General features: G+C 41.2%; 2 protein-coding genes across 2 annotated transcripts in view; one reads left to right on the top strand and one right to left on the bottom strand.

Moving 5' to 3' along the window:
- The window catches only part of dnd1 (DND microRNA-mediated repression inhibitor 1), a 10352-nt gene extending 7346 nt beyond the window's left edge, over window positions 1–3006 (bottom strand). The window contains exons 1-2 of the mRNA XM_085133966.1: window positions 2878–3006; window positions 395–500 (exon numbers count right to left, since the gene is read on the bottom strand). Of these exons, the coding sequence (XP_084990092.1) occupies window positions 395–500; window positions 2878–2898 (127 nt within the window). The 5' untranslated portion in view covers window positions 2899–3006. The remainder of the gene's footprint in view (window positions 1–394; window positions 501–2877) is intronic.
- Window positions 3007–44923: 41917 nt separating this feature from the next.
- LOC146524094 (GDNF family receptor alpha-4-like) lies at window positions 44924–126868 on the top strand. Its single transcript, XM_085175388.1, has 8 exons — window positions 44924–45589; window positions 81480–81776; window positions 90059–90130; window positions 101653–102007; window positions 107371–107480; window positions 110886–111020; window positions 112084–112220; window positions 125684–126868. The coding sequence occupies exons 1-8, from the start codon at window positions 45550–45552 to the stop codon at window positions 125903–125905; spliced, it is 1368 nt and encodes a 455-aa protein (XP_085031514.1). The 5' UTR covers window positions 44924–45549; the 3' UTR covers window positions 125906–126868.
- Window positions 126869–144179: the final 17311 nt, after the last annotated feature.

Genomic DNA, 144179 nt, shown 5'->3' with positions numbered 1-144179 from the left:
TGCAAAATGTACAACAAATCCTTAGTGCACTTTACAAAGCAAGTCCGTGACATGTGAGCAAGCCGGGCTTTTCTTGTTTCAGCTGGAAATAAGATCAAACTGACCTTTAAGGCCATCAAGGACTTCCACATTTAGCTTTTAGAGATTTTTTTATATATCAACTGAGTCTTTTCACATTTTACAAACAAAAGCAGCTGATTCATTTTTACCTTTGAGAAATCTACATCATTATTGGCACTTGGTGACAGTGGTGAAAGCCAAAAACTCAATATTTCTTAATGCTCAAGAGAGCAGGCATTGTTGGTACTACTGCTGTGAAGATTCGAGAACAAATTATATTAAATTAGGCAAAGAAACATGGCGCCCTGAAGCCGTCTGCTGCAGATTCTCTCACCCTCAGGTGGTCCTCCATATTTCCTCTGGCCATTAACTTGAGTCAGCGTTGTGTTGGTTGCTTTCAACCAGATTTCCAGGGCCTGCACCCGTTCAAGGTTCAGCACCTGGTGTGGAAACAAAATAGAACCAGCACAAGTCCATCATCTTCATGTACTACCAAGTGAGTCCCAAACACTTTGTTTTTTTCCATTTACCGACCCAAAAATCAGGAGTTAGGATATGCAGTCACACAAAGCTGCTCATCCATTTGCCAAGTTTCCCTGATATAGGTTTGAGTGTGTTCACATGAATGAGGTATTGTTGGCAGCATCTGACCAATCACACTGATTATTATACCAGCAGCAAGGCCTCACTTTTAAATGCTAGAAAACCAGCAGACCCAGACAGTTTGGAGCCCCTCCTTTAAAAGCTGGCAGCTTACTTTTCTAATCTTTTGAATACCAATTTAATTCTAACCACATGAAAATCTGCCCGACTCTTGTTAAAGTTGTGGAAACTAGTGAACAGCTGAAAGACTTCCTGACTGTAAATAAGACTTTAGGTCAGTGATGCTTCAGGGAAAATTAATGTACAACTAAAGCAGCCTTAAAAGCAATAAATGATTTCATAAATTCAGTTGAAAACAACACTGTGCAGCCTTGACATCTGATACAGTTGATCATAAAAAGTCTTAAAGACGGCTGAATGGGTCTAAACTTCTCTCAGGCAGGTCTCGGGTGTCTGGGTGGAAGGACTTTGTTCTAGCTTGGTTTATGTAACAACAGGAGTTATCCAGGGTTCTGTTCTTGGATCACTGTTATTCATTTTATATATAAAACAATCTTAGTAATAATATCACTACAGCACATTCTCCTTTTATGCTGGTGACATGCTGATGTACTACTCTGTACCTACTCGTAGCCAGGCTCTATTTCAGCTTTCACTACACTGCAGCACAACCTGTGCAGAAACGTGTTTTGAATATTGACCAAACTGACGATCTTCTCAAATTAAACCTTTTATGTACAGTTCAGGCAACTTTAGAATAAAGTCCTGTTTGTCCTGTGAGGCAAGAATAACACTCGTTCTTTTTTCATGTCTGTACTTAATTACAATGATGTGATTTATATGCATGCTCAGGCTGGATTCTGTCCATCGTGCAGCACTAAGATTTATTATTTATAAGAGTTTTAAAGCTCTTACTCACCACTCTACATCACATGTGTGGGTAACTGTCTTCTTTGTCATGTTGTAGATTCTTATTTATGAGGTTATTCTTGGTTTGTTCCATCTAATTTATAGACTTGCATTCTTTGAAAAACAAATAAAATATAAATAAATAAAGGGACGTTATTCTCTTAGATCCCAGGAGTTATTATCGCAGCTCTCGAGTTCATTCTGTGTCTGAAATAAGCTGTTTGGCTCACTTTTTCCCATTGGCAGCATCTTGCAAACAAACAATTTTAACAATAGGCTGATGAAGCTCATCTGCTTCTCTGGTGTGTTTGAGACCACATGAGGATCATCTGGTGAGCTCCAGCCATGCTTAGTCGAGTCAGTGTTGTTAATAAATGATCATCTGAGGCTGACACAGGCTCTGGCTGTCAGACATGTCTGGTCTTGTTTTAGTATTGTGTGTTTGATACGCTTTTCTCTTTAACTCTCTTTTTACGCCAGCTATCTGCCTAAAGCTCATCTGCAGTCCCCTGTGCCTGCCCAGCAAGTGTGCACGTTGACCTTTATACATTAAATTGAAATGGTCTGAAACGCTGTTAAGTGGGAAAGGAAATCTATCATATTTGCATAGCTGACTTGTCATTTCTTTATGACAAATACAGTAATAATAACTAGTGTAGAGCCATTTACGCAAAACCCAATGAATGAATCAAGTGATGTGAATAGTGGGCTCTACAGGTGGACAGAAAATGTCAAACCGTCTTTTTCTTTGATAAATGTGTTGTTGATTTACTTGTGCCAAACTCAATTGTTTATTTAAACCACGTGTTGGCATTTAATATGTTTAAAGAGAATGAAATTGAACTATATAGATACTGTGTCCACTTTGATACATTTTTGTTCATTTCTATTGGAACGGAAAACCAAAATCAGGCACAAGCTTGGCATTCCCAGCCAGTACTTGAAGAAAAAAGGGAAATAATGCTGCTAGTTTTCACTACAACTGAACAAAACACTGGCTCAGGCTTTATTTATATAATTAGCTGCAGGTGGGCCCTCATCGGGGAAAACAGCAGCGCGTCACGGCTGGAAACACAAGCTAAACGAATCGCGTGAAGCTCAGGAAAACCCTTCAAGCGCTGCAGCGACTTTTTATTTTAACCAAAACAGACTTGCGCCTTCATTTCTGCTTAGATGACAAAACTTGGTTTTCCTTTTCACGCTTCCACTTATTTCCTCGCTAAACGACATATTTACAAAAGTCTAAAATCAAGCAAACAGGAAAAAAAAAGAAAAACTTGAGATAAAAGGATATCCCAGAATTACCTGGCTTTGCTTGTTTGCCATCGTCTCTGCGTGGTTGTGCGTACAGCGACGCTACTTTGTAGCCCGTTTCCACCTGCAGTAGTCCTTCTATTGGCCAGCAGCTTCCACTCGACCCTATGGCTTTAGTGCCCACTGACCCGTGGGCGGGGCCTAGCGTAGCCCGTCGCTAATGTATGGAATGAAATTTTGTCACAAATAGCAAGAAACGGCTGTGCATGGAGGACTTTCTTCTTTTTTGTAACCTATTGTGCATTGTCTGTCTTTATCATTTATCTGTGCCACTCTTATTATCATTACATCATTTCCACAATATTGTTTTTGTAATCTCCAAGTCAAGTGACTGTATAAAAAGGAAAAGGAAAAAGGAAAGTGCTTCTGTCAGTAAGACTGGAAAAGAGCTGCTACATTAATAAAGTTGGTCTATTTAAAGCTTGGAAAGAAAGCTGCGAAAATGCGGCGTAAAGTGGTTTTTATGGGATGGCCCGTTTGCCTGCACTGAGCTCTGTTGCCACATGGAGGCGGTGTACATGGTATGTCAGGTCTGTGGCCACCAGTGATGGGAATAACGGCGTTACAAGTAACGGCGTTACTAACGCTTTGGCACAACACCTCGAGCTCTGGGGGCAAAACAATCGCATGAGTGCTGCTGCTTGACTGAGGAAGAATAAAGTAGTGGTGGTAAGACGATCACATGACCTCAAGATGACAAAGCAACAAGGTTTTAAATTGTGTTGATCGGCCAAGTAAAACCAGAGTCATGATAAATAATATGTACGTGGTTTTTTTCCTGAATAGTTTCATCACGTTTAACGTCTAAGGAAGCGCAGTGAGACCTCTCTGCTTATGAGCAAAACAACAACAACAAAAAACAACAACAAAAAATCCTGCCCTTTTGTCTTGGTGGAGAAATGCACCATGCTGACCAATCAAAAATGATATGGCAACATGACGTTTGGTTGTTTAGGAAGAGAGAGAGAGAGAGAGTTTTGAGATGTGAGAGATTTGTGACGTTTTAGCGTGTTTGGAGTGTGTAGTTAGTGTGTAGTGTTGTGTAGTTAGTGTGTAGTGTTGTGGACAGTTTTGTGTTGTGTGTCAGAACAATGAGGCGACTGCTGTCTCCAGGTAGAAACAGCAGTGACACACCTGCTGCTGTCAGACCTGCAGGTATCAGGCTGTGATGTTTCCTTTACAGTGGACACAAATATTTGCAGTGACACAAATAATTTGTGGCATCTTGTTGAAGAACAGCTGATTGTTCTGTAAATAGTTTCTTTTTTTAAAAAAAGGGGTAAAAGGTAAATGGCTGCAAATAACTTTGTTGTTTGCAAAACTTGTGCACATGATTTTAAAATTGACAATTTATATTTGCATTTAAAGTTATGAAATATGATTCATTAAACATCTTTGTTGTTGTTACAGTAAAAATATAACTTTTTCTACTCTGATTTTATGTTTTTTTGTCTGATTTTAGATCAGTTGTGTTAATACAGTTTGTCAAAATGAAAACATGACTGTAAATTCAGACACGTGAGGCTGTGCTGATGACACCAAACAAGACAAAATAAAGAGCTTTTAAAGGTGAAATGTGGAGGAAACATCAGAAGTAGTTAAAAATGGGCAATTATACCCCAGAGGGTTTTTTTTTTAAAAGTAATGCAATAGTTACTTTTGTGTGGCTGGGTCTGAAGTACACCGGGATGTCATCTTTGGAGAAGACTTTCCTGAGTTTCTCTGATATCCCTGCTACATAAAGGATGACGATATTATTCCATTTGTCCTTCTGATTCTCCGTAGTTGATGTCTGACCTTTTCTGTGCGTCTTTGCTGATTTGATGAAAGCCCAATTGTGATAACCACATGTTTAAAGACATTTCTTTACATGTGTGTTCCTTTTCTTTCCCTTCTTCCTTGGGGGGAACATTTTCTGCCTGGTGTTACAGGGTCCTGAACGTTTATGCTCCAGAGGATGGTGGGAGTCAAAGAGGAGGTACCGGTATCTGTATGTGGTATATATTCAGGTTTCCATTCTCCTCCATGTGCACAGCACAGTCCAGAAATTACACACTATTATCTTTTGTATCTTCGCTGGTGAAACTTATGTTTCTTTTGATGTGATGCAGGGTGTTACCCACAGGGGGAGCAAGGATGATGGCGAGGTGATTGGAAATGTTGTAGGAGGCAGAGTTTATACTGCTGACAATGGGTCTGAGCGGGATTCCTTCTTTGTGAATGTTTGGAAGTCCGTAAATAGAGGGTACAGCATCCCCTGGGTCAGGCGGTCAGTGAGTTTATCCTTTTCCAGTTGTTTTAGGCAACTTGTGGGGTCTCATTTTAGGGCTTCATTGGCATCACTGAGGAGTGTGTGATGATCCATTGTCTTTAGGACAACACTGCACCTCCCCTTGCCAGACGGTAATATAGGGATGTTTTGGCTGTCACATCCCTAACGGCCTTCATTGTTGTATTGTAAGTTTAGGGGGTTTCTTCACCCATTTTTCTTGACTATCCTCAGTTGTGGTCTGCCCACATTCAGGTCCAGACCAAAAAGGCTAGGCAGCGCCTGTATCACCTACGACAACTGAGGAAGTTCAGGGTCTCTCCAAAGATCCTCAGGATTTGTGCGCTGTGGAGAGCATCCTCACACTCAAGAGGAGCTTCTATCCTCAAGCCATCCAGGCCCTAAACACACACACCCGCCCTCTCACATCATCTATAATTGACTGAGACAGGACTCTCTTCCAGACACTCTAAACCCAGACACAAATTCCTTTAATTTTAAATATGTTTATATTGTCTGTTCTGTAAAATAGCCAGATGTCTATTCTTATTAATGTACAGAATTCACCTGCTTGCTGCTACTACTGCACATTCACCCAATGTATATACTATACAGAACCTTGAACCTTGAACCTTCTGGTGTCTTTCTCTTCTTGTCTGTATTTGGCATGAACTAGGAAATATAAGTTTTTCTTTGCAATTTATGGGATTTCTGGAGTTGACTTTAACGTGTTGGGCCGCTGAGCCTGGTTCACAAACATAAAAACTTAAAGAGGGGAGGGGGGGAGGAGGGCTCCCGTGGCGCCCGTTCATTTACAATTGACCTGTTTAATGTCGTATACAGACATATTTACACACATTCCATGAATAAAAGTAATCATAACAAATCATAATAACTTGAAATCATCACACACATATATGTTTGAAGTTTTCCACAAGAGGTCAGTGTTGGATAAAGTCTGCAGCAGGAGAGCACTCTGTCGTTTCTATGGCTGAATAACAGCTGTTATCCATTTAGGTTTGACATTGATAAACATTATGAAATCGTACAGTTCTGACGACGACAGAGACACAGCCGGTCAGTGTTTCTGCAGCCACACTGATCAGTTTAAAGTCTACTGTAAGCCATAGAAATCCTTCACTATGAAAAGCTGTCTGGTCACTGAGCTGAGATCTGGAAGTTGAGGATGTCGGCTTCACCCACAAAGATGAGTTTTTCTTTACTGCCTATTGCAGGAGAAAATATAGCAGAACTGCTGCACCGTCAGCAACACCAACATTATTCTCAGAAAGAGAATTTCTGCATTAAACAGAAACAAAATGCTGCCATATGCTGACTTTGATTTTCAGCTGAGCTGTTTGTTTTAGTTAAACGAGCAGTCTCTGTGTGTGTGTGTGTGTGTGTGTGTCTGTGTGTGTGTGTGTGTCGCCTGGCTTCCTCATATTACTGCTACACACACCAAACATATGGTGAATGGACCGGTACGTATGTAGAGCCTCTCTCCTCAATTTGAGCTCTCTCTCCATCCAGTCACTCACACTTTCATAAAGTGATTTCATCTATATCCGAGCATTCATAACATTCAGACGCACGCTCTACAGTAAAGAGAGCTCAGCGTAAAAGCTCACCTATGTTTCGATCACAGCTCTTTTGAATGAGATCGCAGACACAAGTCCTGGAAATGAGCTTTAGGGTGGCCGTCTTCTCCCTTAGCGACAGGGTGAGGAGCTCAGCCATCAGAGGCACCGCTGCTCCTCCACATTGAAAGAAGGCAGTTGAGGTGCTTTGGGCATCTGACAATGATGCCTCCTGGGGACCATCTGGGTGAGATGTTCTGGGTGCAGACCCAGGACACGCCAGAGATAAATCTCTTAGCTACCTGGGGAATGCCTCCCTGTAACCTCTGACACCACTCGTAGCAGGGCGGCCTTTTGTGGCTGGATTTACAGTGAGGAAGACCAAGACACAGTATGGTGGAAGCAAGATGCATTTATTTGCCTATAAAGCTCTGAGGCCATGACAATCAGCCCTCTCACAGCACAAACAATCCCTCTGCTAATGAAACACTCTCAGCTGTTAAGGACTAAACCGTTTATTTTACTGTCAGCTGAGTTTTCCAAATTCCAACGTTCCACCAACAATAAACCATTTTAATAAATAAATATAGATATACATTTGACCATTTTCATATGATTAAACATTTTTACACTTTACCCTTACACCTTAAAAATCATTATAAAAACCCCTGAATAGAGACTCCCCACACTCCCTTAACCCACAGCCTCTGCTGGAGCCTTAAACGGTGTCCAGACCTCCGGGGAAACATTAGCCCAGACACCCTGGAGAGGACACAGGAAAGACAGGCGAGTAATCACATTTCTTTGCATCACCTTTACCTCTAGACTTTGCACACACATTTGCCTATTAGGTTTTCCTTAATAGTAGACCTCAACTCCTCCTCACAGACAACCGCCACACTTCCTGATGAGGAGCAGCTGTTCCTACCTTCTAATTATTAAAATACTCAATAAATAATTAAACCTCTTGTGTGCAAATAGTTATTGATGTGCAAATCTATGTAAAGTGCAGTGCTAAATAAAGTGCTAGTAAAAAAAATGCTTTTAATAAAGTGCAAAGGTGCACCCAAAGTGCTGCACAATTTATAATAATACCAGTAATACCAGTAAAAGAGTCGTCTTCCTTGCACTCCCCTGGATAGAGGAGGTGGAGGAGGTGGAGGTCTGGGGCTCTCTTCTCAGGATGCTGCAAACACATCCAGGCTCTGGATAAGCAGAAGAAGATGGATGTGTTTACCTTCCCTTGTGTTTCCTGTTTCTGTGGTTTCTCCATTTGTGCTTAAACAGTTGACTGAAGCTTGTACATGACAGCACTGTAAACATGGATCTTGTTGCTTTGACTGAATTAAGTTATAGATGGTGTAGCTTCAAATTACCTGCACTTAAATGACTTAATTACTTATATAATATAAAAAAGATAAAGTTAAAAACTTAAAACATGGCAGCTGAACTGAGTTTATCAAGTTTTTTCAAATGTGAAACGAACATAAAATATTACTTCACCTGCACTACCAAGCAAGTTTAGATCATGTGACCTTTTCCAGAACTTACTAAAACAAGAACCTGTAAAGCTGCTAGAATGTAACAGTGAATGAATCCTAAACATAATACACATGAAAATACCTGCAGATCTCTTTCAGATCAAGAGTTTAATTGCATTAATTTCAACAAGTAACTTGTTCAACACAGTTCATAAAACCACATTTCTCAGAGACAAAGTAGCTCCAAATAGAAACATGATGATGTTACTAAAAGTGTCCGCGCTGAGGTGACAGGAAGTCAGAAACTGACTCTCAGTGTAACCTTGTCCTGTCAGATCACCAATGTTTGTCTCGGAAATCCTCCTCTTCATTCGGAAGATCAAACGTCCGGTGTAAGCGCAGTCTGTTTTTCAACTATAGTTTGATCATCATCAGCTGAATCCAGAGCTGAGTCCAAGCTGAGCTTTCTAATGTCCCGTGGTGAAATTATCACCTGCAGCATCTTCCTTTGAATATTCTCAGGTGAGTTAAATGTTTTTCACACACACAGTCTGCACCAACACAGGGAAACCGACATTTTCTTGCCTGATTACAGCGCTTCAGTTTGTAACGGACAATTTGAGTGCGCTGACTTGGTGAGGAGTAACTAGTAACACTTGCAGGACCACCTCGCTCACTGCACCGCACAATTAGTAAAACAAACACATTTTTAAGTTTATCAGCACACAATAGAGTGAAAGTACTTTATACTGAGAATAAAAAGATATTTCCTTTCCAGATTTTAATGTATTAAACATGGAGACACTTGAGTTTGTTAGGAATGGACGCTGAATGACGTTTCAATTACACAAGACCTTTTGCTTGTGTGTGTTGGAGGCAGCTTGGCGTCTAAAATAGGAAAACATTAAAACTGTAACTTTTTTCCTGAACTTACAGGAAAGAAAGAGATAATTAAAAAACTATGGTAACGCTTCATAATGATGATTGTTTACATAAACCTTACGACCGACCATTTATTCATCTATCCATCCTCTCTAGTCCCGATCTAGTTAAGACCACATGCAAAATGTCAGAAGATCCTATTTTGCTGGTTGGATCTTAACGAGGTTCCAAGTAGAGCTTCAACATAGAACAAGAAGAAATGAGTGAGACAAAACATTTTGAGCAGGTAATTTATTGATAATGAGCAGCTCCACCGTTATTGTTGATCACTTCAATCACTTCACTTGATGCAAACGCTTCCATGAGGTCAGTGGGAACATTTCTCCAAGTGGTGAAGATGGCCTCGTGAAGAGCATCTACTGTCTGGAAGTGTTGAGTGTTCGCATTCTTGAGTCCTGATTGTCTCACCTGAGTTCAGCAATCAGCAGGACTGTTCTTAAGACCAGCGTCGTCCTCTCCCCATCTGTTACCTCTCGGTGTTAGCTAGGCCTCCCGAGAGTCTTGCTTCCATGCTTTACTCGCTGTGTATAATCTTGTTTCCTTGTACCTCAGTTCCCAGTCTTGTCCTCCAAGATCTGTCCACTGCTGCACTCACACAAATACTGTTTCAGATACCTGACTTAACTGGTATGCTAACTGTGGTCTGTCTGTCTCTACTATCACGTCTTCGCCAAGTGTGAGGAGAAGGCAGCGCTGTCTGAGTGTCTGTACTGAGAGAGGTAAGTCTTTCACTGTTCCTTCAACTCCCCGTCACATCTGCACATCAAGGCTCATGCTGCTCCCACAGCTGGGTTTCAGCTGGTAAAAAAGTCAGTTCAGTCATGTCTCAAATGTTTAATTTAGTAACGGCCGTCTGTGCTCGACAGTTTGTGTGTTCCAGTTTATCTATCCTGAGAACAAGTTGAAAAAGACTCGGGACCTCATTTCTGAAAGGGATTCGTTCAGTATTAGATGTAGTTGGATAGTTGAATGAATTTAGGGTTAGGTAAGAATGGGTTTGATTTATTATTATCAAAGTAGATGAAACAATAAAAAAGGCATTAAAACTTGTTTTTAACAGCACATTTAACTGTATGCAGGTAAAAAAGCACATCATGTCTAGAGTGAGGATGCAAAACAAGAAACTGTATTTAAAGCATCGTGCTTTTTAACAGAACACAAGCTTTATGTATAAAGAGCCCATTAACACTTATAAAATGATCCACATATCTCACTTATCTTAACTGCACTGCTGTATAGCTCTGTGTAAATAATCATTCTGTACATACGATCATTTTTAATCCTACAACTGTTCATAACTTGCATACTTCACATTTCTGTATAACTGTATATCTCAGATTTCTGTATAGTTTTTCATATTTATATCCTGTTCATAGCCTGTACATACTTATAGTTATAGAATATTCATAACATACTTCACACCGTGTACATTATAACATACCATAATAGACCCATTTCTGTAATATACTTACATATCTATATTATTGCTAATATATATTGTAATATATCTATATCACTAAAGCACTTCTGGATGGATGCAAACTGCATTTCGTTGCCCTGTACCTGTGCATGTGCAATGACAATAAAGTTGAATTCTATTCTATTCTATTCTAAAAAAACCCAACTTTTTTTTATTTGTTCCAGATTAATTTTTTTGCTGCTGTAATTTTTTTCTTAAACATAAATTGGCCTATTGTAGTAATAACACTACATTTTTTACTTCACTACATAATAAAAACCATCTTTATATTTAAGACAGACTATCACACACACTTCTCATCGGACGGACTCTGTTGCATTACATCTGTTTTGTCATGGGCCACAGCATTTGGACTTAAAAAGACGAATTCTTTTCTCGCGCACAATTTTATTTTATTCTATTTTTTTGCTACTTTGTGGGAAACTTCATATACTCGAAATCTTTGTTAAAAAATGTCATAATTCTCTGTTGTTTACAAAAATCTTTTAAAAAGCTTAAAGTACTTATAAGCCACACAACTGTGTTTTTTCTGGTTTCTCTGTCATTCGTGTACCGGAGCTCCAGGAGTCATTGTTCTCTGATACGAGCCCAACTTACTCATCACCCTGGTTATTACCTATTTATACTGTATATAAACCCACGTAGGTGCTACAAAATGTTGAACATTTCCTTATCAGACACATTGTTACATCCGTTTTACCTGTGATGACATTCACAGGTAAAATCATCTGTGGTGTCTTTGAGGGGAAAATGATGGGACAGAGTTTTTCTACCCCTGATGATGCAGCAGTGTGTGAGGAAGAAGAGGAAGAAGAGCAGCAATCAGCTATGAGATGGAGAGAATAGACATTTTAAACATTTTCTATAAATGTTTAAAATACATAAAAAAATCATGTTCATTCGTTCACTTCCTGTTGTAATTACAAGGCACAGTGAAGCCAATTTTATTAAAAAGCTGTCACTGAATCGCTGAATCGGAGGCTCTGCACCCTTGAAAAACTGTACCTAGCCTGGCCCCTGCAGTTGGTGCTGGCCAGTGTAACATAGAGCCCATTAGCTCTCCCCCAGCAGATTGTCTTGAGCAGCTGGGGAAACAGGTTGGCTGCACTGGTGAGGAGGAAGCGTAATTCTAAGAAGAAGCCCCCGATACATCACCAACCCACACGTGGATATTCTTCCAGAGCGAGCGGCACTGAAGGAACCCTGAAACTGCTGGTAAATGTAGATTTGGTAAATCTATAATTCATGTCAGCAGTAATGACACTTGATTACAATCTGCCTCACAGAAAGCTGTTTACAGCAGGATGGTTATATTAGTTTACATGAATCAACACACCCAGTTAGACTATACTGGGAATCCTCAAAGCACAGGCTGAGGAGGAGGAGCAATCTTCCAGCTCAACTCATTTGAAAGCTGGACTCTTTGTCTTGTCCACCCTAATTGGAAAACACAAAAACCAGTTTTATTTTTTGGTGTCTTTTGTCAAACTGGCACTTATTCAGAGTTTCTATATGAGTTCTCAGGTTTTTTATTCGATTTAGTGCTTAGTTTAGATAAAATAATTAATCTTTAATCATATTCTGGCACTAAGCAGTGAGAAATACTCTTCATCAGAGCAGATGTCTTTCAGAAAGTGCTGTAACTAAGTTTAATTCCTCCACTGTTATCTTTTAATGCCGTGTTCTCAGTGCAGAGCTAAATTCTTCTCCCACACAGGTTGGTTTTCTTGTTAATAGTGTTACTTCCTGTGTACAACTCTGGATACTGTAGCTCCTCTGAAAAGAAAGCCCTGTGTAACACTTTAGTTCAATGCAACACCACACACAGCTCTCTCATCAGGTCCCAGCATCCTGCTTACAGGAGGCATGATTAGATGAGCCTCCCCTGACTCCACACCCTGAACCCACTGCTCCACCCCTTCCTTGGTGCTCCCCAGCTGAGACACAAACCACACTCTGCCACTTTCTCCTTGGACTCTGCAACTTTCTCCTTGGACTCTGCAGACAAGAGAATCTGCCAGTCGTCCTCTGTTAAATCCAACCGGTCCCTGTGGACCCGGTGCATGGGATACGCATCAAACTGTGGCTCATCTTTCTTCATCACAAGAACTGTGGGGCTACACCATGTGCTGTAGGACTATTCTATTACACCCATCTCGAGCATTTCTAATCATTCCCTCTGAACAATTTGTCTTTTGTATTCAGGTAGGGAGGTGACAGCACTGTCACGATTGGACGTGTTTCAAAATGGTGCTCAATCAGCGAGGTACAGCTGGGCAGGGGAGAGAACATCTGCAAAATGCTGTTTTAATGCATGTTAATGCATTAAAACAGCATTTGTTTTAATGCATTAACATGCATTAAAAATTAGCCCGTGTAAGATGGTCATCACAGTGGAGGGAGGGGGGATTTCACCGGGCTCACCAGAGGAGCGGTTTCAGCTTCTCTCCATGCTTATAGGAGTTTGAGGTGATATCCCTGCGTGGCTGCTCCCCTCTCTGTCCGCACTAGCTCAGTCGACGTCCCCCACTCGCTGTGTGACCATGAAGTGAAATTTGGCGTGTACCTTTAAACACGAAGAAGGGAATAATACAAGTACTTTATTTGCCGGTGAAAATTACCAGAGCTTGGCCCCTCTGTTGTACAGGTGCTGCCGACCTTCCTGCACAGAGGTGGGAAGTAACAAAGTATGTGAATGTTTGGGTTTAGTGCGAACAGCTGCATCCAATTTTTACAGTTGGTCTAATGTCCATCACTTGTCACCAATTCTCTCAATTCTCATTGTTCTTCTCCAAGATCTTATCCATATTGCGTTCAAAACACAGTCTGAGTACTCACAGCCAATCGTCTATCATGTCGGCCAGCCTTTTGAACAGCTGTAGCCGCTTCTTGTACTTCGATAAGCTCCAATCAGCCAGAACTCTGTTATCATGGTTCCAAATTGGTAGATGTCGTTCATTATCCTCCATCGAGAGTGTCGCCAGACACACGACGCAACCGACCATCGAGTATCCGGCAGCAAACGTCTCCGCAGGACAGTCGGGCTCTCCCGAGCCCAGGAAGGTGTCGATTCCGTTACGGGACCAGTTGATCCTGCAGGCTCAACGGGTGCAGCGACGAGTCTGCAGGCTCCGCTGACAGCTGGCTGCACCATAGCAGACCGAGCTGCTGGCCCACCTGAGACCCAAGAACTGTAGCCTAGCCTTTACTGTGTGTGTTTTGCATACTTCCTGTTTTACTTTGATAGTCACTTGTCTTGTGTGCAGCATGTTTTGTTTCCCCTGTTTCGTCTGTTAGATTGTGTTCAGCTGTGCACGTCTCTCTTAGCTGTGATTCCCTCCTGTGGTTTGTTCCCTCATTTGCCCTTGTGTGTGTTCATGTCTGCATCTCCCTCTGTCCTGCGTCGCGACCTCCCACATCCTCAGGCTGTGTGTTCAGTCTCTTAGTGTAGTTTCCTGTACCTCCCAGTTTAGTTTTGGCCCAGGATGTGAGTGGGCGTTATGGCGTCTGAGGAGGGAACTCAAAACTGGATTATAGATGGCAGACAGTGTTATGCTGAGTGAACGGACTCTATGGCAGAACACACTGAAACATGACCTGAAACAGTCTTTGCAGAAATGGCACTGCTTTGGGATGCCGCTTAGAGGCCACGCACCATCAGCACACATCCACCTGGATGCCCAGCCAATAAAATCAGACCATTATTCATTCCGGACTTTTGTCATTTCCAAAATGCCATTTCATGGGGTTATAATGAGCCACCTGGAAAAGAATTTCCTGGTGGCTATTTGGCACCAGCTGTCTCCCTGCAAGTGTCCCACCTCCTTTGATACAGCCTATCTTTAGTCTACATAAAATGCGGGTAGGTCAGCACTGAGTCAGTGTGTACCATTTGACCATCAAATTTTATCACCTGGTCAAATGCTGAGCAGAGAGTATCATCACGAGGTCGTTTGTTGTTCGTTTGGGTCTCCTGAGGAAAGAGACATGCCATTTTTAACTCGAACCTTTAACTGCTTAATAAATTTAAGAAAATGCACTTTGGGCATAAAGAGAACTTTCATACAATGAATCTGAAAAAAAGGGCTCCTCAACATGGGGCTTGATTGGATAGAAGAGAAGGAGACCATAGGAATCTGGACCAGTGGTGCAAGTTGAGCCTCAGCCTGGTCAAGGAAACAAACTGGTTGATCACTCACAATAGAAAAAAAAAGGGGGGGACCCCGAAAATTAAGTGTGGAGTATACATTGACCATAATTACTAGGGGTGCAACCATACTCGTATCGATATTGAACCGTTCGATACAGTGCTTTCGGTTCGGTACGCATATGTATCGAACAATACAAAATTTTTAATTTCTTTTATCAACTTTCCTTCTGACGATGCTGTCTGTGTTGAGCGCTCAGTGGATCTGCGCTCGACAGTGCAGCCTAGGCGGAGTAGTCGAACGCAGATTCACTGAGCGCAGGGCAAGCTAGCAGACAGAAGCTAAGCTCATTGCAACACGGCAAATTGAACCTCCCCCACCCTCATTCAGATCTGGCGTTTGGAACTATTTTGGTCTTCATGTGACGTATGACCCTGAAGGTAAGCGCGTCATGGACTAAAGTAAAACAGTATGTCGGCTGTGCCAGCAATGCTCAATTACATGGGTGGGAACTAGTGCGTTAGCGCAGTTAGCTCGTTAACGTGTTGACGCCGTCCAGCCCCACGCACGGGGCGATCCGCGGTAGCTCGTTAACAGAGATTTGCCGTGTTGTGGCGTTAACGTCATTTCAGATTAACGCTTAAACTGCTATTAACAAGGTTGTTTTTGGAAATGAATGACAATAAAAATACCTAAGCCACTGACTGATCCAAGAGCCGACTGCCATTAGTGTGCTCGTGTGTTAGTGAGGTTGTAGCGCAACAAAAACATAAAAAATACTTATGAATTTTTAATTTTTTTTTTATAATAATGCCTCTGCTGCAGTTTGAGATCATTGTACCAAAAACAAGTTGCAGATGAGAAGAAAGATTATTTTAGAAAATTCACGAGGATGACCTTAGAGTAGAATAGAGCAGCCCTTCATTGTGATTGGACATGTACAACGACAAAGATGGAAAGATAGACGAGAAGAAAATGGAAAAGAGGGGGGCCACTGAGCTGGGATACGGTGTTCCCTCCTATTGGCCCTGTCTTGTTGTTGTTGTGTTTCCAGCAGAGGAGTTTATCTGAAGTATCTGGGATCTAAGTGAATTACTGTAGGCTATCTCCATGCAGTAGATAAGCAGACCCGGCCTGCTTTCAGGACAATCAGATCCCCATCAAGGTCTTGGGACATTTTTATTGACCATTTGAGGGTACCTGGAGTTTATGTTGCTCTGTGTGTGTGCTAGTTGATTCCTGCTCTTTTTAGGTCTTTGCTAAGTTATTTAATAACTAATAATGTAATAACCAATAATAAGTTATTGTGACTGACTCTTAGGTTTGTAGTGTGCTCAGAGATCATGAGGTCTAAGGAGTTTGGAAAGAAAGCAACGGGACTTCTTTAAGTCTCCTAAAGATGTTTCCCCTCTGACCCCAGAAGCTTCTTCAGTTCTAAAACCAAATGTTGGTGAGTGTCCCCGAAGAGGGTTGTTGACCTATTATTGATCATGTGTCTCACTACATGAGCCAAGGCGTGAAAAAGCCATGGGTCACCATCAGAAGAGGTTGAGGGGGCTGTAGGTGGCAGACAGTGGGTGTCGTAAGCTCCCCTCTGTTCAAAGATGGTCATTCACAGTGGACGTGGACTCTTTCTCTTTTCTTTCAAATCACCTGTCTTCTCTGTCCGAAATGTGAACATTGAAACAGCGAAAGAGTGACCTTTAACCTTTAGATGCAGATATACAGTCTTGTGCCATGTGTTTATGGAGTGCACTGCATATCAGATACTAAGTAAACATAAGCCATAAACAACCAGAGGAGTCTGTTCAGTGACAGGTTGCTTCTCCCAAAGACAAGAACCAACAGACTTAAAAACTCCTTTGTCCCACACGCCATCGAACTCCTCTGTGGAGGGGAGAGGGAGGGGAGACAGGGGGACAAAGGAGGGGGGAACAACTAAGCTGTAGTGCCTTTTCACTGTGCAATGCTTTTGTTAATATCCAACGGTGCAATAGACTCACAATACTTGAAATGTGTAATTCCCTTGTATTCTTATTCTTAATTATTCTATTGATCCCTTTTATATGTCTCTGTATGTATATATGTGTATATTTGGTATATTTCTGCTCACATTCTGTAACTTCTGTCGGTGCTGTGCTACTGGAAACTGAATTTCCCAGAGGAACCCACCTGAGGGATTAATAAAGTTTAATCTAATCTACTCTAATCTAAATAGTTTAGCTTGTGTTTAGGAGTTTTGTCCTCGGTCTTTGTCTGATTCTGTGGCTGGGTCCTAAATGCACCATCATGCTTGGAGAAACCTGCTGCACCTCTTAGGAGAATTTTGTGTCAGTGCTTTTCTTATTTTTCTCTTCCAGATGTTGTTTATTTTGTAGTTTTGTCGTAGTTGGTGAACAGTTTTCTACTTGTGCTCTATTCTTTTACTATAATTTCTCTTATTTTCTCCCCCTTTGTTTTTTCTTTGCTCTCCCTGTCTGACAGCTTTGGCATCATTGTATTAGATATGTACTGGATAATAATAATAGAAATGAATAACTAGATCAAATGAAAGAAAAAGAAAAAGATGACTAAGAGGACCCTACAGAGAGTTTATAGAGTTTGTGTTTAAAAAGTAAATATGTTTGGCTCAACAGTGCATTCAGATCATAACTCTGCAAACGCTGAAAGGAAAGAGGCTAAAAATTTTAGGTTTTTACCGGTTTGTTTTTGCTGCTGCTCAAAAGTTAGGGATGCATTCATTGAGGTAAGTGTTGTAGTTTATGCACCTTGCTGAAAAGACTATCTGACTTTAGCAGATAATTTAGTTTTCCACTCCATGCCAGCAGCCAAAATCCTGCTGTAGACATGTCAAAATGTGGCGTGAGGAGGTGCTTATGCTTTTGGTCTGAGGCTGTCCAGAAATGTAACATTTACTTGTGTAATTTTAGAGGTTTAAAATGAACATTAGATGTATACACGTGTGTTGTTGAATCAGTTTTTTTAATGTGGTGAAACTTGTAAAACAAATGTAAATATAATAATTCTGTGATATTCAAAGGCTGTGTGGAAACCATTGGCAGTTTGCTGCAACATTGTGACAAAGGTTACAATAGTGCACTATCATGAAGTTGTGCCGGGTGTGTTGAGTCATTGCTGAGCTTATGTTCACTCACTGAATTCTAACCTGCTGCTCCCAACTTTGCTCTGTAAACACAGCCTCGTGTTTAAGATGTTAAATTTATGGTTTTTATGTAGACGACTTCAGCAGGTACTTCCTGTTTTGCTTCAGTCTACTTCTTATTCGTAGTACTTCTGTTTACTACTATAGATGTTGTCCACCTGTATGCACCTTCCTTTCCTCTTAATACGTCACTCTATGTTCCTCCCTCTTCCTGGAGTGTGCCAGGAAGTCACACCAGAAGGGAAAGCGAGTGAATCAGAAGCCAGGGAACAGAGCCCGGGCAGGTATAAACAAATTGATTCCCAGAGGAAGAAAACAGGAATAAATAAACACAATTTAAAAACAAAACAAACAATAACAAAAATGTTCTTTTATAACTAAAATCCCAAACAAATCCCCATTAAGTTATCCAAAAAACCCACCAGGAAGAATATTTCTTATGTTTTAAGAGGAAGAGAAACGATTCTTCTGATGTTGAAGCCGTGCCAGCCTAATGACGATGAACCTCTTCTCTCTGCCCTGTCTCTCCATTGGGTTCATCGCACTACAACCCAGAACGCAAGTCCCTGACTCGCTGCAACCTTGGCCTAACTCGTGGCACCGTGCTGTGAACAGACACAGGCCAGAAACGCTGTTGTGAAGCTGGCCTAGCTAATCTCCACGGCGACCCTCCCCCTAACAGGGCTGCACCTGGCGAATGACAGTGGAAAACAGTACCTATGGATGCAGGCTGAGGTTGGCCGCTGCCCTGCTGGCAATCACACGTGTTCTGTTGCCAGAAATGGGACGCTGTCCATCTTCACACAAGCGGTTTCCCGTGGCGATCAGACAGCATGTCCTCTCTCTCTGGCTCCTACGCGCTCCTTCCTCCTCGTTTGGCTGCTCGGCCAGCTTTTCCTTTCCTTTCTGTAGCTGATAAGTCACCTGAGGGCACGCCCACACCTCAGCAGGTGGCTGCTATTAGCCACTTTGTCCATTGTCCAGCCAAAACAATGCAATACAAATATTTAAAATACAAATCATGCAAAAAACAAACAAACAAACAAACAACAAATATACACACTAAAATCAGGATACAACTGATTATGAAGACAAATACAAATTTCCACAGCAATTTCCTTTTTGCAAAATCCACTACCATCGTTCTAGACCGTATCTACTCAACACCTCCTCATCACCTTTGTTCCCTTTACCTACATGTCCACTAGATCAGCGGTCTCCAACCTTTTTTGCGCCACGGACCGGTTTATGCCCGACAATATTTTCACGGGCCGGCCTTTAAGGTGTCGCGGATAAATACAACAAAATAAAACTAGTACCGGTACCGAAAAAGATTTATTCATAACACACGTGAAAAGACCCAGGAAAACCGAGTTACGATAAAAACGATAACAAAATAACGCTGAAAACCGATAAAAACCCTGAAAACTAAACATTTCACACCTGAGCCTCAACTCTCGCAGCCCGGTACCAAACAACTCATGGACCGGTCCGAGGCCTGGGGGTTGGGGACCGCTGCACTAGAGTTTGCTCCAATCACCATGGTTAATGGACGGTTACTGGTCATGCCTGCTCAGTGTGAGTGCTCTGAACTCTTCCTGCCCATTCACCCAATCACAGATACAGTCACAGAACAGGAATGCATTTGACTCTCACCAAGCAAGAACCGAGATATGACTCTGGCTGCACAGAGACGGGAAACAACTAAATCTAAACACACACACTACAGCAGTTATTGCACAGTTTACTGTAACTGCTTGATGAAGGTGACATTTTTATCAAGTAGATTTTTTCCAGACAGTCATATTAATGAGTAGTTTTCCTTGCTCATAACTGCTTGGATCGGGCTTGGACAGCAGCTCTCCTTCTCATGTTCAGCTTTAGAGAGCATGACTCATTCTGCTCCAGTCACTACTCTCCACCTCCAGTGACACCGTCCACCACTTTATCCAACGTACTCCGTGTTTCCTTTTCTATCTCCAACATGGTAGAACAATCTTAATCCATCTCCAGGACTCCTGGCCTTGTTTTCCTTCTCCGTGGTCTCACTGTCGTACACTAGCTTGTTTTGTTTAAGGTTTGCTAACCCAGTGTGCGATTTTTGCTCCCAGTCCTCCTTTAGTCTGCATCAGCTCCAGCTGTGTTCCCACCAGGCAGGAGCAAAAGAGAAAGACCACAGAGGAAGTTCATATACGAAGGACCAGGCCAAGAGTCTGCTAGTGGCAGCGTGAGACGTGTTTCCTAAATGGACCAGCTGAAGGCAAAAGCAGAAACAAGACGTACACTATGAATGCACATTTATTCTTGATGCTACTTTATTATTATTTTTAAATAGTTCCTGTTCACGTCTGCTCTGTCCTTGAGGAACAAGTGTTTTCATGGAAAATCTACAACATCCTCAGAAATGATGTTTATCAATCATACTTGTTTTATTAGTCTTTCTATATTTACCTGGAAACAATAAAATAATCCAAACATTTACATGTTAACAAGTTTTTATTTCTAAGAATATTTTATTAAAACAACACTATCACCATGTTTGTGTTGTTTTATGTGAAGCACCATAAAGCATAATTATAAACATTTATTGTCACAAGTAACAACTAAACTTTGTAAAATGTAATGTGAGCATTTTGCTAAAGTATAAAAATAAATATTTACTTTAATTTTTTGTGTGTTCATATTTACTATCAGGGTACCTGCGTCTGGTTTTGATTATCTATATTCTTTGATTGTGTTTCCATTATTTACTTTTGTATTTCAGTTAATATACAGAAAACATGCAGAGAAGAGAGAATTGGGCTGAAAGGTCTGTTCAGGTTGTGCATCATGCTTTTGAAAAGTAACTAAGTAAGAAAGTAAAGTAATTAGTAAAGTAATGGGATAAGTTTATGGAGAAGTAATCAGTAAATAGTAACTAATTACTTTTGTAAAGTAACTTGAACAACACTGGTTGTGTTCAGCTTTGCATCGTCTGTCTCATTGTGTGTTGTCAGCCCAGCTGCTGTGGTGTGTTTCCTGTTTCATGTGTATTTCAGCCCTTTGTTTTCTTCTGTCCAGCATTGCGTTCCCCCCCGTCCCTCGCTGGTGTCTGTTTTTTTAGTTACCTTTGCCCCTGCGAGTCTGCATTTGGGGTCTGTAAATCACCACGGCAGACCCGATGGTTTTCATGCTTTCCAGCATTATTCATGGTTGCTGTTTTAACAATGCCCGGTTGCAGCTTTGCAGCTCTCAGCCACACACATCACCAACTACAACAACAACAACACATGCAGAGCACAGGTTAGAAGCTGGCGAGGCGTGATTGTAGATGCCCATGTGCATGTGTGTTTCCTGTTTTACTTTGAAAGTCTGTGTGTTATGTCAGGGTATTCAGGTTGTGTTCTCCCTGTCTCGTCATGCTTATTAGGTTCAGCTGTGTCTCCCTTCTGTGTGCAGTTTCCTCGTTTCCCTTTGTGCTCATACAGTGTGTGTTTCCCTTGCTCGTCACTGGTCTGTCTGTGTGACCTCCATGCTTTTCTCCCATCTTGTCAACCCCCGTGTTGCCTCTGCTCCCCTCACATTTCAGGTTTGTTGCTTCTGGTTCCTCGTTTCTTAGATTTCCCAGTTTAGATCTCCGTTTTCTGTCCATCTCCGTTCTGTTTGTATCCTCACCTTGCAAATAAAGCTCACTCGCATCACAGCCAGTCCCTGCATGTTGGGTCCTTCACTCATTACTCCACACGTTTGCTGCTGCAGCCGTGACAGCAATTTTAAGTGTCTGTATCTGTATCAGGACCAATTTAAAGCTCTGCTGGAGGACATTATGTTGCTTGATGGAAAAAACAAACTGTCTTCTGATTTAACTTTTTAGATTTCAGCACCAGCCCATGGAGTTAATGCAGTTTTCTCAATCAAAGAAATTAGCACGATTTCTTTTAACATAGTCAGTTTACATCAGGGATGAGGTGCCTGTATCATCCCTGATTTCTAGAACTGATTTGATTCCAGTTCAAAAAGTCCGATTTGATTCAATTCAATTTGGACTCAGAAGTCTTGTAATTATGATCATTTATCAGTACATATCCATATTTTATATAAAACAAAGCTGACACTTGTGAGACTTCATCAGAGCATCAAAGCAGATGCCTTTGTGTCAAAGTAACTGGATACATTTAAAAATGGAGTTTTCATCTGTGTCCACACTCTCGTTTTCAGTCGTTTCCAAAGAGTTGTTCATGCACACTGCAGATGAAAATGCATAATTACAACAAAATTAAAGGCTATAAGGCTTAAGTACAGACACGCGGTAGACTCCAGGAAGAGTAGTATGCCTGTATTTTGAACTCTGCGAATAGCACTTCTCCTTTGCCCTGTAGTTTTTGCTCCAATCTCCTGCCAGTCAGGACGAGTCTACAGAGACTCAACACAGACGTGACAGGCTGAATGCAACGTTGTCATCATACAGGCAAGAGAGGCTTAAAAGAAAGTTATCAAATGAAGGACAGGTTATTACACTTGCACAGGAAGATCTCAAGCTGAGGAGGCTTTTGAGAGAACAGAGGCTGCAAACAGAGTTTTCTGAAAACACTGCAGACTGACATCAAACATTTAAAAACTTACAAATTCAGTTAAAGAGTTTCAGCGAATGAGACAATCAATGACTCCATTTGTTGTTGCACCACATTACAGCTCAACCTCAGCAGGTTGGTTACTTCTATGCTCCAGTTGTCTCTGCCCCCTCTTCAGTAGCAACCAGGCTGACACCAGCACAGCACCATGAAGATGCTGAGTATCTTTACTCTGACAAACAGTAGTCGTGTCTTTAATAAGCTGCTTGTTAAAAAGAACATTTATTTGTTATTGTTGGTTTAATTCTTTCCTGTAGCCATGGCTACACCATTAGCCCTGTGTGAAGGTTGTTTTATGGACTTTCATGGTAACGCTCTTCTTTGATGTTGTTTTCTGACAGACATTTAAAGTTCATATAAAAGTGAAAAGACATTTTTAGTTTCAGCCAGTTCTGCTGACACTGATTTCATTTTCACGTTTGTTTGACAGAGTGGATTTTTCAGCAGTAACACTTCAACAATAAGCATTTTTCCCTCCGCTGCATGTGTTGATGTTCACAAAAATACATTACACAATAAATGAATGTTTATAAACAACATATAGTTTGTTTATTTATTCACTGTATTGCTTTATACAGTTTCCAGCAGCATAACACTCGAGATATTGTTTCATGTTCACAGAAAACTGCACCTCAAACAATCTGACAGTAAAGTTTAATCACACGAGCTCAGTGTCGTCCAAACTGGATCTTGCTGATTATTTGTCTTGAGTATGATGACTCACAATCTTTTTTGCATTAACACTTTTCAGCCTCAGCACTTAACAATACACAACATTAAGCTTGTTTGACTGAGCTTGTGTCACATTGCATTTACATTGTGAATGTTAAGTAAATTGAATTTTGTCTAATTACATGACAATGGCAACAACAACAGGTGGTGAAATCTTCAAAAGTCTTCAAACAACGTTAGAGAATCATTCAGGGCTCAAAAAACTTGGCAAACACATTTCTGCTTCCCTTAGTTTCATTGTTTGAAATGATGTTGCTGTTGCTGGAAGTCTGTCATACTGGAGAGCTGCAGCAGCAGTTTGGTCTGCAATGATTTCTCTGTTAGCTTCACAAAAGTTAATCAAAACAAAACAGGTGTTGATGATGAATGGAAGATCATCCAGACTGATGTCCACTGCCCTCCGTAATGCTCCAAATCGCTTTAAACGTCTCGATTACCACTCTGCATTTGCACAATGACAACCCAAAGTGTCCCTGAGGAGTAGCACCTCCACACTAGCATAAGTAACACAGGGCAGCAAAGGGTCCCTGAGGAGAGCTACAGGCACAGGATCTTCTCCCTCCACGATTCCTTTTGGACGAAGGAATCTTTCTGTTTCTCAAGTAGATACTGATGTTTGAATTAGCAAATATGCGGGTATCCTGAACGCTACCAGGCCACTTAATAACAACGTTCATGAATGTGTATTTGTAATCACAGGTAGTTTGTACATTTAGTGAGAATTTGCTTTTCATGTTGACGTAGTCAGTGGAGTTTGCTGACGGCTGTTTTACTTTGATATGCGTGCAGTCAATAGCTCATAGACACTGCGGCCATGTGTTGCATAGAAGTTTGTGTCTGTACCTTTGGTTCTATAAATGGAGACATATTTGGGTCCCAGGTGAAATGTGATAGCCCTGCACACTTCTCTGATTGTTTTTAGACACAGTTTGTCCGGCTAATCCAAATGCGTTCGCCGTTTTCCGCAGTCTCATCACTTAAATAGTACAGCGAGCAAGACAACTTCGTCCACCGGTGATCTTAATCGTGTTGTCTGGCCTTGAATGTAACGTTGTAACAGTTCACTCAGATGATTCAGTCTCTTGTCATTGTAAAGTTCTCGCGCCACTCCTCGAGCACAGCAGTCCCACACAAAGTTATCCCACCATGCACTTCGTGTCTTTGTCATCTAAATAATCAGCTTCTCCTAAGGCTGCACTGCTCGTAGATATGTGCACCAGGTGGTGAGAGAGCTGTCCTGTTTTCTCCTCTGTCACATGTGTATGTAAGCATCTCCCACATTCTGTCTTTGTGTTTATCAAGTCTTTCATTAATTCTTCATCATCATTTTCAAGCACATATATTTGTACAGGATATGAAAACATCTTTGAGCATCTTGGTTTTTTTCCCCCTCAGAGTCAAATTAGTTTGTAAAAAATCTGTCAGTCTGTCACTAAGAAGTGAAAGCTGCTCGCTGACAGCAGATCCTCGGCCGCAGGGCCTTGTTTGACACACTCACACACTCACAGGCCAAAACTGTAAGAAACACACAGGATGTGGCATTCACATCTGTGTGTACATGTTTGTGCAGTATGCTTATACTCTGCCACACCCCCTCCATACACAGCTGTGCTCTTTGCTTCCTTCACCTAAACATCAGTGGGGGTGATCCGTCTTCTCGAGTTTTACCTGAGGGTGAGCTGCAAGCGCCAGCAAGCTGTTGGCTGTCACTCCCGATCACTTTTCAATCCTCATTCCCCTCTGATACACACAAACCAAGCCAGGCTGCGCCAACTCTTTAAAGACTTTAAAGTCATCAGACTGCAGTTCAACACCTGCTCCATAACGAATGGATGTTGATGTAAGGATACCTCACATGTTTTTCATCTTTATTGCTCCTTACTTTATTTTGTAACTACTTCTCCCTTTTTGGTTTTAATAGGAAAATGTTTCTACTGCAAAACTCCTTAGTTTACCTCAGATGACCTGTTTCAGAATAATTTAATTTAGTTCAGTTTGATTTTGTTTATATTGTGCCAAATCCAGAGATGGCAGTAACGCGTTACTGTAATCTGATTACTTTTTTCAAGTAACGAGTAAAAGTAAGGGATTACTATTGCAAAAACGGTAATTAGATTACCGTTACTTCCCGTAGGAACGCTGCGTTACTGCGTTACTAAAACCGTGATTTCTTCGTGAGAATGTCTCATGACAGTGACGTAAGCGAGTGCGACGTTCGTGACAACAGCTGTGTGCAGATCAACAATGGATCATATATCGAGTGCAGAGAGAGTATGAGCGTGCAGCGTTTAAAGCGTGGAAGTACTGACCTTACTTTGAGTTTGATTCCATAAAAAGTGACAAAAACATTAGTATCCGTTGTGCGTGGGAAGAAAACTTCTTTTTACAGCGAAAAACCCCCGAAACTTCCGAGCAAGCACCGAGTAGCTACGACGTAATGGGAAACTCACAGAGAAACTCGTGGATTCTTCCACTGACCGCTGCACACCTGCACCAGGGTAAACCTCCGCCTACCCCACTCCTGCTTTACAGGTGAAAATAGAGCAACAGGACCGCTAGTCTTTGACTTTATTTATTTTCTGCTGTGTTTTACTTGCATCTATTTGAAAGACTGAGTGTAAACACAAAAAATATTTTATTTTATGTGCTGGAATGTGCAGAAAATAGGTTTAAATGTTAAACTAATTTCTTCCAGTCAGTGAATGTTGCAGATAATTAAATGTTTGCTTGATGCATAAAGTTAAAAGATTAAAACTAATAAAACAAGTTTTAAAAAGAGACTTTTCCATTTGATTACATTTTGTATGATGATTATGTAGAAAAAGTAGAATTGGGCTGAAAGATCTATCACTTTATCACCTATTCAGGTTGTAAATCGTGTTTTTAAAAAGTAACTAAGTAACTCAGTAATTAATTACTTTTGAAAATAAGTAATCAGTAAAGCAATGGGATAACATTTTTGGGGAAGTAATCAGTAATTAGTTACTGATTACTTTTTTCAAGTAACTTGACCAACACTGGCCAAATCACAACAAGAGTTGCCTCAAGCTGCTTTATAAATACCCTACAATAATACAAACAAAGACAAAAGACCCCAATAATCGAAAAAACTCCTTTTTAGCAGCAAGAAATCTCTATCAGAATCAGCAGCTCTGAACACCACATCCAGAACACTTTGGATTTTGTTGAAGGTGAGACGTCACGGAGGCAGATGAAACAATGGTCTTGTACGATGTTACATCTCTCTTTGCCTGTCTTCCAGAAGCAGTGAAGGTAGCTTGTAAGAGATTACAGGATGACCCCGACCTCAGCAACAGGCCCACTCTCAGCCCAACCCAAGTGTGTTTGCTCTGTGTCTTCATCCCAGATATTTCACATACGAGGGTCAGTACTACAGGCAGAAACATGAGTGTGCCACGGGCTCCCCAGTTTCACCCACTGTGCCCAGTTTGCACACGGAAAAGGTGGAAAACAGGGCTCTGATCTAATTAAGAACCCTTCATTTGGTTCTTTTGGTTCCTTTGTAATGTACTGTTATGTTAAATCTTTTAAAAAACAATTAAGCATCAGGAGCCACGTGCACACCTCGGTGTTCCTCCTTGTCAATGATTCATCAATTTCTTTTTGTCACGGCTGGCGGGGTGAGCCGTGTGGTGTGGAGGAAAGGAGGACCCAAAATGCAGACAGCGACTGGTGATTCGAGTGAGGTTTATTTACAAGTGGTGGAGTGGCAAAACAGGCAGTGAGGGGAGAGTATTTACAGTACACAAATAACAGAACTGAGGGCAGGACAGAACATAAACCTAAACTGGGTGAGCTAAATAACAAACCTGAGATCATACGAATGGGGTGGGAGGCAGAGAGCCGCAGACGAGGAACAGGACACCATGAAACACAGACGAGCCGACAATGAACACAGACCGACACCCACTATATATACACACACACGGTAATCGGGTAATGGCAGACAGGCGGGGACACAGCTGGAACCAATGGACATAACGAGACACAACCCTACAAAGTAAAACAGGAAACACACAGACTGTTTTACATAACAACGCGGGGACATGAACAAAGCACCGAGGACAGACACAGGTAGGGCTGAATATACACCAAACTCCAGAAAACACAAAACGCTGGGTCAAAATGACCCAGGACCATGACACTTTTGCTGCCATTTGAACAAAAACATACACCTGCTCCCCTTGTGTTTTACTTCAGCTTATTAATCAGTAAAGGTAAAACATATGGTAAGAATGTGTCTTTATGGTTTCACCATAACAAACTATATTTGTTTCATATTTCTTCATTCTCACCTTCACCTTTGCTTGCTTGATTTCAGAGATCTTCCTTCCTTCATTTAGTCCTCCGTGCACCGAGTTATTTGTCTCTTACTGAGACGCGTCTCGCTCTATTCCATTAATGAACTCAGTAAATCCACTGAAGGGACTCGTTGTGAATAACAAAACCTTTAACACACTCTGCATTTTGATGTGAATGAAGTTCTTCTTCAACCACATCAACATCAAACTGTGGGGACAATTACTTTTTACTACATCGTGCTGTGGGACAGTGCAAATTCTGTTTAGGGATGATTTGATATTACCAGTTTCCAGATCAGCTGTGGAGACCATATGTCACAATTTAGAAAAGTTCCTTAAATGAAAGAAACAGGCTGTGACAAAGATTATATATGCAAACAGAAGCTCAGAGAAGAATCAAATATTACATCAAGATTTCGAATCCTGGACTTTGCAGTTGAACAAAAAGCAGCAAAGGCCTGACTGATTGTAGGAGGTAGTTCAGGAGGAGCTTTGTTAATGGTCTCAGTCTTCTTGTTGTGTAAAACAAGGTAACTGCTAGAAAGCCAATCAGTAACTTGAGTTAAGCAGTGGACTAGTGAGGATAGCCTATCCAGCTGAACCCTGTGGAACCCCACAGGTTAGGGAGGCAATGCTAGAGGTACGCTTACCTGGTCTAAGTAAGAAGAAAGCAAACCAGTCTAACACCAGGCAAAGCCTTAAGCCTATAAAGTAGGACTTTGTGGTCAATGGTATCAAAGGCTGTTCTGATTACAGAATAATTTTCTGCATCTGAAGCCATTAAAAGATCATTATAGACTTTCGTGAGAGCAGTCTCAGTGGAGTGCTGCCTTTGAAAGAGCGAAAAGTGTCAGAAATCTGTAATTTGCATAGTAAATATCTGAGCTGATTATCTACAGTTTATTCTAGTAATTTGGCAATAATGTCAATTTTGAAATAGGCCAGTAATGTCCTGTAGAGCTGGCATCAAGGTTCTGTTTCTTCAGCATGTTTAAAATAAAATGGTACTCAGCCTAAGTGAACTTAATGATAGACACCAATGTTGGATCAGTGCTGGTGAAAGTCCCAGAAGGAGGTAAAACACCTAAGGAGCAGGACAAGGATTTCATTTAACCCAATGCCTTAGTTAAGCCAGTCGGTGTAAAAAGAAGTGAATGATTCAGGACAGGAACGTCGAACGAACAAGTTTCCATGTTCTGAGAATCCTCAGAAAAATGGACCCGAGGACGTAGCTGCTGATCATTTTCTACCACTGCTCCATTGAAAGTGTGCTGACATACTGCATCTCTGTGTGGTTCTCCAGCTGCACTATGGCACACAAAGGCCCTTCAGAGGGTCATTACTAAGGCCCAAAAAATCATTGGACATCCTCTTCCCTCCCCGAAGGACCTGTACAGCACTCGCTGTCTCAAGAGGGCCCGCAGCATCTTACAGGACTGCACACACCCAAGACACCGGCTGTTTACGCTGGAGGTTCACGCTGCTGCAGACTCAAGGACAGCTTTTACAACAGGACAACAGCCCTGATCAGAGCTAACAGCTGATCTGATTGGCTACCTGCCTGGACTTTGTTGGTGGGCAATAACAACAATAACAATAACAATAACAATGTGCAATACACATAGACCTATTCTTCTTTTTATTTATTAAGTCATTCCTTTGCACCTTTCTTGCACTTAAAAAAATAAACTTTAAATTAAGTTACTGTGTTGTGTTGTGTTGTATGTAGTGCCAACGCGGGACAGTTTCTAATTTCATTGTACTATGACTGTGCAATGACAGTAAAGAGATATCTTATCTTATCTTAAGTTTGATTATTTAACCAGGGTGTGCGGGAACAGACAGAGCAATGTTTCGTAAGGAGCAACCTGATTGAGAGAGTGGTCGTAAAAAGACAAGGAGCTCAACATAATCAGATCGGTCCTCTGCATGAATGTTGAATCCCCAACAGTGATGATCTTGCCCAACTTGTCTTCTCCAGAAATCTGAGGTGTTGAGAGAAATGAACAGTCTGCAAAATCCAGCTTCTCTGTACAGAACAAGTCATTTTAAATATATAAGACTTGTTTGCAATTGAGTGAACATTAATTATCACCATCAGCCCGAGTGGTAAACACAAGCGGACGTGGAGATCAGTCTCAGGCGAATCTACCCGCCAGCAGCCCAGGAATGAAGCTTCTGCAGATCTGTTTCTCTCTGAAGCCAATAAAGCCGTTCAAGAAAACCAGCTCTCCTCCTGATTCCTCCGATGAGTGTTTTTTGTTTTTGCGTTGAATTAAAATTAAAAGTTTGATTAAAAAATTAAATTAAAGCAAGAGCGCCTGCTTTTGTAACAGAACAAATACACAGGCAGTTATAAGGCTTCTCATAAAAAGGGTTTATCAACACACACAGCATTCATATTTGCCAAGTAAAGCTAAAATATGAGGCTATGGATGATAATAAATTAAGAGCAAGCTCTTCTTTGGGAGCCGTGCCACAAGAGGCGGTTCTCTGAAAAGAGCTAAACTTCCCATCACCAGTGCCGGGAGGCCCCTGTTTTCACTAGTGAGCCTCCACCTCCCGGTCTGCTATCGAGCTGGTGGAGCAACAGACGTCAGAGCACTTTTGCACATGTGATGCTTTCACCAAGGAGCAAATACAGAATTTGGTGCTACTGCTCATTAAGCATGGCCCACTTATTAACCATTTAAAATGGCAGAAAGTTGTCCCAGGTGCAGGGAGCTTCAAGGTAGAAATGGTTATTTATTTACTTATTTTTTTTATCTTGAATGGCTACATGATGATGATGTCATATGACATGAACGTCTTGCTATCTCTGACACCCCCCAAATGGAAATAAACCACGTTTGACACTCAACAGAAGCCACATATATGTCTCTCCTGCCAGCTGCAGCATCTATATTTAAAACTTGTCTCCACCTCCCTCTGGGCTGTTGTGTGGGTGATCAATCTGACAGACGGCGGCTAATTCACCCAGGTGATAAGACATGTCATTGGCTTTTTGTGCTCCATGGCCGTTGCTACCGTGCATAATCTGACCTCCTGCATGTTGCCATGAGTGCTGCTGGTCAATATTAGCTCTGCAGTCGCTGACTCACAAGGACATGTTTGTTCACCCTGCACCCCCCCTCCCCCACCCCCACCACCACAGAAAACAAATAGGTTCTGATAGCAGCGCTGAAACAGTCGCTCACCAACACCTGTGGAAGCAATAAAACACAGTAGCAGCAGATGTTTGACAAAAGCAAAGTATGTGGAGTGTTGGAGTCAACGGTCTCTCTCTCTGGCATACATGTGTGTTTGTTGTTATGTGTGCATTAAGAAAACAAATTTCATATGAGAATTTAAGAAGCAGGAGGGGCTGGGCTGGGTGGGTGTTTCAGCTCATATCCTATGTGTGCAGTTCTACAAGGGCAGCAAAGTAGCAGCTCGCTGGGTTTAGCTTGTTTGTCATTTGACATCTCAAGTGGAACTAACAAGCCCATAAAATGGCAACAAGAGGAAGATGGAAAGGGGGGGGCAACCTGGGAATCAGAGGGAGACACTGGTGGATGGCTGGGTAGAACCAAAAACATGAGAGAAAATTAGATGTGTAGGTGTGAGATATAAGACGTGGCTGAGTGGGAGGGAGGGAGGGAGGGAGGGGGAGAAATCTGTTAAATTGTTTTCTGAGATTTAGCAGTACTATCAGCATGAAACAACTACATATTATTCTGATCATTTTTCTCTTACCACAGCAGCAGTCGAATACAGATCGAGCAGGTGTGTTGAAATGAACACTTAGTGTTTGCTTCAGTGCATCAGCTGCATCCTCTCACTGCAGTTTTTATGTAGTTTTACAACTTCCATGAAGCCCTGAGACCCTGTGTGCATCACAAGGTTACCACATTCTACCAAAGTGGACATAATAGTGTGAAACACTGTTACTATTGCTCTATTAACACTATTTAAGCAGTAGTTTGATATTAAGAGCATTACATCAGATCCATGCATTTTAAATGGTGGATCCAGGTGTGCACGCATTTCTCTCTCCAACTCTGAAGGTATGAAGTCTCCAGTGAGCTTAGCTTAACAGCGGTCAAGACTAAACACATATCACTGATCTCTCTCTGTTTTGTAAACGTGTAAGCTTTCTTTTGCAATGTCAAGTTTATATTATTGAATGCTTAAATACTGGACTTCACAGTTTTGGATGTGTCTGCCCCAAATTACAGATCCTGATTAATTTTCACAAGAAAGAAAGTCTGGTGAAAACTCCAAGCAAATATTATCTTTAACAGTTTTTGAGTCATGTTCAAACAGTGTGTAAGGAAGAATGGCATGAAAGTGGATGAACTGTCTAGAAAAAACTGAATATCTAAAACCACGTTTGGTATATGAAACTTAAATTAACATTAATTATCATTCACTCTAAGTTCAAAATTTGGACCACAAAATATTAATGAGCAGAAAAATGTTTTCTTATGATTTTCTGATTTAAGGTGGATCGACTCAGTTGTTGGAAGTTTCCAAGTTATAATTGAAGATTGTTGGTTCCAGATGGTTGAAGAACCATCTGGAAACTCCAGAATTTTGTTTTATGTGGATGTGTACTGATATTTCTGTTTTTTATGGTTTATGCTTGTCATGTTTACTCAATCCAGCATGAAACTTGAATCAGTTTTCAGAGAGGGTCCACAAAAGACTGGAAAGGTCAATAGTAAAAAATAGTTAAGTAGTTAATTATGTTAATGATTAACACATCAGTTACGTCACATTGGCTATAAAAAGGATATCTTAGAGGTAAAGTTTCTCAGAAGTAAAGTAAAGTATCACCAATCTGCAAAACAGTGCTTTGACTAATTTGGGAACAATTTCAGAATAATGTACGTCACTGCGAAACATTTTCAATATCTCATCAGATTCTGCAAATCTGGAGAAATCCCTGCCTGCAAGAGAAGAAGCCAAAAAATCTCCACCTGTAATCAGCACAGAGCACTAAAGACGAGGGATAGTCCGGCCTGCTGCAGTACAAAGCTGAAGAACCTGCCTGTCTGATAGTATCGCTGCTGTGGTCAGTAATTAGTTACTTAGTTACTTTTCAAAAACATGATACACAACCTGAATAGGTAATAAAGCAACAGACCTTTCCGCCCAATTCTCCCCCCACCACTCCCCTACCGGTGGCTGACGCCCTTAGCCACGGTGCGTTGGTGGTTCTTGGGGCTGGGCACTTGGGGACTGGCTCACTCCCGGTGGCTGTTTGTCGGGGCCTGGTGCCTGTGGCTCCATCGGGCCCCTTCGGGGGGGGGGGGTGCCCTCGACCTCTGGGCCTGGGGCTCGGTCACTCTGGCACAGCTGGCTACTGGCGGAGCTCATGGGCACGTTACTGCAACCTCCTCTAGCTTCTGCTCCATGGCTGCTGGGTGACCCTCATCTGGGGCTCTCCTCAGCTCTTTCCGGGAGGGTGGCACAGCTGCCCCTCCGCTGGTCTTCCTTGGACTCTTGCGCTCTGGGGTCTCTGGATGTCTGGAGCCTGGATCTCCTTCATAGCTGCTTCATGGACGGGCTGTGGCTCCCCACACCCTCTAGCAGATCATTACATGAAGGAACCTTTTTTAAATATAAGCGTGCTCATGCTCACAGGTGCACACACGGGGGCTCACACACAAACCCTCTAGCAGATCTTCTACCGTGTTACTTGTAACAACCAGAGATGCACCTCTGGTTGTGGTGCAGAGGGTTGGGTTACGGGCTGATATTCTTTGTGTTTTTCTATTAGTCTCAGGTGTAATGGTTGGCTAGCTTCCCTTACTGGGCTCGCCTCAGGTGGTGTCCCCCATGATTTCATCCTTTCTAAACCTGCTTTTTACAGTTAAGTGCTGGGCTGCAGTGGTTCTTTGTCAGATCATTGTTGCCACTGAAATCATTAATTTATTGGAAAATCCCTCATCAGGAGCATCTGGCAACTCCCAACCATGGCTGCTTCTTTCTTCATCCAACTTGTCAAAGGAAGGATTTCCCCTCCTCACCAGCCTGCACGCTCTCTTCTTGGAGCTCTCATGGATTTTTAGTGCGCCACCAGCCAGCCACACACTCCCTCCACCCCTTCTGTTGCATGCAAATCAAGTACGATTGACTTCTTCCATCTCTCTTTGTCAGCACAGCATCTCTACTGGACATCTGTTAATTCTGTTTCTTCTTCGGCAGCGCTCCTATGTCTGCATAACCTCGCCTTTGCTTACCCACTGGTCACTTTCCATTCCCTCATCCTAAACAATGACAGGGGACTTGATCCTTGAGCTGTACCAGTTTTTGGCACAGCGTGTTTTGGGGTTTGAGAGTCACAGAGACACCGTGTTTAGTGTTTCCTCGTGTGTCAGGAGTATCGGAAGACCTGAGACTGATTTTCTCTCAAGGTTTTCACTTGGGCAGCAGTTGTCCTTCTCTCCTTCTCTCTCCAGAGCTTTTTTTAGGTGCCTTCACCACATTTACTCAGGGGTTTCTTGATACGAGCTTCTGTCAAGAAGCCAATATGATAACCTTATGTGGAGGTCCGGCTTTTCAGATCCAATCAAAATCAAATCACTCAAAGAGATCCTGGAAAAGAGTAGGATTCTTAAAACAGAGTTTATTGTACAGTGTCATATGAACAGCAAAAACAGTACAAACACAGTGCGACAACACAGCAAAGTGAACCCCGGGGTGTAGAGCCTTTAAGCACAAACAGCAGAGACACACAAAATGACAGACAGGAAAGTGCCGGTCGGGGCATATCTGACCCTCCTCCTGCTGCTGGGTAACTTTCCATTCCTTGTTTTTTACTTGGACCGTATTAAATTTAAACTAATAAGTATTTTCTCAACTCTACAAATGTCAATATTATCTCAATTATCCATGTAATATGTTTGTCAATACTTTCCCCAATCAGTTATCAATCCTGCTTGCGCTTTGATCCTTTCTTAATCTCCAACAACACTTTCTGGCACTACTCCATAACTTTCCAGGCGCTATTCCCAGCATCCATCATTTTTAATTGGGTCCCTTTCACAGTTTTATGGTCAGAGCAACTCCAAGAGTCCGCAAAACTACAGAACCATTTAATCCTCCTGCCAACTTTGTCGGGTTTGCTCTCAGGGGTCGGCTACTGTATCCGTCAAGGAAGGGTGGTTGTGGCTCAAGAGTTGGGCGTTCGCCTTGTAATCGGAAGGTTGCCAGTTCGAGCCCCGGCTTGGACAGTCTCGGTCGTTGTGTCCTTGGGCAAGACACTTCACCCGTTGCCTACTGGTGGTGGTCAGAGGGCCCGGTGGCGCTTCTGTCAGTGCGCCCCAGGGTGGCTGTGGCTACATGTAGCTGCCATCACCAGTGTGTGAATGGGTGGATGACTGGATATGTAAAGCGCTTTGGGGTCCTTAGGGACCAGTAAAAGCGCTATATAAATACAGGCCATTTACCATTTCACAACTTTGGGCCAGGTGGAACCTTCTGGCAGCAAAGACGGGTGGAGAGGCTCCCAGGTGCATCTAAGCAGGGCCACGTTTATTTAACCCTCTGTTTGGACTCGTCACCATTGGCCATAACACAATCAAAGGTTACTTATTGATCCTAATTACTGCATTTCAAACAGTATTGATCACATGTGCTCAAATTAATATAATTGTAGACAATATTTGACCTAAATATGTGATTTGAATGTGTAGGTTAGATGCTTAACACAGTGATTCCATTATATAAAACACTCCAGGTGTGCATGACATGTATACATAAAAGTGCTCCAGTGTAGGTAGTGTATACGAGTATATACGATTATATTATATATGTGAGCATATGTCCAGTGTATATATGTCATAAAAACACTTCCCTAGCCACTGTCCCTGTGGGGATGGTGTTTGGTCTGTGCTGTAGTGTCCTGATGACACCCAGTTTGCCCTCCAGTGGATGGAGGACAAACCTGAACCAATGACTTGGTGCTATTCAAGGTTAGGGTAAAAGATCCCTTTTTTCCTCTTCTTCCATGTAAAAGTTGGCCACAGTGGGTGAGACTGGTGTTTCTGCCTGTAGTACTGACCCCTGTATGTGAAATATGTGGACTGAAGAGCAAACACACTTGGTTGGTGCTGTAATCTCTTACGAACTACCTCCACTGCTTCAGTATCTAAATCAAGTAGAGGAAGTGAGCTTTTAGATTAGAGTTGTGCTGCATGTTTGATTGTTTTATGTTTATCTGTTTTATATTATTGTGAAGCACTTTGTGTGACGAGTGCTATATAAATCAATAAAGTAAAGTAAAGAAGTGAGTGAAGCCAGGGGCAATGATTAAATGGGGGAATTTTTAGAAAAAAAGAAAGTTGCACAGAATTCCAGGAAGAGATGAGACAGGCTCTAGGTGGAAGTAAAGAGCAGCCAGGTGACTGGGAAAGAACAAGAAGTTTGGCATATTCACGGGAGAGAGGAAAGAAGACAAGTAGACTTGGTGGTGAAATTAGGAAATGAAGGAAAGTATTCAAAGGAAGAGGCTGCAAAGAGAAAGTCTCAGAGTCAGGGGGCTGAAAGAAGTAGAGAGGAGTACTCAGAATCTACTTAGGGGTTCAGCAAACAGAGAGGTCTTGATGCTCAGTCATCCAGGTAAGTAAAGTTTGATTCTGTTCATCTGGACGTTTTCAGTGGGAGAAACGTTTCCTTACTTTATAAACAGGACATTTGTATAATGACTGAAACCAGCCCACCGAAAGAACAATGGACAGTTCTTCATCATGATTATGCAGATTCTCATGACCATTGATCAACAACCACTAATCAATGTCCATGAGTCCCATTCACAGAGAGTTGGGGAATGGCTGCAATCACAGCATTGTAAGATGGTGACAGATGTACCCTTAGGCCCCTCCTCCATTCAGAGATGGTCGTTCCCTTTTCACGCAAATGGCCTCCTTGACTCCGCCCTCAAACCAGCGTTCCTCCCTGTCCAGGATGGGGTGCTTTTTGGTAATCTTCATGGCTAGCCAGCACGTGATGGAGTGGGTGGGAGGTATTATCCAACACTGTCTTTATCCTGGACAACATTCGCCTCTCTGACACCACCCTAAGAGAGTCCAGCTCCGTGATCAAATGATCTTCTAATGTCCTCTGATCGTGGACTCATCTCTGCTTGTCCAGCGTTCGATACTGTTGACTGTTGAAATGGTAAATAAACTGGTTCTTATAGAGCTTTTCTACTCTATCGGAGAACTCAAAGCGCTTTACGCAACTTGCCTCATTCACCCTTTCACACCTATTTGGACAAGCACTTCTTTCTATGCTCTTTCTATGTAAGTGCTTTCTATCTAAGCGGTATTCATACTCCTATGGTTAGATACATCAACCTGTATTGAAGTATTGAAGGTACTGCACTGCAGTGGTTTGAAATGTATCTAAATAGACTCCAGTTAGTGTGTTAGGAGGTCTCTCCATTTACGTTAGCGTAATTTATGGAGCTCCACAGGTTTGTTTATATTATACATGCAGGGTATGTATAATATAAACAGGGTATGCATTGATTATGCAGTATGGGTAGACATAGCATACATTTTCACTGATATGCCCTGTCTACCCAACTTTATCTGTCCATGAAGCCAGGTAACACACACCAGTTAGCTAAACTGCAGACCCGTCTTTGCTGCCAGAAGGTTGCACCTGGCACTCTCTGACCAGCACTTAAAGACCTGGACGACCTCTAATTTTCTACTGTACTGTACTCATACCTAAAAATCGTAGAAATATGGTATTTATCCAAAAGCTAACTCTGGATGAAATCACCTTGTCCTTGTCCAACCCCTCTAAGCAAGCGCTTTGTCAACAGAGGGATGGAAAAACTTTTGAATGAACACTTTGCAGAAGCTTTTCCCTGAAATCAGGGTGCCTCATCAGTTTCTTTCATAAAATCAATTATGGGAATTGCATGTGAAGATATGTAAGCACACATGGTGGCAGACCATCTGCATGCATGTGTTGGGGTACATGAAAATGTCTGCTTTACTTTCCCACTACTGAATTAGGAACATAGAACTGTGGGTAAGGGCCAGAACAGTCACAGCACTCGTCTCTGCACCAGGTAGTCATTTACATTTAGTGCTGAAACTACAGCACTAAATGTAAAAAACAAACAATGTAATAGACAAGCAAACAATACATGTAATAGACAAGCACTGGTTGTGAGAAACAGTCCAGTGCTCCAGCTCAGAAATGAACACTTCTCCAAATCCATCGATGTGTTAAACAATTTTTAGCATTTATATCATTAACACTTTTCTTCTGTATATGGAAATTTCCACTTTTAAACATTTTTTTCCTGCTGTGAAAAAAATTACATGTTTCCTGATTTTTTTAGTTTTTGTGCATATTTGTCACACTTCCATATTACAGATGATTGAACAAATTTTAATATCAGACCGAGATATAGAGTCAAAATGTTTGGAGCCAGAACAACAACATCTGGTTTTGAAACAAAGAAAAATGGCAATGACAACCAACCATAGATATAAAAAATAAAATAAGCTGGCCTGTAACTCCGAGCGGGTAAAACCAGTGCAGAAAAGTCAGCTAGCTAACACAAGTTATCAAACACAAGTGCAACTAATAAGGTACGAATGAACTGCTTTAAACCTCAATGAATCCTAGTGATGACGAGCAAGACCAAAGAAAAATACATGATTTTAAGGACCTCCACCTGAACCTGACATGCACTCCACTAGGTCCTGTGCTCGGTAACGTCCAGACGAGAAAACAGTAGAAAGTCTTCCAGCTCCTTTGAGACTATAATCCAGTATATGACATGATGTGTTGCTTTCTGAGAACTTTATCCTCGTTCACACTCTCAGACAGGTTCTGACTGGTGACTTTGTGATTCAACAGATGTGACAGTAATCAGGAGTGGGTGTGAGCTAGCGAAATTGAAATCAGCTTTCCACAGGGGGAGTGGATAGTTATTCCCCCCTAATAATTAAATAATCATTTAACAGCTGAGTTTTATATTTACTCAGTTGTGTTTGTGTCTCATTAGAATTTATTTGAAGATCTGAACAGATATGCATATATACGACATGTATACAAACATAAAATCAGCAACGGAGCAAATATTAATTTACAGCAGCGTACGTCACAGAACCCTGGACTGAAAGTACATTGCTCGTCAATAAATAAGCCCATAGCTGGTAAGCTCATAATTGAAATTGGTTACTTTACAAATTGTAAAATGCATTTTTTAAAATAAAAAAAACATATCATCAGTATTCCCCTTAGATATAATAATTTTGACTAATATTCTGATATCAGAGTACTATTGTAATTTGTAGTTTGACCTGATGATAGCAGTGTTGTCTCATTTAAATTTCCTAAATTCAGATCGACACAATACAGAAATGTATCTATTTTATTACTGAAAGTGTAATGTGATAATGTGATAATGCTGTATATGTAACCCAATTTTCCTCTAATTTCCCCATTTGACTCCAATGAGGACCATAATGTAAAAATCCTCATCATGCTACATATAAGAGGACTTAAAATTAGCAACTGAGATCATAATCTTATCAGGAGCATTACTGAGGCACAAGGAAGCAACAATAGAAGTGTGTGTGTGTGTGTGTGTGTGTGTGTGTGTGTGTGTGTGTGTGTGTGTTTATAATAGGGCTGCAATTAGTCTTGTGCCACAGCAAATTAAAACAATGACCCAATAAATAATCAAATGTAATTTAATATTACTCAATAGGACTATCAGAATAAAAATGAAATAAATACAAACATTAAGTAATACAAATTAAAATGCTAGTATTTAAACAAAAAACAATAATGTGAAAATATCAAACTTAAAATGGCTTCTGTCCTTAAATTCAAAATAAATCAAAAAGATTTTATTTTATAATCCAAAATAACAAGTTTCAAAAGTTTACACATGATTCAGTCCATAAAGTCACAATTGCAATGGCCATCATTAGCAGCCTTTAGCAGATGATAGCGGTGATATTGTCCCTATAGCGTCCTGTAGTGCATTGCAGTTACAAAAACACATTTACGTGGTAAATAACGGGTCGACAATAATGTTCTGCACTGAATTTTTATAGTTGACATCATTGAATATAAAAACAAGCTACAAAGCTACACAGAATAAAAATAGCCTGATCCTACAGAAGGAAGTGCTTGCAACTGAAAACTGCAGTCAGTTATGATGGTTAAGAACGGAGCATGAAGCTGTGAAGGGAATTCAGCATACTCATGGTATTTTTTGGTTATCTGGATTCAGTTATCCAAACACTGGCGATCAGGATAAGCAGTCACATGAAGCTGGTTATCAACTCACCAAGTGAAGCAGGGTTTCTCCTGCACCTTCACACGATAAACTGGTGTTGGCAGCATCTGATTAGCCGCAAATAGACATTTCACAGATATTTTGATCAGCATTAAGCATAACTGACTATCAGGAAAATATGAATTATTGTTTTGTGTTCAACACTTGAATGCTTAATATCATTACTCTTATTCAAAATCATGTATAATGATGGGTTGGTGACACATCTTCCCCATCCCTGCACTTTATTTCTTATTTAACATAATAATCAGACTTATATTTTGATTACATCTTTGATTAAGAATAAACACAATTTACTATCAGCAAACAGAAAAAGAAAATTCTTCAGTAAATCTGGTCATTCAGCGCACACAATAAACATTTTAACTCCAGTTAAAAGTTTTTACCCTGAGCGGATTTTGCTGTTTATTTCTAAGGTAATGGCTGCACATTAGAGCTCTGAAACTTTAAACAGGATCTAGTTAAACATTAAAGCTTATTGTCCCATAGGCTAATAAAGGAGACATGGACATTCCTTCAATATTGTTATAAATAAGAGTGAAATTCATTGCATTGGTTGAACTGGTATTCCTGGGGTTTGTTCTGTGTTTCTAGCAGAGTAAAAGAGACTTTACAGCAGTTTGTTTTTTTGTTTTTTTGTATTTTATCTGAAAGTTAATTTCTGGCACCTCCTTCCTATAGATCCTCAAAGACTGGTAGCTTTAGTGGGTTAGTTGGTTAGTGCAAAATCTGTTATGGGTCTTGGCCTAGTTATGGCAGCAATACTTGACTCTACAATCATGTACATGCATAAATATATATTTGAATCATATATAATTTATAGGAGCAAATGGTTTGACTTTTATCTTAGGGTGCCTCATTTACCACTGGGTAAATTTATCTATAATAACACAATATTATATATGATGAACTCCATCCATCCATCATCCATCCATCCATCCATCCATCCATCCATCCATCCATCCGTCTATCCACCCACCCATCCATCCATCCATCCATCCATCCATCATCCATCTATCCATCCATCATCCATCCATCATCCATCTATCCATCCATCATCCATCCATCATCCATCCATCCATCCATCCATCCATCATCCATCCATCCATCCATCCATCATCCATCTATCCATCCATCTATCCATCCATCCATCCATCCATCCATCTATCCATCCATCATCCATCCATCATCCATCCATCCATCATCCATCTATCCATCCATCTATCCATCCATCATCCATCTATCCATCCATCATCCATCCATCATCCATCCATCTATCCATCCATCATCCATCCATCATCCATCCATCCATCATCCATCTATCCATCCATCTATCCATCCATCCATCCATCATCCATCCATCCATCATCCGTCTATCCACCCATCCATCATCCATCTATCCATCCATCCATCCATCCATCATCCGTCTATCCACCCATCCATCCACGCATCCATCATCCATCCATCCATCCATCCACCCATCCATCATCCATCTATCCATCATCCATCCACCCATCCATCATCCATCCATCCATCCATCCATCCATCCACCCATCCATCATCCATCCATCCATCCATCCATCATCCATCCACCCATCCACCCATCCATCATCCATCTATCCATCCATCCATCATCCATCCACCCATCCATCATCCATCTATCCATCCATCCATCATCCATCCACCCATCCACCCATCCATCATCCATCCATCCATCCATCCATCCATCCATCCATCCATCCATCCATCCATCCATCCATCATTCATCTATCCACCCATTCATACATACATCCCCTTCTGCTTATTCAATTCAGGGTTGGGTTTGAAGCAGCAACTTCTGGTCCAGGTTGTTCTTCCACAAGACACGTGGGAAGGGTCTTCTTTACCTGGGCATGGCATTATGGGTCTAGGTGAGATCGGTGGTGATATGGCTGCCTGGAAACCTGAAGGTGCTGATGGATTCCATCCATTCTCCATTTATAATGGGAGAAGAGTGAACCTGTCTGCACCTCCTTAAGTCCATGGTGAGTTCTTTTGTTTTGAGGGCATTCAGTTTCAGGTTATTTTCTGAGTGCGACAGTGTGACAGATTCTCTACCTCTGCCCTGTAAGCCGTCTTGTCTCCATCAGAGATGAGACCAGTCAAAGTGGTATCACTGGCATACTTACCGATGATGTTGGTTGAGTGGGATGGTGTACAGTATGAGAGTGGAGGTGAGAGATGGGTGCCGAGCTTAACGGATTGAGGCCAGTTTGTGAAGAAATCTTTGATCCTTTGAGGCGGTTGTGAGAGGATCTGAAGGTGATCTACAGGGTGGGCCATTTATATGGATACACCATAATAACATGGGAATGGTTGGTGATTTTAAAGTCCTGTTTGTGGCACATTAGTATATGTGAGGGGGCAAACTCCTCAAGATGGGCGGTGACCATGGTAGCCATTTAGAAGTCGGCCATCTTGGATACAACTTTTGTTTTTTCAATAGGAAGAGGGCCATGTGACACATCAAACTTATTGGTATTGTCACAAGAAAAACAATGGTGTGCTTGGTTTCAACGTAACTTTATTATTTCATGAGTTATTTACAAGTTTCTGACCACTTATAAAATGTGTTCAATGTGCTGCCCATTGTGTTGGATTGTCAATGCTACCCTCTTCTCCCACTCTTCACACACTGATAGCAACACCGCAGGAGAAATGCCAGCACAGGCATCCAGTATCCGTAGTTTCAGGTGCTGCACATCTCGTATCTTCACACCATAGACAATTGCCTTCAGATGACCGGTGCAGGTGAAGCTCTGCAGTTAACGGCCCGGAAAATGGCCAGTGATTGTGTGGTGTGGTAGAAGAGTGTGAAGAGGCAGGCTGTGCAGTTGCGCTGGCCTCTGCCACCTGTTGCTCAGGGGCTGCCCGATGACACTGCCTCACTTTGAACCACTCTCCATCGAGTCATCAGTAGGTTCAAAGCAGGATGCTAGGTTCTGTGTAAGCCTGGCTTGCCTGCATTTGGAAAGGGAGGATCGTAATAGGGAGTACCAGCTAAAGAAGGAGTTGGAGTTAAGGCGTTTAGAGGCAGAGCTTGCCAGAGCCAGGGAGGTTGAATTGAAAAAGGTGGAGGCGGAGACAGCTGTCAAGTTGCGACAGTTGGAACTCCAGCAGGCTTCCCTTCCTGCGAATGCCTCCATTCGGCAAACAGAGGCACTATTTGATGTGGGGAAAAACAGTCCTCTGGTTCTGGTGTTTCGCAATACTGAGGTTGACGGTTATTTTGAGTCCTTTGAACGAATAGCCACAGCCTTGCACTGGCCACGGGATATGTGGGCCATTCTGCTGAAATGCAAACTAGTAGGTAAGGCTCAGGGAGTTTGTTCCTCATTGTCAGCTGAGGACAGTCTGAATTATGACAAGCTGAAAAGTGCCATTCTGATGGCTTATGAGCTGGTCCCAGAGGTGTATAGGCAGCGTTTCTGGGGGTTGAAAAGGGGACGGGTCAGTCCTACCGAGATTTTGCAAGGAAGAAAAGTGTGCTTTGTGATCGGTTGTGTGTGGCCTGCTGCTGACCTGGCGTCGATTCCTGAATTAATGCTGATAGAGGAATTTAAGAACTGCATCTCCGAGCACATCGCAGTATACCTTAGTGAGCAGAAGGTTTCCTCATTACAGCAGGCTGCAACGCTGGCTGATGAGTTTGCCCTCATCCATAAAACCAGTGTGATTAAACAAGACTGACGCAACGCTCTAGAAGCAAGGCCAGTTTCAAACACACTGGTGGTCCTGTGCTGGCCCATGTGTGGGGCCACCTCTGGCAAACCTGATCTGGGCCACCAAAGGGCCATCATTCTTAGTATGTGGGCCATGTGTAAGTTGTGTGCAGCCATGGGCCAGTTGTAGACACACTGCTGACCCTGTGCTGGCCCAGAACAGTTTCAGCTCTGGCCCCAGATGTCAGCCTAATGTGTACCTTAGTCAAGCCGTGTAATAACAACATGTGCCGGAACATGCAAAACAGTGCAAAAGTAACATGACGAAACTCTGTTCAGGAAGTGAATGGACTGATTCTTATATAACGCTTTTCTACTCTCCTGGATTACTCAAAGTGCTCTATACAACATGCCACATTCTCACACTGTCTCTAAGCTGAGTGCTTCCTAACTACTTTCATACACATTCACACTCTTGACATGCATCACATAGACAGTGCCATTTATGCCAGGCCTGGCCCATATCTGGATAACATACGTCTTATCATGCCAGAAGTCAGCCTGCTTGATACCAGATCCGGGCCAGACCAGCTTGTTATGTGGGATTGAGTCCATTTCATGGTCGTGTCGTTCTGTCATGGTAACGCAGGCAAGATGAGGACCCAAATGCAGGACTCACAGACACAGAGGGATGAAGGAAGCAGCTTTATTGCTATGCAGACACTCAGTAAATAAACTCACGAAGAATAAACCAAACCCACATAGCAAGCAACAACCGCAAAACACTGGGTCACAGATCCAGTACCATGGCAGGTGTGGATCAAGAACAGCTGGTGGGTGAAGAAGGTTTTTTATTGCTTGTTTGTTTTGTTTACATTTAAATTCTTTTCTTTTAACATTTTCTTTAAAACTCTAAGACCCAGCACTGGCTTTGGTGATTAATTTTCTCTCTCTAGTCTATAGATTGTTGCTACCACGGCACTGAGGCTGTTAGTGTTGTGATGATGATGTCCTTGTAGTCATTACAGGATGCAAAACCGTTTCCGTGATCTAATTCTACAGAACTAATTCTGATGGTCGAAAGTTGCATCAAATGTCTTTTTTTTGTGTGTGTAGATATTCTAGTATCCAAATTATTAAACAGTCGAATATTTGACTACTTCAGTGATGTTAGTGTAAATGCGCATGTTTGTGATTTTATAACTGAGGATAAATGTCGCTGGGCCAAAGTGAGTTGAGGCTGTGCGCAGTGTTTGGTGGTTACAGAAACGGGAAAAGCAGTTTACGGTGTGACTACCCTCTTTACAATGACCTAAGTAAAGCACTGTTTTCATCCGCCAGTTCCTAAAGGTGGTGGTGGTGGTGATGATGATGATGATCTCAGGGGGTGTAGGAGGAAGAGGAGGAGGGATATCACCAGTTTATAACCCCAACATCCGCTGCTTGTCAGCATTGTGATCGCAGAATGCACCGGGACCAAACGAAGCCGCGTTATGATGACTGTCTGCGTGCACAGCTGTAGCCCAGTCACATTCTCTCCATCCAGTTGAATTCTCCGAGCAGAGCTGCGTGAAAGCGAAGCTTTGGCACAACAGCAGTCACAATCTCCCTCTCAGAGCGTTCTCGCTGGCGCGTACTTTGCACCGAGACGTTCCTCCGAGGCTTCTCCTTTCTTTTCTCTGGAGACTGAAACTTAAAGGACTTTCTCGTCGCAGGGCAGAGAACAGGGGGACGCACGGATAGTGTCAGTGCGGTAAATGTAGCAGCGGGCTGTGTGTCTTACTGAGCGGTGCTGTTGGACTAGCCGAGAACGCACCACGGACTAGCCGAGAACGCACCGCGTCCCGTCCCACATCCTCCTTTTTAATTCCCCCCTCCCCGTCCCTCCAAAGGGTGTCCCGAACAAGACCACCATGATTCTGAACGGATTTGCGCTCGTTCTTTACCTCTCAGGTAGGTCCAGTGGTTTAATTATTGTCACAAGAGAGAGAACTCTTCAGGGAAACACCTGAAGACAAACACAGCAGTCTTTGTCTAGATGCTCTTTGTCACCAAAGTGAAATGGAGAAGAGAATGGAGAGTGAAAAGTCATTTCATAGCCTCACATTTTGCCTCTGCCTCTGTTGTTTTGTTTTAATGATTATTATGCATTTGCATAACTTCGATGCGAAGATTTGAGTTCGCTTGGTCAGTTTCATTGTTTTGAACATCAGCGATGGAAAGACTGTCTGAATATGGATGTGGATGCTGCCCACTACTTAATCCTCAATACTAGTCCGCTTTTATTTTTCTTAAAAAACTCAGTTTTTGGCTTTGTTTCTGTTCTCTTAGCTCAAGCAAGAAATTGAAGTTTCATAGAGGCGTTTTGAAAGGCAAAAATACCTGATAGTCACAGTAATGACCCGTGAACCCACAGACTGATATACATCAGACTCCTATAAGGATCAAATTAGAAAGAAATTTATATATATTATAAGAGATATAGAGGTTCAAATTATAGTGTCATATTAAATGTTATATATGTAAGATTTTAAAGTTGGTCTTTAGTTTTTAGCTTTGGATATTGTGATTTACTTTTATTGCTTAATTTCAAAATGAAAAAAGCCACAGAAAGCACATAATGAATAATTTAACTACATTTTACACAAATGCAGCAGAAACTATGCGTGTAGGTAAAGTTAAAATCACATGTAGCTAAACAGTAGTTTAGTTTAGGGGAAGCGGAGAAGCCTGCATAGAACAAAGGTGTAAATACACTGCCTGTCTTCACTGGGTAATGGTGCAGAAGAGCTAAACACATTCTATATCATGCTGTTTGTATAGAACTTGGTTGTTGTGTCATCAGATTGTGAAAATGTGAACTTCTGTGAGCACCTCCGTGTGAATGAGCCCATATTTGGCTGTTAGCAACACGATTTGACCAGTTAATTGCTGTAGATTAACGCTAAAGGTGGGAAATTCCTGACATCATCTAGAAGGTAACAGGATGACGAATCAGTTTCAGTTAGACTTTAGAGTTCAGTTGAATTTCACCTCACAGTGTAAAATGCTTTAATTGGCTCTATAAATAAAAACTGCTTCAATGAATGAAGGTCAAATATGCACAGATAATTTGAAGCTTTAGTTTGTGTATCTTTCCAGTCACATTTTAAAATTTCTTAACATTTTTTGCAGGATAGTTGCATTTCTGGCTCTATGAGTGGTTTCTATTCATACTTTTGTGTTAGTAATCCATAGTTTTAATAGGTGTTGTTTACATAGTTGTTATATAGTCAATATATATGTCAGAAATGCGCATATGTGTGTGTGCACCCAGATACGTGTGCTTGTGTGCATTTTATTAATAGTAGGAGGGAGTATGTCAGGGCCCACATACTGCTGGTATCTTTTTTCTTGAAGGCATAAACTGATACGGATACTTTTTTAAAATGAAGCTCTCATCAGGAAATATTTGGAGAATTTTTAACCCCTCGATACTGCAGAACAACAGGGCTTTGTGCTGCTGTAGAATATCTTACATATGTAGGTGGTGCTAGATTACTGCTGTATCAAACGGAAATACTGAATGTTTATAACCTTTTGCACATGGCGTGGACATATGATGATTTTAGTCAACCTCTGTAATGTTATAATCTTTTGTTTTCACAAAATTCATCAGAATATCTTTGTGGAATATTAACCCTGTAAGACTCAACCCATCAAAAAATAGCCTGAAAATTCTGATTTGTTTTGGAACTGAGATGTTTATTAACCCTTAAAAACAAAATCCACATTTTATGTTGCTATATTATGTTGTGTATGATATATTTTTATTATATATTTATTATATATTTTTATTATATATTTTTATTATATATTTTTATTATATATTTTTATTATATATTTATTATATATTTCGTGTATCGCATTTGATACGTTTGGTATTTTTGGCAACTTTTATTTAACAACAATGTTAATTTTAGACAAAAAAAAGAGTTTAGTCCATAAAACTTTGAAATGATGGAAAGTATTGATCATGCTGATGAAACAGGTCTCAGAAACTCATGTATCAAATATGATACTAAGGGCATTATAGGGTTAAAACACATTTGAGGAGGGTGTCCTTTCAGATATGAGAAATGTCAAGTTATTTTATTTATATCTATTATAAATAAAATAACTTGTTATTATGTTATGAGTTATGTTTTTTTAATCAGTTTATTGCAGGAAAGATGAGCGAGCAATGGAGTTATATAGAGGAAATATATCTCAGTTGTTTTAGGATGAAGTGATTGGTAGTGTACACGTATATACACTAAATGTTTGAACACACCTTCTCATTTAATGGTTTTTCTTTACTTTCAGGGCATACATTACATTATAGATTCTCACTGAAGGCATCAAAACTGAATGAACAAATATGGGATTATGCAGTAAACATAAAAGTGTGAAATAACTTTTATATTTTAGATTCTTCGTAACAGCCCTTCTTTGCTTTGATTGCTGCTTTGCACACTCTTTCATTCTCTCCATGAGCTTCATGAGGTAGTCGCTTGAAATGGCTTTCCAGCAGTCTTGATGGAGTTCCCAGAGATGCTGAGCACTGGTTGGTACTTTTGCCTTCACTCTGTGATCCATCTCATCCCAAAACTATCTCAGTTGGATTTAAGTCCGGTGACTTTGGAGGTCTGGCCATCTGGCGCTGCACTCCATCACTCCCCTTCTTGGTCAAATAGCCCTTACACAGCCTGGAGGTGTGTTTGTGACTCTTGGACTTCCTTTCCTGGGGCGGTCCTCATGTAAGCCAGTTTCATTATAGCACTTGATGGTGTTTGCGGCTGCACATTCAAAGTTTTAGCAATTTTCCAGACTGACTGACCTTCAGTTCCTAAAGTAACGATGGAGTGTTGTTGTCTTCTTAATAGGGTTGATGCTCCCAATCTCGTTTTTCTTTGCTACATAATTCCATATATCTTGTAGTATTTTCAGTGTTGTAAGGAACAATACATTATTTTTATTATTATCATTATTTAATTTTTAAAAAATTAAGGATTTCATTAATTTGCATAGGTTATATTTAAAAATCACGAGCTGTAGCACTTTTTAGGAAGCTTTGCAAAAAAATATATAATACAGTCAACATATCACAGATGTTACAGGCCATGGAGAAGAGATGGGTTTTAAGAAGAGGTTTAAAAACCGACAAGACTTGTAAAACGCTCGATTTAATCAGGGCCATGATCTGACTCTCAAACTGAAGTTCAGCGTCCACTTTAAGCCCACGGTTTGTGACAGCTGGCTTTATGTACTGAGACCCCAGATCAACAAATGGGGTCTGTCTGTTATCACCACACACCATCACCTTCTCTCATTAAAATTTAAAACTTAAAAAAACATGGTTTAAATAATAATACTTTTACTGGGTAAACTATTTTCAGTCAGTTATGTGTGAGTTTGATCCACACAGTTTGTTAACTCCAGTAGGTGACAGTAGGCACTTTCCCAAGCAGAGAGCAGAGAGCAGCGGCAGCTGGCGCAAAACCTAAAGCGATGTACTTCTGTGGTTCCCCCGAAGTAACCTAAGAGTCATTATGACTCGAGCACTGTATATAAGACATTTTCACTTCTTGACCTGCTTCTTTTTAACAAGGAAGTGAAGCTGCTACAGTTCACCAGACTTAATTGACAAAAACACCAACTTTACGTTGTAAAACAGGGGAGTTGTTTCTTTACTGTTGCCTCGTTGGGTTGCTTAGTTTGTGTTATAGGACTGAACAAAAACAAAACAAACAAATTTTTTAAAATCATTGATTAGTTTCTTTCCCTCCTTTAGCTGTCACATCACATAGCACCACTATGGAGGGGCAGGCACACAGCCCCCCCTCTCACTAGCAGTTAAAGATTTGACCAGTAGTTGATGTTCAAAACACTTAGCAAGACTTTACTGAACTGTCAAAACACCTCATAAAGGCTCCTTCCATCTCAGATCACCATGAGCTCCCCGAGGTTTGTGACAGTCGACTCTACGTACTGAACAAAGGAACCCAGGTTGACAAACGGGGTCTGAGTGTTATCACCAAACACAGTCACTTCTGACTTTTTCTCATTAAAATTTAAAACGTTGAGAGCCATCCAGGCCTTTATGTCTTCAAGACACTTGAGCAGCGATCTAGCAGAATATGCTTCATTCTTTTTAAGAAGGACAAAAATCTGGGTTCATGAAAATAATCAAACTGAGCCCTGAAAAGGAGTGGAGGAGTATTTGTAGTCGCCAAGGCTACCACAGAGAGTTCAATCTGCTCAGTTGGATCTAAACAACTCCAGGGCTATGCCCTTGATGTTCATGCACTGGTTCAATTCAATTAAACTTTATTTATACAGCACCAAATCACAACAAAAGTTGCCTCAAGGCGCTTTATATTGTAAGGCAGACCCTGCAATAATAGATACAGAGAGAAACCCAACAATCATATCACACCTATGAGCAAGTGCTTTGGCGACAGTGGGAAGGAAAAACTCCCTTTTAACAGGAAGAAACCTCCAGCAGAACCAGGCTCAGGGAGGGGCGGGGCCATCTGCTGTGATTGGTTGGGGTGAGAGAAGGAAGACAGGATAAAGACATGCTGTGGAAGAGAGACAGAGATTAATAACAGATATGATTCAATACAGAGAGGTCTGTTAATACATAGTGAGTGAAGAAGAAAAACTCAATGCATCATGGGAATCCCCGGCAGCCTACGTCTATTGCAGCATAACTAAGGGAGGATTCAGGGTCACCTGGTCCAGCCCTAACTATATGCTTTAGCAAAAAGGAAAGTTTGAAGCCTAATCTTGAAAGTAGAGATAGTGTCTGTCTCCTGAATCCAAACTGGAAGCTGGTTCCACAGAAGAGGGGCCTGAAAACTGAAGGCTCTGCCTCCCATTCTACTTTTAAATACTCTAGGAACAACAAGTAGGCCTGCAGAGCGAGAGCGAAGTGCTCTAATAGGGTGATATGGTACTACAAGGTCATTAAGATAAGATGGGGCCTGATTATTTAAGACCTTGTATGTGAGGAGCAGGATTTTGAATTCTGGATTTAACAGGAAGCCAAAACAGGAGAAATCTGCTCTCTCTTTCTAGTCCCTGTCAGAACTCTTGCTGCAGCATTTTGGATTAGCTGAAGGCTTTTCAGGGAGTTTTTAGGACTTCCTGATAATAATGATCTGGTCCCAACAAGAGAGTAAAATTTCAAGATCCACTGTGTCAAATGCAACAGTTAAATTTAAAAGGTTAAGAACAACACAATCGTCAGAGTCAGTAGCAGTTGTTAAAACTCGTAAAAGAGCCGTTTCAGTGCTGTATTAAGTTCTGAAACCAGAGTAGAAAACCTCTAGAATGATATTCCAAAAAGGCAGTTGTAAAATCTTCTCCACAATTTTAAATTTTACAGTTTAGAGATAGGTCTGTAGTTGGCATCAACTGTGGTATCCAGTTTTTTTTTAAGCAGAACTTGAACTACTGCATGTTTAAAACATTTTGGGACTACACCTGAGGACAGACTGCTATGGACCACTGCTAGAACAGACGGCCCTACAGTGGGAAAAACCTCTTTAAATAGACAAGAAGGTTCAGCATCATTTAATGAACCGAATGGTTTCAAGTGATCATCAATCTCCTGTAAAGAGAACAAAGCTTAAACTTGTTGATAACAACAGGACAGGGGACAGACACTGAGGGGTCATCAGCAGATGATCTGAGTCTTTGTGGAAACGACTTCACCAATAAAAAAAGAGAAGGAAGCTTTCACAAACAGCAGCAGAGGATTCAATGCAAACTCTCTGTGAGGCATTCGCCTTAAATAAAACGTGAGGTTTGTCACAGTTTGACAGAATAATAGCAGATAAGTATTTTCTTTTGGCATCTTTCACTGGTTGCTGATAATGATTCCAGCAATCCCTTTGAAGTGACACCTGCAGATTGTCCTTTTTGTACTTGCGCTCAGCTCTGCGGCACTCGTGTCTGACAGCCAGGGTTCAGATTTAGTTTTAGGCCTCCTGGTTTTCAGCGGAGCCACAGTGTGGCAGTTGGAGTGAAAACATGAGCTAAGCTCCTCAGTGAGACTGCACATAGACAGAGGAATGACACAGTTCTGACTGAAAATGGCAGAAAGCTGAGTGGTTAATAGGGCACCCATTCATCACACCTTTCTGCATTTCTGATTGGTGGCTAACTCCCCCCCATGCTGCTTTGCTCTTGGCCTCCAGTCTTCTTCTCCATGGAGGGTCCTGCTCTTTGTGGCTGTTCATCCTGTAGCCAACCATGTCAACAACTACTCTTGCCGTGGTGTAGATCAGCTGGTTGGTTGGTTTGATTTTTGCAGTAGAGACTGTCTGTAATGCTGCATTCACCAGTAGATTTTCAGCAGTTACTTCACGTAGTCGTGTGTCCAGACTTTGAACAATAATTTTTTATGCCAAATGGAGGTTTAACAAAAAATCTTCTAAAAATTTGATTTGATGATTTGAGATATCCTATAGTGCTTGAAAGCGAAAAATCTGCACATATTTAATGACAATTATTTTCTATTTTCTAATTAGAGTGCCATGTAGAAACTCCAGAATTTTGTTTTATTTGGATTTGACAATCTATTAATTAGGGACGCAACCAATTTTTTCAAACCGATACGATACTGATACTTGGATCTGAGTACTTGCCGATACAGAGTACAAAAAACGATACTTCTACCACACACACACACACACAAATGCAATTAATTGGAAGACAGGTTTTATTTTATTCCCTGCCGATAAAAATAAAATCTTAATAAAAATGACCACAAAAAAATTTCAAGTGAAAAATAAGCACTTCTGTTAAATTATTGCAGAGTCTCCACATTGTAATTTTACAAAATATCACTGAACTATTGGCACTGTCTCGAGCTTTCAGAATAATAAATAAACACTTCTGTTTGGAATAAAATAAATACAAATTAGGTTTGCGAATAAAATGAACTTTTAAATTATTGCAGAGTGTCCATATTATAAACAAACACACAAAATAATTATTATTAAATAAATAATAAAATATAAAAAATTATAAAATAAATAATAAATAAAATAATAATTGGCCCCCTAGTGGCCAATCTAACAAACTACAACAGAAATGACAAGCCACCCTCTGATTAATGAAATAAGTTGGTATCGGTTCATGGTATCGGTTAACTTTTACGAGTATGAGTACACACACATATTACAGTATCGGCCCCGATACCCGATACCAGTATCGGTATCGGTGCATCCCTACTATTAATATTTTTCTTGTTATGCAATTTATCTTATATCCTTAATCCAGCATTGAAGTTGAATGAAAATAGCTTTTTCTTTATTTATGTTACTAAGAAATTAATGTTGAAAAGTATTCTACGTGCTTTATTTTGCATCATTGTGAAATATAACTTCATACAATTCAGAAATTGCCAGTAGCTGTCTTTTCCAATGTGAAATGTTTGTTGTTTTTTTGTAGGAGGGCTTGAAGGATTTTCCCTCATATTTTAACAAGCAAATATGAGGAAAAATAATTTGTATTTGTTTGTTGCACCTGTACCAAATCCAAAACTTCAAGGTTTTAACTAATATTTTGATATACAAAAGAATGATTTGAAAGTGAGTCAACGGACTATTTTTTCAAAAGGAAAAAAATATATATATATTCAGCACTGTGCAAAATGTTTAGGCAGGTGTGAAAAAATGCTGTAAACAAAGAAAGCTTTCAGAAATATAAATGATTGTTTATTGGCCCAAATGTACGACCACAAACACACAGCCAAAGCCATTAAGAACTATCTTCAGCATAAAGTACTGGAAGTGATGGTTTGGCTCCCACACAGCCCTGATTTCAACATCATCGAGTGTGTCTGGGATTAAATGAAGAGACCGAAGGATGTGAGGAAGCCTACATCCACATTCAGGAAAAGGACTAGATGTTGTAGTCCCTGACGATGCGTTGCTTTAAATGGTGAGAATCTTGAGGGATGGTTGTTATGAGGAAAGGCCGCCCAGAAACTTTACCAGCAGCTGTCATCACCAGTGTGTAAATGTGTGTGTGAATGGGTGTGTAAAGCGCTTTGGGGTCCTTAGGGACTAATAAAGCGCTATATAAATACAGGCCCTTTTTAACCATAGCCAGTGACTGGTCCTCTCAGCAGTGTTAGCTAATTTTCTTATAGCCTGCCGTTGCGCCTGTCCTCTGATCCCAATCTCTCTAAGCAGTTTTGCTGTTGTACTGGCAACAAAGCCCCTGCACCCCACTTCCCTGCCAATTTGAGGCAGAAATTGTTTCCTCCTATGGTACCATCAGCTCAATGACACAGAGGATCTGTGGATAGGACACTTCCACTTTTGAAAGCGTTCTTTGTTTACAGCAGTTTTTCCTCACCTGCCTAAAACTTTTGCACACATTTGTTATGTGAAGCTGAAATTTCACAGCGCTCATATGCACGCTTTTTATGTAGGTCCAAGCAGAAAATGTGCTAAAGATCTTACAAATTGTCTAATTTCAGATGGACCGAGCCCTATTTCAATAGCACTGAAGTTTTAAACAGCTATCATAAATGTTAACCTGCCTGTTGAACACGTTGGTGGCAGTAATTAGCTGTAGGTAAACAGATTGTTGCTGTAGAGTGAAAACAGGTGTACCTAATAAAGTGTTGACCAATTGATGTCTTTATGTTACTCATAATGTTAGTTCATATTGAGAAGAATGTCATGGTACACAAACTGGCGACATTCAGCAGACAACAGTAACAGATGGTCAGAGTAACTGTGTCACTGAGCCAGTAAATGACATGAAGTAAACCCCCTTAAAAAACAATAGAGCCAACACAAGTTCAGCGTGCAATTTCTTCACATGCAACTAAAAAGTGTACTTAATAAAATGGCAGAGATTGTGAATGTTACCCATACTGAGAAACAGAGAAAGACAGTAAAAATTATGTCAACATAAGAGTTGAACCATGTAAGAAACCTAAACCGGCAGGCTGCAGTCTGATTAGGTTCAGCAAAAAGTTTGTTACTGTAGAATGAATACAGCTGTACCTAATGAAGTGGCAGTGCACCGTCACTGCAAGTAACATTACTGTAGTATCATTGCACACAGCACATATCCCAAAAGGTTGATTCTGTTCATCTGGACGTTTTCAGTGGGAGAAACATTTCATCATCACCCAAGTGACTCCTTCAGTCTCACCTGACTGCAGGTTTCCAACTTTATAAACAGGACATTTGCACAATACCTGAACCTAGCCCACCAATGGGCTGGGAGGTCAGTTCCTTGATCATTAATATGCTGTGTCACTGTAGCAACAAAAAAGTGGAATATTTCAGAAACTGTACAAAATGTAAAAAATCAGAATAGAAGCACGCCGCGCACAATCAAGATGGTTGTTTTGCCTCGCAGCTGTTCAGAATACCACACTAATATAATAGAGTAGGTAGGCAGTAAGTATTATCATTCCTGCCTGTCTGTAATATTAATAGACAGGGTTAAGAGGATAATACAGTTTTTGTATATTTTTAAGAGCCCCAGATTGAAGCTGAGTAAGGTCTGCCAGGAAGTAGACAGAAACAGTGAAAGTCAATCTAACTCTTTTCAGCGTGGTCCAAACTCACCAGAAGCTCGGCTCTACCTGTTGTTTTAATTTTTGTTGTGGACTACCTTTTTTTTGTCCTATGTATACTTTGCAGTTTCTATATTTTTTGCACTGCATCAGACGAGTTAAAATAGTGTTTGGAAACCGGTGGTGTTGAAGAGAGCAACTCCTCTCTTAGTGTCGTTTGCACAAATTGTCAGACTTGGTCGTCTGTTGCTGTGCACGCAATTTTAACATAAAATGAATGTTAAACCTTTATTGTTTATTGTAGAAGCAGCACTGTGCTTCCCTCGTGAGGGAATGGCTTCAGCTACAGAGAGGATTTGGGGTCAGTGCTGCACAAGTGAGATATTGCAAATACTGGTATTGCTGTGCTGTAGACTTCTATAATTTGCACATGTGCACGCACACACACATAGTGTCAGGTGTTTTTCACCTATCGTTGATGATTTCACGGCACTGCAGGGGTGTGTTCTTTGAGCAACAGGAGTCCTTCCAGTAGGCACAGAGCAAGAGAGAGACACGGAGAGAATTTCTTATCAGTATTGATCTCTAGTGACAGATGATGACGACTATGAAGAGCAATGAGGCCGGTGAAATGTGCATCGTAAACCCGCTTTGATGATAAGTGTGAAAAAAAAAGCAGCTCAGAGCAGGAAGGAAAGGAGATCATCCCAGGTCAGAGGAGGGGGAGAGATGAAGAGGATTAGAAATGTGTGAGGTGAATGAACTTTGTGAAAGAAGTAAGAAAACCCATCTCACTTCTTCTGTCACATTTAATGAAAAATGAGCAACTTACCTGGACTCCATCCGCCTGGTTCCATCTGATCTGGATGCAGAGGTGTGTGTGCGCATATGTGCCTGTGTGTGAGAGTTCTTCTTCTGGTCTATGCAAGGGAATAGTCTGGAGGTCTTCTGTGTGTTTTGTTGATAACTGGGATTTGGAACTGAAACACAGGGGCGGCAGATGGTGTGTTGGCTTCTGCTTGGTTGTGTGTGTGTGTGTCTGTGCAGGAAGTGTGTAAACAGCAGTAGCTTCAGTGCTGTGAATTTGTGTCTGTGTGTGTGTGTGTGTGTGTGTGTGGGGGGGGGGGGGCTTACCCAAACTCAATGTCGAACGTGAGTTAGTGCTCCCTGAAGGGATTGCTGCTCTCTGTGGTTGGAGAGCTGGGCTGATCCCAGGTCAGCTACGGTCTGACCTCCAGCCCATCTGCTATCACAAGAACAGATGCGTTAGAGCCTGGCTTAAGACCTGTGGATGGACCCACAATCTCTAGTTAGTCTCACTTAAACACAGTTAGTTTGGTGGAAACACAACTTTTTATCATCTCCACCTTTTTCCTAGAAGCACAAAACCCTAAGACACCAATAGCCCTAAGGCAACTCACAGAATCAACACAGGAAGAATGGGAATAATTCTGCAGTTTACTGTTAATTGGATGAGGCCTTGCAAAGCCAGCCTCACATACAAGTTTTGCATATGTTAATTCTAAAAGGATATATGTGGAACTGACATTAAATTTAATATTCATTCAGCTAAAATCTGATTGTGCAAATGTCTGTTTATTATTTGCATCATTAAAACTCTCCTACCAGCCTGAGCTTAGCAGCATAACTAAGGGATGACTCAGGCTCACTGGATCCAGTCCTAAGTATATGCGTTATCAAAAAGGAATCGTTCGAGACACACTTGAAAATCAAGTTGCTAAGTTAGCTCAGCCACTGTAAGCTCTCCCTGAGCAAATTGTCCAAGTGCAGATGGTGACTGTGAGGAGGAAGGGGAGCCCTACACAAAAGCCTTTAGAAACATGGTATCTAACCAGATGCTTCCTCTTGAGTGGCATTAATCAGAATCAGAATCAGAATACTTTATTGATCCCTGGGGGAAATTTTTTTGTTACAGTGCTTCATTATAAACAAACATTAACAAGACAGACAATACGCTAACTAAGAATAGTACAATATATACATAAAGACATAAAGTCACTTATTAATAAATAGCTGAAAAGAAACATGTGTAGTTGTAGCAGTAACCAGTGTGTTAAGTGGATGAGTTGTACAGGGAGCCACAGGCAGGAAAGATTTCCTGTGTCGTTCAGTGGTGCTTTTTGGTAATCTCAGTCTCTCACTGAACGAGCTCCTGTGACTGACCAGCATGTCATGGAGTGGGTGGGAGGTGTTATCCAACATTGTCTTTATTTTGGACAACGGTACATTGTCATCCAGTAACACTTTGAGGAATCTTGGAATCATTTTTGACCGAGATATGTCCTTTGACATGCAAACTAAACAAATGTGTAGGACTGCTTTCTTTCATTTGTACAATACCTCTAAAATTAGAAACATCCTGTCTCAGAGTGATGCTGAAAAATTAGTTCCATGAATGTATTACTTTTATGAAGGACTATTGTATTTCTTTTTTTTTTTTGCCTGTCCCGTTTTGCTCTCAGAATTATCAGAATCAGAATTATTGTCTAAAGGTGAAGAAAGATGCCCAACGGATTTACTTTACCAAATAGACCATCCCAGCCTTGCCGTATTGGTCTATTTGATTTACCTTTTATTGTTTATTTTATTTTATTTTCACTTGCTAAATACGGGACAGACTTGACTGGGGAGAAAGAAAGAGGGAAAGAAAAACAGCGGGGAAGAGGGACGGGGATAAAGGGCAATAAACAAAAACCAACAAAATAAGCAGACAAAAAATACATATATCAATCACCTGTTGAGAAAGAAAAAGAGAAAACAAGCAGAAGAAAAAATGCAACATAATAAACAACATCACGATGATCTATGTGAATATCACAGTAAATACTAAATATTAAACATTATTGTGCAGCATGTAAGATCGACAGCACAGTGTGCTTTGAGGTAGGAGCCAAAAAGGGTGTAGTTTGTGTGTGTGAGCACCCGTGTGTACACCTGTGAGCATGGACGCGCTTGTTTTTAAAAGGTTCCTTCATGTAATGATCTGCTAGAGGGGGGAGGGGGAGGGGGGGCACAAAGCAGGTATGGAGGAGATCAAGACTCCAGACATCCAGAAGCCCCCAGAACACAAGAGACCAAGGAAGACCAACAGAGGGGCAGCTGCGCCACTGTCCCAGAAAGAGCTGAGGAGAGCCCCAGATGAGGGGTCACTCAGCAGCCGCAGAGCAGAAGCCGGGGGGGGACCCCACCCCCGAAGTGGCCCGAGCGAGCCCCAGGCCAGGGGTGAGGTTGTACACCCTGATGGTCTTTTGGATTCTGTGTAGCGTGCCCACCCCCAAGATCCTATATGTATGTGTTATGAGAGTGTGAGTAATGTGAATGTCTGAGTTGTGGGATAAAATTAAGGCACAGGCAGCCAGAAGGGGACAGACGGGGGATGCCTCCCCTGCACCCTGGTGACACACCTTTACCCCAAGGCCCTGCATGTGTGGGTGGTTGTGGTGGAGTGGGAAGAGGGAGGCAGCTGGAGATGGGGAGGGAAGGAAGGGAGGGGCAAGTGACCCCTCCCTGGGGCCAGCTCCCCCGCTGACCCCAGTAGGCACCCCCATACTCTGCAACCCGCCAGGGAAAGGGGGCCCAGGCCCATCCGGACCGGGGCCCAGTTCAGCAGCGCCGCCCCGCCCCACAGAGCCCAGGACAGCCCACCCGACCCCACCACAGAGAAAACTGCACCCACCCCGTCATCCACCCATCTTCCAGACTACACAAGACAATAGACGCCCAGGCTGAGATCTTCCTCCACCTCTCCTGTATCTCCCCCTCCTGCAGAGTCAGTTCCTGAAGAGAGAGTAACTGCAAGATGTGACAGCCTCCCCCACCAGTTGAAGAGCCCTCCAGGTGGCTCGATGCACTGGCGGCACCCTGCGCCAGGGCTGGGCCCCCATACACCCACCCGCCCACAACCCCGGCAACACACCAACTAGGACCCAAGGCCCAGCCAGGGCACCAGCCCAGAGACGGAGCAGTCCCAGAACCCCACGCCCGTCACGGACCCACCCAGGGGTCACTGAGCTATCCAAGCTGTACTCTCAGTGGCAGGGAAACAATATGAGAACAGCACCACCAAGGCTTGAAATGGAGCAATGCTGGAAGAGCATATGGGAGAAGGACCCAACCTATAACGACAATGCTCAGTGGTTAGTGGATCTAAGAGTAGACCACACCAACCTGCCTGAACAGGATCCAGTGAACATCACAGTGGCAAAGATCCGAGAAAGGGTCTCCAGCATTGACGAGTTGGACAGCACCAGGCTCTGACATGATTCACACCAACTGGCTGAAGAAGCTGACTGCACTCTGTGAGTGTCTGGCAGCACAAATGAACCAGCTGGTGATGGATGAGACACACCTGGAATGGATAACTGAAGGCTGGACAGTCCTGAGTCCCAAGGATCCCCAAAAGGTATAACCTGCCTCAGTACCACATGGAAGCTCTTGTCAGGCATCGTAGCAGCTAAGAAGAACAGGCACATGACTCAATACATGAGCGTGGTACAGAAAGGAATTGCCAGGAATACCAGAGGAGTTTAACACCAGCTGCTGGCAGAAAGAGCAGTCGCCAGAGACTGCAAGACCAGAGTGACCAATCTGTGGATTGACTACAGGAAAGCCTATGACTCAATGCCCCACACCTGGATCCTGGAAGTGTACAAGATCAACAGGACCCTAAGAGCCTCCATCAGGAATTAAATGGAGATGTGGTGAACAACACTAGAGGCCAACTTCAAGCCAGTAGCACAAGTCACCATCAAGTGTGGGATCTACCAAGGAGATGCTCTGTCCTCACTGATGTTCTGCATATCCCTGAACACCCTCAGTGACATTATTGACAAGATTAGCTATGTATACTGACTACGAATGGCACAATTGGCATCGGAATGTCATTCGGACTGGAGAAATGTAGTTGGATGCTAACAAAGGAAGGGAAGGTAGTCAGAACTGAAGTGCTCTCAATACCAGAAGGCAACATTGCAGATATTGAGGACAGCTACAGCTGTGGGAATCCCACAGGCAAAAGAAAACCACAAAGAGGCTGCTAGAAAGTCTGAGGAGTCAGCTGAACAGTTATCAAAACCTACGCCCTGCCGGTGATCAGGTACGCTGCTGGGATAATAAGCTGACCAAAGGAAGAGATAGAAGCCACTGACATCAAGACGAGGAAGCTTATGACCATGAATGGGGGGTTGAACCCTCTGTAGGTTAACTGTACGCTAAGCACAAGAAAGGAGGCCAAGGACTGGTGAGTGTCAGAGCCACTGTGCAGGATGACACAACGAACATCCATGTGTGTGTTTAGTGAATACCGCATGCAGCAGAAACCCAATATCATAACTCTTGTTATGTAAAAATAATAATCTGTCTCTCATTGACAGCTGTAATTATTTGACTGCCAATATTACTCCTTGCCTCATCCCTATAAATAACAATTTTAAGATAACTGGCACTGAGCATTTCATAGGATTGGTAATAAGCTAAATAATTATGCAAATATTTGCAGTACTGCGCTGATGGACAGTATGGAGTGGAGAGAGAGTGGACCCAAATGCAGATGCTAGAGACCGAACTTTGACTGAAAGCGAGCCTTTATTTATGGTTGTATGAAACACAAACAAAAAGCAAACGGGAGACAAAGACTAAACTATCAAAACCTAAACTGGGAAAAACAACTAAGTACATGGAACGTAAAGATCTAAAACCTGAGACATGAGATCTAAAACAGGTTTTTAATGTTCCAGGTTTCATGTTCTGAGACTTAGAAACAGAAGGGAAGATGAGCAGATAATCTGACAACAGGCAGCAGAAGACAGAGGACTAAATACATAGAGGATAACGAGGGGGAGGGAAACAGCTGGGAAACACAGCTGGACTAATCAGACATAACGAGACAGGGAGGAAGCTAAGCTGAATACACTGAACACTGGACTATCAAAATAAAACAGGATAGACATGACAGACCAAATACAGGGAACACAGGAAGGAGCGACATCTAAAGGACAAATGCAAACGGAACTAAATGATCTAATCAGAACTAACAAGCACAAGAAAAACTCAGAGGATTTAACTAAATTTAGAATATAAGTTCAACCAGATTCAAAATGTCCAAATGCAGAAACACTGGGTCACAGACACAGTACCACAACGCTCGCCGTGGTAAGTGACGCCACAAATCTCTTGGGCAGCTGTTTCAGGAAAGGCGTCTGGCATAAAAATCTGCCAAACATCACACAAACATCCTCAGCAGCACCTCATACATAAAACAAAGATACATAAAAGTCCAATTTCGAGGAAAAACGAATCAGTGTTAAGTAGCAAGTATACAATTGATCCTGGATCTGCCAATACAAGAAATCTCAAACACCCTTCAGACAGATGGGTTTGTTTTCTGGCAAGTGTAAATGCAACTGCCAAATACAGTACCTAAAACCACAATCCAATAAACTCGGTTTAACATGTAACTCAAAACTGAGTGCATGGATATGTAAATCTCGTAAGCCCATATTTTAGTCACAGTAGGACTTGGAAAACACATCACATGTTTAAAGTGAGAAAAATGTTTCAGAATTTTAAGAAAAGTTTAGAAAAAATATTAACTGGTTTTGCATTTAATGGCACCAAAATGTCTCAGAAAAGTTAGGAAAGGGCCCATCTTCCCACTGTAGCATCCCCATCTAACAATTCTCCTTAAACATCTACAAACTGAGGAGACCAGTTGCTGGACTTTTCTCCCACTCTAGTCTGATATAGGATTCAAACCCAAGTCTTCTTTGTCATACTTCCTTTATTGTCCTTCATCCAGGTGAAAAGTCTCATTGAGATTTAAATGTCATTAACAAGAGAGATGTCACAGAACACGGAGTGCTCAGGTAACAGGACCCCAAAGCAGACTCAGCACACCGCAGCTCAGAACTATGTACATGTTTTTATTGAACTGAAGAATCTTTTAACAACGTTAAGGAAACGAAAAACTAAGGCTCATGCCACGGGGGGAAACGAGGAGCGTGGAGCCCAGGAGCACCGTAATCAGGACCGTGGGGAAACTGCAACAGAAAGGAGAGACACAGTTAACAGCACGCAGATTGTCAAGAAATGAACAGCTAGACTTCATAAGTAGCCGAGGCTTACAGGTAGAGCAGGACCGTGGAGCTTGGAGGGGAGAGGTGCCCGTGAAGGGAATCCTAGGGAGGGAGGCAGTCAGGCAGGATGACAGGCAGGCCACAGGCTTCCACGCCGAATGCTGGTCACACTGGGAGGAGACTTACAGACTGAAGAGAAGCCGTCAGAGCTGGCAGAAGTAGTCCTCCGGTGATTGCCTCAGATGAGACGCAGGTGATTTGGAGGCGGCCCAGCCCGAGGGTGTGGCCACCGCAGCCTCCCACGGCTCCCTGGATGCCGAGCCACGGGCCGTGACAAGAGACCTGTCCAGGATTCATTTCCAGTTGATTTGTTTTAATGACAGAATAATAGCCCTTGTCCACTTCTACCTACCAGGCTTGACGCAATGCAACCTGGCTTAACTCAACACGACTCAACGTTTTCTATTTCAGTTTTCATTACAATATTATTTTATTGTTATTATATTATCATTATAGCATTGTGGTCTAAAGTCCCGCGACGTCATTTGTATGTGAGCCGAGCTGACCCAGTAAGTATGAGTGAAAAAGAGCTATAAATTCAATCAAAGGAGCTTGCAAAGAAAAGCGTCTGGACTTCTTTAAGTTTCTTGAAGACGTTTCACCTTCATCCGAGAAGCTTCTTCAGTTCTAAGGTCAAATGGTGGAGAGTCCCAGATATAAACCTAGTGGGAGTTTCCCCCCACAGAGGGACAAAAGGACCCCCTGATGATCCTCTAATCGCCTGAGCCAAGGTGTGGAACTGGGTGTGGGTCCCAATCAGCCAGAGTTTCAGGTGAGCTCATTGTGAAACCTGGCCCCACCTTATCATGCGATTTCCTGAGGTCAGATGGCCCAGGATGTGAGTGGGCGTTAAGGCGTCTGGGGAGGGATCTCAAAATTGAATCAACTGGTTAAAGATGAAACTATTCTACTGGATGCAGTTTAGTGTTTTTTTACTTTGACTGGTCAGTTTTGAAAAACACTTTCCTCAGTTTTATAAACCTCCATGTTAGTTGACTAAACTGATACTATTACTACTAAAAAGAATATTCCTATTAATTAGTAAACTCCCATTGGATAATAATCAGTCACTGCTGTTCTCATTGTGAATAAAGCTTTGGTTGATTTCAAATTTGATCTGTGACAGCGCATTCATATTTCAACAGTTTATTAAATTATGATTGTACAAAATCAACGGCAACAGAAACGAGCTTGTATTTCATTTTTAAGCACATTTACATAGTTGAGTGTTTTAAGGAACAACTGGTGTTTTTTTCACAGGAACTCAAGAGTTTTTCCCTTTTTTTCATCTGTTAGTTTACTCTCGATTTTCTTTTCGTCTCTTGCTGCCTCTTGATTCTCTAAGGGATGGTGATCGTTTTCAGCATGACTTTTTAGTTTCAATTCAGTGTGATTGACATCCTGTCGCTCATTCACAGTGTAGGTCTAATATAGGTTTAGCGGAGTATTTCTCACTTAAAGCCTGCTATCACAACCTCCCCAGCAGTCGTTTCATTGGCCGTGAGTGACTCACCCCTTTCCTGCTTTTATTCTTGTGAAAACCACAGTCCATCAACATTCATGCTTTTATGAAACACAAACTGGGATCAGTAGCGACACAGTGGGACTTCCTTTGCAGAATGGAAAGAAAAAGGCATTCATCACTGTCTGCGAACTTTGCAACCATTCAGACATTATCCATTATTTTGTGCTCAGATCATAATTACACTAATTACAGCTCCCCTGTTAAGTTATTCATAAACAAGGAGTGAAGGGAAATGAGAATGTATAGGGTTGGTTATTCAGTCTCTCCAAGTCTCTTTAAAATGTGATCTTTCAGGTGACATATTCTGTAAGACTAATTCTGGTTCATTTAAAATGAGGATGGTGAGAGGAACCAAAGGAGAACTAAAGCTCAGCTCATTTTGTTGATTTTCTGCAAACTACTCTTTCTCCCATAGACATGATAGATATGTTGACCCACTCTGTGCTGCAGAACTAATTTTACAAATATAAGTTTTTGCTTTCTTAAACGGTCAGACTAGTTATTGGTCTTCAGCTTAAGCTGTTACTAAGGAAGCTCAGAACAGGGAGCCAAAGTCCACGCAGCGATTCTGAGATGTTCTCTTATCACAAGCTGCAAACAGTCTTTCTTTGCTCCTTTCCATCTTTCTCTCGAGTGTGAGCCCCTGAAATTTCATCCATCAGCTGTGACTGGGCCTTTTCGTGATGCATGAGGGAGAACTGATTATTGTTTGAAAGGCTAATAGAGATTTTTGATTGGTATCATTTTGCCAAAGTCATGTGATGCATTGATATAAGGATATATTCTTTAGGTCTTTTGCAGTATAAACTGAGTCAATGACTCTCTCTAAAATTTCTGCTTGTTTGTGTTGAGTTAAGAATTATAAATGGCTTCAAGCGCATATTCAAGCCTGTGAAATGCATTTAGACACTGAGCCATGGCTCTGTGCTACATACAGACATTTCTCTGCCATTCAAAGATACTTTGTATGTACAGTGGTCCCTCATTTATCGCGGGAGTTACGTTCTAAAATTAATCGGCGAAGTAGCTAACTTTACTTTTTACAATCATTATAGATGTTTTAAGGCTGTAAAACCCGTCACTACACACTTTACACACTTTTGTCAGACAGACAGGAACATTTTCACACTTTTCTCTCTTGTTTAAACTCTCAAACTTCAAACCTTTGTAGAAGTCCAGTATTATAGAATGAAACTGACGGTCTATGGGAATAGAGCAGCTGTGAGAGAATTCAACATCAATGAATCAATGGTACAGAAGTAAAAGAAGCAAGAAGAATGAGTTGAGTAAAGTTTGACTTATCTGACTGTTTTGTTTCACTTAATGTGCCTTATAATCTGAAACGGTAACTTCTACCTTCCTTTAGCATGTCCAGAAGTCCAACTTTTTGTGTGGTGGTTATCATCTTCCTCTGCCTTTTGGGTGCTACCACAGGTGCAAAAGGTTTCGTCGACATTGTTGTGTTTGTTGGAGGAATCTTACAAACATACAGTGCAGCACTTCAGAGTCACACTGCCAGTTATCAAAGATTTATGTAAATTTGACAAGATGAACGCATTCTGTACTGTACAGGAAACACGGCACGAGATTGATTGACAATGGTCTACAGCCAATCAGGATGCAGAACACAATGGGCTATAAACAAACAAACAAACAAAAAGCATGCAAAAAAAAAAAAAAATTAGTGAAAAGTGAAGCGTGTTATAGCGAGGGACCCACAAAGACTTTAGAAGGACCACCGACTCCTCGCCTCTCTGCATACCTGACCTGCACCACTACATTTGCTGTCCCCTTCATTCTTTCACATAATGTAATAATTAAATGTAATAATGTAATGTAATAAATTAAAATACATTAAGTTAAAATGCTCACACGCCCATTCTGTATTTTAATGTGATCGACCACATAGTGGACCCATCAAAATATAGTCCCACCTCTGCCTGCATGAATTCTCAGCAGGGCTAAAGATTGATGTCCCACATACTGGAGGGGCCATTAATAACTGACACATGAAATTATCTCACAGGCTGGATATAATTGTATCTGGTCTACATGATACAGAAAAAGCTGCTGCTAAGAAAGAAATTTGTCAGCACGACTCTTTGGACTCTTTGGACTTGTAAGAAAAGTGTCCTGCTTGACCTCGTCTATACCATATTGCCAAAAGTAATTATTCACATCAAATTACATTATTGAATCTAGGCGTTCAAATCATATCCATGAACACAGGTGTATAAAATCAACAACCTCAGCATGCAGACTGCTCCTACAAACATTTGTGAAAGAACGGGTTTCACAGATGGTGTAAATGCAGCTACTTGCATTTTAACAAGAACTGGAAATTTGAGCACAATACCCATGTACTGAGATCTCTTCATTGGCTACCTTGTCAGGTTCAAGCAGATTTTAAGGTCCTGCTGCTCTTCTACAAGGCTTTAAATGGCACCTTCATACCTCTCCAACCTTTTACACCTTTATGTTCCATCCCGTGCTCTATGATCTCTGGACTCTGGCTTTGCTTTTTCTTTTCGTGCTGCGTGTCTGTGGAACAGCCTCCCTCAAGATGTTAGGCAGGCTGCTCTGTGGAGGTTTTTAAAACTAAGTTGAAGACACAGTTGTTCACCCGATCCTACATATCTTAATTCTATGGCTTTGAGTTTTTAAATTTTTACCGTTTTTACTTGTATTGCTATGTATTAATTTTATTTTATTTATCTTTTTTTATTTTTATTTAGTTTCAAATAGTTGTATAGCACTTTGTTTGAAAGCGCTTTATAAATAAAGTTATTATTATTATTAGTAGTAGTTTTATTATTATTAAGGAGCTCAGTGAATTTCAGCATTTTGCCGATAGGATACCATCTGTGCAACAATGCCTGTCATGAAATTTCCTCACTACTAAATATTCCCCAATCAATTGTTAGTGGTATTATAACTATGTGGATCAAGTGGGAATGACAACTAGTCAGCAACAAAGCGGTAGGTAACCTAATATTACAGAGAGGGATCAGCGGATGCTGAGGTACGTAGTGCACAGAGGCACCAACTTTCAGTCAATATTTACATGCCTAAAAACTGCATGTGGCCTTCAGATTAACTCAATAACACTGATAGAGAACTTCGTGGGATTTAGTTTCATGGCTGAGCATCTGCATCCAAGCCTTTATTTTCAGGGGTAGCTGTAGCCTTGGGCATCCTAGGCAAATATCCTAGGGCACTATGTTGCTCTCTGATGCAGGCATTGGTGTGTGAATGTTAAATTGGAAGCATTTAGAAATAGTGTATACGAAAGTGCTTGTGTGAATGTACAAGTTGTGTAAAGCGCTTTCCAGCCGTGCAATTTGAGTTCTAAGCATCTCAGAAACTCTTCAGAAAAGCATAAAGTCAAACATGAATTTGAAAAACACCAGTACAGGCTTACAGGCCCTGAAGTAAAAAAAAAACCCCTACATTTTCCACAAAAATGACGTCACTTCCTGTTTTGGCCAGGGAAATAACGGCTATGCGATAGTTCGCGCTGACGTCTATTCCAACGTAGGAAGTGTTATGAACAGCTGATCGGATCGGCAAAGCGTGTTTCTGGAATATTATGTTTTTGTTGCTGCAAGTGCTTTTTATGCAGTTTTTGCAAAGCTATATGTGGAAGGAAACTGTGACCGAGGACAAGCTGATGGCATAAGATGTAAGTACAACTCCTCCGGTTTCATATGCAAAAAACATTATTGTGCTAGCTTAAGTGGTTCCGGTTCTACAGGGATTTAAAAATAGTTACGCAAAACGGAGCGTGCCAGCTCCAACTGGCTTTAAAGAGTTAAATAATTCATTTAATGTTTCATTAATTAATTAAAATTGGAATTAATTAAATAAATATATCAATTATTAAATGCCCACTCATTTTTATTGAAAACATTTATAAAATTATTTATTTCCTGTTTTATTTCATTAATGACACATTTAATAAATTAATTATATATTTAATAAATTACTTATTGACACATTTAGCTCGTTATTTAATGACTTTTTACTTAATTCATTTTGGCACTCCTGGCCTCGGGGCTGTGTTCATGAATTAATTTTATCTGTCAGTCTCAGTCATCAAAGTGAGCGGGGTTAGCGATGATTGAGTCAAAACCATTGCTTTGGCCTGGTGGCCGTTCTTTCAGTTCTCAGCACCAACAATAGAAATGTTGAAACTAACTAAGCTGTAGTTTGAAATACCCTGTTTGTGTGTCACTAAATGCACTTAATGGAGTGGTTGAATCTTCAAATATGTGTTTGGTTTTTAACATAGAGCCTATTTGCAAAAGTGCTTTGATGATTTCGGAGATGTCTGCCCAGCCCAGTATCATAGCAAGCAAGCAGTCGGGCTCAGGTGCAGCCGATAAAGCGTGGGTGCCACCATAACTTGCGGGGTGGCTGTAGCTCAGGTGGTAGAGCAGGTCATCTACTGATCGGAAGGTTGGTGGTTCGATCCCTGGCTTCCCCTAGTCTGCATGCCAAATATCCTTGGGCAAGATACTAACCCCAAATTGCTCTCCGATGCATCCATCGGAGTATGAATGTGTGTGTGAATGTTACCTTAGAAAGCACTTAGAAAAATGTGCTTGTGCGAATGGGTGTGAATGGGTGAATGTAAAAGTTGTGTACAGCGCTTTGAGTGCTCAGAAAGAGTAGAAAAGCGCTATATAAGAACCAGTCCATTTACCATTTACCATAACCTCCGCTGACTTTCACCTCTCAGAGGGTGGACACCAACTTCATTTACCCTCCACCCAGGTGTCATTATGGATGATAACATCGTCCAAGTAGGGGGCAGCAATGCATTGTGTGGCTGCAGCACTCGGCTGGGCTCTGAACGAGCTGAAGTGTGACAGATTGGTACAAACCGTGGAGAAGGCTGTTTTTTCCCTGGATTCTGCAGATAAGGGACTCTGCCAGTAGCCATTGGTTAAATTCAGCGTTGTGAAAAACCGGGTCATGCCCAACCGGTCCAGGAGTTCTTCGACCCGGGGCGTGGGGTAAGCAACAAAATGTGACACTTTCTTTATTTTGCGATAGTCCACACAGAACCGTATAGACCCATCTTTCTTCACCACAAGAACTATGGGGCTACCCCAGGTAGCCCGTCTTCAGCATTTCAGCCAATTCCCTCTGAACAATTTGCCTTTTATGTTCAGGAAGCCTATCGGGTCATGAACGCACCGTCACTCCAAGCTGCGTTTCAAAATGGTGCTCGATGGGAGTCGTACAGCCAAGCAGGAGGGGGGAACGTCTGGAAAGCGCTGTTGCAATGCAGCAACACTCGCTCTCTGTTCCTGTGTGAGATGGTCATCACAATGGAGGGAGGCGGGAATGCCCCAACTAATCTCTCCAGCTAATGTCTCTCCTTCACCAGGCTCACCAGAGAAGTGGTTTCAGCCTCTCTCCACGCTCGAGGAGGTTGAGGTTATAAACCTGTGTGGCCCCGTCTGACCGTGCAACCTTACGCTGGCGTGAGAGACTCAGCCGATTAGAATCAACCTGTACAACATTTATATATTTAATAAATAACCAAATTAATGCACGCAAAGATTCCCCCATCATATAATCTCTTAACACATGCTTTAAATAAAAGAGTGAAAACGTGGAGTTTCCAGACGATTTTTAATCAAAATGATCAAACCTGCTCCGACAGGTTTTTATTCTCTCCGCTGCAGGTTAAAGGTTTGAGAGTAAAGATTAGTATACAAACAAACTTCAAACATAGACTCAGCAATTAAAGTGTCTGCGTCCTGTTATAAGAGCATATATGTAAAACAGTTTTCAGCCAACATGAAAAAGGAGTAAAGTTGTGTCTGTGATTAATTACTGATGCTCATTAGGAAACACAAAGACTTTAGGCAGACCTGCTATTTTCATCATCAACATGTTTCCATGTGTTGTGCAGTTTTTCAGCAGGACCCTGCTGTAAGACTAACTGCACAGCTGATGAACGAAGAAACAAAGCAAAATATAAGAATTCAAGAATTATAAGAATAAATATATGTACAAATATAATGGTAAATGGTAAATGGCCTGCATTTGTATAGTGCTTTTACTCAGTCCCTAAGGACCCCAAAGCGCTTTACACTACATTCAGTCATTCACCCATTCACACACCCATTTACACACACATTCACACACACATTCACACACTGGTGATGGCAGCTACATTGTAGCCACAGCCACCCTGGGGTGCACTGACAGAGTGTGCCCCAGGGCAGTACTCTGTAAATAAAATATAATATATAATATAGAAAGCACGGTACTCCATTTCTTAGAAAATAAAGCCCTACAAGGCCACCAAAATGCAACATATGACCAATTTTTATCTCATATTGAGATATGAATGGCTCCCCAAAATAAGCTAAAAACTACATTTGCTATAAAATGTACAGAACATTTAAAAGAGAAAATACGCCATTTTTAAAGACCCAATCTCGCTCACAATTATATTTTATATTATATTAAAGATAATATAATATAAATCTGGGCATGCTATCAACATTGCTATTAACATGTTCAGAAATAAAGGACAACTTTCTGCCTTTAGTCTTATTCATGAGAATTATTAGTTGTCTTCTAACATCCAGAAGTCTGCACGATGTCTTGTTAAGTAATTGGCCTCCAGCTCGCACTGCAACGGTTCGCAGCCAAGTGGGAAGCGGTAGTATGAGAATCAGCCCCTTCCAATCTGAGGCCATGGTCCTTAGCTGGAAAAGGGTGGAGTACCTACTCTGGGCCAGGGACGAGTTCCTGCCCCAAGTGGAATAATTTAAGTATCTCTTGTTCACGAGTGATGGGAGTAGGGAGCGAGGGGAGTGAGAAGTTTAGCCGTGGGCTCAGGGTAGAGCCGCTGCTCCTCCACATCGAAAGGAGCCAGTTGATGTGGTTCGGGCATCTGTTAAGGATGCCTCCTGGGCGCGTTCCGGGTGAGGTGTGTCCCACCGGGAGGAGGCCTCGGGGCAGATCCAGGCCACGTTGGAGAGATTATATTTCTCGGCGTGTCTGGGAACGCCTCGGTGTTCCTCTGGACAAGCTGGAGGAGATGGTTGGGGAGAGGGAGGTCTGGGCTTCTCTGCTTAGGCTGAAGATGGATGGTTGTTTTTTATTTTTATTTTTGTGAACTCTGAAAATTCTAACAGTTGAATAAATATTAAGAACCAGATGATGTAATCATTTCTGGACAGGCTGGAGTCTTCAATATCCATGAACAACCTGCTGGTTCAGACGCTGCTCCTCCCAGTGGAAACGCACCTTCTGTAGGGCTTTTTATGAGAGAGAAGACAAATATGCTCCAGTTAAGTTTTCACAATTTATTATCCAAACAGTTGGAATTTCAAATTAGTTTTTCATGGCACCATGGACCTTCTCTCTCTGGCTCAGAGACAAAAGGCTTCCGCACCCAGGAAGTAAACACTCTTTTATTGCATGACACAAAAACGTGGTATTAATATGATTGGTCAGAACAGTTTAGGGTGGCCTTAGGTGTGATGTCGGCTCAGGTTTCTTCTTCTGGTCTCCATTACCATGGCAACCATCTCTTGTCGTCCAGTGTAAAGACGGAGCGAGGGTGCATTCTGTGAGAGCAGCTTTATGATCGAGGCTCCGTTCCTGTGAGGGGTCTGGTGTCCGTTACTATTAGGGTAGCAGTCTACTTCCAAACTCTCTACAATTCACTGTGTGCAGTAAAACAATAAAACACAAATATGTTATTCTAATTATGAGACATCAGCTTTATACATAAACATAAATCCCAACACTTCTCTTTCCTCCTTGTATAAAAAAGATTGTTAATGCTAGTTTTGATTCAAAATTCAATTCCGTTAAAAAAATCCAACACATACGAACAAATAATAAAGAAAAGCAAATGGTTCAGTTTAAAAGTCTAACAGCAGTTATGAAACGTAACTTTAATCTGAACCAAACTGATTTTCTAAGTTGTAAATACAATAGTAAAGTAAACGTCCCCGTCAGACAGTGTTTAACCTCCACTGAGAGCTAAAAGTCAGCAGGTTTTAAAGGTTGTCAGTGTTGGGCAAGTAATTAGTTATAGTTACTAGCTACTTCTTCAAGTAATTGAGTTAGTAACTGAGTTACAATATTATACAAGTAACTAATTACTAGGAAAAGTAACTATTGCGTTACTTTAAAAAATGTTTATCCGTGTACACTGCTGTCTGCTTTTGGTGGCTTTTTGGCAGCGACTGCAGCAGTCACCTCATTGTTCTGACACACAAAACTAAACTATCAACTACACACTAACTACACGCTAACTACACGCTAACTACACGCTGACTACACACTAACTACACAAGACAACACACTAACTACACACTAACTACACGCTAACTTCACACTAACTACATACTAACTACACGCTAACTACACGCTAACTACACGCTGACTACACGCTAACTACACGCTAACTACACACTAACTACACGCTAACTACACGCTGACGACACGCTAACTACACGCTAACTACACGCTAACTACACCCTAACTACACGCTAACTACACACTCCAAACACGCTAAACGTCACAAATCTCTCAGATCTCAAAACTCCCTCCGTCTCTCGTCTCTTGCTGCGACCATTCCTAAAACTTCCCTCAAAAAAAGAAACAACCAATGCCATGTTGCCATATCGTTTTTTTTGATTGGTCAACACGGTACATTTTTCCACCAATAGGAAAGGGTGGGGTTTATTGGCTTATGTTTTTGCTTTCGAGGGCTTTCCTTAGACAACGCAGTTTCTTCCCGTAGTCATTTTTGCTATGTCACTTTAAATTGGTCATGTGATTGGTTTGCCATGATTACTTATTTCTTCCTTAGCCAATCAGCAGCACTGGTGCGATTGTTTTGCCCCCTGGCTCCCCGTAAGCTGAAGACAGCTTCAATCATATGTGTGTTGAAAAACAGTAACGCATCTGCATCGCATTTTCTTGTTAGTAACGGTAACGGCGCTGTAACGATAGAAAGTAATTAGAATTAGATAGTAATGTGTTAGATTACTAATTAGTGAAAACAGTACTGTGTATGTGATAAGTCTTTCATTAGGGCTGTTTATGCCCCATGTCCCAACCACAATACTCTTACTCAAAAGTGTGTGTGCATGAGTGTGTGTGTTTTAAACCCTCCCCTGTGGTTATGCAATATTGTGTTCTGCCATGCATGCGCGTGTGCCTGTGGTGCTGCTGATTGTGCTTCATGCTGTGCACGTGTCCAACCCATCAAGGTTCACACTGGTGTGCTTGCTCACAATCTTCTACATCCTTTGCTCTCTGCACTGCCATCTCTCCTTTTTTCTGTCTCTGCATTCCCCCGTCCACCTCCCCATATGACATTTCTGCCATCATTATAGGATGGCAGAGGGTCGCACTTCCTGTGTGTCAGTTATTGGATTTTAGCAGTGGATCATCAAGTTTTTTGTTTATTTTATTTTTTTTGCTATTGCAAATTGAAGCAATCTTACTTCAGAAAGCAACAATTTCTTTCTGGAAAAACTTTGGATTCAACAGAATTCAAGAGCAATTTGAAAATAATACATAAAGGAAAGACTGACTTTGGAGAGCATCCATGCCTACCTGCATTTATTGTACACTTCTTCAATTAGGTAAGAAAACAAAAGAGGAGGTGGAATGTTGGAATGACAGAAAAATTAATTCTTTAGTTATTAAAAGTCAGATGAGTGAAATTGTCACTGTGTGCTTAGTCCATGACAACTGGCATCATGGTTTGTCTGAGATGTTAAAGCACAGCAGACAGAATTTGTGCTAGTTCACTTTTAGACTGCACTCCAAAGCCAAAATTATTATGCAGAAATTTTTTTACCCACGTGGAGCACCCAGAAAAGCAGTCAACTCAGAAATAAAAGCCTCAAACTTTGCAACAACATTAATATGAAATGAATATCCAAATTAGGGCTGTTCGATATAACGATATATATCGGATGACGATATAAAAACGTCTATCGTTTCATTTTACGCTATCGTTTGTTTCGTGGTGTCGCAAAATAAACTGTTTACGGCAATATTTTTTCATGGTTCTGATGTCACTGTAGTTATTATTAATTTCTTAAAGTTCTCTCTTTCTCTTATATTTAATATAACCACACTACGGACGGACAAACGCCTGTTTTTATGCGTTGTCGTTAGCAACAATGACGGTAACACCATCGCGTGTCCGCTTGTTTATGTTCCACATAAACCTTTCACAATAAAGCTCAAGATCCTGTTGAGACTTTTCAAAATAAACTGAATCACGTGAAAGAGCAGATTATTTACGGATGAGAAGTAAAAAAGACGCCAGGTGCTAAAAAATAGACCTTAGACTCACACGTTAGAACAGGCTTTTCCCCGCAGCACGCCGTGTAATAAACACTCACAAAGAAAACGGCGGCCGTTACAACTTATGTCTAAAAATGTATCGTTTCATGCATCGGTTAAAACACTCGACGCGCAGCTGGAAACATGTCACACAAGTCGAGCTGCCCGAGATTCACAGAATTTACAGAAAATGTTACATTTTTGTGATTTATATCGTTATCAGACGATAGATGTTTTATATCGGGAGATGAGGTTTTGGTCATATCGCACAGCCCTAATCCAAATGTTTGTCTTTATTCAAACAAGTCAAACAGACAGTTCACATTACATTTTTCAGTGTGCAGTAATGTAATGCACTATTGTACTACATTCAGTAATCACATTACAGTAACAATTATGTTGTTACATTTGTACACATGCTCTTAAGTTTTCTGTTTTGAACCTTTTGTTTGTTTTTTACGGCCCACAGTTAAAATCGTAGCGTGGTACGACAGCACAGCTTTTGAGGAGTAAACATATGGACATTTAATTTTACTTTTATTCCACAAAAGGATAAGAGCACATTGGTGCAAACTGGATCATGGACACAAACAAACCAATTATACTGCTTCCAAACTTTAGCTGCTGAACTGGGGTTGGCATTCACCCAGCTTTATTGTCACTGTGGATTCTTGGCTAGCTTCGTGTTAGCATTCTTTCTATGCAGATGGCTGCAAAGAGCTAAACTTCAACAGACAACTAGATAATAGATGGTAGATAACTGATGAGCAGTTAGACTTCAAGCTTCCATTGCTATCCGTTCATGTTTCTACAGTAGGATCGCTGTGGTGATCTCTTTGAAGTCTCTTTGAGCTGGTTTCTAACTTTACTTTTTGTTGTTAGCTTTCTGTTCATATTAAAAAGTAATAGAAAGATTGTATATGTGTCCTCATTAAAGGTTAATTTGGTGTATGAGGACCAAGGACTTAGCCTTGGATGTTCTAATTCTCATTCATGCTGCCTTACAGTTGGCTGCGTCCCGCTCTAGTGTGAACTGGGGGTACTGGGTGATGAAGGGGGGAAATAAGGTTTCATAGGCTGCCAGGCCTGCTATTTAAATATGGACATTTACAGAAACTGAAAAAAAGAAGAAGATGAAAATACAAAGTGCAGATTCCCCTGTTCACCCAACAATGGATGAACGGGGGACAAACAATGTCCTTTCATAAATTGCTATTTTATTTTGATTATTTTATTTGAAAAAATTACCTCCAACTAAAAAGCCCAATTTCTGCTATTCAGTACCTACGAACTTTCACAGATGGTGCCAAATTGCAAAACGCTTAGCTATGTCTCTAATGCAACCTCTGTAACTTTGCTCTGTTTCACTTTGGTGAAACAGGTAATGTTGATTTATGTTTTTTTCTTCAGTTTTTGGTAGAGATGGACCGATCCGATATTACGTATCGGTATCGGTCCGATACTGACCCAAATTACTGGATCGGATATCGGCGAGAAATAAAAAATGTAATCCGATCCATTAAATATCAAAAAAGCACCTCACAAAACTTGCTACACGGCGTAACTCGGCTCATAACCGTAGCACGTCGCAGCAGTATGCCTCACATGATAGAGCCGCTGTGTGTATTTGTAGCCTGCTAGCAAACCAGCATTTCATCTCCGAGGAAGTTTTCCCAGAGAGAAGTAAAGCAAGTGTGTAAGTTCATCTCTGAATGTTTGTAAAGCATTCCCACCTTAAGCTTAACAACACATATATGGAGCGACTGCCTCTCTCTCTCTCTCTCCTGCTGCTACTTCAATCGTGAAACTGATCAATGATCAGCTGATCGGCTTTTCTGTCGCGAGTCTGTCTCTCTTCTTAGTTTTTGGCCCACTTTGCACCAGAAAGAGGAAACCAGCGGCTGAACAACAGCAGCACTATTAAGCTTGATAAGCTGTTGTTAGAATTTATTTAATATTACTTTCTACACCAGGATCTTTTTCTACGTAGCTGATGGCTGGTAACTGTGCAGGGGCGGATCTAGCAACGTTTAGCCAGGGGGGCCGATAGGGCATGAACAGGGAAAAGGGGGCACAAAGACATACTTTTCTTTCTTATTCTCATTTAAAATGTCTAGCTTTTAATAAATAATTATCTGACTCTTACACCCAAAGTTTTAATCTGATGTAAAATACATAGAAGTCCATTACTGTATATAGTAACTGTTAAGTCTAATATACCCTAGTAAGCTATACTACTTTTTCCTTTGGGAGGATACCATCTGTGCAGTCTGCAATTCTGTTGAAGAAAGATGTTGAATCTATTTAATTATTCTTGAAAAATAATTTCTTTCTGTGCATTTTTCCCCCTGCATCAAATTAAATTTGATTACATTGATTAAGCATCATGAGGTGGGGGGTGGTTCCCTATTTTTTTTTTTTGCTGGGAGTTTGCAACCCTATTAGTTAGGTTGCTTGATATTTCTGCTAAGTACTCTTTAAAATACCAGAATAGGGAGGATGGAGCAGGTTTACGTTTATTAGATTGATCTGTGTTGCTGAACTATGAAATATTTTGGGCGCAGTGTATTTTTTACATACAGGTTTAACAGAATAGTTTTAGTGTTGTTATTTATTTAAACTTGAGTATAAACTTATACAAAATGCAGCAAGATATTAAAAAAACGTTTTATTGATTAAAAAACACACTATCGGATTCATATCGGTATCGGCAGATATCCAAATTTATGATATCGGTATCGGTATCGGAAATAAAAAAGTGGTATCGTGCCATCTCTAGTTTTTGGTCTACTGCTGCATATTTTCAAAGGGGTTATATGCTACAAAAGAAATGTAAGCTTGGAAAAAAACCCTTCATATTTTTCTGTGTTCCATCCTCAGTTATTTTGACACAATGGCAATTTTGCTGTGATGCTTCTGTGCTGTGTGGCAGGCAAGATGAGGTACCTAAACGCAGGACTCAGACACAGAAAGTTAAACTTAAAGCGCAGCTTTATTGCTGGGAAAAACTCTTCATAAAAAATAGACTTTTACAAAAACAAACCAAAAACTAGAAACTAAACTGGGCACTGGAACCTGGAGACTAAGAAACTCGAGGAAGGAAACAAACCAGGACCAGGAGCTAGAATATTTTCAGGAACATGAGAGGAGAAAACACAGCACGACGCGACAAGCAGGGGAAGACTGAGGACTAAAATACACAGGTAGGATCACAGGAGCATGGGGAACAGGAGGAAACACAGCTGGGACAAATCAAACATAATGAGATGAGGGAAGGCAAAACTAGATACACTGACCAAGCGCACAAGACTGTCAAAGTGAAACAGGAAATACGACACGTACGCACAGACTCAGAGACATCAGAAACACTGACATAGCTGACATGGTGACAGAGGGAACATACACCAAGTTCCAAATTATTATGTAAGTGATATTTTTCTCTGATTTTCCTAAATAGTCGATTCAAATGACAGTCAGCATAATTTTTGAGTCATCAACCATTAGAGTATAATTGAAATGTTACTGAACAAACCTCCCAGTGAAAACAGTGTTTTTCACAAATAAAAACCGTAAAACGCACTGTTCCAAATTATTACGCACAACAGAGTTTCAAAACATTATATAGGTTGTAGAGAATTGAAAATGGTCATTTGTTGAATTTGCAGCATCAGAAGATCATATTTACTGAAATCAAAAGCTATTTCAATCAAAAACATCTTAACAGGTCAAGTTACATATTAATATAGAACCGCTTATTTGATAGCAGTTTCACAATTCTTGCATCCATTGCATCTTGAGGATGCTCCCAAAGTTAACAATAGGATTGAGGTTAGAGGAGGATGGGGTCTACACCATGAGTTTCTCTCCTTTTATGCCAATAGCAGCCAATGATGCAGATGCAGCACGAGATGGTACATTGTCTAGCATGAAGATGACTTTTTTGTGGAAAGCATGGCTCTTCTTTTTCTGCCATGGAAGAAAGTGGTCAGTCAGAAACTCCACATACTTCACAGAGGTCATTTTCACACCTTCAGGGACCCTAAAAGGGACAACCAGTTCTCTCCCCATTAATCCAGCCCTAAACATGATCCCACCACCTCCTTGCTGACATCGCAGCCTTGTTGGGACATGGTGACCGTACACCAACCATCCACCACTCCAACCATCTGGACCATCCAGGGTTGCACGGCACTCATGTGTTAGCAAGCCTGTTTGAAATTAGTCTTTCTGTAGTTCTGGGCCCACTGCAGCTGTTTACAAAGTCAGGGACACTGCGCCGACCAACGCCGACTCTGCATTCACCAACGAGCTGAACCAGTTCTACGCCTGTTTCAAGGTTAGTCAGGCGGCTAATGCTAACTACTGCCTGACAACTGAGGATGGTGACATCATAAGAGAGGGACCGCCGATCCGCATCGCAGAGCACAATGTCCGAGCGGCGCTCAGGAGAGTATTCACAAGGAAAGCAGCACGACCAGATGGCATCACTGGCCATCTGCTGCGGTGCTGTGATAACCAGCTAGCAGGTGTGTTCACTTCGATTTTCAACGAGGCTAAGTTTGTATTCCCCACATGCTTCAAGAGATCCACCATCATCCCTGAATCCAAGAAGCTGAACAGGTAAGATTTCAGGTAGGATTGCAGAATATGAGGCTCAGAATTGAGGTACTGTGATCAGGCGGAGACCCTTCACCACAGTGGCTCCCAAATACTCATCTTCTTGATGGAAAACAGCCTGCAGGTGTGAAAGGGTGAGGCCCAGGTAGTGACCCATCCAAGGGTCAGGAATGAAAGCTCCCTGAGCCACGTAAAGAGAAAAGGAAATTGCCAAACCAGGACAAGTTACCTTGTTTTGTGTTTTTTGTGCACATATAAAAAAAAATAATACAGCTTTTTTTTGTATGCGTGTCTTTAATCAAGAAGTCAAGATCAAAATCAAGAACTTATCATTCCAGGAATAGAAGAAGTGTTCAAAGAAGTAAGACTGAACAGCACAATAAGACAACAGTTCTAGATCATCATAGTTCTAATGAAAAACATGTGAAACTCATTAACTTTTTATGATAAGACAACAATATGCTACACTGGTTTAATACAATCTTTTATCTCGTTACAACTGAACAATTGTTGAATGCTATTGCAGTGGATTGATAGTACTTAGCTTTAAAGTTTATGATAATCATTGGTTTTGCATCTACTCCTGATGGTGTCCAGGGGTTGGATTGGATGTTGGTGGTACCACTTATCTTCAGTGTCATGCACTCATGCCACCAAAAATAATCTTAACACAAAATAATAAAAGCTTCTTTTATGTAAATCAAACAAACCAACAAAAACAACTGACAGTTGTACGGTGGTTAGCACTCATGGGAAGAAGGTCCTGGGTTTGTGTAGAGCCTGGAGCCTTTCTGTGTTGAGTTTTCTTCATGTCTGCGTGGTTTGTCTCTGGGTATTCTGTTGTGGTATGATTGAGACACGGCGGATACATAGATCGTTAGTCAAACCCATCTTTATTCATTTCTCATGCATCACACCACAACCTCCAACAACCCCTGCTTCCCCGTGTTTTTAACACTGCAGGCGTGATTGCAGATGCCATGCAGGTGCGTCCACACGGCACCGCCGACCACGCCTCACCATATCTGTCTTCCTCCAACAGTCCAAAGAAATGCATGGGGTCAGGTTAATTGGTCATTTTAAATTGCTGACAAGTGTGAGTCTTAGCCCAGACTGGCAACCGGTCCTAAATTTTGTAAATGTTTTATCACTACCAATACGAGTGCAGAATTAATGTACAACATATATGTTAAAGGGTTACCTAGGCAACTAGAACCTGGAATTTCCACAACTGACCAACTATCAGCTTTAAAATAATATGTGAAACCAAATTGCTTCCAGTTTTTGCAGTGTATAAGTTTTATACTTATTTTTGTATAGTAATTCATATTTTCTTTGTTTCCTGGGTTCTAAAACTTTGGAGGAGAGTGGCATAAAAATGGCATATTCTGATTGCTAGGGTCAGTGTTTTCAATATTGACATAATCAAAACGGAAATATTCCTACCTGGCAGCATGGTGCAAACAGCAAGAAGGTTCTGAGTTTGACCCTGCCATCTTGCTGTGGCTATCTGCATCTCTGGTATTCTGGCTTCCTGCCACAGTCCAAAGACATGCAATTACTAGGGTTACAATTGCATTTGTTCCTGACCATCGGGAACCCCCACGTTAACTTTTATCGAGTGGAAAAAAGCTAGCGTTCATCCTCCAGCTTCACTGTGTTGATGTTATGCTAACATAGCTGCGTTGCTAGCGATCACGTAGCACATCATTTTATACCAGCTAGCCCAACTTCAGTAATCCTACAAACGTCACTGCTGTTTAGTTTTCTGTCTTCATTTATGTTGGAAGTGATAGCAGAGCTGAGTTTTAATTTTTCAGAAATCTCTCAGTCAGAACATGTTATATCATGTTTAGGTGGAAGCTAGCGAGCTAACTTCTTGCTAACTCCTAACTCCGTTAAATTTAATCAATTCTGTCTTCATGGATGCCTGGATGTTAAACTTAATTGTTACAACTGCTAAAGCAGCAACGCTGATCATTTTATTAAAGATGAAAGAATTTAGACAGTTTTTAAGTCTTAGTGATGCTGCAGTGTTCGTTTCATGTTGACACCTGAAGAGAACGGAGTTTAGGACCCACATTACTCAGCAAGACTCATGACTACGGAATCTGTAATGCTCCAGCAATCCATGAAGGATGTGGCTTCGTAGCAACCAAAGTTGTACTAAAACCTTTTTGACAGATTTTTGCGCGCCTTGTAGCACATAAAATTGGTTCAAGGTCAGTAAGCACAACCAGAATTCATACATAAGGCGCAGTGATGCACTAATATGAAAGTGAAAGCATACGCATTATAGTGCGGAAAATACATTTCTATCTTGAGAGTATGGACCTATGAGGGTGCAGAAAGCCAGTGACTGAGTCCAGAAGAAGGTGCTGTTGCTTATTAGCTGTGGTGCGCCACTCAACATTTTATTCTCTATCAGAAAAAATTGTGCTCCACAAAAGAGTAAACATATAGCAGTGCAAACAGTAAAGCTAACATTTAGCTTATCTTATCTTAGCTGCAATAGGTTGCTGGCTATGCAAGTCACTATATGTATACGTTGTAAGTATTTTCTCTAAGACCTTGTCACGGCATAATAATGCAGTGTATCTGATGTTAACTTTTTTGCTTTCCTAGGTGTGTTGCCATCCTCAGCATCCATCTTTAACTTCCCTGCCCCCACCATCGACTGTGTTGAAGCTCATCGTGTGTGCTCCGTTGAACCCACGTGCGAGGCGTTGTATCGAGGCTTGGAGCTATGTGCAGAAGAAGCAGCGGTGTCCCCGCAGGCAGAACAGTTGGCATCTGAGTGCGTGGAGAGGCGGGATGCCCTGCTAGCCAAACACCCCTCTCTACTGACCTGCAAATGTCAGCGTGGTTTCCGTAAGGAGGAGCTGTGCCTGCGCATATACTGGAGGGTTCGCCTGCTGCCAGGTCAGTGTGGTTGGATCGTGTTGGAGGTGTATATCTAAAACTCAACTAAACTCTTTGGATAGCATAAGGTTTAAAGTTAGGGGTGTGGTCATTTCAGTTTAAAAGTATGACTGACTAATCCAGCTGAAGCTGATAGTGTTGAGTGATACTACGTATTTTGGTATCAATAGCAAGTAAATACAAGACCAGTACTGCAGATACCAACAGCGATACTTATAGTTCTGTTTAGAGGAGAAGATTTATGAGATGCATCATTACCACTTAATTTAAAATTTAATGACCTGAATGCATTTTAAATAATTTACACATTAAAAAAATACCTTTTAGCTTTTCAAATATTTTGGGTTTTTCTGAGACCTGGAACTTGGTGTTATACCAGTTTAAATGTATTTTATAAATAAGATAAACAGTCAACATAAAGGGTTAATATATTCAGACATGTTTCATGGTTCATGTTTGAGGTATATATTTTCAAATCATATAAATTAATTTTATTAGATGTAATAAAAAATATAAGGAGCAGGCTGAGGTGGTTCAGGTATCTGATAAGGATGCCTCCTGGGCTCCTCTTGGGTGAGGTTTTCCGGGCATGTCCCACCGGGGGGAGGCCCTAGGGCAGACCCAAGACACGCTGGAATAAAGTAACTTATTTAACACAATTCAGTGGGCTGAATATATAATTTAAATGTCTCAATATAGGGCACCATGGTGGTGCAGTGTTTAGCACTGTTGCTCACAGCAATGGTCCTGAGTTTGACTCCAGGCCTTTTTGCATGCCCTCCCTGTGTTTATGTGGGTTCTCTCCTGGTACTCTGCCTTCCTCCCACAATCCAAAGACATGCAGTTAATGGGGTTAGGCTATTTGGTGATTCTATATTGCCTGCCGGGGTAGGCTTCAGCCCCCCCGTGACCCTGATAAGGACAAGTGGAAAAGAATAGATGGATGGGTCTGTGAATATAGTTTAAATCAGTTATCAGTTTGTTAAAGTAACAGCTGTGATGATCAGTGACACTAAGTAATGTTGAAAGAACAACCTGAATCATGACTAATGTCCCAGCAGTGCCCTCAGACGAGTTAATGGGATGGCTGTAGCTCAGGAGGTAGAGCAGGTCATCTACTGATTGGAAGGTTGGTGGTTTGATCCCTGGCTCCCCCAGTCTGCATGGGGGAGCCAGGGATCCTTGGTGAAGACATTAACCCCAAGTTGCTCTTTGATGCATCCATTGGAATGCTTCAGAAATGAATGTGTGTGAATGTCAGCTAGTAAGCCCTTAAAGCATAGAAGAAAGTGCTTGTGTGAGTGTGGCATGTGGTATAAAGTGCAACGAGTGCTATAAAAGCATCAGTTTATTTACTAAGAGATTACTTTGACCACTATATGAGCTACCTGGATATTCTCTTTCTGGAAGGACTGGAGCAGTGGCATCTGTCTCTACGCTGGCGGTCGGGGTCTGTCTGTGGAATTTCTTGTTATTGTTTCTTTTCCTGCTGTTTCCAAGTAAAAGCTTTTATTTTTTTCCTGGCCTTTCATGTATTTATATAGGTTTGTGGTGTTGCCACAGTAGAGAATTGCCCCTGCATGCACATTACTGTTTGCAATGTTTCCATTCACATTCATAAATATAGTATGTGCTGTTTTAAAGGCTATCTTTATACTTCAAAAGTCTCAAGTATATTTAAAGCTTGTGCTTTATTATTTTTGTATGACATATATATATACAGTGGAGGCATGCCAGTGTGGAAGGCAAATGTGATATAGAAGCTACTATTATATCACATTCGCTACGCATTTTGTATGTAATGATTGGATCTACATTGTAGGTATAATTGTCAGATATTACAGTGTTTTCAATATATCTGTGTGTGGTAGAGTCTACTCATCAACATTATGCCTCAAGATTTTATGCTCACTAACCAAATAACAGCACCTACATCCTTGTTTCTGACAGGTTACATAGAAGATCATTAGCAGCAGTATTTTGACACACTGTTGATACTTTTTTTCCCTTTTTTTACACAGGCAACCATATGCATCTATGTACTTTTTTTGTTATAAAAAGACTTTCTACTGACTACTCTATATTCAGTCATTGCTAATTTTAGCCCTTTTATTCAAGACAGAATCTCTTTTTTAACCAACAAACTTGTCATAATCCCAAACCAGTCTTGTGTACAAATGAAGCCCTGCTAAAGACTCCTCAGTCTGAACACACAGAGTCACAGGAGTCTATCGTCTATGCTGGTGGGATTTGTGCATCAGTAAGTGAGCTAACACAAGCCTACGGACTCCACCTCCCCTGTGGCCTATTAGTCAGTGGAGCATTAGTGTAATTACACACTCCTCAGTTCCCTATGCTACTAGGCTGCTCTAGCATGTCATTACCATAAATATATAGCCTGGAAAAGGATTTACATACATAAACACTTTACATGCCATTACATTTTTGATTGAACTTGTACTTTGGAATGCGCTTAAATAATTTGCAGGGACAAGCGCCTGGTCCACTAGTCAATTACAGCTCTGCTAATGGCTTTTACAAGTGGACAGAAGTAGCTTTTAATAACATGGGCTCATGATCACTTTGGATGTGTCGGTCATATCTTGTCATTTATTTTGTCCATATTGATGAGATTTTATATGACAGAGGGATGTGTTATTGGCTGATTTCAATGAAAGGTTAAGTGTACAATATGATTTGCAATTCAGTACACGAAACATCAAGAAGACTAAAAGAGCAGTAATATGATGAAGGGAAATGACTTTCATGGTTGTGCTTCTATAGTTGTTAAAATAATGGATGCATAGACCACACATGTTGAGTGATGTGTTGTATGTGGGGTAAGATGAGAACACCAATTAGTATATGTGTCAACCCTAAAGGGACATCTGAGGTGTCATCACTAAATATGCTGCTGACTGACTGCTCAGCAGGGCACACAGTCTCCTTGGGCTTGCACAGTCTCTGAGCTCGCCATAGCAAAGTAGGTAGCGGGTCAGCAGATGTGACCACTCAAAACAAACACACAAACAAAAAAACCCAACTAAGAATTTTACCTCAGTTACCTTCAATGTTAATGTCAAATCATTTCAAGTTTCCACAATATTCAAATTTCTCAATGAACAACCCATGTCTTCATAAAATATTATAATTACTTTGAAATTATATACATCACATTGCATTATATTATATAATCTTTCACCACCTGTTGTGTTTGTGGCCACAGGAATTATTCAATTTTAGTTTTATTTATACAGCGCCAAATCACAACAACAGTTGCCTCAAGGTGCTTTATATTGTAAGGTAGAGCCTACATACAGAGAAAAGCCCAACAACCATAGCACCAGCCCTAGCACTTTGGCGACAGTGGGAAGGAAAAACTCCCTTTTAACAGGAAGAAACCTCCGGCAGAAGCAGGCTCAGGGAGGGGCGGGGCCATCTGCGGTTGGGGTGAGAGAAGGAAGACAGAATAAAGACATGCTGTGGAAGAGAGACAGAGGTTAATAAAAAATGCTAAATTCAGAAAACTCTTAATGCCAAAAGTTTCAGTAACACAAACTTCAGTCTTGCCGCACAATGGTACAGCAGGGAAGTTGAACCCATTGAACCCAGTCTTTATATTAACAGGCTGAAAATTCACTTTTTATATCTGCTGCTCGGGAAAGTAAATGGACTGGTTCTTATTTAGCGCTTTTCTACTCTATCTGACCACTCAAAGAACATTCACCCATGGATGACTGAAATATGTCCAAAGTACGCTGTTTCTAAGTGGTTCCTATCTAAGATTCACACGCTTTCATACTCTGATGGATGCATTGGAGAGCAGCATGGTTAGTATTTTACCCAAGGACACTTGGCATGTAGACTGGCGCATACTGGGATCGAACCACCAAGCTTACTGAAGACTCATAAACAGAAAACTCAGCTTCATTAGCACCTTGATGTCCTCAGACTTAGGTGAAGAGGCAGGTTCTGACCTGGGTGAGAAGCAGAGAGACAGTAGCCCTCTTCCGCCTGAAAAGGTGAAATAGCAAAGGATTGGTGATGTCCTGTCTGCATCAGGATGAGGAGCCCTGATGCATATGGGCAGTTTTTTTATGATTGGCTGGGTAGCAAAGTGTCTGTGAGCCCCAGAGCCAGGTCCAAAATGTGGTGAGAAGCATACTGTGGTAATAGGGCTTAGATGCAGGTCTGCTGATACAGCAACAGGAACAGTAGAGGCATGGCTTTGAGTGTGAACTGTGACCAACGAGGAAATTCAGATTTCAATTTCTTTAGCTGCATTTCCATGACAGTTTTTCAGTGACATATGTCCAAAATTGTTGGGGACAAGCATTTCTAGAATTTTGCCTTCTGGTATGTTCCTCAGAGACGTTTCACCTTCATCCTAGAAGGCTCTTAAGTTCTAAAACCAATCGATCATACATGTGAAGCACATAGTCAATCACAATACACAAAAATGAATAATAAACAGAACTATCATCTATCATGTATCATATAGTCTGAATGCTGTCAGGACGCGATAGCACTGTGGCTCTAACAGTCTCGTGCCAGGAGTAAGAGGTCTTGTCCTTAATGCGCATTAGCTCGGCTAACATCCTCCTCCACACATCTGCTATTTAGAGCTTTGGGAGCTGCCCTTCTGCACCAATCTTCTTCTCTCAGTCAGGGGCCTCACAAGCCTTTTCCTTTACCCCTCTGTGCTGCCACTTGCCCAGCAGGCAACCAGATAAAAGCTGAAGACTTGTTACGACACAGTGAACTGCCCATGAGTGTCATGTGACCAGTGCCATTCACTGTTAAGGTGAACACCCAGGAATCCATACCTGTTCATGACCTTGATGTCCAAACCAGGGATGTTCACCAGTGTGATAGGTGTTGGTTTTCTCTGGAAGTTAACCACTTCTCTGAATCAAATCGTTGTTGTCCTGGGCACCTGTCCCTAATTCCCTCTCCATCCCTGCTTTTGTTTTGAGATTGAGTCTTAATTCACTGTCAGATGATCTCTATAGACTCTAGAGGGTTGCTTTAGGCTCTTCTTGTTTGTGTTTTTCTTTTTCTTCACCCAAACTAAAATACATAGTTTTGGTAAAATTTGGATACATCAATTAAACCATGTGGATTGGTCTCCACATGTCCTCTGCCACAATGTCTTAACAGTTATATAGCATGCATATGGTTATCAGCAGAGATGCCTGTCCAGTGGGTTGTGTTTGAGTGTGTAAGGACTATTTGTGTTCAGTACAGAGTTTTGTATTGTATAAGTTGTCAGTTGGGGCTTTTAGTCATTTTGAAGGTGTTTTGTTTGGACATTTTATTCTTGTTTGATGGTTATATATTTCGATAAATGTTCTTAGAATAAAATAATAAAGTTTCTGTCTTCAATAACATATTCTAGATTTTTATCCTCTTTGTTTGTTTGTTTTATGATACAAATGTCAGATGTTTGTCTGTCTTACTACACTGTATTGCCAAAAGTATTCGCTCGTCTACCTTTACATGCATATGAACTCAAGTTAACCTATTCTTACATGTTCAATTAAAGCCTTTCTATGTGAACATACACAGAGCCTCAGCTGGAAAGCCTGGGTTAACAGATAAAGCTGACAGCCACTGTTGTGATCAGTGTTGGTCAAGTTACTTGAAAAAAGTAATCAGTAACTAATTACTGATTACTTATTTTCAAAAGAAATTAATGACTTAGTTACTTAGTTACTTTTTAAAAACACGATTTACAACCTGAATAGGTGATAAAGTGATAGATCTTTCAGCACAATTCTACTTTTTCTACATAATCCATCATACAAAATGTAATCAAATGGAAAAGTCTCTTTTTAAAACTTGTTTTATTAGTTTTAATCTGTTAACTTTATGCATCAAGAAAATATTAAATTATATGCAACATTCTCTGACTGGAAGAAATTAGTTTAACATTTAAACCTATTTTCTTCACATTCCAGCACATAAAATATTTTGTGTGTTTACACTCAGTCTTTCAAATAGATGCAAGTAAAACACAGCAGAAAATAAATAAAGTCAAAGACTAGCGGTCCTGTTGCTCTATTTTCACCTGTAAAGCAGGTAGGCGGAGGTTTACCCTGGTGCAGGTGTGCAGCGGTCAGTGGAAGAATCCGCGAGTTTCTCTGTGAGTTTCCCATTACGTCGTAGCTACTCGGTGCTTGCTCGGAAGTTTAGGGTTTTTTTCGCTGTAAAAAGAAGTTTTCTTCCCACGCACAACGGACACTAATGTTTTTGTCACTTTTTATGGAATCAAACTCAAAGTAAGGTCAGTACTTCCACGCTTTAAACGCTGCACGCTCATACTCTCTCTGCACTCGATATATGATCCATTGTTGATCTGCACACAGCTGTTGTCACGAACGTCGCGCTCGCTTACGTCACTGTCATGAGACATTCTCGCAAAAAAAAAAAAATCACAGTTTTAGTAACGCAGTAACGCAGCGTTCCTACGGGAACGTAACAGTAATCTAATTACCTTTTTTGCAATAGTAATCCCTTACTTTACTCGTTACTTGAAAAAAGTAATCGGATTACAGTAACGCGTTACTGCCCAACCATCTCTGGTTGTGATACCTGTTATTTTCAGCTTTTATCAGGCAGGACTTACCAATCCCAAATGGACTCACATCTCTTGCCTCCTCGTGATGTTAGCGTGTACTTGCAGCTCTGTAACAGCTCATCATTCAGTCCACCAAAGGTTCTTTATAGTTGAGCCCATGGAGCAGACAAGCAATCTGTGCTAGCTGCTTACTCACCTGGAAACAGTTCTCCACTGCAGTACACTTCTCTGAAGTGGGACTTAACAAACATTCACACACATTGATAATTGTTATTAATCTCTCTGTTATAAGTTACCCCTCTTAAACCAAGCGAATTGTGTCAACATCTTCAGAGGCTGTTGTGTTCTTCTTCCCTTTCATTCATTTCCCCTTCACATCCCAGCCAATTGCAACAGGGAGACCAACAGTCTAAAAAAAGCCCTTCAGTGTTACTTAATATGAAACCGTCATTTTGTATTTCTTCAGTGAACCACCTACATCTTCATGAAACATTATAATGCATATTATATGTACATTACATTACACCACATTATGTCATATTGCCTTTCATCGCCTTGTGTTCTGTTTGTGTCAAATATGTTTATTTCATCCCCATGTTATCATCAGGCCTACAATTGTTAATATTAACCAGCTGCCGTAAAAACTAAAATATGGAGTGTTTTTCCTGTTAGCGCAGAAAATAGCACCGGTCTGCCTGATACAGAGTAAACTGGCTTCCATCCTGGAACCAGGCTTGGTGAGGGAGTACGTGGGAGAGCGCTCAATGGCTCGTTCTTTTGGCCGAGCCTGAAAAGGAAAAATGGGCCTGCCCTCCTGCAGGCTCACAGTAGGTGCCACAGGGGTTGGCTGTGATGTGCGTAAGACAGCAGTCAAAGGTGGAGGCCCTGGTGGCCCAAACCCTGGCTTTTCAGACTTTGCCATGAGGAGTCCGTGTAGACTCATGACAAACCGGTCAGATCTCTCAGCTGGCATGAGAATAATGAATTGGATGGATGAGCGTGAGCTGGAGAAGGTGGCTGGAGAGGGCGAGTCTAGGTTTTTCTGCTTCTGTGACCTGGCCCTGGATAAACATCATGGTTATTGGTGTTCCCAGTTCAGTTGGTCTCTTTTTGACTTAGGACTTTTTCTAAGTGAATTTGAAGTAATGGTGTAGGACTGTGGCACTTGAGTTAAACTGAACAACCTCAGAGTTAACCTAAAACCAATCAGCAAGCATGAGCCAATTTCTTTCCTTGGGAATCTGTAATTAATTAAATCCTTTAATAATGAAAACAGATGTGTGAATATAAGCGGGGAATTCCGATATCATTTCCATGCATTACCCAAGTTTGCATGGACCCGAACTAAGACACGAACTCTTCCACAGCAGCATTTTTAATTTCTCTTTGATATTTGAGCTGATTGGGGCCCGATGAATGTAAAAACAAAGAATTACCAGATTTTTACCCAATTTTTGTTTCTAAGAAAAATGAGAGCCACAAATGAGGATATTTGTTTAAAATTTTGATAGAACAGTGGTAGAATAATGTCCTCGTAAGTGGATATCAGGCCCTTGTAGAGCAAAATTGAGTATTTGGGTCTAAATAAACAAAAATGTGATGTCCACATATGTGAACGCAGGTCCTAGGAGGTTAAATATGTTTGCCTTATCATAAACAGACAGATAGGTTTGCTAATGTTTGTGTGTTCCTTTGTCCCCAGGGGAGGAGGAGCTGGAAATATCTCCATATGACGACATGCTTGTGGATACACACATGGCTTCGTTAGTAGCAGGTAAAACACACACTGATAAGCACATGGTCACTTGTGCAGTCTTTTTTTCACGATTAACCACATTGAGTTTTTAATGACATAGATGTCTATAGCAGTGAAGCAGATCAATGGATCACTAAGCCTCAGAGATGTTGTTAAGTATATATCAATCAATATCATGCAGTGACACTGATCTTTTATTGTTTTTTTCTAATCTCTGCTTTTCTAAGTCCATTTACATCAACAATATTTTCACCATAAGGGTTTTCAGTGTGCACTCACATTAGTGGTGTTAGGTCGGTCTCCTTTGTTCAGCTGCATATTTTCTTTTATCCAGAAATGTCCCAGCATCTACAAGGCAATAAATGCCTGTCCACGCAACAGGCATTTATTGTTATCCTAAAAAAACTGGTGATTACTTTTGGACATATCCCAAAGAGCATAAACTGTCAAATGTCTCAAGCTAATAGGTAGCTATAACACTGATAAGAAACATACTCAAGGTTCCCAGGGGAGGAATCCCAGCCTACTCCGGGTAAAATAAGTATTGAACATGTTCCAAGTAGATATATTTCTAAAGGTGCTATGAAATCTGATGTTGGTAACAGCCCGTCCAATCCACACATTCAAAGAAATCAAACCATAGAGGTCCATAAATTAAATGAAGTGCTATAGTGAGAAATGAACATGCTTACTGAGAGTTGTTTAATACTCCGTACAAAAGCCTTTATTGGTAATTGATTCAAGACGCCTTTTATGGGGGAAACTAGGTGCAAACATTGCTCAGGTCTGATTTTGGCCCATTCTTCCACCTTAACAGTCTCCAAATCCTGAAAGTTTGGTGGGTCCCTTCAATGACCTCAGTTCTTCAGTTCTTTCCATAGATTTTCAATTGGATTCAGGTCATATGTTTGTCTGGGCCATTCTAGGAGCTTTATCTTCTTTCTCTCAAACCAATTGAAACCACCTTTTTCATCTTCATGGTAGATGGCATCAGAATTTTTATCAAGAATGTCTTGGTACATTTTTACATTCATCTTTCCTTCACTTATATGAAGTGTCAGATGGTGGGAAACAACCCCACACTTTGATGTACTTACCTCCAAACATCACTGTTCATATAAAGTGCCTTTTGATCAGATATGGTGTATTTTATGGCATTCAAAGAGTTAAATTTAAAACTTAAAAAAAGGTTCAATATGCTTTTTTTTTTCAGAAAGTGAATCTTGTGTGGTGACACCCTGGAGGTTTACTTGTTTTCTTTGAGATTATTGGACCTGCCGATTCCAAGTCTTTCTGTAGCTTTCTACAAGTGGTCCTTGGATCTTGCTAGGAGCGCCAGGTCGTGGTTGGTTTTTGGTGAAATTATGTTCTTTCCACATCTGGATTATGGCCCCAAGAATGCTTACTGGAAGCTTCATTAGTTTAGAAATTATTTTATAACCAATGCCATCAGTATATTTTAGAACGATAAGGTTGTGAAGGTCTTGAAATCAATCAGTCTTGAAATTTTTCTGTTTTTTCTGTTTTCTTTGTGTTAGTGTAGGCCTTTATTTACTTTGTTATCGGCATCTGATGAGAATTTCATGTCAGTAGTATCGTTAGAAATATATTATTAACTATATTATGTTATTTAGAGGGATGGGTATCGTTTCGGTTTTATCCGATATCGGTGCCAAACCGGTACTTTTGAAACGGTGCCGGTGCTTAAACGGTGCTCAAACCGCTGCTTAAACAATGGAAAAAACACAAACTTTGTCCAAAAACCTCTCATGTTTAACTGTTTTCCACTTTTTCTTTGGTCATTTTAGCCTTTTTGTCCAGGGTGAAGGGAGTATCTGCCATCAAACAAGAAGACAGCCGCATGTAGCTATGATGATGTTTGCTAGTTCACCTTACATGCATTAATGTAATAACGTGGTTAGCCTACTCAATGTAAATTACACACGAACAACATTAAGCTACTCACGCAGAGAAGAACGGCTGCTGCTGCATCATCATCCTCATCATTTCTGCTACACTGGCAGGGCTAGGGGCCAGGACTCTCCTCTTCGGGTTTTTGGGGGATGTTGCTAACTCCGGGTCCGATAACAGGCACCACACCCGCAGTAGATGTGCTCGGTGTGAGGTCTCGCAGCAAGCTATCAGATACGGCGCATTTCTCGGCTTTTAAAAAAAACGCTATGCGTCGCCAGGTGTTTCATCAGATTTGAGGTGTTACCTCCTTTGACAGTATCACAGTATCAGCTTAAAGCACTTGTTGCAGCTGCTGAGTTTGCATCTCTTGCTGTGAAGTACAGCCAGACTTTTGACCGCTTCACCTTGGGCATTTTTAATCTGTAGCTCTGCTCTAAAAGAACGTACGTACCTGGTCCCGCCTACTATCCTCGGAAACGTAAAATGATTGGCTAGAATCTAAATTGTATCACAGCTCAGGACAAAAGCACCGAAAAAAAGCACCGAAATTTGTGCTGCTTTTCTGTCTGGTTACTACCGTTTATGTCAGATACCGGTGCCATCATGGCACCGGATACCGGTACCCATCCCTAGTTATTTATCTACTTATTTTACCTGCTGTAGATTCAGAGGGTCATTTTTTTTAAAGAGTACTAGTACTCGGTGAGAAGAATTACTGTGATTAATTTTACACCTTTAAAAAAAAAACTGTATCCCATAATTTACAGCATAGGACAATCTTATATACATGAAAAATGAGTAATATTTACCCCATATTTGGGAAATTCTTTTGCTACAGTAGTTGTAACCACACCAACTTACACAGAACACATTACACATCGTTTAGCTGCACACATTGAAGCACCTGCTTATCCCCTGTTTGTGTACAGCCTCTCTGTTGTTCTTCCAGTTCAGCCTGTGGATACAAGCTGTTTGTTTGTGACAGAGCTTAAGATAAACTTTATTGTTCAACTTGCCATGTAGATCAATAAGAGACCAAACCGCTACTCCTTTCCGGTCCAGAATGATTGATGTCTTTCACATTCTCACTTCACAAAATCTTTCCCCAGATTTCCCACAAATATATTTTTTTCTCATCTGAACTAGCTAAATTAAATTTCCCTCATCACAAAAATGAACTTTGGGCCAGTTTTCCTCCATAAAAACAACATACTACTTAGAAATTTCTGCAGCGACCTAGCATCACAAAAGAGAAACAAAAGGTTAGACTGAAATGTTCCCAAACAGCATTACGCTGCATGCTGATATCGACCCATTCAAAGGTCCACCTGCAGTGTTGCACAGACAGTGGGTAATCACACTGTCATCTGTTGTGGAAGTTTTCCACTTAAATAAAGCCTGCAGACGAGCGGTGAGCGGTAGCTAACATTCTTTTATTTCCAAGCACACACAAAGAACATACAAACAAGCTTGTGAAGCCCCTGCATGACCACGGGGCAGGGTCAGCAGAGTCTCTCTGAGCCAAAGTCAACCTCTCAGTTAAATACCTTCTCCAGGAACAAAAGGCAGTACACAGCTGTTTCACACTCCCTTGCTACTTCCCAGAGTCCTCAAGAGACAAAAGACTGGTCCTCTGGAGTTCCTGTTTTCCCCCCAACATCTTTGCTACACCCCCTACCATTTGTCTTAAGTATGAGTGTCAGACATGTTAAAACAATGAAATAATGTGATTAATACCTTAGTGAAAGAAATTCCTCTACAATCCCACCCTTTGATTCTAAAATCAAGAATCACATTAAAACCAGAATTTCTTTCCTGACATTCTGTATATCACATCAACATTATTGTACACTTAAAGGAGTTTCACACTGTGTATCCTCACTTCACTGTTCTCCCACCACCCTTTGTTCATCTTTAATCTTCCCCACAATCTAAGCTCTCACATGCAAATGGAAACAACAATGATACAGAGGAAAGGTCTTCTCCAGAGTGTCAAAGTACTTTGCATGGCAAAGTGAAACAGCATTAGGTGGTCATTCTCTGTCACAGTCATGGCTCCTGGCGTCTGTGCCATTTACAGAGTCATAACTCCAATGCTGATCTTCCTTGCGCTGTCACTTTTGGAGCTTGGCACGCTCTCTCCATCCCTCGATTTCTGTTCCAACGCAGCTGTAGATTTAAGGCAGAGCACGTCGTACACCTTAGTTGTCTTCCTCAGCGTCAACGACGAAACTCTTTCATTTTATTTTAAGATTTTGCTGTTCAAAATCTCCTCATGACAATCCTTTGGAAGCCCACTGTCGTTTGTCTGTTGTCCTGCAGATGGTCCCTGCTTCTCACTGGTCCACTTGAAGTGTTGTCTCCTAGTCACAGTTTGCATCTGCGCCTCAGTCAATCCTTCCATATCCCTCATGTCACGGTTCCTGCAATTTAAAAATGAAAACTTCCCCGGAAAAAAACCCTCTTTTGCCCTATGTCAGCTTATCACCATTAGACATACACAATAAAGTTGTGCATTGTCTCTTAAAAATTCTCAGGGCTTCTCCCCTGAAGTAGCTTTACTCCAGGCCCTGTTGTAAGAAAAAAAACATTAGCCAGTGGTGTGTCCTGCTGTAAATCATGTGATTAGATCATATGATTAGCCCTCTGCTGTGGAAAATGTGATATAGATGTTAGCGCAGCGCGTCTGTATGCACACTTTCTCACAGTGACCTCTGCACTGTAAACAATACAAGGTCATGAATAACACACCGCTGGTAAATTCACAAAGACACAGAAAGTGGCAATTAAAAGGTTAAGTCAGCACGGCTCAAAAGCCCATGCAACCCAGGATGTTGCTGTCACCTTTCTGCTCCTGTAACAAAGAAACATACATATATACATCCACCCTTTTGTCTCTCTGGGTGGAGGTGCAATCTTGCATATTGGTGTCAAGTCAGTCAGGTTTTTGTCAGTCCAGTCAATCCCCGTGTTTATTGCTGATAGCAGAACCTCTTGTGTCGCAATAAGTTTCTACTGCCAGCAATGACGTCAGTTCAAAAAATAAAAAAGAATTTAGACTGGATTACCTCGCTGAATCCTTTTTGCCAAGGACTTGTTTTCTGATTGTCCCAAATAAGTGGCTTTCTCCCGAGCCCATTTTAATTTTGGAGAAGCTCACTTGCGATTGTTCAACATGTTGTATAGCGCTTTCGTTTCTGATCTTGCAGGCCTGCTTGAAAAAGAGAAAATTGCCAAACAAAAATCTCAGTGCACTGTTAAAAATAAAAAAACATGAAGGCCTCTTTTAGAAGTTGTCTAAGCGTACTCCCTTAGAATGATAAAAAAAACAAAAAAACTAATTGGCAGGTTCAAAGTGGTACCAAAAGAAAATGCATCAGTAAATCCCCAAAACTTTCATCCACCAGTCACACACCTCACACAACAGCAATATTCTATTAGAAAATGAGTTTTTGTTTTCCCCATGTACCCAGATGTGTGTCATGATAAGACCTCCCTCACACATCAGAAACCAGAAACTCAATAATCTATTAGTCCCCACTCATCTGACCCTCCCGCAGCATTCTGTTCACCCCTGCAATGATTCAATCATCCTTCCCCAAAAATAATACTAGTTCACTAGTCTATGTATCACTGCTTAACCCACTAAGTGAACCGGACAAGATGACGGTAACAGAAATGCATGCTTTAAAATGCTATTTGGTCTTCATGAGCTTCATTGCATGTGTGTATGTGTTAGTAGGATTAATGCATTTTCTGTTTGTGTAATTTTTGTGTACCTCTCCTTTTTGCGGTGCTCCAGACACTTTTCAATTCTCCACGCAAGGCAGTCGTTTTTCTTCCCAGTTTCCTAAACCCAAATTTTATTCCCACACTACAACAGCCTTCCTCCATGTCGTCCCCTTCTCCTTTGACTGTGGTCTCATCTCATCTCCCCCCTTGCAGCAGTCCAGTGAGAGTCAGTTGTCTTTCAGCTTTGTCCTGTGTTTTCCACTGTCTCATTTTGCCATTTTTGCGCCAAAAGTGGCAAATGTCCAACTCAGGCAGTCTTTTCAAAAGTCCATTCACACACAGTGAAGGTGCAGCTCGTTGGAAATGCACATCCATCCATCCAGTCATGATGATGCCATTTTTCTCCTTGCTGTCGCTGTCTTGCACAGCTGTTGCTGCTGGACCTTTTCTTCACTGCTCAGGATGCTGCTGTGAGCTCTTGAGATCCATCTCGTTGTTCTGGAACTGCATTTCTAGTCTTCAGGGAGAGATTCTTGGAGCTTGTGTTCTCAGGGTGACAAACACATGGAAGTTAAACTGTAAAACATTTCAGCCAAAACTTGGCTTGAGTGTTTCTAATGGTGTTAACCTATAATTTTCTTCCGACTGCTGCATGTGGAAAATTGATCCAGGTCTGCTCTTCACCTGCAAGTGACACACTGAAACATTTTGATCATTCTTCTCATTGCTTAAAACAACACATCTCCCCTCTCTGGTTCTGAATTCCCTTTTCTTAAAAACCCAGAGAGATTGTAGTTGTTCTACATTGAAAAACACCAAACCCTCTTCCTATTTGCTTATTTTATCAACAATTCTGCTAAAAAAAATTTTTCGTGTGTGTCCACCCTAGGGGAGCTGGTGGCCTGCAGTACCACCCTCTCCCACTAGTTGAAAACAACTTTTACACACATTTCTACACTCCTCTCTTTTTTTCTTTTTTCTTTTTTCCTTTGTTCCCCATTTCAACATTTTGTAACCCCGTTTCTCACTGTTTTTACACACACATCAACGTTTCCCACACAACCATTCTCTGCAATCTTACACACTACACATTTACTCAATTCTTACCACAGTCACGTATTGAGTTTTGTCTCTGGCCGCCTGGTGGAAGGTCTGCCGATCTACTGGATCTAGATCCCATTTTACTACACGAGGCGTCCCCCGTGAGGCCCTTGCCTTCTACGGACCAAGGAACGAACACCGCCACTCCGTGCACTATAGTACACGGAAATGGATCCCGACAGTGTACCCGAACCGCCGTTCCTGTGACGTACTTGGACCGAACACAGGTCTGGGCCGGCTTCTCCCCAACAACGTGCGCGAGCCACTGTCCTTGTGATGAGCCGTACCCAACACAAGCCTGGGGCCTCAAACCACCAGGTTTTCCTCCCGGAGACTCGAACTCCGGGGTCGGCCAGCGTTCCCCCCCTCGGCCAGACAAAAAACTCTCCATGACTGTATACAAGTTAGCTACAACTCACCCATCTGCAGAAGTCCCCTCAAAATCGATGATCTCGGTGGTGACTGAAACACACGGCTCCGTGACTCCTCCATTTCCTTCGCTTCAACAGCTGGTAGGACAAAGGTACCTTTTCCCTCAGGGGTGATCAGCCCGTCCACGGAACCGTTGTTCAGCGACCACACGGACCACCCTGCTCGCAGCGCCATTTTGTTGTGGAAGTTTTCCACTTAAATAAAGCCTGCAGACGAGCGGTGAGCGGTAGCTAACATTCTTTTATTTCCAAGCACACACAAAGAACATACAAACAAGCTTGTGAAGCCCCTGCATGACCACGGGGCAGGGTCAGCAGAGTCTCTCTGAGCCAAAGTCAACCTCTCAGTTAAATACCTTCTCCAGGAACAAAAGGCAGTACACAGCTGTTTCACACTCCCTTGCTACTTCCCAGAGTCCTCAAGAGACAAAAGACTGGTCCTCTGGAGTTCCTGTTTTCCCCCCAACATCTTTGCTACACCCCCTACCATTTGTCTTAAGTATGAGTGTCAGACATGTTAAAACAATGAAATAATGTGATTAATACCTTAGTGAAAGAAATTCCTCTACACATCCATTTGTCTTATTTGGATCCTGTATCCAAACCAAAAATGTTACCAGAAAATTAAAGAACTTTGGATCAGAGGCAAGATTCGTGCCAATAACAGATGTTATAGTCTTCTCTAGCTGTAAATGTAATATTATTTTTATTTATTAGATACCACTTCATTCATTTGAATCAAATTAGAAAAACTTTAATGTAGGAAAGTAATAAGTATTATTTATATGGTATGAGTATATATAGGGTATTATCATTTATTTTGTGTATATGCAGCAGTTAAAATAGCCCAGAATGATCTAGATTGGGCTTCAGGCACCTTCATTTAATGAGCAATTAAATCTGACTGGCAGTTTAATACAAAATATTGTCAAGCAATTTTAATTTTTTTGAGCTCCGTTCTCATTTTCTTTGTCTCTGATGCCACAGAGACAGTTAAGCCACCACACAATCCTGCCTGCAACTGTGTTTTCATCACATGTGATATGTTCAGATATGAAGTTGTGCTTAAGGTATTTCAGCATCTAGATAGTTTTACAGAAGTGGAGCATATTCACAGTAACCTTTAAACAAATTAATGTGTGAATTCTTTGAAGATTATTTTCTAAGTTAAAGACTGCTCAGCAAGTTTGATAAGCCAAACATTTGAAGCTTATATATAATGTTCTAATCTATCCAAGGTTTTAAATCGGATATTGGATTTGTACATGAGACGTTGCTGAATTTATCTGGATGTTTCTTATTCTAAAATGTTTAACAAAAGCACTTTAAATGAGAATAATTGAAGGTTTATATTAGACAACAGTTATATTACAAACTGGGTAGTTTGCAGTATTGAAATTGTAGTATGTTTAACTGGTGAAGAGCAGAATGTGGTACCCTTGGTCGCTTCTAGCTTAGCTCCTGACAAACTTGCTGCAGATGGGTTCCCCCATCTGCTAAATCTCAGAATTCAAGACATGGTGAAGACACATTGAAACACCATGACTCGGATCAACTCGGATCAACTGGTTTTCCATTACAACCCAGAGTGAATGCTTGTTGTCATTGCCTGGGTGCCTCGTGATTTAATTAATATGCAACACGAACGGTACAACAAAAGTGGATGTTGAAGCAAGAATGTGCCTGCTGCTTGTTCTGTGGCTTTTCCTCAGACTCGGTTAATCACTGCGGTTTTTCTGTAGCCATTTCCCTCGTTCCCAGGTTTCAAAAATGGCGTTTTTAATTATTGTGAACGAGACGCTCTCATGACTCATCGAGTGACGCCACTGACCAGGAAATCGCTGGCATGCAGCGTGGCCATGTCACATTTTAGTTCCTGGTTGGATTGCTTGGAACCCCGGCCGAGCAGGTACTAAAAAAGTACCTGGTACCAGGTAATATGACATAAAGGAAAACCCTGGCGATTCAATCTGAGTAGTTACGAATAGAAAAGGGGCTTAACTGCAAGTTTTTGGACTGTGGGTGGAAGCCGGAGTACCCACAGAGAACCCACGCAACCACAGGGAGAACATGCAAACTCCACACAGGAAGGCGAACACTGAATATAGGACCTTCTTACTGTGAGGCAACAGTGTGCCACAGTGCTTTCTATTATTATTATTATTATTATTATTATTAAGTTTTGAACACATGGAGAAAGGGAGGTATAAAAGGCATGGAAAGTCATGACACAGCTGAAATCTGTCATCAAACAGAGAACGAAAAAATGGCTCTCTTAAGGCCTACAGAAGGACTCCTGAAGGTTCCAGCGAGCAGTCTTGGACCATATCCCAGACGTGGAAAGAACATCATTTCACCATAAACTGGTCACAACCAGTAGCCAAGGTTTTAGACAGAAGAGTGAAAAGAATTATCAACAGAATTGTCCAAGAGCCCAGGACCACTTGTGGAGATGTACAGAAAAATCTGGAATCACCAGTTACAATTGTTTTAAAGAAAACAATAAGTAATGTGTTCAACTGCCATGGCCTGGATGCACACTTACCATGCAAAATTCCATTCATTCATTCATTCATTCATTCATTCATTCATTCATTCATTCATTCATTTCATTTCATTCATTCATTCATTCATTTCATTCCTGAGCAATCAAAACACTTTCACTTTGAAAATTGATAACATGTTCAATATGCATTTTACCCACTGTATTATTTCATTTTGTAATGTCAATCTAAAACTGCTATTTTTTTTTCCTTTCCCCACTTTGCTTGTAAGTGTTTTACCATCACATATGATTAAGCAAAAGCAACATACATGCACCAGTTGCTACTATTAACAAGCCTGGCCAATGCAGACATGCTTTCTGTTTCAATGTGGAACCGCCTATAAAATTCAGCTCAGTAGCACACAAAACTACAAAACTTTGTGTCTGAGAATGCTACATTGTTGTTTGGTATATTTTATGCAGTCAAAAACGTTTGGCATTAATTTAGCAAATCTACTGGCCATATATGCAAGTTACTGTGTGGCCTAAATGTGTGATCACTAATGGCCAGGCTTGGATTATAGTTTCAGGTAATGGTTTTGCTTCTGTACTGAATCAAGCTTGTTAAAACCGTGCAGGACTCTGATATTTGTTCTCTAATAGAAATGATATAGCCTTCATGTTTTTGCAAAAAGTTTTTGGAAGCCAGATCCAATTACAAGTGCTGATTTAAAATCCCAGGTATGAACTAGAGCTGGACGATATGAGATTTTTTCATATCACGATATGTTTTTTTCATTTCAGGCGATAACGATATATATCACGATATAAGCCAAATAACTATATTTGTAAGATTTAAATGTGCCGTTGCTCACAAGTAAAATGTGAAATAATGAGCAGCTTGTTTTGATTTAAATATTTATTTCCCATAATAAGTTCAACAGGATAGATGTACTTAAGGAACATGAGACTTTTTCAGATAAATAAAGGCAAATATTGCAAACTACACAAAAGGCAGCCGCTAAAGCGTTTAAGTTTCAAAACAGAACAAACAAAACAGACTAAATTGTCAATTCCACTTAGAAACAAAATATTAATTCTAAAAATAAATCTTTGTTTTACAGAAGAACAGACAAAATTGACTAACTTTTGTCAATATCAAATAAACTGAGAACTAAAAGGAAATTCTCAATCTCTCCTTGTTGTACAGCTGAGCTTTTCAAACAGTTTAACAGTTACTTTAGTCTGACAGAAGCCGAATGACGAATTAGCGCTTCCAGTCAGAGATTGAGCATGCACCGCTTTATTGTATTTCCAGACTTGCTTTCGGCACAATTTACAGTGCGCGCTACTCTGTTTTTGTCAGACTTGAAATAGCAGAAATACCTTCACACTACAGAACTTCTGTGGCTCTTCCGTTCGACAATCTCTCCGGCATTGGAACCATCATCTGTTTTCTCTTCGGTAACCTTCGGTCACGCTCGGTTGATTTTTCTCTAGTCGCACACTCATTTCCTCCATTACTGGGCGGCACGGCGGCTGGCTGCTTCCCAAACAAATACACATGTGCAGCTTGGCACTTGTGCTGTACGTAACAAGTCACGTGACGTGACGCTGTGGCTGTGATTGGTTCGGCTCTGCACTACTTAATTTGGATTGGCTGTTCTTTTTTTTTTTTTTAAAGAGGACAAGAGCGGTGAGGTCTATTGCAATAGTTAAATTTTTCTATCGAGAAAAAGTTATTTCGCAATACATATCATTATCATTCTATCGCCCAGCTCTAGTATGAACTGATGTGTTAAGGAATGTAGTCAAAGAGTATGCTAATCCTAGGAATGAATATCTTCTCTTGGTCTGTTCTTCTGACACCCCCCCAGCCTCATCTTTCATGCAACTGGGTGGTGAGAACCAGTGCTTGAAGGCAGCACAAGACTGTGGCTTGTACGAAAAGTGTGGTAACCTACGATCAGAATACGTGCTAGCCTGCACAAAGCCGATGCCTGGTACCAACAGATGTAACCAACACAAATGCCACCGATCATTACGTCGCTTTCTGGAGCGGGTGCCAGAAGAGTACAGCCTGGGTGTCCTGTTCTGCCGCTGCACTGATACCTTGTGTGGTGAGAGGAGAAGGAAAACCATTGTACCCTCCTGCTCCTACCACGACAAAGAAGGTCTGCAACTGAACTGCCTCCACCAGCAAAGCTTCTGTCGCCGAGACGACCTTTGCAGGTTAGACATAAAGCGTAGAGGCAGATGTACAGTACTGTGAGCCACCCCTACTTTCTTTATATTTTGCTTTCAGTGAGCCAGAATATTTTGTAATTTTTAAAGTGATCTTGAGCAATATTTCCCCAGGCTTTCTGAAGCCTTTCTTTGGACATCCATTGATGTATTTGCATATTTCTGTCCAGTACTTGAACCTGACCATTTTCAGAGGAAGGTATTTTTCCACTTAATGCTAACCTCTGTATTTTTCAAACAAAAACAGTCACCAAAGAAAAGGAATGAGCCAGTGATGTTTATACATAACAGATGATTACCAAAGAAACATTTTAGTTAGTGTCTTTGAGCACTTCAATACATTTCTTCACCAACTAAATGATTCCCAAAGCGCTATTAGTCCAAAACTCAGTGTATCTTAGCACAGTGTGCAGTTTGACCTTAATAAAATCTGAGGAACCTTGACAAGTAGAGGACAAAAACAGCAGCAGATGTAAAACAACCTATCTAGAGTAGATAGACAGTATATGAAATGTCCTTAAGAAAAAAAAGGGGGGAGGGATCCTGCAAAGATCTGACATAGGACCTGAGAGATGCATCTGGGTCTTAAGTTGATCTGTCTACTCTCGGATCCAACCTCATCAGTAATGCTCTCAGTGGAAGAGTTGCAGTTAATAAGCCATTCTTAAGGAAAGAAACCCAAAAGAAATACCAAATTACATACGATTTCAACGTAAAGAGTTAAACCAAAAAACAAAACCTTTGGATTGAAGACCTGTTGCCAATTTTATCAGTATGTATGAAGTAGGTCAGGAGAGGTTTAACAGTGAGCGTTTACAGTTATCTGTAAAACTTGATGGAGGCTTTGTTATGGTTTGGGGCTACATTTCAGCCAATGAAAGATTTTGCTTCCAATGCCAAACACTTTGTTCAGCAATTGACTCTTGTTTCATGTTGTTTAATGGTTTGGATAATTTAAATCTGAAGGAGCAAGACATACTAGCAGTTTAACAAATTATAATTCCTGTGTCCTCCTTCTATAAATTGATTCCTTATTGCAATAGAGTGGTTGGTGTGTCCCATTGATCCCTGGAGTTATGTTGTCCGGGCCCCTGGTCTCCATGGCAGATCCTGGGTGAGCAGTGATTCATACAATCTCTATGCAGCATAACAATTCAAGGATTCTGCAAACTTTGTCCAGAATGGGGTGGCAGTCATAGGTGGTGATGTTGGTGCTTCAATCCCCAGCTTCCAAAACTGACTTGTGTTACATGGAATGCCATCTCGCTGGTGGGGAAGGAGGCTGAGCGAGGTTCGGAGAAACCAATTAGATATAGTCTGGCTTACCTGATCTGGAGAAGGGTTGGACTCTATTCCACTCTGGAGTTACCCTTAGCGAGAGGTGGCAGGCAGCAGTGTGTATACTTGTATGTATAAAGACAAGTGGGTTGCTTTGGGTCTGGGAACAGGTCTTGTCTGTCATCGTCATCCAGTCACTGAAGTTAGGGTTCTAGTAGAGCAGAACAGCTGCTGATTTTGTAATCGTATCATCAGATCTGCCGCCGTATGTTTTGGATACTTGGGTGAAGAGAGGTGCTGAGCTGTCAACTGATCACTACCTGATAGTGAGTTGGATCAGGTGGCGGGAGGAAATGTTGGACAGACCTGGTGTACCAGTGCACTGGGAATGTCTGCCACAGTCATCAAGATCTTCTGTTTTCATCTCTGGCTTCAATTGCATTTCAAGGGAGGCCGGCAACATTAAGTCTGAGTGGACCATGTTCTGCACCTCCACTGCTAAGGCTGCTGCAAAGAGCTGCGACTGAAAGATTGTTGGTTGTTGGTGTCTGTGACAGCAATCCCAGAACCAGATGGTGGATATCAGAGGTGAAGGGAGCCATCAGGTTGAAGGAATTTCATTGGGCTTAAAGACTGTGACTGTGTTAGACTGTGGGACTCCAGTGGCAGCTGACAGGTACTGGCAGGCCAACGGAGTGTGGCACTGATGCAGAGGAGGGGGACAACTCGCTAATCACTGGGGGGAAGTCACTCACGTAGTTAAACAACTGCATAGTGGCAGGCCCCCTGGAGTGGAGGAGAGTTCTTGAAGACTGTCGATGTAGGGCTGTCCTAGCTGACACATCTTTGCATTGTTATGTGGAGGTCTCAAATAGTTCCTCTGAATATGCAGGCTCAGGTGGTGGCTCCTATCTTTAAGAAGGGGGGCTGGAGGGTGTGCTCCGACTACAACTTCTTGAGAAGGTTTATGCAAGAGTAATGAAAAGGCAAGTCCATCTGTTAGTTGAGCCTTGGATTCAGAAGGAACAATGCTGTTTTCATCCTGGTCGTAGAACACAGGACCAACTCTTTATCCTCTTAAGGATATTTGAAGGGTGTATGTTTGCCCAACTAGTCTATATTCATTTTGTGGACTTAGAAAAGGCATTTGCCCAGGTCCCTTGTGGGGGTGCTTTGGGAGTATGGTGCGTAAGTAGGACTCATTTCCGGTGGTTGCTGGACTCCCCCTGAGCTGCCCTTTGTCACTGATTTTGTTCAAAGTTTTTATGGACAGAACAGCATGTAAAGGGCAGCCAAGTAGTGGAGTTTCTCCACTTTGGTGGCCTGAGAATTTAGAATTAGCACCCCCAAGTCTGAGCTGGAAAAAGTTGGCATACACACTCTGGGTCAAGGACAACTTACTGGCCTAAGTGGAGGGGTTCGAGTATCTCGGGGTCTTGTTCATGAGTTAGAGTGGAACATAAGGCAGATGGATTGGGGAGGTGTCTGCACTGATGCAGGTGCTGTACTAATCTGTGAGCTGAGTGTTAAAGCATAGCTATTCATTCACCAGATAATCTAGGCTCCTACCCTCACCTATGGTCATGAGCTCTGATTAGTGACTGAAAGAATGAGGTTGTGAATACAAGTGTAGAAAGAGAGCCCAGCCCAGCCAAAGGGTGAGGAGCTCAGTCATTCAAGAGGGACTGAGTAGCTGCTGCTCGTCTACACAGTTGCGGTGATTCAGGGATCTAACTAAAATGTCTTCTGTACACCTTCTAGGTGAGGTGTTGTACCAGGAGGAGGGCCCAGGACAGACCCAAGACTTCCTGGAGAGATATTATCTCTCAGCTGTCTTGGGAATGTCCGTATGACCTGAAAAGGGTGGCTGGGTGAGGGATGTCATGGCTTCTGTGCTGAGACTGCTGCCTGAACTCAGATAAGCATCAGAAAATGGATGGCTGATGGATGGAACAAACAGGGGCCTCAGTAGCATGTGAAAGAACCATAGACAATGACAACAGCCTGGCACTTCTAATGCTCAACTCATCCTGGTCACCAACTTGGTTACACATGGTTCTGTTTGAAGACGTGAAGCTAGAGAGACCAACACCCATAGTGAATTGTCTTCCAGGGGTCAGAGCAGGGGACATTAAGGGAAATTTACCGATAAATTTCCGATAACGACTGACACATTTAGCTGCATGTTCTCCTTATATTGCTGGATGTCTGAGTGGTGTTCAAAAAAGGATGTGGGCATTATAGCTAATTGGTAAACTTTCTGGGGGAAGTCTGGTCTGGTTAGGAGAGATGGCATCCATCCACTTTGGAGCAACTCGCATTTCTAGGAAGATTAAATTTAATTGTCACAGGACGGGGTGACGGCAGAAGTTTTGCACTCCAGCTTGTTAATCAAGCAAAGACCCAGACAGTTTACATTCATTCATTTATTCCTAATGTTTAGCCTTGTCCACCCTAGCTGGAAAACTCAAAAAACAGTTTCATTAGTTGTCATCTATCCACCACCTGAGCTTTATTCAGAGTTTTTGTCTGAATTCAAACTTTTTATCTGATTTAATGCTCATTTCAGATAAAACAATTATTGTGGGTGGTTTCAACCTCCTTATAGAGACTAAAACTAGCAGCTGCGCAAAGAAGTCCTACTACTGATTAATGCTTCAGTCTTAAACATGATCAGCCTCTCTTTTAATCAGCTATGTACAACAGGCATAACAGCTTATAGCTAATTATAGGCCAATCTCCAACCATCCTTTCATATCAAAAATCCTTGAAAGAGTAGTTGTCAAACAGCTAACAGATCATCTGCAGAGGAATGGTTTATTTGAAGAGTTTCAGTCAGGTTTCAGAGTTCATCACAGCACAGAAACAGCTTTAGTGAAGGTTACAAATGATCTTCTTATGGCCTCATGCAGGTATTGCACTGCAGTGGTTTGTATCATATCTATCTAATAGACTCCAGTTTGTGCATGTAAATGGAGAGTCCTCTTCACACGCTGAGGTTCCACAGGGTTCAGTGCTAGGACCAGTTCTGTTTACATTATACATGCTTCCCTTAGGGACTATCATCAGAAGGCATAGTATACATTTTCACTGCTATGCATCCAATGATTGAAACCCTTGTTTTTCTTTAGTGAGGAAGATGCACTATTACACTGCCTCCACCAAAAGTGGTTACCATATTGGTCCAGCAGTCAATATAGCATTCTCTGCATCTTCTCTGCCATAGGCAGAATCTGGACTCATCACGCCACATAAAATTTCTCCACATGTTCACTTTCCAGTGCGCACGTTGCCAACACCAGCACAAATTGTGAAGGCCAATCAGCTGGCCTCCTGGCACCCTTTTGAAATCACAGATTGGCTGTGTGCAATTAGAGAGAAATTAGTCATGTTGTCCTGCAAACCTTGACTGCAAATCTGTAGAAGGTCCTAGGTGGTGAGAGTTGACAATCTTGGCTTTGTCTTCTTGGGAGCGGCCCACTTTGCAGCGTGTCTCTGACATCCCCCATATATATGAACGTGAAACTTCTATTTGGAGATGGTATTAGGGCTCACTCCAAATAAAATTGCAGCTTGGTGTTGTGGAACACCTGCTTGAAATTGCCCTACGGCATGGGCCCTGTCCACGTCTATCAAACATGGCAAGTTTGAAGGAGACGCCAACTGACTGCTGTAGCAGGGCCCACGTTCAGAGGTGCCAGTCAAACACCTGATCATCAGCTGGTGTCTACAGTAACAGAGGATCAAAACAAGAGTCAATAACAGAATAAGCTGTTTAGTATTTGGCAGATAATATTTGGCAAATTTTTCATGGGTGCAACCCATATACTCAACTGCTCAAACCATGAATGCATCTTCTTTACAAATGTGACGCCATTTAATGGGAAATGAACAGGCTTTCTAAAGACAGATGAGTTTTTGCTAAGAAGTATTTCTACAGCAAAGAAATAATCAGCCAAAGACAAATTTTCTTATTTTTTGTGCTAAGTTTATTATACATAAGAAGGTGTTGTGTAAGTTAGTCTTGCCTGCTTTTAATGTTGATATTGACTGTTTGTTTGTGTTGTTGCCAGGTCCAGACTGGCTGATTTCCTCAATAACTGCCAACCGTCTCATCTGACAGCCAGCGGCTGCCTGAAAGATTCAGCGGGCCTCTGTCTCCGAGCCTATGCCGGACTCATAGGTACTAAACACACGGGGAAGGAGGGAGAAAAAGACGAAAAAGCCTACTGCCTTACCAAAAAATAAAGGCTGCAAGTGTTGGATTTGGCATGTTTGTCATTTTATTACAGTTTCAGAGAAATTTAGAAAACATAGAGCCCTTAATTACTTTTGAAGTGTAACAAACAAGAATCATGAAACACACAGTATGGACAAAACAACGAAAAAGAGGAAAAAGAAAAGGTAACGAGTCTGAGTGTCAGTGTTTTAACCTGTCCCATCTGACAGTTTAAAAAAATGTGCATTCTGCAGTCCCTCTCTTGATGTTGTAATCTATCTCATCAATAGTGTTTGAAACATTAAAATTTACAGACATTTATTTACTTGCTTATCCATGCCGGATCGCAGGACAGCAGCTGCACAGAAGCTTAGACCTCCCTCTCCACAGACACCTTCTTCAGCTTATCTGGGGGAAGCATCAAGGCGGTCCCAGCCCAGCTGAGAGATGTAATCTCTCCAGCATGTTCTAGGTTTTCCCATGGGCCTCCTTCCAGTGGGACATGCCCAGAACACCACACCCAGGAGGCACCTTGTAGGCATCTTTGTCAGATGCCCAAACCACATCAACTGGCTCCTTCCGATACGGAGGAATAGCAGCTCTACCCTGAGCCCCTCTCAAATGTCTCAACTCCTCACTCTAACCAGCCACCCTTAGAGAAACCTCAGCTGCTGCAATCTCATTCTCTCAGTCACTACCATAAGCTTGTGACCATAGGTGAGGTTGATGGCGTAGATTGATCGGTAAATTGAGATCTTCGCTTTTACAGTAAGCTCTCTCTTCACCACAACAGAGTAGTACAGTGTCCCCATCACTTCTCAACCCGTCTGTCAATCTGTTGCCACCATATTCCGTCACATGTGACCCCGAGATACCTAAGCTCCTCCAACTGGGGCGCCAACCTGTCCCCAATCCAAAGTGGGATCTTCATCCTTTTCTAGCTGAGGACCATGGCTTCAGATTTGGAGGTTCTGATTCACGTTCCCGCTGCTTCAAACTGCTCCAGTGTGAGCTGGAGGTCACCCCCAGATAAAGACAACAAAACCACATCATCTGCAAAAAGCAGAGATGAAATTCGGGGACCATTAAAGTTGAAGCCTTTTACATATTTAAATTGGACACTGGCGCAGGCTTTCATGCATGTTTCTCACACAGTACAATGGTGTTGTCAGCTTCTTCGTCGTTGCTATTGGTTGCAACCAATCTGGTTCTCCTGGGCTTTGTTATGATGTTTGTGTTCTGGTGATTTGGGCGAGCTGGATGGGGGTGTTATCTACGCTAGTGTACTCACCGTTGCTTGAAAGTTCGGTTTCCGGGTCTCATCAGGGTGCACTTTTAAGGGTTTGGTTATGATGCTGATTAGTAGCACAACGTCACAAATGTGCACGTTGTTAAATACCCCAACTCTTTCATCTTTGGACTGAAGGAAGAACAACACTCGTCATTTAATGCTCAATCAACAATCTCTTTAATCAATAGTCCATACAATACAGTGTCTGACTGCTTCTCACATTCTTATAGCTTCGGCCCCCCTCCAAACTAAGCATTCACACACTTTCTCTCTCAGTAAGCCTAAGTTATGACCTTGGCTTCCTGTTCAGTATGTTTTGTTCTTTCTAATCAGAGAAATAAGGCCATGATTCTACATAAACAGCAGTCCCAGGCAAAAACACACACGAAGAGCTCACTCTTTAATCCTTTTCTGACACATCAGTACTATGGCCGTGCTGGCTTGAACAGACACTAGTTTATGATCGTTCTCAAAGTCTCATGGCACAAACCTTTACACCGAGCTAGCCTGCCAGCGGTACAAATCCATACTTACAGATTGGTTTCCTTTAAAAAGAACATATACATTGAAAGAGCAGTATCAAATAAGTTTGTTATTAACATTACAGTACTGTGCCAGTTTTAACATGATCCCAGAAAACTACATCTGAATCGTAGACACGTGTTACAATATTTGTTCACGTGTCTGTAGTGAAAACCTTATTGTATTCTAAACTGAGGGATGGATACTATCCATCCATCCATCTTCATCCGCTTTATCCGAGGCCGGGTCGCGGGGGCAGCAGCCTAAGCAGAGAGGCCCAGACCTCCTGTATCCACGATCTCGTTCTTTCGGTCACTACCCACAGCTCGTGGCCATAGGTGAGGGTAGGGACGTAGATCGACCGGTAAATTGAGAGCTTTGCTTTTACACTCAGCTCCCTCTTCACCACGACGTACCGGTGCAGCGTCTGCATCACTGCAGCTGCAGCCCCAATCCATCTGTCGATCTCCGACTCCCTTCTCCCATCACTCGCAAACAAGACCCCGAGATACTTGAACTCCTCCACTTGGGGCAGGAACTCATCCCCGACCCGGAGTGGGCACTCCACCCTTTTCTGGCTGAGAACCATGGCCTCAGATTTGGAGGTGCTGATCCTCATTCCCGCAGCTTCACACTCGGCTGTGAACCGCTCCAGTGCGAGCTGGAGGCCCTCACCCGATGAAGCCAACAGACCCACATCATCCGCAAAAAGCAGAGATGAGATTCTGAGGCCACCAAAGTGAAAGTCCTCCGGCACTTGGCTGCGCTTAGAAATTCTGTCCATAAAAATTATGAACAGAACCGGTGACAAAGGGCAGCCCTGGCGGAGCCCATCACCCACCGGGAACGAGTCCGACTTATTGCCGGCAATGCGAACCAAGCTCTTGCAACGGTTGTACAGGGATCGAATGGCCCGTAGCAATGGGCCAGACACCCCATACTCCCGCAACACCTCCCACAGGACACCCCGAGGGACACAGTCGAATGCCTTCTCCAAGTCCACAAAACACAGGGATGGATACTAGTTTCTGTTATTTCTATCCATGTTCTATTCCAAAGTAGTTTATATTTGCCTGTTAAGTAACTTACACGAGGGCTCCAAAAATGTTGATATTAAATGTATTAAGATATCTATCAGAACAAATGGAAACTAATGTATCAAATGTTGAAATGTTCTTTGTGTGTGTGTGTTTTGCGCTGAGTCGTGTTTTTTACTGCCTGTTAAAGTGCTAGCTAACTTCCAAAATGCAAATTTGTGGCTTAAAAATTGATAAGGTAGTACCAGAAAACTCTAGGATCTGCAGAATTTCAATATCCCTTGGTCCTTTAAATGAAGGTCATTAAGTGGTTGTTATGTTGTTCTGCAGAAGACAAAGCCAGTTTCAATTTCGTGCTCAATCGTTCTAAGTAAAACTTTATGTAGAAGCCAATAAATGCTTGAAGTCTCTTAGAACATAGTCTCAAAGATTGATAATCATTAAAATGTAAAATCAAGAACCTTTGATCTGCCCACAGCGAAGTTTCTGTGACAACACCTTGACCTTTTAAAACCACAGGTACCATCATGACGCCCAACTACATCAGTAACAGCTCTGCAGATGTGTCGCTGTGGTGCAACTGTGAAGGCAGTGGCAACCAGTGGCAGGAATGTCTGAAACTGCAGCGCATCTTCACCCACAACAGCTGCCTGCGTGAGTCTACAGTACATACGTTTCATATACAGCAGTAATTTTTCATTCCAAACAACAGGATGTAACAAGTTGGACTAACTTGTTTGTTACCCCTCGTCTAAACTGTTTGCTATATAATTCTTTAATTTTTGTTTTTAAAATGTTTGACAGCCATGATACATAAATTAAATATTTTACATGAAATAAAATGAAACTGCAACAGCAAAAAATGCTGTTTATCAAATAAATGAATGAAAACTAGGCCAGTCCAATGCATACCTACGTGTCAGAAAGAAAACGACTGCTTTGATGAATCTTACTTAAAAAACATTTCCTCATGAGGTAGCATGAGCTACGCTTTGCAGCCAATTTTTCTAATGTAGCCTAAAAATGTATAAAAAGTAACAGCTTATGGTTTAATGGTGTCCCATGATGCTCTGCATGCAAAAACTAAATCATGCAAATGTTTATATTTCTGGGATTGTTTGAAAATAGACACACTTTAAAGACTTGACACACAATTTATTTTGATAATGTCTGCTTTAAATAATGCATCTGAGGAATTGTGAAAACAGCATTAATGTGTGTTACTATCAAAGATATATCAAGATTCAGGGGAAAATGACTGTGACACTGTCTGCTGGATCAGTCTGGGTGGTTGTCTCCAGCTGTGCTTTACTCAGCATGAACTGAGCTCTACCTTTTTTTAAAAGGCAGCTACATGCTGCAACCTTAGCAGTCAGGAGAGTTTTACAGATTGTCTCTGCGGGTTTGTAGGGTGTGAAAAGAAAAATCTGCAGGATAAAGCCCCTTCAGCTGTCAGCCAATCACAAGAACTGTCAATAATGGTGTCCATACACAATGGCCATAAACATCTAAACACTAAAGCCTGGATCTATAAATCAATGCATTGTCCGTAAATCATCGTAATTTATCCAGCTGCCAACTGCTCTAACAATAAAGCTGCCAAATAGATGTTTATTCATGTCTACACAGATGGAGTGTTGCAGACACACACACACACACACACACACACACACACACACACACACAGAGGGAGTGATGTGCTTGTTTCTCCAAGCAGGTAACTCCATCAGCTGGATGGGGAGCCTCGGCTTGCTGCCTGCAGACATCACCCAACCTCCTGCGCCTAGACCCTCCCCACTGGTTCAGAAGGATGAGCTGCTGAAGAATAACCACCTGCCTGAGCACAACAACATTGTGAGTACGCTAAAGCTCATCACCGCTCATCACTGCTGCCACATTTTAAATTACCTTTCAGACTTATCCTAAAGCCTTCTTGCTATCTTTGGTCTAAGCCCATCAAATCACTGTCACACTTTTATTTATTATGTGGTTATCTCTGTTGCTGGGCTTTTATACCTCAGTTATTGTGTTAGTCCTCCATTTTTACTGGTTTAAAACTATTGGCCTGTAAAAGTCAAGCTGATATCCTTTCAGTATTTATTAAATCTTTCAATTTAGCACAAGAAAAACCATCATGGGGGTCCTCAAAATGGGAGAGCTACACCAGCGGTCCGTGAGTCGTTTGGTACCGGGCTGCGAGAGTTGAGGCTCAGGTGTGAATTGATTGTTTTTCCGGGTTTTTATAGGTTTTCAGCATTATTTTGTTATTGTTTTTATAGTTTACTCGGTTTTCCTGGGTCTTTTCACGTGTGTTATGACTAAATCTTGGTTTTTTTTTCGGTACCGGTACTAGTTTTATTTTGTTGTATTTTTCCGCGACACCTTAAAGGCCGGTCCGTGAAAATATTGTCGGGCATAAACCGGTCCGTGGCGCAAAAAAGGTTGGAGACCGCTGAGCTACACTGTTGTGCCACTTGTATCTCAAATAATACTCTCACAGTTATCTATATATAAATATATTTAGATATCTGTAGAAATCTTGGCTCATGAGGTCAAACGTGTCTTTGAGATATTGGAAGCTTATGAGTAATTGTGCTGTAATCCCCTTTAGTGCCAACCATTTACGCTGGAGTCTAATTTTCCTGGTATGAATGTGCTGTCGTATAATATCCATTTTAATAGTAATAAATCCATTTCCTGCTTTAGAAGTTTTACTACCGTGTACCATTTTTCTAGAGTAAATCTGACTATAGCATTAGAATTTTCTTTTATTGAAACTTTGATCTTACTCTCCCCAATACTTCTTTGGATTTGAAAATTTAATATGGAGGTCTCTATTTCTATTTGGTGTATTCTGTATTACATTAATATACCAGAATGTGTAACTGAGCTGCATCAAAATAGTTTTTTTAAATAGGGAAGAGCCATCCCTCCTCCAGTCTTAGGTAGCTGTAATGAATGAATCCTGGGTTTCCTTCCTTCCCAAATAAATCTAGACATAGATTTATCCCATCTATGAAAATGTGCTTGTGGTGCTTGGCAGGGTTAAACATAAATATAATAATTGTGCTGCTAGATTCACAGGATATGTATCCATCTATCAAGATCTTTTTGTATGTCTGAGTCAATTGGAACGTAGTTGGTATAAGGACGCTAAGTTTTCAGTTATGTTTATAACTAAAAAACTAGTTTATTTTCAATTCTTGGAGCTTTTGGTCTGGGATACAATTGAATAATAGAAGTTGAATCTTTTTAATATTTATCTTGTAACCTGAGTATTTTCCCAATGTGTTTAATGCTTGCCTTAATTTAAGAAAGGAATTAACTGGGTCTGTTAAACATATCATGATATTGTCTGTGAATAAACTAATGGTGTGTACTTGGTTATTGATTTTGATCCCTGAGTTATCTTGCCTAATCATCTGAGCCAGTGGTTTAATATATAGGGATGGAAACTGATAAGAATTTAGCAATTCCAATTCCATTATCGATATCGATTATTGATTTGATTCCTTATCGATTCTCATTGACTCCACTTTGAGAGTCACCACCATCCCTAAGCAGCATATCAAAGACATTACATTCATGCAAATTAATTACATGCTGTGTGGTCAAATGTTTGTGCACGTTGGAGGTGTTTCCCCTCTTTGTTATGGTCAGTGTGGGGGTCATTACTCAAGAAAGTAATTGCACATATTACACAGAATACATTTCTTAAAACATTTCACTTTTCTTGCAGTACGTTACGAAAAAAGACATTCGTTATACTACTCGTTATGTTACTCTCATGTTACTCTGTAAAATTATCTGAAACACACTATTGAGGACACGCGTGATTTTTCACTTAGTATTTGGATATGAACACAAAGCCGACAGCACACAGGAAAGATGGAAACCAGCACAAAGACACTTTAAAGTGATAGTCACGGTGATTCTGCTTTAGAAACATGAACAGGCAGAAATGGAGGCTGACTGCTCATCAGCTTGTTACCTGTTGAAGTTCAGCACTTTGTCACGATGCTGGGTTTGGGCTCTGCGTTTACGCTGCATTCTTGGCTAGCTTAGCGTTAGCATGCTCTCTGTGCCAGTGCTTGCGAAGAGCTTGTGAAGTTGCATTAATAGCATAATGCAGTTGTTCCTGACCTGGAGCAGTCTCCACTTTACCAGCGCACTTTCATTCTTTTGTGCAATAAAAATAAAAGTAATATCCATATCCACACTGGATACTGCTCCACTATTTTCCTCCTCCAGCACACAAACTGAAATCAGCTGTTTGTAGCGAGAGTGCGAGAACTGATAAGTGGGACTGATACCCAGCAGTGTTGCCAACTTAGCGACTTTGTCACTATATTTAGCGAGTTTTCAGACCCCCTTAGCGACTTTTTTTCTAAAACGCGACCAGCAACAAATCTGGCGACTTTTTCTGGTGTTATAGGAGACTTATTTAAGACGACTTTTTGACGTGAAAGCGTGTATCGCTCTTACTCTCAACAAGCAGCGGGTGCTGCCATGGGCACCTCGCCCGTGCCAAAGCTCTCCCGGGAGGAGGATAGTCCTCCCCCTGCTGCTATCAGGGCAGGAGACGTTCACACCTGTGCGTCCGAACTGCAAATGAATCGCGCATGAGTGAAGCCGCTGACGCAGTCAGTTCTTCTTTTACTCTTATGCCGTTTTATGGATCACGAGGTTTAAAACTACTTATAAACACACACACAGTAACTCCACCAGAGTGCCAATTTCGGGTCACTTTTGCCGGTCCAAGCTCGGATAAAGGAGCAGGGTTGGAATTGTGACATTAATAAAAACAATAATTGCTAAAAGAAATTAAATTTGTATTTCTAAATAAATTCTAAATGCATTTAGGACGTTTTTTACTCACTTTATGTCTCGTCCACGATGTTATTTCTCTCTCCAACAACGTAGGTTACAATTATATTAGCATGACCAATTATGCAAATTAGGCGATGACGTCATTTAGCGACTTCTAGCGACTTTTAGGACAGCCAATAGCGATGTTCCTTACTGAGGAGTTGGCAACACTGATACCCAGGCAGACTAACAATGCCGGAGAATTGAGCTGCTGGAACCAGTTCTCGACTCCCTATTACAGGTGAAACTTGAAAAATTGAGAATATCATGCAAAAGTCCATTTATTTCAACTTAAACGGTGAAACTAATATATGATATAGACTCATTACATGCAGATATTTCAACCCTTTATTTGTTATCATTTTGTTCATCATGGCATACAGCTTTTGTAAACCTCAACTTCAAAAGCTCATAAAATTACAATATTACATGAAAACAATAAAACAACGATGTTATATAGAGAAATGTCGGACCTCTGAAAAGTGCAATCATGCATATGTACTCAGTACTTGGTTTGGGCCCCTTTTGCATGAATTACTGCCTCAATGCAGCGTGGCATGGATGCTATCAGCCTGTGGCACTGCTGAGGTGTTATGGAAGACCAGGATACTTCGATAGCGGCGTTCAGCACTTCTGTTCGGTCTCATGTCTCGCCTCTTTCTCTTGGCAATGCCCCATAGATTCTTTATGGGGCTCAGGTCAGGAGAGTTTGCTGGCCAGTCAAGCACAGTAATCCCGTGGTCACTGAACCAGGGTTTGGTACACTTGGCAGTGTGGGCAGGTGCCAAGTCCTGCTGGAAAAGTCTGCATCTCCATAAAGCTTGTGTGCAGAAGGAAGCATGAAGTGGTCCAAAATGTGCTGGTAGACGGCTGTGTTGACTCTGGACTTAATAAAGCACAGTCGACCAACACCAGCAGATGACATGACTCAAATCAGCACAGACTGTGCAAACTGGACTTCAAGTGTCTTGGATTATGCGCCTCTCCATCTTCCTCCAGACTCTGGGACCTTGGTTTACAAATGAGATGCAAAATTTGCTCTCATTGGAAAAAGAGGACCTTGAGTCAGTGAGCAACAGACCAGTTATTTTTTTCTTCTTTAGATTTGTGTCGAAGTTGATAATGTGGTGTTGTTAATATTGTTAATTGCCAGTAGTTTTGTGGCTTTTGGTCCTAATTATCATGAATCGCTGTGTGGCAGGCAGGAGTTGGACCCAAGATGCAGGCACTCAGACTCGAGGGATGAACTCAAAAATCTCAGCTTTATTTGCTGACAGGGGAAAAGCATACAAAACTAAACTGGGAAAATATAAACTCACACTTTGCAGAGAGGCACACGAGGAAACACACAGCTTGAGGGACAACGCAACCCTGACTCAGAGAAACAGGGTTTAAATACACTGGGAAGTAACAAGGGGAATGAGACACAGAAGGAGGGCACAGCTGGGAGAAATCAGGACTGACGAGACAAGGAAAGCAGGACGCATTCACATAAGACACGGACCTTCAAAGTAAAACAGGAAGTATGACATAGAGATGCGAACTTGATACGGTGGAGACAGCAACTAAGAAACACAGAGACAAACCATAAGGTAGAGGACTCTAAGAACCGAAAGACACAGAGAGAAACTCAAACATGCAGACACAGACTTACACAGAACAGAGGGGACACAGAGAAACATGAAGGGCAAGGGATCAAAACTAGAAATAACTCACAAGTACAATAATACAAAAATCACAAAGAACTAAACATGCTGGGTCAGGGGACCCAGGACCCTGACACTAATTTATCATCATCATCATTTTCTTCTAGATATTGTTTTATCTCCCCCTTGATTTCTTTAAATATCTCTGGATTGTTCAATATTCTGACATCAACCCTCCAAATTGTATTTCTGTTTGCACTTTTCAACCTAAGCTTTAAGCACATGGTACTATGATTTGAATCATCCGATACCCCGATGACACACTCTCGAATTTTATCCCTATTCTGTCTTTGTGTAAAAAAGTGATCTATCCTAGAATTAACAGAAGGGGTTACTAAGTAGTGGGTGTAATTCTTTTGGAGAGGGTGGCAATTTCTCCAGCCATCGATAAATCATTTCTTCCTGTCAGGGCTGACTGAACGCACTCCAGTGTAGACGGAAAGATTAAACTTAACAGGCTTTTATTTTTGGGCAGCACAGTGGCCACCATCAGCTCTGTGTGGAGTTTGCATGTTCTCCCCGTGTTTGCGTGGGTTCTCGCCGGGTACTCCAGCCGCTCGCGACGCTGAAAAGGATAAGCAGAAGCAGAAGCAGATGGATGGAGTGTTTTATTTACAAACACCAAATGAACTATATACAAAGTGTTGGGAGTGAATCGGGACTCCGGGGATCCAAGGGTAGGGAGGAAAGGGGGCTCTGCACTCTTGCTCTGCTCACGTACTCCAACACGCTCCACGCAACACTCGCCACACTGCTCAGGGAAATACTCCAGGGAATAAAGGAAATGCCCAATTTCTGTGAAGCGTCTGTTTAAATCTGTTTACAGACAGACGAAGTAGAATCAACACTAAACTAAACTTGGAAAACACAAGAGAAACTCAAAGCCAGGGTTACACTAACGTGAGTCTTTACAACAGTCCAGCGACGAGAAACTCTGAGCCACCACCTTAAGTAGTGGCCAGGAAACTGCTGGATAATGAGCCTCAGGTGTGTAATTGCCTGCAGGTACGTGGGCCAAAGGCGAGAGCCCGTGGTGAGCTCTGCCCAGGCAGAGGTAGAGAGAGCGTGAGCAAAAACAAAAGCGAAAACACATGAAGCCTTACAGAGTCAGCCGGACAGCCACAGCGACCATGACCATCACCACACATTTCTAATTAAGTTAGCAACAGGTTCCTGTAGCTAGTTGTGTCCATATTCATTATTCCGTTCAGATTCCCCACATATACAGATTCCTTCATTTTCCACTGATACAGCGTCAAACAGAGATTTTCAGCACTTTCAGGTGGTGCACACACGTTCACCAGTGTAACAATGTTTGGTGCATCAGTCCTTTAACTATGAAGTATCTGCCTTCATTGTGTTTAATTTCCTTTCCACACACAAAATGAATAGAATTAGAGATTAATATTGCTTCTCCTCTTTTACGTGAATTTCTATGTGAACAATAAAAAGTATTATTGAAGACAAATCTTTTGGGTTTTTCATCTTCCACAATCAACAGATGGGTTTCTCCATCTGTGCCTTTTCCTTTTTACGTTTGGTAATTATTCGAGATCTTTTCACTGGAATTCCCAGAACATTTACATTAAGGAACATCATTCTAACATTTCCTTTGTTTTATGTTCACGATGGTTAAATTCCACGATTGGCAGAAGAGCTTTAGTGGGACATATTTAAATAACAAAGAAGTGTATTTAGAACTGCTGACTTCCACCAAGACAGGTCAGCTACACACCCGTCAAGTGCTGGGACACCTCTCGTAAAGAGGGGATGCCACTCTGGTGTTGATTCCCAAGCCTTTGTGGGTTAATTCATCATTACCTTCCCCCATCAACATATATAGGTATTTTTGTCACCAGCTTAAACTCATGACTGAGCTTTCTGTCGTGTTTTGCAGCTCACTTAGTTTGACTCAAGTGTGGGACTTGGGCAGGACAGCGAGATGCAGAATAAACTTTGCGATACTTTTTTCACTCTAACACAAAACTGAGGAAAATGATGATTGCTTAAATATGTGCAAAAGGAAACTAAGGGTAACTCAGAACGTAGACGTTGGTGGACTGAGAGAACTGGTACTTCTCCAAGGCTGGGATCAGGGGTGGTTCGTCACCAAAAGCAACCTCAAAAGGGGAAATACCAGTGGCTGAGGAGGTTAGTGTATTGTGCGGAGGTTCTTATGGTCAGTCAGTACAACAAATGGATGTTTGGCTCCCTCATTAGCAAACACCAAGAATCGCTGAAGCTGCTTTCAGGTGGTGTGAGTGGGCCAATCCGCCATGGTTTTTACTCTTTCCAGATCAGTCTTCATCCTGAAACACGAAGCCAAGCAAAGATACTGTAGTTACATGAAACTCACATTTTTCTGCTTTCACATACAATCTGCTCTCAAGGAGCCGATGCAAAACTTGATGCACATGGACCTGGTGCTTCCCCATACTCTTAGAAAAAATAAGAATTTCTTCTAAATAAACAAAGACAAACAAGTTTAAGAAATCCCAGAGTACATCATTGATAAGTGCCTGGAAGACCGCTGGGGCATTAGTAAGGCCAAGGAAGGTAAACGCCATTTTCCATTCATCTCCCTCACGAATTCGAACCACATGGTAAGCATTTCGTAGGTTCAGTTTAGTGAAGACGGAGCCCCCCTGGAGGAGTTTGAAGACAGAATTACCGGGGTGAAGAGGATATTTAATTTTCACTGTGATCTGATTAAGTCCACGGTACTCAGTGAGGGTCTTATCTTTCTTGGCCACAAAAAACAACCCAGCCCTTATGTGGGAGGCGGATGGTCAAATTATCCCAGCGGTGAGGGAATCCATAATGGATTTCTCCATAGACTCCCTCTCAGGGCGGGAGAGATTGTATAATTTGCTGGTAGGTAATGGAGCTCAGCACAAGGCCTGTGCAGCTGTCTTATGGCCTGTAGGGAAGTAGTGAAGGAGCCATCTCCTTGCTGAAGACTGTCGTGATAGACCCTAGGAACACGGGGTGACAACTCAGGGAGTCATGTTTACCGTTTACCATTCTAAAATAATATCCCGGAGTCTGGATGGCCGCACTGGTCTGGATGGCCGCACTGGTCCTTAAGTATTACAGTTGATTAAAGATGAGCAACAGGTGAACAGATTAGGAGAGAAGGATGCTCTGCCCAGGTAAGGCAGGGATGACGACTGCCTTTTACCCACAGATCAAGGCTTCCTATAACACTTTTGCTGGTTTAAGAGTACCAACATTTATTTACAATAATTAAGCCTAGCAATTACATGAAAAATATAATAGTACTGTGTGCATATACATATATACTCACACCCACTTACACACTCAGGTGCATCTCTACTCAAACATTTCAAACAGTTTGGCGAACTGGAACATATTAAACTAAACTCTTTCAGGGAAAACATTAAAGCTGTTCATAATCTAGGCTTTTTCTGTCAAGTGCCATTTGTAGTTCAAGTAAATAAAAAGTAATTTGGTTTGTGTTCACCCATTGATGTTAGCCGGCTGTTGGAACTCCAGCAGTCGTCCTCGTGCAAGTTGCCCCAATCCTGTTATTTCTGCCTGCTTCCCAATTCACGGTTCTGGTGTTCTTCTGCAGCTTCTTGATGAGGGCTTGATGAGCACTTAAAGTACTTTCTACAACTACTAAGCCTTTTCACCCAATGTTTTTTTTTATGCTGTGGCAGGCAGGATGTAGGACCCAAATGCAGGACTTGAAACACAAGAGGGGTGAACTGAGAGAGGCAGCTTGTGGCAACAACTCAGACATCACAAACATGGAAAAACAAAACCTAAACTGGAAACGAGGAAGCTAGGGACACCGAATTAATAAAATAGAAGATGTGAAAAAAAGAAGCTAGGAGTTACAAGGAGACTTGAGGAGAACAGAGATAACACACAGGACATAGAGGTAGTTAACGACACGACAACGGACAAAGGAAAACACAGGGCTTAAATACACAAGGGAGTAATGGAGGGCGACACATATGAACCTAATCTGACATGATGAAACAAAGGGGAAGCAAAACTGAAAACATTGAACGAAGGACATGAGACTATCAAAGTAAAACAGGAAACACAAGACAGGCACGGTGACGTAGACTTGACAAGGAGATACGGCTGAAACAGAGACTATCAAACAACGACATGGAGACATAACTGACTCGGAGACACAGGAGATACACAAATATAGAGACCGGAAAGAACAGACAACAACACAGAACTGATTTGACGTGACACACAGAACAAAACCTGAATCACTAAAATATAACCAGAAACTAACTGAAACAAAGAATATTAATAATCAAAACACTGAGTCACCAGCTCAGGAACATGACACTTCATCCAACATACACCACATTGGGGGCAACTCAAACTTTGTACACTACCCTAAACCCAATACAGTTCATCTGGATTGGCTCTCTATTTAAAGAGTCTATTCTCTGATCCAATGAGTATTGCCCAGTCAGCAGTGCAGAGCTAGAATGTAAGAGAGGAACAGGGGACTGAGGGGACCCTGAGGGGACTGCCGCTATTCTCCGGATGTCTACCCTGCCTATACTGATGAAAAACCGGTGGCCCCGAGTAGCTCTGCAGGCGTCATCTACCACACCTGTTCCAGCAGGTCCCCTCTAGCTTTAGTTTAGTGGCCTGAACAGTGAGCCCCGGAGGTATGTTACTGTTAAAAGGCTGGAGTCATCTGTAAGAGCTATTTATGAGATGTAACACACCTATTTCTTCTGTGTAGGTATAACTCAATAGGAGAGGAGCCAAGTCTAATAGGAAACAATGAAAATCTTCTAACACAGGAAATCAAATATAACAAATCCCATTTCTGGGTCCAGAAGTGATGCATGAAGTCAGACATCTAAACATTTGCTTAGTCTTTCTAACCAAGCACTAAAGGCCTCAGACAAGATCTCCACTGCTACAAATAATCCTCACAGAAGCACACACTCCAACACACACACATACAAAGTTGGCCAAGGTGTTGACCAAGAGGACAATAATCTACGGTGCGGATCACTGACGCTTATTTACTCGCTAATGTTTTGTTTCCACACAAAGTTACTTATTGTAACTGACCTCAGAGCCAGCACACGCTGCTCGCCCATCATTTTTCTATCCACAGTGCTCATGTGCAAACCGTGAGAAAAAAAGTGCTGCACCGTCAGAATATATGCTCGTAAAATGGGCTTCATCTGTTTGAGATGAAATTAGACAGATTGCATTACCTACTTACTGCTTCATTTTAATTTATGTCTATTTTTAGATTTGACCAAACACTGTTTCCCTTGTCCTGACAGATTGTTACTTTTTAATTTAACTTTTTAATTTTTTAAATTCTGTTGTTTTCATTCTAATTCTACTCGTTTTATTCAAATTCTGTTGTTTTCATTCTAATTCTATTGTTTGTTTTCAAATTCCGTTGTTTTTATTCAAATTCTGTTGTTTTCATTCTAATTCTACTCGTTTTATTCAAATTCTACTGTTTGTTTTCAAATTCTGTTCTTTTCATTCTAATTCTATTGTTTGTTTTCAAATTCCGTTGTTTTTATTCAAATTCTGTTGTTTTCATTCTAATTCTACTCGTTTTATTCAAATTCTACTGTTTGTTTTCAAATTCTGTTCTTTTCATTCTAATTCTATTGTTTGTTTTCAAATTCTGTTGTTTTTATTCAAATTCTGTTGTTTTCATTCTAATTCTACTCGTTTTATTCAAATTCTATTGTTTGTTTTCAAATTCTGTTCTTTTCATTCTAATTCTATTGTTTGTTTTCAAATTCCGTTGTTTTTATTCAAATTCTGTTGTTTTCATTCTAATTCTACTCGTTTTATTCAAATTCTATTGTTTGTTTTCAAATTCTGTTCTTTTCATTCTAATTCTATTGTTTGTTCTCAAATTCCGTTGTTTTTATTCAAATTCTGTTCTTTTCATTCTAATTCTACTCGTTTTATTCAAATTCTATTGTTTGTTTTCAAATTCTGTTCTTTTCATTCTAATTCTATTGTTTGTTCTCAAATTCCATTGTTTTTATTCAAATGCTGTTGTTTTCATTCTAATTCTATTGTTTGTTCTCAAATTCCGTTGTTTTTATTCAAATTCTGTTCTTTTCATTCTAATTCTATTGTTTGTTCTCAAATTCCGTTGTTTTTATTCAAATTCTGTTGTTTTCATTCTAATTCTATTGTTTGTTCTCAAATTCCGTTGTTTTTATTCAAATTCTGTTGTTTTCATTCTAATTCTATTGTTTGTTTTCAAATTCCGTTGTTTTTATTCAAATTCTGTTGTTTTCATTCTAATTCTACTCGTTTTATTCAAATTCTATTGTTTGTTTTCAAATTCTGTTCTTTTCATTCTAATTCTATTGTTTGTTCTCAAATTCCGTTGTTTTTATTCAAATGCTGTTGTTTTCATTCTAATTCTATTGTTTGTTCTCAAATTCCGTTGTTTTTATTCAAATTCTGTTGTTTTCATTCTAATTCTATTGTTTGTTCTCAAATTCCGTTGTTTTTATTCAAATTCTGTTGTTTTCATTCTAATTCTATTGTTTGTTCTCAAATTCCGTTGTTTTTATTCAAATTCTGTTGTTTTCATTCTAATTCTACTCGTTTTATTCAAATTCTATTGTTTGTTTTCAAATTCTGTTCTTTTCATTCTAATTCTATTGTTTGTTTTCAAATTCTGTTCTTTTCATTCTAATTCTATTGTTTGTTTTCAAATTCTCTTCTTTTCATTCTAATTCTATTGTTTGTTTTCAAATTCCGTTGTTTTTATTCAAATTCTGTTGTTTTCATTCTAATTCTACTCGTTTTATTCAAATTCTATTGTTTGTTTTCAAATTCTGTTCTTTTCATTCTAATTCTATTGTTTGTTTTCAAATTCTGTTGTTTTCTTACTGACACACTATTTCTGTCACTGCCCCTCCCTAAACAAACACACACACACACACACCCTCCCCTCCCCCACCCCACACACACACATAAACACAATCTCTGAAATGTGGTGAGAACATTCAAACATCTTTTGAGAACCATGGTTCCCGGCTGCTCTTGTCCGTCACTGACCAATAAATGTGGTCCAAGCCAATTGTGGCTCTGCCTAATGTAACCTTGGAAAGGCCACAATCTGCCACGGCTGTGGCTCTCTAGCTTCCAGCATGCATTTACTGCCAGAGATAATCTGGGCCAGTGGACAAGAGGGGATTCCAACTCTCTCTCTCTCTGTCTTGGTTGTCCTCCTCTGCTCGCTCGCTCTCTATGTTTGCCTGTCTCTCTCCCAGTGAACAGATTAGTTGAGGTGTTGGTTGGAAGCCGTGCATCGCTTAGGCTTTATTAGCATGAATTTATTCATGCCCTGTGTCTTCCCCTTCCTACTTCTTCCCCCAAATCCTCTTCCTTCCTTCCCTCCTCCTTTTTTCTTTGTGTCCTTTCATCATTTCCTCTACTCACTAATATGTTATTTGTCTTATTTCATCACATCTTGTCTCTCCTCGTCCTCAAAGCATCACAGCACCCACCTTAACTAGGGCTGTTCGATATCACGATATATATCGGATGACGATATAAAAACATCTATCGTTTCCTATCACGCTGTCGTTTGTTTCGTGGTGTCGTAAAATTGAAACTGTTTACAGCAATATTTTTTCATGGTTTTGATGGTCACTGTAGTGGCTATATTGATTAGTTCTCTCTTTCTCTTATGTTTAATATAACCACACTACTGATGGACAAGTGTCTGTTTTTATGTGTTGTCGTTAGCAACAATGATGGTAAAACCATCGCGTGGCTTGTTTCACAATAAAGCTCAAGATCCTGTTGAGGTTTTTCAAAATAAACTGAATCACGTGAAAAAGTATGCGGAGAGTTTACAGCTGAAAAGCAAAAAGAGCCGTCAGGTGCTAAAAAAATAAACCTTAGACTCAAACATTAGAACAGGCTTTTCCCCGCAGCACGCCGTGTGATAAATACAAAGAAAACGGCGGCCGTTACAACTTATGTCAAAAAATGTATCGTTTCATTCATCGTTTAAAACACTCGACTAGAGGTACATTTCAGGAAAGTCGAGCTGCCCGAGATTCACAGAATTTACAGAAAATGTTACATTTTTGTGATTTATATCGTTGTCAGGACAATAAATGTCTTATAACAGGATATGAGATTTTGGTCATATCGCACAGCCCTAACCTTAACTCACTTCATTTCTCTCAGTTTATACCTGCTGTTCATCTCAGCACTATTTGGAGCTTCTGATTTTCACACTAGATAATCAAATGTTAAAAAAGACTCAAACAATCCCAGTCAGATATATATAAATACATATAACACGCCAGGATCAGAGGCAGTTTCATCTGAAGGCATATTATGAGTAAAGTAACTTTACATAGGTCTTAGATTTAACCAGCAGCACTAGCACCCATATCACTGCAGTGACTCATATTCATCAGGGCGCTGCTCAAAAGACGTTTTTGGTTGCACATGGCAAAAAACAAACAAACAAAACAGAACAACACCCAATGTACTTAGGCATGTGCTAATAGCTTTAGCTTAAATAATTAATATAGATTCAGTTCTTGAGTTTCAAATTCTATTTTGTTACCTCAAGAGAACACATAAAAGCTTTGACACGTTCCCCTCCTCACCAGGACCCAGAGAGTAGCAGTGTTTTCAACACTATGAAATGTGAAAATGTCCAAGCAGAAAAAATGCAACAATAACTTTCACTCACACTTTGTTCCCCGACAGGTGTTGGACAGTAAGGAAGAGGAGGAATTGACTCAAACAGAAGATGAGCAGGAGGGTGCAGATGGTGGCCAGTTTGATGTCATCCCGCTCTACTCAGAGAGGGCTACTGTCTCCAACCTAGGCTCTTCTGGGACTGGGGGGTCCACATCTCTGACCACTGGCCCATCTAAAGCCATGCTACTCCTGCTTCTTCTCCTGTCATTGTCCCTCAGCTGGCTGTAAAACAGAGGATGGAAAGAAATTACATACACACAACTATTTTAGATTCATTGCTGTAAAATTATAATTCCAAAATTGAAAAAATTGACTTTGCCATTTGTCTGTAGAATCCCTTGATGCCCATGCTCCGCCCTCTAACCTAAACATGGCTCTTTTTTCTTTCTGAATGTGACTGAAGGTAAAAGGTCTGACGAGCACAGAAATCCTAGTTGTGGTAGGGTGTTCATATGATGCATTAATACGCATAATAAAGCTGTTCATATCACCGGTCTAGAGAAAAATTGAAAGTGGCTTGTTGTAGTCTCAGCAAATACTTTCTGGCAGCGGTTTTTCGTCCTTTTGTACACACCCGATTGTAAAGTTTAGACGATATTTTGAACTGGTATATAAAAGGCATACACAGTACATACCAAAATGCCTGAAACAAATTCTTAGCCCACAATCACCGCTCCACCCCCACGTCATAAAATGCAACATTTTGTCATAATTTTCCCAAGTGCTTTTTTAACAGAGCAATGGATTTTCAACATAGCATTCTTTACTAGTTTTCTTTAGAAAGCATAAAGTATTTCTTTTTGCATATAATAACATAATTACTACCAGAAAAAATCAAGTTAATATTGAGGATTATCTGCAAATGTATATGTTGTACTTTAGCAAGAGTTGTCACTTGAGAAATTATGATACCAAAACCAAAAAACAATTCACTTTAGACTGTTGATGCCCATAAAGCATGAGATGGATATGCAGAGTTTTGAGTCCTTGACAGTGTTGAGAACTGGACTGAAAAGTGTAATGAAGAAATTTAAAGAGAATAAGCCTGTCAATTAAGCAAAAGATTTCAAAGACTCTAGAAAGAAAACTAGTGAGAGATGCGTCTAAAACAACTTAGCCAGGTCATGAATTGTAGTCTCAAAGTAGACAATCACTAGAACACTGCAGAAGAATGGAGCGCAAGGTTAGAGGCCAAGAAAAACTTCACTACTACAGAACACACAGTTACAAGCAAGACTGACGTATGCTAAAGATCATGCATGCTGGAAGTGTGCCCAGAGAGACGCTGCTTGTGTTTGGAAAAAGAAGGGAGTGGCTTACAACCCAAGGAACAGTCTCTGCAATGAAACACGGTGGTGGGAGTATGTTGCTGCAGGAATGCTTCAGTGCTTCTGGATCTGGGGGATTTTGTGAAGGTGGAAATAATTATGAAGAAAGAAGGATTTATGAAGATTCTGAAAACTTCAAGCTGTCAGCAGTAAAACAGGAACTGGTTCATACATCATCTCATTCTTCCAACAAAACAAAGACCCAAAACTGGCCTGTGCAAAGCCCTGACTTGAATCCTATTGATGCTCCTATAGGGTGGACCTAAGGCCCAGGTCCCTGTCAGAAGAACATCAAATCTGGAGGACCTCAAGCGATCTGCCAAAGGAGAATGTGTTGGGATTGCTCATGAGATGTTTGTGAGATGTTCAAAACTACTACTAAGGAATGGTTGCAGGCTCTTATCCAGCAAAAAGGACACATAACTGACTGTTAGCATCAGAAGGGTTGATAGTTTTGTCCCTGGTAAAAAACAAAGAAACCAAAAAATGTTCAAAAATTATTTTGTAAAATACTTTTGTTTCTGTGTCCAAAGTAAAATAATGTAAGCATCCAAAATAAACGAGGATGTTTTGAACAGCTGTGTTAAAAATTCCTTGCTTGGTTTAACAGTGCTTGGGAAATGCTCTTCACAGGGGGTCTAAGAGTTCTCCCCTTATGTAAGAAAATTAAATATGCTACACAAATATTACTAAAATATTTACTTCTAAATTACAGCAGGTCATAAATCAATTAATTATATTTTCATCATGATAACATCACATCATCACCTTACAATTTAATTTACCACACTTTTATTTTGGAGGTTTTTATTGCTATTGCAGCTTATTTGTTTGCCTTTAAGCAGGAAAATTCAGCAAATACAAATTTAATAAAATGCCCCAGATGTGCTTAATTGATGATACTATAACTGAACAGTACTGTAAGTTAGAAAAAAACAAAAGGTGAACTTCATGCTGTACTAGTAATCTGCAACCGTCCTCCACCTTTTGCCACGAGCAGTGGTTAGTGCTGTTGCATCACAACAAGAAGGTCCTGGGTTTGAATCCAAACTCTGTGTAACATTTGCACGTTATCCCCTGTTTTGTTGTTGTCACTTGTTTTGTTTTTTAACTTTATGAATAATGATTAGTGTCACTGGTTGTGGCTTACCTGTCTAAGGGTCATCCTGACAGTGACTGAAGGGAAAAGAGGTCTTCATATACAACTCACAAGTCAAACTTTATCACAGTGATGAATGGAGCCTTCCCAGTAGCTCTGCCACTGTCTCTGCTTTCCAGCCATAGTGAATGATAAATTACACGCTTGTCTCTCAGTATGTGATGTGCGTGTTTGTGCATACAAGTGCAGGGATCAAGCAGAGACTGCATTTTGTCAAAAATTGTCATTATACTTTGACAATTGCACTGTAATGTTGCCACCCTCATCAGCACAGCCTTGGATGCTTGGACAGACGTCCCCCCAATTTGCACACATGCTGCCTGCCATATATGAAGACCACCCAGCTCTCTCTTTCTTTATTGCTCCATCCCTGTCCCTTTGCCACAGGCAGTAATATGAATAAAGCAGTGCTGATAAAAACAACACACCAGACACAATATGATCTCTAAAACAGCAGAACGAATCAAGAAGCTCCCTGGCAGGTTCATGAACACGGACAAAAATGAAGAGAGTGGGAAAGAGAGAAATGTTAGAAATAAGGCCGAGTCCCCGTGTGGTCTTTGTGTTTGATGTTTGTCTTGTTTTTAGCTGCTGATGATCAGTTTGCAACAACATCTTTTTATCATCTGACAGACTCCTGGGGAGGAGCTGTGTGTGCGTGCATGCATGTGTGTGCGTGTGTGTGTGTGTGTGTGTGTGCATGCATGTGTGTGTGTGTGCGTGCATGCATGTGTGTGCGTGTGTGTGTGTGTGTGTGTGTGCATGCATGTGTGTGTGTGTGTGTGTGTGTGTGTGTGTCCTATCACTGCTACCAGGCAGTGATAGCTAAATCACTGGCCCTGGAGCACAAACATGGCAGAGAATTGCCAGCTCTCGATTTTCTGTGTCTTATAAATCTCTTGCTGACGCGACTTTTTTCTTCTCTCATTTCCTATTTTTGTGGAACATGTAAAATTAGCTTCCATGTGCAGGGGCGCCACTGATGGGGCAGAGCTAAGAAAGGAGACAGTGGAAGGAGAGAGGGAAAGATGGTTGGGAAGATGGAGACAAGATGAGAGAAAGAAAACAGAAGGAAGAAGTAATGAAAGAAACAGTAAGTTTGAAGAAAAGAGAAAACAAGGAAGAAGAATAGAAGTCAGAGAAGTAAAGGCGATAAAAAGGAAACAGCAAAAGGGAAGACAAGAGTGGAAGGAAGAGGAAACAAAAGAGATAAAGACAGTCTAAAGGAAGGAAGGACAAAAGGGAGAGAGAAGGATTAAAAGCAGAAAAGGACACTAAAAGAGAATCACAGAGAAGGAAGAGCAAAGAATAAAGTCCATGAAAGATGCAAGATGGAATTGAAAAGAGAGACGTGGAATGGAGACGAGGGGAAGGAAAAAAAGCCAAAAGTAGGGAAAAAAAGCCAAAAGTAGGGAGATAAAAATCAGAAGGATAAACTAGGAGAATAAAGGAAAAATGAGGACAGACAAAAGAATAAGACTCAACAGGAAATGAAGGGAAAGAGAAAAAAGAAAAGAAAGAAAAGAGCAACTGGAATAAAGCGGGAAAAGAATAAAACAGGAATCAAGAATTATACATAATAAAGTAAACAGAAGAAGAATAATGCAAGAGCAGAAAACAAGAGCTTTTCTTGTTTTCTTCTTCTGCAGAATGTTAAAGGAAACATAGAGAAGAGGAGGAGGAAGAGGTTTGTTTTGTAAAGTCGCCAAGGAAACAGACTACAAAGAGAATGAAGGGTTTAGGGCAGAGAGGTGACAGGTCTGCGGGGTACTGTCACCTCTCTGTTTCCTCAGGCACTGCTGTTAGATGCAACTGCTAGGAATCATACACACAATCTCAAAGGCCTAATGAAGGTCTTAGACAAAGCATGTGTCAATCAGTGAAATATGATAAGAGACTGAGCAAAGCTCTTATCTTTAAATGCTGACGAGGTCTGCACAGCAACTACTGATGTTCTGCGAGAAGGCCATAAAAACAGCAATACAGGAGAGGATACTATACACATATACAAGCTCGTTTTGGACATTTTTGAAGCCTTATTGTTAACGATGTTGGGTTCACGTTTTCAGGCCTGCAGTTTGGTGGATACTAATAGTAATAAAACATTTATCCTCCCAGTCACTGTCTCAGTTATGCATTTTCATGAAGCTTTAACACAGGTTTGCTGTGTCACTGCAGAGTATAAAGACAACTTGGCACATTGTACCACTGAAATGTTCACAAGGTGTTCTTTTATAGAGTAAAACATCTCTGTCATCTAGTAATCAGAATGTTCTGTATGAATATTAGATAGAAAACACAGGTGCTTATATGCATGTGGGTGAAGGAGGCATGCTGTACGGCGTGCTTGAATAGAAAAGTGCAATGTTCAAAACAGTCCATCATAAAGTATGTTAGAGTTAAATTGATAAGGAAAAGTGATTATTGTTGATTAACTTCTCAAACACTCACAGCCTGGTCAGTCTTTCTCATGAAGCTGCTCTGTCAGCTGTATATATACTGTTCTGACTCAAATATGGATTCATCCACACCCTAACAAATGCCAAAATTACCTAATTAAACATTAAAAGCTCCCCAGTTGATTAGACAAAAACATTCAATAAAAGTTTGACCATGTTAGATTTAAAATAAAGAAAAATGACGGTGTAAATTTGAATTTATATGCTCAGTAAGAGTTTATTCTCCAAGATGAGTAACAGGCCAGCGTCAGCTTCTTAAACTGAATCTGCTGTGATATAAATTAACAATTCACAGCATAGTTTCCTTTTTTCATGTGTGGTCTCAGCCAGTTCTTAAGTTGAAATCACTACAGAAGACGCAGAATTAGTTACCTGTATGTGATGATTTTTAGCGAACATTGTTTCTTGTGTTGTTTTAATGGCGCTCTCATTTGGTGCTACGAATCTTCGAATTTACAGCTTAAGCACTGAGAATATAACAAATCTGCAACCTTTGTAAGTTATCAATGCTTCCTTGGTCAAAAGGTTTAATGTAGAAGGGGTAATTTTTACAGTTAACTCTGATGGGCCTCGTCTTCGGCCTTCAGGCTGTTCAACACTTTAAACGTTTCCCTTAAACAACCGGCTTATTTGAAGTGTAATTGTTCAGGTGAGGGAACTGATAGAAACCAGTGTGGGGGTCAGATGTGTGAGTCAAAATGTAAACGTCAAAAAATTTAAATTTCTTCATGTGTGACATCAGATCTAACATATAATGTAATATAGAAGCTGGCTAATATAAAATCAGTGCCTTGAATTTTGAACATCAAATACTGGGAATGGACTGAAGCAAATCATTTTTATGTAAAGATGACATTTAAACCAACGCATCTGACCTGACAAATGAGCAAGGTTAATTTCTTGTTAGCTTAAACAGTCATTTGGCTACTATATAGTTCAGTAACACATTACTTAAGCAACGTCCACACTTGCAAGGAGACCTGTGAGCTACTACCGGTGAAATAATCACTGACAGTGCAAAGTGGATGGGCCCCAAGAAAAACTTGGCTGAACTTTGAGGTAAATGCCTGAAATGAGAGTGGAGGATATCAGTGACTGACATGTGGCTTAGAGGTAAATACATTAGATAACTCAGGTAACAGGAACCTAAAATTTCTGGTATTATCAGCTGTCATCTTTAAGATGATGTGTGATGACCACAGCCTTTTAATCTCACTTAGTCTTTTTAATCTCACTCAGTTATATCTTAGCTCCTCATCTGTGCTTTCCATTAACAGAACAGTCTGATAAATATTTGAATCCTAGATCAACTGTTTGATTTCCCAAAAAAGGTGAATGCAATATTGCTCAAACCCTCTGTTCTTAGCTAACTTGCTCACATCAGCCACCGGTGGCAGCTAGTTTTCTTTGGCGTTAAAGAGAATTTAAACCTGTAAAGCTAAGTAAGCAGTAAACGTTACATTACTTGTTCAGAAATAAGTAACAAGCAGTTGTTTCCAGGGTGGACTTGGTAAAATGATAAAAGAAAAAAAAAAGTCTCATAGCAAAATATGTAATGATCACACAAAGCATTTATTCACTCATCAAAAAACTGTTGTTTGACCCTATTTTTAATTGCAGTCAACACAACTTTAAATTTAACCATTTAAACGTGATTTGTTTCATGTGTGCAGACCTAACATGTATGTTGTACGCCTGTACAGAAGCACACATTGCCCTAGTAACTATGTAATTCACAATAACAGCTAATTCAATGTGTTTAATATTTTAAGGTAAAGACCCTATATTATTATTAAGAAACCCCAATAATCACATCATGAGCAATCACAATAAAATTAAGATTTGAAAAATGTGCCAATTGTTGTGATTTAATCCAAACAATCCTCTTTTTAAGCCGTTTTTATTGCCTAAATGTAACAGTGTAGCTTTTTCTATTCTAGTCCTAACCAAGAAGTTGTCCAGAAGCACCGATGAATAGATACAATTCTGTTACAGTTTCATAAATTGTTGTGAGACTATGTTCTTACTTTGGAGTGGTAAAAGAGCCCTAATGGCAAATACTCTCGTCCTGAACGCCTCCACAACCAAAGGTCTGCTGCTCTACTATTGTGATTCTACAGAAAGCCATCGATATGGCGGTGCAGTTGAGCTGTCAGTGTTCTGTTCCCTCCATGTATCTGCCACCTGAAAACACTGCTGCTCCTATTTCCATGGGTGGATGTCTCATTTCCCACTCCCTGCTGTGCCGAGCTTGATGTTTCTTTCTTGGGGCTGAGTAGCAAAAATCATTTCTCCAAACACCAAATTTCTTCCACATGGGTTCAAAAATACTAGAAGAGGATATTGTTGCCTTGGTCAAGGACAACATCAGACTTTGATTACACTTACCAGATGTTCCTTTTCAAATTGACAACACTGAGCATGTGGTTTAAAGCAAATTACTTCAAAAGTCAATGAACTGTCTCCTTTGACCTCACAGCCACTCCACTCCATTTTCCTCTGCATTACCTGATAGCAGGGGTTAATTGAGATCAGTTCGGGGGGAGCAGGTGTCTGACTTATGTGGCTAGCAGAGGCTGGAGCAGTATCCTTTTACTGGAACCCATTGTTCATTTTAATTGTTGTTCCGGCTGTTTGTTGTGAAGATAGATACCTGATGATGGAATGACAAGAGGGAGAAAGAGAGGCAGAGGATGGACTGGACACTGGTGATTTACAATAATATGTACTAAACAAGCAGAGAAGTCGTGTGTTAAATCAACTTTGAGAGGAAGAGAGAGAGCAATACAACACAAGCCTCCAGGGTGAGAGAGGACTAGAGGAGGATGTGTTCATGGGAAGGAGCGCTTTTTTATTGTTCTATTAAAAGCAGTAGATTTGCATGGACAAATGTGTGTGCACACACAGACACACACCATGTCAGATTTGAGTTTCTAGTGTGCCTGCTTTCTCTCTTCAGTATTTTAGTATTCTAATCCATCATTGGCCTGACATGGGGATGCTGTCTCTCTCTCTCTCTTCTATCTCTCTTCATTTATGCCTCTCTCTCTCTCTGCTTCTGCAAATACACAGCATTCAAATGAAAGATAAAGGCAGAGCAGAGAGCAAAACAAACTCCAGAGCAGAGAAAGCTTTATCCAGTGAGATAAAGCGGTGGAATAAAGTGGTGAAAAAGAGATACAGTGGAAGTGCAAAAGACGAAATGAACGAAGGTAAGAGGAAGAAGGAGCAGAAAAACGAGGAGGAGGAGTGGAATATGATGAAGGCAGACAGGGAGAAAAACGTGAGTGAGAGATGGGACTGGCAAGGTGTGCCTGTGCGTGACTGTCAAGCCTGAACCCTCACACACACATGCACGCACACACACACACCAACACATCAACACAGTAACACCCTAACTGAGATTCCTTTTGCCCACAGTTCTTCCTCGTTTTAATATCTGTTACACTGACTTCAGGAGTGCCCTGAAAAACAGAAGTCACTTTGGAGATTTCACATAGAGCATCTTTCTAGAGGTGATATTTTTTCATCAGCAAGCTGTGGTTAGGGTTTGTGATTCTTGTCTCTTGAAGATCTCATGTTAAAACCAGTTATGCTGCAATGAAAAGAGAATGTTGATTCTTAGACACTGGAAAACTTGAAAATGGTAAACCCACACACACAAAAGATTCATTAAGATTTTTTTTTTAATTTAGGCCACCTTAGTCAAAATGTGTTGAAGTGGGAACATTTTTAGCTTAATCTAGCAAAACTTGAAAAACCATCAGCAAAAAGCTGTGTTATTCAATCTATAAATGTAATGTAAATACATGTAAAACTCATTTTGCTTTTTGGAGCAGTGAGCGATTATATGTGGCAATGGTAAGTTCAACTTCTCAGCCATATGTTCTGCGTAACTAGATTACCAGATTGCTTGAATCGACGTAAATGCTCAGACATGTTTAGTGAATGTCATTAAATCCAGTTCTCTATGGTGTACCCAATGAGAAAAAATATTATAATGTGGCACATTTACATACAAAGTCCTCCCATAGGAGTAAATTTAATCAAATTAACCAAATCATTGCAAAAACATTTCTTCATGCAGTGAAAGTCTGAGATTCTTATGCAAACTATGGAAACATACACAGATGCCACTGACAATCACAAACAGCTGAAGTTTCTTTGTTTTTACTGCTAAGCTGTATTCACAGCCTGGTTCAAAAAGTTAAGCATTCAATAATCACAAACTCTTGAATTCTTAGCATCCACCAGGTCACCAGTGACGTCAGAGGTAGCGTTAGGTTTGCCACTATGGTATTTTTTAGCCCTTGGTATTTCTCGAGCTTCTGTTCCTTCTTCCTGATGTTGCTGTCATTCGGTATCACTACATCGATCACTACGGTCGTCTTCTTCTGCTTGTCTACCACCACTATGTCCGGTTGGTTAGCCATCACCATTTTGTCCGTCTGTATCTGGAAGTACCACAGGATCTTAGCTCGTCATTCTCCACCATCTTTGGGGGCGTCTCCCATTTTGACCATGGGACTTCCAGGCCATACCCGGCACAGATGTTTCTGTACACTATGCCGGCCACTTGGTTATGGCGTTCCATGTATGCCCTGCCTTTTAGCATCTTGCACCCTGCTGTTAAGTGCTGGATTGTCTCATCTTTACACAGCCTGCACCTGGGGTCTTACCTGGTGTGATAGACCCCAGCCTCTATCAATGTCATGCTTAGAGCTTGTTCCTGTGTTGCCATGATTAGTGCCTCTGTGCTGTCTTTCAGTCCAGCTTTGTTCAGCCACTGGTAGGATTTCTGGGTATCAGCCACCTCCTTTATCTGCCGGTGGTACATACCGTGCAGGGGCCTGTCCTTCCATGATGGTTCCTTCTCTTTTCTTGGTTTCTGTTGCCTGAGGTATTCACTGAGCACGCGGTTGGTTGAGCCCATCTTCCTAATGTACTCGTGGATGTTCGTTGTCTCATCCTGGACTATGGTGCTGACACTCACCAGTCCCCGCCCTCCTTCCTTCCGCTTAGCGTACAGCCTCAGGGTGCTGGACTTGGGGTGAAACCCTCCATGCATGGTCAGGAGCTTCCTTGTCTTGATGTCAGTGGCTTCTATCTCCTCCTTTGGCCAACTTATTACCCCAGCAGGGTACCTGATCACGGGCAGGGCGTAGGTGTTGATAGTCCGGATCTTGTTCTTACCGTTCAGCTGACTCCTCAGGACTTGCCTGACCCTCTGCAGGTACTTGGTGGTTGCAGCTTTCCTAGCGGCCTCTTCATGGTTCCCATTTGCCTGTGGGATCCCCAGGTACCTGTAGCTGTCCTCTATGTCTGCAATGTTGCCTTCTGGTAGTTCGATCCCCTCAGTTCTGACTACCTTCCTGCTCTTTGTTATCATCCGACTACATTTCTCCAGTCCGAATGACATTCTGATGTCATTACTTTATAGCCTGGTAGTGTGGATCAGTGAATCGATGTCTCGTTCACTCTTGGCATACAGCTTGATGTCATCCATGTACAGGAGGTGGCTGACAACTGCTCCGTTCCGTAGTCGGTATCCGTAGCCAGTCTTGTTAATGATCTCACTGAGGGGATTCAGGCCTATGCAGAACAGTAGTGAGGACACAGAATCTCCCTGGTAGATCTCGCACTTGATGGTGACTTGTGCTATGGGCCTGAAGTTGGCTTCCAGTGTTGTACACCACATCCCAGTTGAGTACCTGATGAAGGCTCTTAGGGTCCTGTTGATCTTGTATAGTTCTAGGCATTCCAGGATACAGCTGTGGGGCATTGAGTCATAGGCCTTCTTGTAATCAATCCAGGCAGTGCACAGGTTGGTCAGTCTGGTCTTGCAGTCTCAGCTGACTGCTCGGTCTACCAGTAGCTGGTGCTTTGCCCCTCTGGTATTCTTGCCAGTTGCTTTCAGGGCCCCACTCATGTATTGAGTGAAGATGAACATGGCCACCCATGTGCCTGTTCATCTTAGCCTCTATGATGCCTGACAGGAGCGTCCATTTGGTACTGAGGCAGGTTATTGGCCCGTAGTTGGATAGAACCAATCCCTTCTGGGTGTCCTCGGGGACCAGGACTGTCTGACCTTCAGTTAGCCATTCTGGGTGTCTCTCATCGACTAGTAGCTGGTTCATTTGTGCTGCTAGTAGGAACTATGTCAGCACTCTTCATACTGGAGACCCTTTCTTGGGTGTCTGCCACTGTGATGGTTACTGGACCCTGTTCAGGGAGGTTGCTGTGGTCTGCTCTTACATCCACTAGCCACTGAGCATTGCCATTATGGTTTGTGTCCTTCTCCTGTATTTCTCTGTCTCCAGCCTTGGTGGTGCTGTTCTCATATTGTTCCTCTGCCACTGAGAGTACACCTTGGCTTGTTCTGTGCAGAACAGCTGGTTTATTGTCCTGCCTTCTATCTCTGTGGTGTACCTCTTCAAGTGGCTGGTCAAGGCTGTGAGTCTTTGCTTGGCATTTTCCAAGGCCTCAGGTATGGACAGCTTGCTGTACTTTTTAGGCACCTTCTGCATTGCACCTTTCTGCAGCTTCAATATTTGGCTAACCTCCCTCTGTGCTACCTTGATTTTGGCCTCTAGTCTCCTTCTCCATGGAGGGTACTGCTCCTTGTGGCTGTTCAACTTGTAGCTAAGCATCTCAATGATCACTGCTGCCGTGGTGTAGATCAGCTTGTTAGTCTCAGTAATGGTGGCAGTAGGTGGCCTGGAAATAAGTCAGTTGGATATTCAAGAGTTAAAATGTGTTGAGTGTTGGCATGTTCCCAGCAACACATCCACTTTTGTGTAAAGGTTGGAGGTTTATATGCTCTTATTTCCATCCTCTCAACTATGATTATTTCTTAAACCAAGCCAAATAGTTGAAATGCTTTAACCTTTAAATGCAAATTAAAGTAAAAATTACTTGCCTAAACCTTACCAAATCAAGACTGATCACTCATGGATCACTCAGATCCTCAACAAAAGACATACTAGTTAGTATCCTTGAAGTAAGAGTAGGTTACTTATTTCTTAATAATATGGACCAATGTTAAAAAGCTAAAAATGAACTCTGCTAAAGTAGCCATATCCACTCATACTGCATAATATGGTTTCAGCAAAACCACTAAGCATTTAGGGTACGTTCCATTGCAGGGTTCCCCAACCCCCGGGCCTCGGACCGGTACCGGTCCGTGAGTCGTTTGGTACTGGGCCGCAAGAGTTGAGGCTCAGGTGTGAAATGTATGGTTTTCAGGGTTTTTATCGGTTTTCAGCGTTATTTTGTTATCGTTTTTATCGTTTACTCGGTTTTCCTGGGTCTTTTCCGCTGTTCTATTGTCTTGTGTAACCCAACTTACGAATTATTATTAAGAATGACCGAACTCCCACTAGCCAGTATCAGAAAATCTAGGATCGACAGGAGCCCAAGGTATAAACACCAATAAAGAGAGACCACACCACAGTAGCCTGTTCACAAATTTGTTATATTTGACACACAGCAGCTGCAACAAATGTAATGAAAGCAATGAAATAAAATACAAAGTATTTCCCCCCAAAATAACAAACTAAATAAAAGTGCGCGCATACAGCTTTCTCTGAGTCAAATGTATGAGTGAACAATGTCTGGTAACTGATGGATCGTTGGGGCCCGTTCAGTTTGTTTAACGTTTGTCCTACCACACTCCGATGAAGGAAGAAGGTTTGTAGTCCTGCAGGTATCTGAAGCTTCAATGGGAACGAAACTTTGGCTTGAAATAAAACCTCAGCAAATCCTGTTCACTTTTGGGTTGGCTCGCCATCCAGTTAACTGGAACTGTGGAATCGCTGCTCCTCAATGAGGGCTAGCTTCAGATTGGGTCCGTCTGTCGAGTCATCCTTTTACCAGATAACAAAAAAACCTGACCTATAAACAGGTCACAGGTCCATATAGTCACATACACCGTTGTGAAACAGCCACACTTACTTAGAACATTCAGAATGAACAATAAGTATCAGTGTAACTCTATATCTTATTTCAGCTAGCGCTGTTGTACAACAAAATTATATCACTGCAGCATCATGTCCTCTTAGGTGAGCTATAATTTTATCAACCTGAAGGGTTGACAATGTTCACAAAAACACAGCTTCTAGAGTAAACACTGTAGCTGCAGTCGGCAACTCACAGTAGCTCACCAGACTTGTACATTAAAAAACAACTCAAAGAACACAACTGAAAATACAAGAATCGACTTACAATTGAATTAAATTGTTACACAAAAAACTGATTAGGACCATTTCTTTTGTTTTTTTTTAAACGTAATACGGTCGCAGTCGCTAGCCATTTCACACACATAAACACATTCAATTCTGCTAGCGTGAGCGCTAGCTGTTAGCTTAGCGGCTAGCAGACTTTCCGTCCTGTTAAGTCTGCCCTTTTCTCCTTAACAAATTAGGTTTTCCCCACTTTTCTTACCCACCGACGACAGGTTAAAACTCTGACCGACCAAAAAAAACTGCAGCAGATTCGCTTGCAACTCCTAGCAATTCAACTTCGGGAACATTAGTTTCTCTGGCACATGGCATTGTATGAACAGAAACGAAATGGCAACTACAGAAAGTCATGTGATCAAGGTCAACAGCAAGGGTCGCTGGGAGCTAATTGCTGATTGGCCAAGTTAAACGACAACAGATGATCTTATTTGTCCACATCTTCCTTTAAACAAAACAAAAAAAAGAAAGAAATGACTAAATTGTTTACATCATACACCAAAAAAAAAATACTTTCCACTGCTCTTTTTTCCTAGCTGGGCTACACTTGTGCAAAATTTTTCCATATTAAACAACTCTTTATTTCAAAGGTATTTTGATGCATCAGTGTCATCAATTAATGAAAACATATAGAAAACCTTAGATCTGCTATACTTCCTTTCTTTTATCAGACTGTCAAACTGCATGTAATCAGGGGACAGTATGTACTATAATATGCTCACCACTACTGAGTATTCCCTTCTATCGCACCCATTCTCACATCTACTGGTGTTGGCCAGAGGGGCCGATGGCGCGATATGGCAGCCTCGTTTCTGTCAGTCTACCCCAGGGCAGCTGTGGCTACAACTGTAGCTGCCCCCACCAGTGTGTGAATGTGAGAGTGAATGAATAGTGGAATTGTACAGCGCTTTGAGGGCCCCGAAAAGCGCTATATAAATGCAATCCATCATTATTATTATTATTATTATTAAGTTGAGTAATTTTATGTACCGTTAATAATTTGGTGAACACCTTCCTCAAGGACCGCTCTCATGGACTCCTGAACTCTTAGAGATGAGCTTCCCTGCATCACAGATAAATTGATGTTTGTGATGTTTTCTGTAGTGGTTTTGTCTCTTGAGCATGATGTTTATTTTCCCATTCAACACAGCTGCACAATCTGGTCACTGTCTGCAATGTGTTGCCATGGCTACTGCAGTTTCTGCACCCTGGGTGACTTCAAGGGGTAAATTTAGCTGAATGAATTTTTGGAAGTTTGATCCTTTTCAGTATACCAACACCTGGTGAGGGTGGGGTGGACATTTTGATGCTTTTTTCCCTGGTTGACTGACTGAACTCCTCCACACTCACCTCTTATCCTGGCAGGTGCCTAGCTGAATAGGATATCATTGTCATGGAGATTGAGGCGATGATGCTCACATGCACGCGCACACACACACACACACACACACACACACATACACACACACACACACGCACACACACACACACACACACACACACACACACACACAACCCTGAGAAAAAGTTGTCACTCCAGAGAAGAGGCAGCAGCATGAAGGCAAATTAGATGGATCGGTCTTTCTCTCTCATTTTGTCAAACGTAAACCTTTTCTGTGGATAATTCCAGACTAAAGCTTGGACCCTGGAGGTGAGCAGGTAGTGATAAACATACTTTATTTAAAGAACATCGATGAGGGCTAAGAGCACTCCACACAAACTGACATTCCCTCCCTATCTAAAGTAAAGTGCCAGAATAAAGGAGGTGCATTACCACAGGGCTTTCCCAACTCTCTCGCATTTTAGTGTCGATCGTCCTGATACTTCCTGATGCTTTTCACATGTTTGGACTGTTACTGACCATTTCATAGGCACATGAATTCCAAGCAGGCTTTCCTGCACACAGATAAGAAAAAGGCAAATAAACAGAAGTAAACACCAGTTTATTGAGATCTATAGACTGATAGTGACAGAAGTTTCAAACTGTGCTGGTGAAAAAGTGTTGACCTGGGGCATTCATGTGTCCCTGCATGAAGGATTTCTATTTCTGATTAGTCACTGACATTTTGCCTTGCTGAATGTGCCAAATGTGTGGTATGAACTCCTCCATGCCTCTGCTGTGTTCACCTGTGAATAATAAATAAACAACGTGACATTTCCTTATCTTGACTTCCAATGTGTCCGGTCTTTCATAATGACTTCTAATAGAATTCTGGTTCAATTCAATTTTACTTATGTGGCACCAAATCACAACAACAGTTGCCTCAATGTGTTTTATATTGCAAGGCAAAGATCCTACAATGATACAAAAAAACCCAGAGAAAATCCCAATAATTAAATGATCCCCTCTGAGCAAGTGCTTTGGTGACAGCGGGAAGGAAAAACTTCCTTTTAATAGGAGGAAACCTCCTGCAGAACCAGGCTCAGCAAGGGTACTGCAAAAAAAAAAAAAATTTCTATCTCAGAGCAAAGAAAGCATTCACACGACATGAATTAAAGAACACGGTATAATATACAACAGCCTTTATTTGAATTACTTCTTCGTTTCTGTGCACCAATCAGTATGCTGCCTGTTACAGTTGCTCCTGCTTTTTCTCTTTAGTTTAGCCTTGTTCTTACTTATTATTTTTTTATCTACTTGTACTTTCATCTGTTTTAATAACTTTCCTTCTCACATAATTTCTTTAGGAATTACTAAAGTGATGAAATGCTGATTCTGACTCAAAATGTAGAAAGTGCTTAAAGCCTTGCACACACAATAGGCATAAAAGCAGGGATTATACACAATAATGAGAAACATAATAGAAGAAATAGGGTTTTTTTTTCAGTTTTTGTTTTTGTTTTTTACATTTTTTTTACTTACATGAACTGTTGCTATCTGAACTGTACACTGGTGACAGAATAATTGTTGATCTACCACTTGAGTCTGGATCATAATTTCCTCCTTGGTTAATTGGTGAGAACCTGATGTCTTTTGTTTGAACAGCCCTGATGTGGGCCCCTGCCGCTCTCATGGGGACTTAACATTCAGCATCCTCCTCTGAAGATAACTGCACGCACTTAAAAAAACAAACAGCAACTGAAAGAGGCCGGACTAAGGGCCTGGCAGAGCCTTAAAAAGGTGGAAACCCAGCATTTGGTGATGTCCATGAGTTCAAGATTTCAGGTTGTCATTGCCAGCAAATGGCTTTCAACCAAATATTAGGAATGAACATTTTCTTTTGAGTTATGTCCAATTACTTTTTAGCCCCTGAAATGGAGGAGGGATTGAGTTAAAAATGTTTTAGTTCCATGCACTTTTGGGGCCTGATTATTCAAGATCTGCTATGTGAGGAGCATCATTTAACTCAGGATTTAACAAGGAGCCAGTAAAGAGAAGCCAGTATAGGAGAAACATGCTTTTATGATTTTTTTCCATGCGTTTTTTACCACGTTACAGTATAATTTAAAGAAGATTTGGATCTTCATTGTTTCCAACCAGAGTTGACTCCTTATAAGAATGAGTCCCACTTACTGGGTAAGACTCAGGATCATTGTATCACTAACCTTCTGATTAGCAGATGACCTGCTCTGCTGCCTGATGCAGTCTAGAGTATAAGAGTCAGTCCATTTATCATTTACTATTTACAGTCTCATACAAACACACACACACACCTTCATACATCAAGTTACTTTTTGCACAACGCACTGTCATTGTTGGACTTTTCTATTGAACTGCTGTGTCTGTATCGTTCTGTTCTGCTTGGTATTGGACTGCCTGGTATTGGTTGGAATGACAATAAAGCTACTTGACTTGACTTGAAAACCAGGAGCCGATGAATTTGTCAGTTTCTGGACTGAATAGCAAGTTGAACTCTCCTCCCAGCATCAGATTCATCCAAAGTGAAGTGAAGAATGTATGAAAAAAGGAGCGGCCATCTACCCTGAGCACCAAAAGGATTTTATTCCCCCTAATCTCTCTAACTTTTTTCTCTGATGCATCCATCACACTCAGATGGATGCATCAGAGAGCAACTTGAGTTAGTATCCTGGATATTTGACATGGATCAAACCACCAACCTTCTGATTAGTAAATGATCTGCTCTAGCTCCTGAGCTACAGCAGTGATGTGGGTGTTGGAGCAGCTCCAATTGCTCCATAGCCCAGTTTCGTTCCTGGAAGCTTAAATTGAGCTTTCCAGCTCTGGATGTGGGAATCACGTAGAATCATTGCTAACTGCTGTTTTTACATCACTTTGAGTCAATAAATCGATAATCAGTCTTAGGTAGGAGCTTATTAGTTTAGTTAGGTAAATTAGACATTTAAACAGCGAACAATGTTTATTTATTATTATTGAATCTAAATGTTTCCTTATTATTTTTTCATTGCCTTACAACTAACTAAGGCAAGAAACTTGGCGATCGTGGCTCAAGAGTTGGCAGTTCGTCTTATAATTGGAAGGTTCCCGGTTCGAGCCCCGGCTCCGACAGTCTCGGTCGTTGTGTCCTTGGGCAAGACACTTCACCCGCTGCCTACTGGTGGTGGTCAGAGGGCCCGGTGGCGCCAGTGTCCAGCATCCTCGCCCCTGTCAGTGTGCCCCAGGGTGGCTGTGGCTACAATGTAGCTGCCATCACCAGTGTGTGAATGTGTGGATGACTGAATGTAGTGTGAAGCGCTTTGGGGTCCTTAGGGAACCCCAAAGCGCGATAGCTACACTGCCAGGTAATGTTATTATGCTGCAGATGTTTTAAATACTCTTCTTCAGCTATCATTAACTATCATTAACTAACAATTATGCTAGACATAGATTATTCTGTAAGAACCGTGGACAGTCAGGCCCGTGTTTGCACCTGAAATGCGCCACACAGATTTTTCTTCATTCATCCTTGCTGTTTTCTCATAAAGGAGGGGCTGTGGGTACAGCTTGTTTGGTGTGAGAGTAGTTTTGGCAGTGTGGGAGCATTAAAATGAAAGTGAATGTATGTGTCACACTTTATCAGGTTAAGAGCTGACAACATTGATTTATGTTTAACGTGTCTAGCATCACGTAAAAAGAGCTCACAGTGTTGTTTTTTGCCATAATTTGCAGCTGAGTTATGTCAAAGAACATCGCAGCACTGAAATATGTCATTCAGCGTGGATGACATGAGCTGCTTTATCTCAGCATTAACAGCTGAAGAGTGTTTGACAATAGAAGTACGAGCTTTGAAAATGAAACAAACTGCATGTGATTTCAGTGTTTTCAGGTTCAGAAATCGTACAGTGTAAATACATTACGTCTGAAAATGCTTAATGATGTGGCGACATGAGGATTTCAGTGAACATGGGCAATACATAACC

This window comes from Neolamprologus multifasciatus, chromosome 2 (genome assembly GCF_963576455.1).
Source record: "Neolamprologus multifasciatus chromosome 2, fNeoMul1.2, whole genome shotgun sequence".
In the NCBI taxonomy this organism is placed as follows: domain Eukaryota; kingdom Metazoa; phylum Chordata; class Actinopteri; order Cichliformes; family Cichlidae; genus Neolamprologus; species Neolamprologus multifasciatus.
Note: the sequence above shows the minus strand (reverse complement) of the source record. Positions and strands in the feature narration are given on the sequence as shown.

Coding starts and splice junctions, on each gene's coding strand:
- LOC146524094 (XM_085175388.1), top strand. CDS start 45,550: ATGATTCTGAACGGATTTGCGCTCGTTCTTTACCTCTCAG. Junction 102,008..107,370: donor CGCCGAGACGACCTTTGCAG/GTTAGACATAAA, acceptor TGTTGTTGCCAG/GTCCAGACTGGCTGATTTCC. Junction 112,221..125,683: donor TGCCTGAGCACAACAACATT/GTGAGTACGCTA, acceptor GTTCCCCGACAG/GTGTTGGACAGTAAGGAAGA.